Source organism: Bubalus bubalis, chromosome 1 (assembly GCF_019923935.1).
Source record: "Bubalus bubalis isolate 160015118507 breed Murrah chromosome 1, NDDB_SH_1, whole genome shotgun sequence".
Taxonomy (NCBI): Eukaryota; Metazoa; Chordata; class Mammalia; order Artiodactyla; family Bovidae; genus Bubalus; species Bubalus bubalis.
The window spans coordinates 146622022-146766200 of NC_059157.1; the positions used below are offsets into that span (position 1 = coordinate 146622022).

Sequence of the window (144179 nt, forward strand, 5' to 3'; positions counted from 1 at the left end):
ATCCAGGTCTCTTGCATTTAAGTTGAATTCTTTATCATCTGAGCCACCAGGGTAGAGTGGTTAAATGCAGAAGTACTCTGTAGATTGGAATTAAAAATTAGTTTCCTTGACAGCTTCTTTTGAGTGCAAAAAAGAAAAGAAAAACTCGATATGACTAAATGGTCTAGCTGTTGGGGTTTAATAAATCAAACTATTAATGCTAACACTATGTAAGATATAATTTGATTCACAATATAAGAAGATATTATTTGTGTTATCAATTATTTTCATAGAAGTATAATTTGCAATCACTAATATATAAAGTCTTAGTTTTATTTGGGTTTGATAAGTGAACTAATAAAGTTTAATACTATTTGAAGGTTTTTAGTTAATTTTGGTGATTTACTAAGTCCATCTTTGTAGTCTATATTTTTTGTCTCTGACCTAGATTTAGGGATTTGAATCCTCCACAGATTTCCTGACTTTGACTTCGTAACCTGATTCCAGACACAGAGAAGCAGGGTCAGGTGTAATATCAGAAACTTTACTACATGAACTTCCTTTCACTTCCCATTCCACATAACCTCAACATAAACATTAGTACTTTATCATAAAACCTCCTCTATGAGATCCTTAATTTTAAAAAATCCCATTCAGGCTTTCTTTGAAAATGTTCTAGAAGGAGAGCTGACTTCACAGCAAAATGCATGACCCACAATCTTATGTTAACAATACACTTTCACACGATGCACTTAGAGCACAGGGCAGCACAATGCACTGCCTTGCCCAGTGCAGGGTACACAATGCACTACCCTGATGGGGTACACAGAATGAGGTCTAATATTCCTGGACTCCACCTCTTCCTCCTTCTATCCCAAATTGCAATGCTTCCTTCCTACTTGGTAACCTAAGACTGAATCCTGTTTGTTGTAGTTCTGGGATGTTTATTCAGCAAGGCGTGTGGAGAACTGACGGGGACTTATATTTCCTTCTCAAGTTTCTTCTCCTTCTCTTAATTAATAATTATGTTAAATTATTATGACAATGTATTCGAGAGAAGACTTGGAAAATCTTATTGCAGTTATATCCACATGGAAAAATGCTTTAAAATATCTTTCTGTCATTGAGATGTATGTTTATGACAACTTTAATAGCCTAGTTCTGTGACAAAGGCTTGTAGAAACCACAGGGCCTGGCTCTCCCATGGTTTATATTAAGGAAATGGAATACCTGTTTTCATAACCTCTCTACTTAGGCCTTTATGGGAATACCAGACATAGGAAAGCACATTTTTTTTTTTTACTCAAAATCTACCACTGTCAAGTCTCCACGCTACAAGTGGAGATGCAAAGAAGAACACCATGACTCTACCTTCAAAGAGCTTATAGTTCAGTAGGATTGATAAAAGATGCTTGCAGAGAGCTGCAATACAGACAAAATTTCAAGAGGCAATAAACTGTACAAAAATTACAAAGAAAATGATGGTTTCTGACACTCTATTGTGACAATCTTGCACTCCCATGGATATGAAGAGCTATGATTATAGAGACATGTCTACAGTGCATCCATTTGCAATAAATTCTCTTTTGTAAATTCAAAACATGCTTCAATTTGGTAAGAAAAAATAGTTTTTTTCTCCTATATCACTATTTTCTTTAGATAAAAAAGAATAGTCATTATATCAATGATGTATTTATGAACATATAAAGCTCAAGTTCCTAAGTAATGGTTCAGTCTTCCTTCACAATTATGTTTTTTTAACATATGGATCATTACTGATTTCATCTTAATTGATATGACAATTTCCTATACACTTTGTAGTAACATTTGGCATTGTGATTTTATTCAGAATGAATAGCTCAAATATCTGACATTCTAATTTGGGAACATCTGTCAGTCTAAACTAGATCTGATCATTGATTTTTCAGCATCAAAATATTTAGAACTTATAGCAATGGAATTTAAAATATTCTCAGAAATAATTGAATCATTTTCTGAAAACTAAAGAGTCAGACATGACTGAGTGACTAAGCACAGCACATATCAAAAAGAATATTCTATGTCAACATGGGCAATATACTATAAATCCCTTTTGCTTATAAATATTAACTATAAATTAAAATGTATTAATCAAAATGTTGTGTTGAAAGAATATATGTCTTCCCCTCATTGAATAGCAAGCAATTTTCGATTCCCCTTTAACAAAAAAAGATTAAAAGAACCCTCCTTTGACTAGTTTCTGAAAGTTTTGTGGTTCAGTTACTATAATATGTGATTTTTGATCTACAACTATTTTGTGAATATTGTCAGTAATTTATTCCATGATTTTTTTACCAAGATTCAAAATTGCATATTATTGAGATTTGCAGTAGAAATGGTTTACAAAAATGGCATCAAGAATTCTCAAATAAACTAGAGGTTATAGCTTCTAGTCATAAAATTAAGTTGCAAGGATGTAACATACAGCATAAGAATATAATCAACCGTATTATAAGTTTTGTATGCGACAGTTGCCAGACTTGGTGATTATTTCCTAATGTGTATAAATGTTGAGCCACTATGTAGTCCACCTAAAACCAATATTGTATGTCAACTATATTCAACTATATTCAAAAGTAAAAAAAAAAATAAAATAATAGGAGTTATAACAGAATGATCTGGAGAGATCATACTCCCCTACCAACAGTGTTTTGCTTTGTTTTTTCACACACACTCTTTAAATTCCTCCTTTTCAAACTCTTTAGTCACCATTCTTAGTGACAGGAGCACATTTGACTACTTAGGTGTGTGAAGGAACAGCCAAATATTTGAGAACCATTTGCATATAATACATTAAAAATATTTCCTGATTAGCAAAAAAAGAAAAAAAATCATCCTTTTGGATATTATGATATTTAGGCAATTTTCATAGACAATGAAAGTAGACAAAAACTGTTTATACCTCATTCCAAGGCTTGATTTTATAGATAAAGTGGTTTCTTGTGTTTATCCTTTGTCTTTGTAGATACATTGACTGTTAGAAGACATGCACCGAAATTGTATTAAGAATTACTGTGAGCTTGGTCAATTTTAATTATTATGGTTGGACATAAACTTAGGAGGGTTTGTGTGAAGTCAAAGACCTGGAATTTTCCACTGACACTGATGTAAATGTTTCATGGCTCATACTTGCAGAAACATTGGCATGAGAGTTGAGTTCAAGGTTTTCAGAGTCATACCATTTAATTTTGACCCTTGGATTTGCCACTTTTCAGTTAGGCCACCTCAGACATTGCTCATTTAATGTAGCTAGGTCTCCATTTACTTGCCTGCAAATGAGGGGTAATAGTGATGTCTGTTTCTTGGAACTGTGGTAAGGATGCTAATAGGTGACACTATAGCTCAGAGGCTGACACGAGGAAACAGCAATTAAGCTCTGTAATCACCTTCATCATCACCATCATCTCACAGACACAGTGTAGCACTCTAAGTATTAAAAACTTAGAGGAAGTTTCCTTTACTATTTCCATTGATAATATATGATTTAAATTCCATTTTATTTACTTTCTTGTCATTTAACTTTTGTTTTGGTTTGGTTGATTGGATTGCAAAGTCATAATATATTTAGAGATATTTTACTATAGTAATTTGCATCTTTTTAAATCTTTCTTACTTTTTTTTTTTCCAAAAAATGAAATTGCTAAGCCATTTTAGGTGGGCAAAAATTTAAATATCAAATTATACCTAGCTGGAAAAATCCAGTCGATGTCTAGAAAGAGTAATTTGTTAGTTTTAAGGAGTAAATTTTTATTTTGTTTCTTATGAAAAAAGAAAGCATTTCAACATTAGACTAAGTGACTAGTCAAGAAATGACAAATACTATGTGATATCACTTATATATGGTGTCTAAGGAAACACTAAGGATTAGATCTGATAAACAGAGTGCCTGAGGAATTAGGGATGGAGGTTTGTGGCATTGATCAGAGTGATCAAGCAGTGATCAAGATCATCACCAAGAAAAACAAATGCAAAAAGGCAAAATGGTTGTCTGACTTTACAAATAGCTGTGAAAAGAAGAGAAGCCAAAAGCAAAGGAGAAAAGGATAGATATACCCATTTGAAAGTGGACTCCCAAAGAACAGCAAGTAGAAATAAGAAAGCCTTCCTCCATGATCATTGCAAAGAAATAAAGGAAAACAATAGAACGGGAAAGGGAATATTTCATGCAAAGATGGGCTCAATAAATGACAGAAATGGTATGGTCCTAACAGAAGCAGAAGATATTAAGAAGAGGTGGCAAGAATACACAGAAGAACTGTACAAAAAAGATCTTTACAACCCAGATAATCACGACGGTGTGATCACTCACCTAGAGCCAGACGTCCTGGAAGGCAAAGTCAAGTGGGCCTTAGGAACCATCACTAGGAACAAAGCTAGTGGAGGTGATGGAATTCTAGTTGAGCAATTTCAAATCCTAAAAGATGATGCTGTGAAAGGGCTGCACTCAATATGCCAGCAAATTTGGAAAACTCAGCAGTGGCCACAGGACTGGAAAAGGTCAGTTTTCATTCCAATCCCAAAGAAAGGCAATGCCAAAGAATGCTTAAACTACCACACAATTGCACTCACCTCACATGTTAGCAAAGTAACACTCAAAAGTTTCCAAGCCATGCTTCGACAGTACATGAACCGTGAACTTCAGATGTTCAAGCTGGATTTAGAAAAGGCACAGGAACCAGAGATCAATTTGCCAACATCTTCTGGATCATCAAAAATCAAGAGAGTTTCAGAAAAACATCTATTTCTGCTTTATTGACTATGCCAAAGTCTTTGACTGTGTGGATCACAATAAATTGTGGAAAATTCTGAAAGAGATGGGAATACCAGACCACTTGACATGCCTCCTGAGAAATCTCTATGCAACTCAATAAGCTACAGTTAGAACTGGACATGGAACAACAAACTGGGTTCCAAATTAGAAAAGGAGTACATCAAAGCTGTATATTTTCACCCTGCTTATTTAACTTATATGCAGAGGACATGATGAGAAATGCCGGACTGGATGAAGCACAAGCTGGAATCAAGATTGCCAGGAGAAATATGAATAACCTCGGATATGCAGATGACACCACCCTTATGGCAGAAAGCACAGAAGAACTAAAGAGCTTCTTGATGAAAGTGAAAGAGAAGAGTGAAAAAATTGGCTTAAAACCCAACATTAAGAAAACTAAGCTCATGGCATCTGGTCCCATCACTTCATGGCAAATAGATGGGGAAACAATGGAAACAGTGACAGACTTTATTTTTGGGGTCTCCAAAATCACTGCAGATGGTGACTGCAATATGAAATTAAAATACGTTTGCTCCTTGGAAGAAAAGTTATACCCAAACTAGATGGCATATTAAAAAGCAGAGACATTACTTTGCCAACAAAAGTCCATCTAGTCAAAGTTGTGTTTTTTCCAGTGGTCATGTATGGATGTGAGAGTTGGACTATAAAGAAAGCTGAGCACAGAAGGATTGATGCTTTTGAACTGTGGTGTTGGAGAAGCCTCTTGAGAGTTCCTTGGACAGCAAAGAAATCCAAACAATCCATCCTAAAGGAAACTGGTCCTGAATATTCATTGGAAGTTCCGATGCTGAAGCTGAAGCTCAAATCCTTTGGTCACCTGTTATAAAGAACTGACTAATTGGAAAAGATTCTGATGTGGGAAAGATTGAAGGTGGGAGCAGAAGTGGATGACAGATGATGAGATGGTTGGATGGCATCACTGATTCAATGGACATGAGTTTGAGTAAGCTCCAGGATTATTAGTACTTGGAGATAGGGAAGAGTAGAGACAAAAATCAGCCACAGGTGAGGACAGGAAAGCCTCCTTGCAGATAGAACATGGGGCTAATGAAACCCCAGGGTTTTCTGGTGTCTGTCTATACTTGCCAATGGCTTCTCATTTCACTCAGGGTAAAACCCAGACCCTCTTAAAGTCCTACACTGTTCTATGTGATAAAACTCCCATAGAACCTTTCTGTCATCATCTATAACTACCTACACTTTTGCTTAGTCCACTTGAGATGCACTTTCCTCTTTGTTACTCCACAGGCACAACACATAGGATCTCATCTCAGTTTTTTTCAGTTCAGTTCAACTCAGTCACTCAGTCGTGTCTGACTCTTTGTGACCCCATGAACCACAGCACGCCAGACCTCCCTGTCCATCACCAACACCTGGAGTCTACCCAAACCCATCTCCATTGAGTTGGTGATGCCATCCAACCATCTCATCCTCTGTCATCTCCTTCTTCTCCTGCCCTCAATCTTTCCCAGCATCAGGGTCTTTTCAAATGAGTCAGCTCTTCGCATGAGGTGGCCAAAGGATTGGAGTTTCAGCTTCAGCATCAGTCCTTCCAAAGAATATTCAGGACTGATCTCCTTTAGGATGGACTGGTTGGATCTCCTTGCAGTCCAAGGGACTCTCAAAAGTCTTCTCCAACACCACAGTTCAAAAGCATCAATTCTTCTGTGCTCAGCTTTCTTTAGAGTCCAACTCTCACATTCATACATGACCACTGGAAAAACCATAGCTTTGAATAGACAGACCTTTGTTGACAAAGTAATGTCTCTGCTTTATAATATGCTGTCTAGGTTGGTCATAACTTTCCTTCCGAAGAGTAAGCGCCTTTTAATTTCTTCGCTGCAGTCACCATCTACAGTGATTTTGGAGCCCAGAAAAATAAGGTCAGCCACTGTTTCCACTGTTTCCCCATCTATTTCCCATGAAGTGATGGGACCAGATGCCATGATCTTCATTTTCTGAATGTTGAGCTTTAAGCCAATTTTTTTCACTCTCCTCTTTCACTTTCATCAAGAGGCTCTTTAGTTCTTCTCTTCTACCAAAAGGGTGGTGTCATCTGCATACATGAGGTTATTGATATTTCTCCTGGCAATCTTGATCCCAGCTTGTGCTTCATCCAGCCCAGAGTTTCTCATGATGTACTCTGCATATAAGTTAAATAAGTAGGGTGACAATATACAGCCTTGACATACTCCTTTTCCTATTTGGAACCATTTTGTTGTTCCATGTCCAGTTCTAACTGTTGCTTCCTGACCTGCACACAGGTTTCTCAAGAGGCAGATCAGGTGGTCTGGTATTCCCATCTCTTTCAGAATTTTCCACAATTTATTGTGATCCACACAGTCAAAGGCTTTGGCATAGTCAATAAAGCAGAATCAGACTGTTTAGCTTATACTTTTACTTCCTTCAAGAGTTTTTAAAATGTTACCTTGTTTCAGTTATGACTATTCAATAATTAACTCTTCTGGACCCCTTGTTTGCTTTTGGTTTTCCATGGTCCTTTTCACTTACCACTGTATAATATGAATGCTTATTATGTTAGAGTTTGATTCCATGACTGGAATATAAGTCTATGAGAGAGGGTATTTTTGTCTCTTTTAGTCCCTGCTGTAGATGATGAATGAATGAGTAGCCTTACGGAAGATTACTAAAGCAAAGAACATTCAAGATTTCCTGATGTTGCAAGATATATATCTCTTTCTGCCACAGTCTACTCTCCTTGTGACACAGGCTCCAGCTAGATGAGCAGCAAGGAATTATCCTTCAGTCCAAGGAACAGTAATTGACAGGAGCTCATCAAATGCCTCCGACCGACACTGAAACCAAGCACCACACAAGGGCCAACAAGTTCCAGGGCAAGACATACCAAGCAAATTCTCCAGCAACAAAGGAACACAGCCCTGAGCTTCAATACAGGCTGCCCAAAGTCACCCCAAAACCATAGACATCTCATAACTCATTACTGGACATTTCATTACACTCCAGAGAGAACAAATACAGCTCCATCCACCAGAACATTGACACAAGCTTCCCTAACCAGGAAACCTTGACAAGCCACCTGTACAAACCCACACACAGTGAGGAAACGCCACAATAAAGAGAACTCCACAAACTGCCAGAATACAGAAAGGACACCCCAAACTCAGCAATTTAAACAAGATGAAGAGACAGAGGAATAGCCAGCAGATAAAGGAACAGGATAAATGCCCACCAAAACAAACAAAAGAGGAAAAGATCGGGAATCTACCTGATAAAGAATTCCGAATAATGATAGTGAAATTGATCCAAAATCTTGAAATTAAAATGGAATCACAGATAAATAGCCTGGAGGCAAGGATTGAGAAGATGCAAGAAAGGTTTAACAAGGACTTAGAAGAAATAAAAAAGAGTCAATATATAATGAATAATGCAATAAGTGAAATTAAAAACACTCTGGAGGCAACAAATAGTAGAATAACAGAGGCAGAAGATAGGATTAGTAAATTAGAAGATAGAATAGTATAAATAAATGAATCAGAGAGGAAAAAAGAAAAACGAATTAAAAGAAATGAGGACAATCTCAGAGACCTCCAGGACAATATTAAACGCTACAACATTCGAATCATAGGGGTCCCAGAAGAAGAAGACAAAAAGAAAGACCATGAGAAAATACTTGAGGAGATAATAGTTGAAAACTTCCCTAAAATGGGGAAGGAAATAATCACCGAAGTCCAAGAAACCCAGAGAGTCCCAAACAGGATAAACCCAAGGCGAAACACCCCAAGACACATAGTAATCAAATTAACAAAGATCAAACACAAAGAACAAATATTAAAAGCAGCAAGGGCAAAACAACAAATAACACACAAGGGAATACCCATAAGGATAACAGCTGATCTTTCAATAGAAACTCTTCAAGCCAGGAGGGAATGGCAAGACATACTTAAAATGATGAAAGAAAATAACCTACAGCCCAGATTATTGTACCCAGCAAGGATCTCATTCAAGTATGAAGGAGAAATCAAAAGCTTTTCAGACAAGCAAAAGCTGAGAGAATTCAGCACCACCAAACCAGCTCCCCAACAAATACTAAAGGATATTCTCTAGACAGGAAACACAAAAGTGGTGTATAAACTCGAACCCAAAACAATAAGGTAAATGGCAACGGGATCATACTTATCAGTAATTACCTTGAATGTAAATGGGTTGAATGCCCCAACCAAAAGACAAAGACTGGCTGAATGGATACAAAAACAAGACCCCTACATATGTTGTCTACAAGAGACCCACCTCAAAACAGGGGACGCATACAGACTGAAAGTGAAGGGCTGGAAAAAGATTTTCCATGCAAATAGGGACCAAAAGAAAGCAGGAGTAGCAATACTCATATCAGATAAAATAGACTTTAAAACAAAGGCTGTGAAAAGAGACAAAGAAGGTCACTACATAATGATCAAAGGATCAATCCAAGAAGAAGATATAACAATTATAAATATATATGCACCCAACATGGGAGCACCGCAGTATGTAAGACAAATGTTAACAAGTATGAAAGGAGAAATTCACAATAACACAATAATAGTGGGAGACTTTAATACCCCACTCAAACCTATGGATAGATCAACTAAACAGAAAATTAACAAGGAAACACTAACTTTAAACAATACAATAGACTAGTTAGACCTAATTGATATCTATAGGACATTTCATCCCAAAACAATGAATTTCACCCATTTCTCAAGCGCACATGGAATCTTCTCCAGGATAGATCACATCCTGGGCCATAAAGCTAGCCTTGGTAAATTCAAAAAAATAGAAATCATTCCAAGCATCTTTTCTGACCACAATGCAGTAAGATTAGATCTCAATTACAAGAGAAAAACTATTAAAAATTCCAACATATGGAGGCTGAACAACACGCTGCTGAATAATCAACAAATCACAGAAGAAATCAAAAAAGAAATCAAAATATGCATAGAAACGAATGAAAATGAAAACACAACAAGCCAAAACCTGTGGGACACGGTAAAAGCAGTCCTAAGGGGAAAGTTCATAGCAATACAGGCACACCTCAAGAAACAAGAAAAAAGTCAAATAAGTAACCTAACTCTACACCTAAAGCAACTAGAAAAGGAAGAAATGAAGAACCCCAGGGTTAGTAGAAGGAAAGAAATCTTAAAACTTAGAGCAGAAATAAATACAAAAGAAACAAAAGAGATCATAGCAAAAATCAACAAAACCAAAAGCTGGTTTTTTGAAAGGATAAATAAAATTGAGAAACCATTACCCAGACTCATCAAGAAACAAAGGGAGAAAAATCAAATCAATAAAATTAGAAATGAAAATGGAGAGATCACAACAGAAAACACAGAAATACAAAGGATCATAAGAGACTACTATCAACAATTATATGCCAATAAAATGGACAACGTGGAAGAAATGGACAAATTCTTAGAAAAGTACAACTTTCCAAAACTCGACCAGGAAGAAATAGAAAATCTTAACAGACCCATCACAAGCACGGAAATTGAAACTGTAATCAAAAATCTTCCAGCAAACAAAAGCCCAGGTCCAGATGGCTTCACAGCTGAATTCTACCAAAAATTTAGAGAAGAGCTAACACCTATCCTGCTCAAACTCTTCCAGAAAATTGCAGAGAATGGTAAACTTCCAAACTCATTCTATGAGGCCACCATCACCCTAATACCAAAACCTGACAAAGATCCCACAAAAAAAGAAAACTACAGGCCAATATCACTGATGAGCAGAGATGCAAAAATCCTTAACAAAATTCTAGCAATCAGAATCCAACAACACATTAAAAAGATCATGCACCATGACCAAGTGGGCTTTATCCCAGGGATGCAAGGATTCTTCAATATCCGCAAAACAATCAATGTAATACACCACATTAACAAATTGAAAAATAAAAACCATATGATTATCTCAATAGATGCAGAGAAAGCCTTTGACAAAATCAACATCCATTTATGATAAAAACTCTCCAGAAAGCAAGAAGAAGGAATATACCTCAACATAATAAAAGCTATATATGACAAACCCACAGCAAACATTATCCTCAATGGTGAAAAATTGAAAGCATTTCCTCTAAAGTCAGGAACAAGACAAGGGTGCCCACTTTCACCATTACTATTCAACATAGTTTTGGAAGTTTTGGCCACAGCAATCAGAACAGAAAAAGAAATAAAAGGAATCCAAATTGGAAAAGAAGAAGTAAAACTCTCACTGTTTGCAGATGACATGATCCTCTACATAGAAAACCCTAAAGACTCCACCAGAAAATTACTAGAACTAATCAATGACTATAGTAAAGTTGCAGGATATAAAATCAACACACAGAAATCCCTTGCATTCCTATACACTAATAATGAGAAAACAGAAAGAGAAATTAAGGAAACAATTCCATTCACCATTGCATTGGAAAGAATAAAAGACTTAGGAATATATCTACCTAAAGAAACTAAAGACCTATATATAGAAAACTATAAAACACTGGTGAAAGAAATCAAAGAGGACACTAACAGATGGAGAAATATACCATGTTCATGGATTGGAAGAATCAATATAGTGAAAATGAGTATACTACCCAAAGCAATTTATAGATTCAATGCAATTCCTATCAAGCGACCAACAGTATTCTTCTCAGAGCTAGAACAAATAATTTCCCAATTTGTATGGAAATACAAAAAACTTTGAATAGCCAAAGCGATCTTGAGAAAGAAGAATGGAACTGGAGGAATCAACCTACCTGACTTCAGGCTCTACTACAAAGCCACAGTTATCAAGACAGTATGGTACTGGCACAAAGACAGAAATATAGATCAATGGAACAAAATAGAAAGCCCAGAGATAAATCCACGCACATATGGACACCTTATCTTTGACAAAGGAGGCAAGAATATACAATGGATTAAAGACAATCTCTTTAACAAGTGGTGCTGGGAAATCTGGTCAATCACTTGTAAAAGAATGAAACTAGAACACTTTCTAACACCATACACAAAAATAAACTCAAAATGGATTAAAGATCTAAACGTAAGACCAGAAACTATAAAACTCCTAGAGGAGAACATAGGCAAAACATACTCCGACATTCATCACAGCAGGATCCTCTATGACCCACCTCCCAGAATATTGGAATAAAAGCAAAAATAAACAAATGGGACCTAATTAACCTTAAAAGCTTCTGCACATCAAAGGAAACTATTAGCAAGGTGAAAAGACAGCCTTCAGAATGGGAGAAGATAATAGCAAATGAAGCAACTGACAAACAACTAATCTCAAAAATATACAAGCAACTCCTACAGCTCAACTCCAGAAAAATAAATGACCCAATCAAAAAATGGGCCAAAGAACTAAATAGACATTTCTCCAAAGAAGACATCCAGATGGCTAAGAAACACATGAAAAGATGCTCAACATCACTCATCATCAGAGAAATGCAAATCAAAACCACTATGAGGTATCATTTCACACCAGTCAGAATGGCTGCGATCCAAAAGTCTACAAGTAATAAATGCTGGAGAGGGTGTGGAGAAGAGGGAACCCTCTTACACTGTTGGTGGGAATGCAAACTAGTACAGCCACTATGGAGAACAGTGTGGAGATTCCTTAAAAAACTGGAAATAGACCTGCCTTATGATCCAGCAATCCCACTGCTGGGCATACACACTGAGGAAACCAGAAGGGAAAGAGACACGTGTACCCCAATGTTCATCGCTGCACTGTTTATAATAGCCAGGACATGGAAGCAACCTAGATGTCCATCAGCAGATGAATGGATAAGAAAGCAGTGGTACATATACACAATGGAGTATTACTCAGCCATTAAAAAGAATACCTTTGAATCAGTTCTAATGAGGTGGATGAAACTGGAGCCTATTATACAGAGTGAAGTAAGCCAGAAAGAAAAACACCAATACAGTATACTAACGCATATATATGGAATTTAGAAAGATGGTAACAATAACCCTGTGTATGAGACAGCAAAAGAGACACTGATGTATAGAACAGTCTTATGGACTCTGTGGGAGAGGGAGAGGGTGGGAAGATTTGGGAGAATGGCATTGAAACATGTAAAATATCATGCATGAAACGAGTTGCCAGTCCAGGTTCGATGCACGATACTGGATGCTTGGGGCTGGTGCACTGGGACGACCCAGAGGGATGGTATGGGGAGGGAGGAGGGAGGAGGGTTCAGGATGGGGAACACATGTATACCTGTGGCGGATTCATTTTGATGTTTGGCAAAACTAATACAATTATGTAAAGTTTAAAAATAAAATAAAATTTAAAAAAAAAATGCAACCTAGCTGTTAGGTGTTTTTCCAGAATAACATTCCAAAGGTCTTCCTGCTTAGCTGTCTCTCTGATCCTGTCTCTCTGGTCCTTGGCCTTATACCTCAGGCCTCTACCTCAGATTCTTGTCCCTTCATGTTGATGAGTGCTTTGGGCTTTGTTGAACTTCTTGCCTTTTCATCCAAGTCTCTGTATTACATTCTTGCTCACTCTCCATTCAGGATCACGTCTGTCATCCTGCCCAAAGGAGAGGAAATAGCTGCCTGCTTCACTTTTACATTATTAAAATATGCAGCACTCAGGATAGTAATTTTGCACCTACAATCTGTCTTTATAACTATGGCTGCAATTTTAAAAATTCCATGTATACCTGTGGTGGATTCATTTTGATGTTTGGCAAAACTAATACAGTTATGTAAAGTTTAAAAATAAAATAAAATTTAAAAAAATAAATAATAAATAAAAAATTCCAGATATAGCATGCAAAGTGTAAGAAAGAGAGGTTTTTTTGTTTGCTTGTTTGTTTTCTTTTGTTTCAATCATATTATTTCCTCTGTTCTTCAGTCCATTTTCCTCTAGTCTTTATTGAGTTATTTTATTTTATGCTTTCCTTGTGTCTCTTTCTAGACTACATCTTAGGGTCCTATTTCTCCTGCCTGGCCTCTGTGCATGTTAAATTTCAGAAGAGAGTGTGAAGTGCAGGCATCTAAAACACATCATCTTGCAACAAGGGCCATGGTAAATACTGAGCGGAGGCACAGAGCAAAAAAAAAAAAAAAAAAAAAAAAAAAGATATAAACATTTCATCATATTGAGGTTTTAAATCTGAGAATAAGAAAGATTTATTTTTAAGTCTTAGCATCATTATTTTGCTAGTGTTGACTTAAGAGAAAGTTTTGTTTCTGCAGTTTTCATCTGGGACTGATAAAACCTGTCTATACTGAATAAGGCTGACAGACTCTAAGGTTCCTTTGCTGCTGTGTGGTGATTCCAGCAAACGGAGGTTAACACCTTTGTGTAGGACTCTCCCACGTGTGTGACTAGGACCAGTGACTGGCTTCTAATCAATAGAAGTTGGCAAAGGTGATGAATGTCACTCCTGTTGCTCTGTTACATTGAATAAATCTCCATCTTGCTGGCAGACTTGCTCTAGAGATGCTGCAGGCTTTGTCACAATGAAGTACAGTGACATGTTGGGAAAGCTGACGCTTACTAGGAGGTGCAACAGCCTCCAGGAACTTAGGCAGCCTCTAAGAGCTGAGAACGATCCTGGATTTCAAGTCAATCAGAATCTGGGGCCCTTCATCCTCCAGCTACAAAGAAATAAATTCTGCCAAAAATCCAAGTGGACTTGAAAGCAGATTGTTTCTCAATCAAGCCACCAGATAAGAGCCCAAACTTGCCTTTACTGTAGCTTTAAGTTCAGTTCAGTTCAGTTGCTCAGTCAAGTTCAACTCTTTGTGACACCATGGACTCCAGCATGCCAGGCTTCCCTGTCCATCACCGACTCCCAGAGCTTACTCAAATTCTTGTCCAGTGATGTCATCCAGCCATCTCATCCTATGTCATCCCCTTCCCCTCCTGCCTTCAATCTTTCCCAGCATCAGGGTCTTTTCCAGTGAATCAGTTCTTCACATCAGGTGGACAAAGTATTGGAGTTTCAGCTTCAGCATCAGTCCTTCCAATGAATATTCAGGACTGATTTCCTTTAGAATGGACTGAAAGACCCCAATATTTTTAATTTTTTATTGGAGTATGGTTGATTTACAACATTGTCCTACTTTCTGCTGTACAGCAAAGTGTACCAGTCATACACACACACACACACACACACACACACACACACACACACACACACATATACCCACTCCTTTTTAGAGCTTCCTAAGTGACTCAAGAGGTAAAGATCTACTTGCCAATGCAGGAGCCACAGGAGACTCAGTTTTAACCCCTCACTGGGGAAGATCCCTTAGAGGAGAAAATAACAACCCACTCCAGCATTTTTGCTGGGATAAAGAAACCCATGGGACAGAGGAATCAAGTGTGCTGCAGTCCATGGAGTGGCAAAAGAGTCAGACATGACTAAACGACTAAACAATAACGAAATGTCAAAATAGCAGTTTACAATGAATATAAACTTACTACATTCACTCCTACCAAGATGTATTGTTACTTCTATGCTCTGTATATTTAAAAAATCATTGGTAATGAATTTATTTATGTAATACAACATTCTCTCGGTTCAATTTGGTTCAGTTCAGCCACTCAGTCGTGTCTGACTCTTTGCGGCCACATGGACTGCAGCATGCCAGGATTCCCTGTCCATCACCAACTAACAGAGCTAACTCAAACTCATGTCCATCAGGTCAGTGATGCCATCCAACCATCTCATCCTCTGTCATCCGTTTCTCCTTTCACCATCAATCTTTCCCAGCAACAGTGTCTTTTCCAGTGAGTCAGTTCTTCGCATCAGGTGGCCAAAGTATTGGAGTTTCAGCTTCAGCATCAGTCCTTCCAATGAATATTCAGGACTAATTTCTTTAGGATGGACTGGTTGGATCTCTTTGCAGTCCAAGGGACTCTCAAGAGTCTTCTCCAACACCACAGTTCAAAAGCATCAATTCGTCTGCACTCAGATTTCTTTATAGCCCAACTCTCACATCCATTGGAGAAGGCAAAGGCACCCCACTCCAGTACTCTTGCCTGGAAAATCCCATGGAAAGAGGAGCCTGGTAGGCAGCAGTCCATGGGGTCGCTAAGAGTCGGACGCAACTGAGCGACTTCACTTTCACTTTTCACTTTCATGCATTGGAGAAGGAAATGGCAACCCACTCCAGTATTCTTGCCTGGAGAATCCTAGGGATGGGGGAGCTTGATGGGCTGCCGTCTATGGGGTAGCACAGAGTTGGACACGACTGAAGCGACTTAGCAGCAGCAGCAGCTGACATCCATACATGACTACTGGGAATGCCATAGATTTGACTAGACAGACCTTTGTTGGCAAAGTAGTGTTTCTACTTTTTAATATGCTGTCTAGGTTGGTCATAACTCTCTTCCAAGGAGCATGCGTGTTTTACTTTCATGGCTGCAGTCACCATCTGCAGTGATTTTGGAGCGCCAAAAATAAAGTCTGTCACTGTTTCCATTGTTTCCCCATCTATTTGCCATGAACTAATGGGATTAGATACCATGACCTTAGTTTTCTGAATGTTGAGTTTTAAGCCAATTTTTTCACTCTCCTCTTTCACTTTCATCAAGAGGCTCTTTAGTTCTTCTCCACTTTCTGCTATAAGGGTGGTGTCATGTACATATCTGAGGTTATTTGTATTTCTCCCGGTAATCTTGATTCAAGCTTGTGCTTCTTCCAGCCCAGCATTTCTCATCATGTATTCTGCATATGTTAAATAAGCAAGGAGACAATATACAGCCTTGATGAACTCCTTTCCCGATTTGGAACCAGTCTGTTGTTCCATGTTCAGTTCTAACTGTAGCTTATTGAGTTGTATAGAGATTTCTCTGGAGGCGGGTCTAATGGTCTGGTATTCCCACCTCTTTAAGAATTTTCCACAGTTTGTTGTGATCCACACAGTCAAAGGCTTTGGTGTACTCAATAAAGCAAAAGTAGATGTTTTTCTGAAACTCTCTTGTTTTTTGATGATTAAGCAGATGTTGGCTATTTGATCTCTGGTTCCTCTGCCTTTTCTAAATCCACCTTGAGCATCTGAAGTTCATGGTTCACGTACTGTTGAAGCCTGGCTTGGAGAATTTTGAGCATTACTTTACTAGTGTTTGAGAGGAGTATATTGTGTGATAGTTTGAACATTATTTGGGATTGTCTGTCTTGGGATTGGAATGAAAACTGACCTTTTCCAGTCCTGTGGCTACTGCTGAGTTTTGTAAATTTGCTGGTGTATTGAGTGCAGCACTTTCACAGCATCATCTTTTAGAACCTGAAATAGCTTAACTGGAACTCCATCACCTCCACTAGTTTTGTTCATAGTGATGGTTCCTAAGGCCTTTTGTTGACTATGATGCCTATTCCATTTCTTCTAAGGGATTCTTGCCCACAACAGTAGATATGATGATCATCCAAGTTAAATTCACCCATTCCAGTCCATTTTAGTTCACTGATTCCTCAAATGTCCATGTTCACTCTTGCCATTTCTTTTCTGACCACTTCCAATTTACAATATTCTCTAGTGTAAGATATTTTAATCAGAACTGTTTCTAATGGGAAGAAATAAAGACAGCATAAGGTTCCTGAATTTGTTGAAGTATAAAAAAATTGTTAATAGCGAATAAATGTTTGAAAATTGTGTTAAAAGCATAGAAAAATAATGTTCAATTTTATGATTGTAATCCTAGGTAGAAATCCAAAATCAAGTTTCCATAATATAAGTCACATAGTCATGTTTTTAAAATAAGAAGTATTGGGTAATGCCTCTATTGGATGACATGTACTGCTCATATAGAGATAAATAAGACACATTAATATCTTTTATCAAACATTTTACAACTGGAGGAAAAATGTTATATAGCCCAAATGTATTTTATTCATTCCTGATAAAAATTAATGTTGAAATCAGTAGCTACATCCTTCAACTATTAAAGTGAGAAAATTTTAAAAGAGCTTTTTACATTACATCTTAAAATGTAACATTGAGCAGACATAACTTCTTTTAGTAAATAAAGGAAATATTGACAAATATAATTGTCATAGTGAAATCTATACTTATTCTCATCAGAAAATTGAATTCCATTTCTTTCAATTAGTTAAATCTTCAAGGATTGTCCTAAAGGGTTGAAAGGTTTTCTTTCATAGTTTCAGTTAGAATTCTGGTTAGAATATTTGTTGTAGAAAATAAATATTGATTCACTTAAACTTGAAAATTATGTCACAGGAGATTGACAAGATTGTAATACACATTTTTTTTTTTTTTTTCTGTTCTGGGAATGAGGAAGGAGCTGCCAGAAAATAATCAGAAGAGCTGGAGATGGTTTTGTTTTGGAGAATAAGCATCAGTTGAAAATCAGAAAAGGGATGGAAGAAATAAAGCCACCTGAATGCAAAAGAGTAGGAGATTTGCATCTCCAAAATCACACAAGCTCAGTTCTTATAATAAATCCCCCCCCCCATTTCTTTCTCCATATATGTGCATATCTTCCAATGGTCCTATTTCTCTGGAAAACCTTGATGTAACAACTCTCTCTTACCCACGAATATTTATCCATTTTGAATAATAATTTTTCCAAGCACAAAATAAAGGAACTGGATCAACTGACTTTAAATTCCTTTGTAGCCAGAATTTCTGTGAGTTACAATTTAAGGTCATTTTTTTCAGAGATATGAGAGTTTGAATGAGCTGCCTTATATTTCCATTGTTGATCACTCATGATATAATCTTTAGTAAGTGCTAAGAGGAAATAGTTGTAATTATATACTAAGTAATAACCATGTAAACACAGTCTGTTTATAAGGAAATAGGTTTTAAGCCCATATTTTACTAGCAAAATTGGTGGAGAGAAAAAAATCCAGAAGTACAGATTTGTCCTCCCAAATGACCACTTTTTTTTTTTTTCATGAACTGACTGAAACACCTAATACTTTGTTAACATTTTAGTAGAGCTATTGCTTTGCTTGAAATTATACTTATTTTCAATGATTAGTCCATCTTTGCAATGTTATTTTGCCTTAAAAGCTAATGATCTATGCAGAATTCACATACATATATCATCAAAAGCATTTACATAAAGACACAAAATAATTTATTTTCTTGATCATCCATCCATGTTGGCAACTATGTTTTTTAAACAGATGGCACTATGATAAATTATCCAATACGTAGAAATTATGGTATGAATCTGGAAACTTTGCACACATGCTTATAATGAGACATTCATGATCACATACCACTTGCACATTCAGAGAATGACAAAGCCTTCTGTTGTAAAGACATTTACATGGTGAGGTTTCCTTTAGTAATGTTTAGGAATGCTGCTTTGCTTAAGGGTGATGTATTCCCTAGGAAATAAATTTACTTATATTTATTTAAGGTAAAATATTTCTAAGAAAAATTTGGATTGAAAAGATCAAGTTAATACACTTTTATAAAAAGAGTTGAAAATAATCTGGGATTAAAGGTGTTTGCAAAACTAGGTTTCCAGATCGCAATAAGATTTTAAATTTCAACCACAAATCTTTCCAAGCTGTCAGGAGAAAATCTTCATCTTATTATTCAAAGATAATATTGTTAAAGTAAAAAAATATGCTTTTATTTAGATATAGGAATTGTACTGCTATGTTAATTCTCCTTGAAATTCAGGCTATAGAGCAGCAGATAAAATGGACCATTCAGGAAAAATATTTTCTTACAAGGGCACAAAGCTAATCAACTTGAGTTGCAAAGGACTTTAAGATGATATTAATATGGAACTAGTGATTTGAAATGTTGAGCAATGATTCCCAAGGAAGGCAGATAAATCACTTGCCTTAACTGGAAAATCCCATGGAGAGAGGAGTCTGTTGAGCTACAGTCCATGCATGGAGTCACAAAAGAGTGAGACATGACTGAAGTGACTAAACAACAACAAAAAAGAGAAAGATCAGTTTTTCCCTGTATTTTCTTAATTTTTCTCTGTGCACTCTTTACTTTTACTTTTTTTTTTTTTTTAAATGTTGAGGTGCTGTAACAGCTATAACAAGACAAGGAAACTATCAAGAAACACCCAAGTCAACAGTTTTCAAAATATGAATTAGGGATCGCTGAATTTCTATGAAATCTTTTAGGGGATCAGTAAAGTGAACATTATCTTCGTAACACAGATACCTCGTTTGTATTTTTCACACTCATTATCTCACGAGCATACAGTGGAGTTTTCCAGAGGCTACATGACATGTGATATCACAATGGATTGAATGTGCAAGCAGTTATAAGAATCCAACTGTTTGCTATTGACAGACATTAACTTTTTTTTATGTTAATATCCCTCTTCTGACTAGAATTATTTTGTGATTTCAAAAATCAAGTTATTTTGCTTAAAAATGTATTTAACTTAACATGTAGCAGATTACTATTTGGGGCTTCCCTGGTAGTTCAGTTGGTAAAGGATGTGCCTGCAGTGCAGGAGACCCAGTTTCGATCCTTGGGTCAGGAAGATCCCCTGGAGAAAGAAATGGCAACCCATTCCAGTATTCTTGCTTGGAAAATCCTATGGACAGAGAAGTCTGGTGGGCTACAGTCCATGGGGTCACAAGAGTCAGACATGACTTAGTGACTAAACCACAACCACAGATCACTATTTTAAGTAAATTAAAACAAATTCTGCTCTAACACTGTAAATATTAATATATATAGCTCATTAAAAAGCTATTTGAACCTTCAATAATTTTTAAGTGTATAAAAATTCAGTTTCTAAACTTTAAGATATTCTGCCATAAATTAGGGCTTTCCTGGCGGTTCAGATGGTAACCAATAGCTGGGATTATTGCCGCTTTCCATATAAAAATAAAAACCTAAACTGACTAGGATGCCTTAATATGTACATCTCCCTCTTCTGTTAACCTATTCAACTAAAATAAAGGTTTTTTTTTCATACTCAAATCACTGTGCTAAGTGCTAGGGTTGGAATTACTAGTGAACCCCTATGTCTATCATGGAAAGATGCAGTGTTCTAGATTATCGTGTTCTTACAACTGTGAGGGAGATATCTGCTTGGAAAATTGCACCCTATATCTGATATGGAGCTCTGTTTACCAAATACTGCTTTTGCATTTTATGCTAATTATTATGCCTTAGTTATTCTTTATCTGCAATTACAGCAATGAATTAAGTTACCTGCTTCCTATACCTAATGTGGTGGTGCCCTTTTTTTACACAAGGCTCAGAGTTTACCTGGGCTATGCACATTGCCTCAAAAGTTTTTCAGTTTACATGATAAGAATGTAAAAAATAATATCCTTACAATGTCCTTACAGTGTTCTGAGAGTTTATTTTAATGTCAAAGCACTTAATTGGTTAAAGTAAGGCTTTGTTAAGAGAATAAAATATCATGGAAAAGCAAATGTTTAAGGCACTTATAGCAAAACATAAGCTTATGTCATAACAAGAATTAGATGATAGAGTCACTTGACCCATGGAAGATGTAGTTCATCTGACAAGGAATGGGATTTCGAAGAAGATACTGAAAACTGCAGGCAGAGGTGAGATTTATGGAGGCCATGTAAGGAGAAGCAAAGACAGCATCACAAGTCTGCCCAGTCTGGGTCACACTATCACAGAGCTATGTGGGATCCAGACCAATACATGAGTCTCATCAGTTCCCAAGTGAGCATGTGCCTCATGTATGCTGGGCTAAAGAGTCTTGTAGGTTATACCTCTCATCATTTCTAGTAAGGGTCTTCATCAACAATTTCCTACAGGTTGCTCATGAATAGTCACACAGAAGTGAGTCTCCTCAATGCTACAAGATTTTGCAGATCTCCAATCAAAAGGATTAATGTGGGTACTCCAATTTTTATATCAAGACCTCTTGTAAACCTTTTGAATAACATCAGAGAATTTACAAAATTATAATTGTACACAAGATATAGACCTTAGCTGCTGGGCTATAAAGGTATAAATCAGACAGACCTGTTACTCATGAAGATTTATATCCATACCACAGAGTCAATACCAGTATTTGGGGAAAAAAAAGAGAGAGAGAGAGAGAATTCTAGTCATTTGAACCCAAGGTCATGACTGACCCTTTAGGGAAAAAAATATACCAAGAAAGAAAGCTTTTTCAAGAAAATAAAAAGTGAAAGATACAGAAAATAACCTTTAAAGCTTCCTTCTTGGATTTTAAACTTTCAAAATATGGAAACTCTTTTCAAGTACAGAATATGAATCTCCACAGCAAAATCCTAAATGTTATAGCCAAAAGAATATTTGAAGAGGTTAGAATTTGTAGAAAAAGAGTTGTCTGTATATCTAGGACAGAAAGAATATGTATAGCTGGTAATGTGAACACTAAGTCACTTTGAAGATGCTGTGAGCAGGCAGAAAAGAGTCTTGTCATTATTTAGGGGGTGAGGATGCCTGCATCCCTCTTGAATTAGATGCAGCTGTAATTCCACTGGAGAATGATGCACAACTGCTCAAAGAAAGCCTTGCCTATGCTAGTGGCAAAGCTATCAATGGAGGACACGAGCATTCTTGGACCCACTGCAGACCTTCTGAATTGAAAACTCTGGGTGCAGAGATTTAACAAGCTCCTCTGGTGATTCTGATGCAGTTATTTTGAGAATCACTATTCCAGGTTTAAGAAGGAAATGGCAACCCATTCTAATATTCCATGGGACAATCCCATGGACAGAGGAACCTGGTAGGCTATAGTCCATAGGCTCACAAAGAGTTGGACACGACTGATCAACTGAGCACTTTCTGGGATAAGGGGCTTCCTAGGTGGTGCTGAAGAAGTGACGTGTTAGTCTCTCAGTCTCATCCTAACTGCCAATGCAGAAGACATAAGAGACTCGGGTTCTAGCCGTAGGTTGGGAAGATCCGTGGGAAGAGGGCATAGCAATCCACTCCAGTAGTCTTGCTTGGAGAATCCCCACAGACAGAAGAGCCTGGCCACAGGGTCACAGGAGTCAGACACGACTGAAATGACATAGCACGCAAACATTCTAGCATGCAAACCTTAAGACGTAGTAGCCTCTAGTACTCAATTTCTGGAGTGATGGCAAGTCATAGAAAAATCAAGTTTGAGAATATTTGGCTTTCAACTCTAAGACAAAATGGCATCCTTGCCTAAGAGTAAGTGTCTTTTTCAGGAAACAGTGGTGTACTTGGATAGAATGAAATTAAGGTAATATTTTCCAGATGAAAGTAATGGAATTCTATTTCTGATAATCTCAGCTGTATGCTGGCTTCCACACCCATTAAAATAATGACATACATTGTATCAGAGGAAGTTCAAATATAGCCTAAATATTTATTGATCAATTTTGAGTTTCAAATTAGATACTCTTTTAATCTAATGAACATAATTGACTTTGGTATTCCTTTTCCCTCACATTTTAGAAGCTTCTTATCAAATATGAAGATAAAATGAGAAGTCTAAGCACAGCTTTTTGCCAAAGCCAAGTGTAGGGTGAATATAGTATATAAATGACATAAGGACAGTTTTCTGTGACTTAGAAAAGATATAAACATGTGAGTATCGACCGGAACATAAATATAGAGAATAGAAGACTTGTTAAGATATGGATTAAGGTCTCAATAGGGCTTCCCCATTGGCTCAGCGTTAAAGAATCCATCTGCCATACAAGAGACACAGGACATGCGGTTCAATCCCTGGGTTGGAAAGAACCCCTGGAGGAGGGCATGGCGACCCACTTCAGTATTCTTGCCTGGGAGGATTCCATGGACTGAGGAGCCTGGCAGGTTACAGTCCATTGTGTCGCAAAGAGTTATACATGACCGAGGTACATGCAGAGCTCTGATAAGGGACAAAAGCCACTCCACCACCACTTAGGATGGGGGCAGAGAAAATAATTGCAAGACAGGGCAAAGAGCAAACGGAAAGAAAAGACTTGCTCTCCATGGCACATTATCATCATGGAAGAGGAGAAGTAGCAGCTGGACATTCATAGACATTTCTAGTCAGAAGAAGAGCTGGAGATGGTGCACAGGGATCTAACTGAGAGCTTGCCTGAAGCAGGCATAAGCTACAGAGGGTCTTTGTCACTACTAGAGTGTGTGGCCAGGCTGAGGATCTGAGATCTGCAAGGGACCCCAAGTTGGAATAAGGGAGCAGAAGAATCCAAGAATCTTATGATCTGAGTCAGTCATCATGAATGAGAACCACGCTGATAGTCTAAAACCAGGATGGACCAGGTGTTCCTGAGAGGATCCATTCAGGAGTGACTGCCAGGGCAGTGTTTAGTGAGGACAAGAAGATGCTTATGGATGATGTCTTCCTCAGAGATTAGAAAACTTCACTTTGAACCAAAAGATCAAACTGGAAAGTCATAGTAAGACCATTTGAAGCACAAAGTAGCTCTGATAATGTGCTCAAACTTTATATTGATAGAATATTAAAGTAAAAGGAACTATTGTCAACCAGAAGAAATCAAATTTTATACACAAATGCTGAGGCCGGTCCTCTATCTCTACCATCAGCAGGTATGTGTGTTCTACGAGGCAACGAGGTCAGCTATAGATAATCAAGTTATATTGTCAGAGTTAAAATACATATCCATCTTCATTGCAGGGGACCCAGGTTCAATTTCTGGGTTAGGAAGTTCCCCTGGAGAAGGGATCAGCTACCCACTCCAGTATTCTTGGGCTTCCCTGGTGGCTCAGATGGTAAAGAATCTGCTTGCAATTAGGGAGACCTGGATTTTATCCCTGGATTGGGAAGACCCCTGGAAGAGGGCATGACAACCCACTCCAGTATTCTTGCCTGGAGAATCCCCATGGACAGAGGAGCCTGGGGACAATAGTCCATGGGGTCGCAAGGAGTCAGACAGGATTGAACAACTAAACACAAAATGCATAACCAAACACAGAAGGAGTCAGAATCCATGGGCTTCTCTTTTCCAGAAATCTCAGATCTTCCAAGTAAAGCTGCCTCTCACAGCAAGTGAGGCGCTTTTGCAACATCTTAGATAAGTAGGTCAATTTTGTGTCCAAAGAGACGTTATACTGGCACTTAAGTAAATGCAGACTATCTGAAACAACAGTTAGAGGTAATCTATGTGTATATAAAAGCAGCAATAAACTGCGTTTGTTGAAGTAGGATTTTCACTATCCGACTAGCATCTCTTCAGATAAATTTGAGAGGAAGGCTACAGCAGTCAAGAAGTTTCCCAGGAAAAATTTTGAAAAATCAGTATGACTTATTTACCAAAACTAAGCTGAGTAACCTGGTTGTGTGTTTTTCAAATAGTGGCATCTACTTCCAAGGCCAATGCAGCATGTAGCCAAGGTTTGAGTGCAAACAGGTTAAGATATGCTACATAAAATTATGCCAAATGAGATAAATGCCTTCTATAAAAACAAACTTACTCATAAAAGACATTCTTTGTGAACAGATAACTCATGCTGACAGCTTGTGAATTCCAGAATTCTTCAGGCAGTCTTTCTATTGGTCATTCTTTCTGGCCCTAGTTTAAAATGTTCACTGATTATCACAAAAAGGTGGCTAAGGATGCATTTTAAAAAGATAGTTTGGATAATTTTGGATTTGCAATGGCAGACAACAGAGAGCCTTAATATGTTATATATTATCTTTCTAGATGTATAGACCAGTAAAAAGGATAAAGCACCAAAGAAAAGATCCCAGCAAAATATGCATGGTTATATAATTAAGATTACAGCCTTATCCTACAATGACAAACTTTCAAATTGCACACATTTTTAAAATGCAGCCAAAAATCTATTTAAAATGCTTCTTCATTCAGGCCTGCAAACATAGCATTGTCTTTGTCAATTTGTCTGTAGCCTGTTCTGGCAGGTGACATTGTTCTTGAGCACTAATCAATTGATGTCTCCGTGCCATCTGGCATTCTGTTGCTAAGCACAGCAGCAACACTGTAAAGTGAAGTGTGAGTGGCAAGAAGCAGGGTTTGTGTTCATCACGATGTCACCGTCCAGACTATACAGTCAATAAATCCTTCACATACCGGTCTTATCCTAATGGTGAAGAAATGCCTTGGCAACACATGGGAGAAAATAGGATGAAAAGTAATCACTCCAATGAGACTTTGAAGATCTTGCTTTATTTGCCGAGTGACCTCGTAAAAAAAGAATACTGTTCTTTACTTGGATGGGATATATATGTCATTACTAGCTATGTCATTAGATAAAATGACATTACTGAAAACTCTGAGCTCATATTTGTTCTTTCTTATATTGATATATGTGCAACGTTTCTTATGGACTCAGTTTCATCTCTCAGTGGAGACCTCTATAACTTGTCTTCAAATTTATGAGCATAAAAGACAGCACTATTAATAATTATGCAGAGAAAGCAAGCTGATACCAAGAATGTCCCAGGCAAAGTGCAAGTCTGCAATTTGAGAAACCTGTCCCATTGAATATGGTAAGATTCAAGAAAAAAAAAGGTTCTTACTAAAATGTTCTCAAAATACTGCTAATAGTTTACTTTCAAAATATCACAGATAATTGGCTGTTGTTAAGCTTGGATGTAGTGAAATTGTACACAATTTTCCTTGATGCAAGAATAGTAAGATGTTGATTTCAATTATAATCACTAAAACATATGAACTATACTCATGATGTACAGCCCAGGAAGTCTCTATTACTGTGTTTCATGGTTACCACGATCAGCATAATCTGATGTGGAAATGTGTGTGATTAGTTCAAGTTACATATCCCTGAATATGACATTTCAGATTTTCTATTCCTTAGACAAAAGATATATGCCTAACTTTCAAATAAACACACCATTGGCTATATCTGGCTGGAAAACAACTGGTTCAGAAAATACCATGGGGAAAGGTACTGGCAAATCCCCATAAGAGGTAACCATCAATAATTGATGAATGGCTTCAAAAATTATTCCCAAACACACAAAAAGTTTTTTCTTTTTAATGCAGTGTACTTTCTGATTGTAACAATGAAACTTTTAGAGTAATAGGCACACTGTAAATTTAAAATGTTTTTTGAGAAAAAATAGTCTACATATTTTGTACATTTATACATTTAGTTATACATTCAAACAACTACCAAATTTTTATAAAGTATATAATAATATTACTATGTGCCAAGGAATTTACAAAGTACTGCCAATACAAACATATACAAATGACTATGCATTTTAGAAACAAATATAGGAGGAGAGTGACACAAGAAAATTAACACTGAAAGAACAAGAGTAAGGTATTTACTCTAAAAGCACTCCCTCTCTTTTTTCTCTGACCACTTACCTTGGCTTATTCAGATGAATTTAACTGAAGTAATCACTGAGTATAATAGTCACTTTAAAATGACTATTTGAGTGATATAGATCAAAAGACAGAGGAATAGAAAGAGGGCTAATCATCCATCCTTCCATACACATTGTCACTTCAAAAGTAATAGATTCTTGGGATACGGCCAACCTTCCTCATGACTGTTGTGATTGACCATAAATGTACTTATGTTTGCTTTTATAGTTTGATGTTTTTGAAAATCCTCCACCGATAGGCTATGATAACAGAGATTGGGGCATTTCTTATTTCTCTAAGACCAAGTAAGAAGATCCAGACTCTGATCACTGTTGGTGATACAATGCTATTATGCTTCGGGGAACAAAGAATGAGTAAAACAGAAATCAAAATGTTTTCTGGTTATTTATATTTATAAACTATAAAATAGAGCTATGCAATGATATAATTGATTATGTGATTTCCCATACATTTCTTTGTGATTTTCCCCCAAATTTAATGAAATACACAAGGCAGAAATATATAGTCTCTCTTGAAAGTTCTTACTGTCTTTACTGTATCCACCTATATGGTTTATAAAAGCTTATCAGTTCAGTTCAGTCGGTCAGTCATGTCCAACTCTTTGTGACCCCATGGGCTACATCACACCAGGCTTCCCTGTCCATCACCAACTCCTGCAGCATGCCCAGACTCATGTCCATTGAGTTGGTGATGCCATCCAACCATCTCATCCTCTGGTATAAAAGATTATACATCCACAATTTTAACAATTACTGGATAAAAATAATTTAGATGTGTGTATATATTTGTAAAAGAATACTCTGTAAGGGCTACAAACAGGTTGTCCTTTCAAGTCATGTTTCGACTTGTGTCATGTTGATTGTTTAAACAGAGTCAGAAATTTGACATTAGAATAATTATACAGAGGACTAAAGTGCTGTATGATGGATTTAAGGAGAATGCCAAAGGTAGAACCATTACTTGAAGGCAACAAATTATTTTAATATAAGCTTTCTACTGGCCAGCAAAACAACATTCTCTATACTTAGGCATATACTCTGAATAAAATTCCTTTGTATGATAAAATCATTCTGTGAATGTGATCACCAAATATGAACAGACTGAAAAGCAATATTAAGATACAGATTGTACTGATGTAGCAAGATTTATTACTAGTTGCCTGCTTATATTTAGTAACTGTAGTAATGCACTGGCAATCCAGTGCTTTGCTAATTAGTCAGACAATTTGGCACTACATTTGTTGAAAACCAGAGGTGAATGTCAGCAGTTGAAAAACAGAGGTGAATCTTAGCAGTCCAGAGATTTTGCCTTCTGGCTTTTGATTCTATTTCTCTGTAAATACAAGATGAATTTTGGCATTTGCAACGTCATCCTAGAGAAATAAGTTTCAAAAAAAAAAAAAAGCAGAAAAGGAGGTATCTTAGAAGACAGAAGATTTTCAGAAAAAATACAAGACTGAGAGAGATTACCTTGGAGATGAAGGGAAGACCATTCTGGGGAAGATGCCACTCATTTCTCTTTTTTTAACTCTTGTTACAGAGGTCTCAGATGGCTCCAAATGTGCTACTAGAATGATCAAAATTGTTTAATAAAAAGCTTATTTTTATTTAAGCATGTTACATGCAATTTAGGAAGCTTTTCGAGCTATAGAAATAGAGAAAGAGAGCAAAGTGTCACTATTTCCAACTTCACAGATACCACAGCATAACTATTTTATATACTACATAAATCTCTCTCTTTTTTCCTGTCTGAAGTCCAGCTCTGCATAATCTTGTAGTCAGTATTTCTCTTATTCTACACACATATATATATTTGCTCCAGAATCATTAAAAAAAAAAAATCAATGTTAGTCCCTACTAACAATTTGAGGATTCTCAGGAGGGATTTATACTTCACAAATATCTACCTTCCTAAAAGTCTTTCCTACGTGCATAACTCCCCCACCTTTCTACTCTTTAAGGTGACTCCCAAAATCTCTTGCTTTTCTTTACCTTTCATCTGCCTCTCATCTTATTTAACCAACCTCAACATAAATCTCTTTGCTCCAGCTTCTTCAAACTACAACTTGTCTTTTTTTTATTACCCTTAACTTGTTTTTCATAAAGTTTATATCTTTTCAATATTTCACTATCACATGGCTGGCTTTGCCTCTTCCCAATACTCTAAAACAATTAGCACAAAATAAAGTATATAGTTAGATCACCTGAAAATGAGGTGCTAAGTGAAAATTTTGACTGCTATTTATTTAAATTTGACTTTTTACTTATATATATATATATATATACATGATGATAAAAGGAAATACTAGTACACTTGCACTATTGAAAATTGGAAAATAGAGCAATGAAACGTTTAGAAATATCCTATACATTCACTAGGCAGTAATAACCACCATTAATATTCTAACACTTACCCTTCCAAATCTTTCTCTCTGTGTATATTTGTGTGTACACACACCACAATGGAATTGATTTTTTTCATAGTATACTACTACCTACTTCTTTTAATCAAGATATTTTACCACAGTTATTCTCATCTAATCTAATAGCCAGAATTATTCAGATTTTCAAAATTGACCCCCCAAATGCCCTTTCTGATATTCAAACCCATTCCTAGCCTGAACTATGCTCTTTGCATCTGACAATGTCCCTTATGTGTGGTCCAGTCTTACATAGAAATTTTCTTTATTATTTTGTTGAAATAATTAGGATAGACTGTCCCACTTTCAGGAGTTACTGGATTATTTATTATGATATAATTAACTTTGCTTATTTATTTTCTTTATTTCATACAAAGTTTGTCAGATCTTCAAGCTTAATGATAAAAAATGCAATTCAATTTAAAAAAATTTAGATGAACTAGGTCCTGTTTTGTTCCCAATATTCCTTAAATTTGCCCCTCTGCTTGGGTCATGAAATTCTAAATGTAATGTATGTGATTTTTAAGGAATATTAAATATGTAGTTCTCCATCAATCATATACTTAATAATTTTAATAACAGTTGTTAATTCTTGGCTGACCCAATTTCACCAAAGATTGTTATATCTTTCTTTCTAACATATTATTCCTTCTACATATATTAGTTGTCCTTCTCTAAATTGGATTTGTCCCTCAATAGCAGGGCTATTTAGTTTTGTATTGTATTTATCATACTGCTGATAGAATTCACTTGTATCTGCAGCAGGTGAATTTCCATATATCTTAAAGGAGTCAGTTCAGTTCAGTCACTCAGTCGTGTCCGACTCTTTGCAACCTCATGAACTGCAGCACACCAGGCCTCACTGTCCACCACGAACTCCCAGAGTTCACTCAGACTCACATCCATCGAGTCAGTGATGTCATCCAGCCATCTCATCCTCTGTCGTCCCTTCTCTTCCTGCTCCCAATCCCTCCCAGCATCAGAGTCTTTTCCAATGAGTCAGCTCTTCGCAAGAGGTGGCCAAAGTACTGGAGTTTCAGCTTTAGCATCATTCCTTCCAAAGAAATCCCAGGGCTGATCTCCTTCAGAATGGACTGCTTGGATCTCCTTGCAGTCCAAGGGATTCTCAAAAGTCTTCTCCAACACCACAGTTCAAAAGCATCAATTCTTTGGCGCTCAGCCTTCTTCACAGTCCAACTCTCACATCCATACATAACCACAGGAAAAACCATAGCCTTGACTAGACGAACCTTTGTTGGCAAAGGAATGTCTCTGCCCTTGAATATGCTATCTAGGTTGGTCATAACTTTCCTTCCAAGGAGTAAGCGTCTTTTAATTTCATGGCTGCAGTCACCATCTGCAGTGATTTTGGAGCCCAGAAAAATAAAGTCTGACACTGTTTCCACTGTTTCTCCATCTATTTCCCATGAAGTGGTGGGACAGGATGCCATGATCTTTGTTTTCTGAATGTTGAGCTTTAAGCCAACTTTTTTACTCTCCACTTTCACTTTCATCAAGAGGCTTTTGAGTTCCTCTTCACTTTCTGCCATAAGGGTGGTGTCATCTGCATATCTGAGGTTATTGATATTTCTCCTGGCAATCTTGATTCCAGCTTGTGCTTCTTCCAGCCCAGCATTTCTCATGATGCACTCTGCATAGAAGTTAAATAATCAGGGTGACAATATACAGCCTTGACGTACTCCTTTTCCTATTTGGAATCAGTCTGTTGTTCCATGTCCAGTTCTAACTGTTGCTTCCTGACCTGCATACAAATTTCTCAAGAGGCAGGTCAGGTGGTCTGGTATTCCCATCTCTTTCAGAATTTTCCACAGTTGATTGTGATCCACACAGTCAAAGGCTTTGGCATAGTCAATAAAGCAGAAATAGATGTTTTTCTGGAACTCGCTTGCTTTTTCCATGATCCAGCAGATGTTGGCAATTTGGTCTCTGGTTCCTCTGCCTTTCCTAAAACCAGCTTGAACAACTGGAAGTTCACAGTTCACGTATTGCTGAGGCCTGGCTTGGAGAATTTTGAGCATTACTTTACTAACGTGTGAGATGAGTGCAATTGTGCAGTAGTTTGAGCATTCTTTGGCATTGCCTTTCTTTGGGATTGGAATGAAAACTGACCTTTTCCAGTCCTGTGGCCACTGCTGAGTTTTCCAAATTTGCTGGCATATTCAAAGATAAAGGAGCATTATGCCTGCAAATAACACTGAAATAACTTAGGAAAAATAATAGTCAATATATGCACATACATATATATTTCACATGAAGAAAGAGATTATATTATTGAAAATATGTCAAAATAGTAGCACGCAGTGAATCTGGGGGCTTCCCAGTGGCTTTAGGGGTAAAGAACCTGCCTGCCAATTCAGCAGATGTAAAAGACAAGGATTATATCCCACAGTCAGGAAGATCCCCTGGAGGAGGGCATGGCAATTCACTCCAGTATTTTTGCCTGTAGAATCCCATGGATGCAGGAGCCTGGCAGGCTACAGTTCATAAGGTCACAGGGTGTTGGACGTGACTGAAGCAACTTAGTATGTATGCATGTGAATCTGGGTAAATGTATATGAGAGTTCTTTACAGTGTTTTGAAATTATGTCTAAATTAAAATACTATATTTCAGGAAACTGATAAACACATGGTTGATCACAATAACACCAAAATAGCTAAATATAAAGTCATAGTTTATCAAGTGAAATGGAGAAACATGAAAATACATAATCAGTTGTCTTTTAAACATAAAGCAGATACATTAGATTGCCAGTGGAAATATAAATTTATATATTTATAAAAATATAAATATAAAAAATATAAATTGTTTTCAAGAAAAATAAGAAATGTATAAAAAATATCTATAATTGTTATGCCTATTTTTATGTTACTATTCTATGATAAGTTTAAAGAAATTTAACTTTATAAGAACAAAAAAAATGAGTTAGGTAAATTATAGTACATTGTAAAAACAATACACAGGCAATGAAATTAAGGTGAAGAGTATTTATTTGATAGACTTTCAAATAGTATTTCAAATAGTATTTATTTGAAAGTAGACTATACAATATTACATTTCATGCTTTCCCAAATTAGCTAAAGTAAAAGGTGTAATTACATATGAGTAGATAGAAAAAGATAAACCATAAATATGAGAAGATAACAATTTCCTAAGGAGTCAGGAGGAGAAGGCAATGGCAACCCACTCCAGTACTCTTGCCTAGAAAATGGATGGAGGAAATGAAAATGCTCCTCCTGCCATGGACGGAGGAGCCTGGTAGGCTGCAGTCCATGGGGTCGCTAAGAGTCAAACAGGACTGAGCGACTTCACTTTCACTTTTCACTTTCATGCATTGGAGGAGGAAATGGCAACCCACTCCAGTGTTCTTGCCTGGAGAATCCCAGGGACAATGGGGCCTGATGGGCTGCCGTCTATGGGGTCACACAGAGTTGGACACGACTGAAGCTACTTAGCAGCAGCAGCAGCAGGGAGTCAGGAACCCGGCCTCTGCCACTTGGTGTGGTCTTTGAATTTCCTGAGTCTGTCTCACATAGGAGGCTAGTTTAAATATCTGAACCCAGGATTTTTAAAGAGCACCAAGATTGATCCTGTGGCATGCTAATGTATGCTTTTTTTGTCTGAGCATAGAACCAAGATTAATCAAGGACTTGGTAAGACTAAATTTAGGCCTATTCAATAAATAAGATTATAAGCCAAGAAAGGTACTGCTTTTCTCTCTCTTTTCATGTTAAAAAAATTAATTTCTCCCTTCCTTGCTCAAGCTCTGTGTAATTTAGTTTTAGAGCTTATTTCTTTACTTTGATCCTTTTTGTTTGCAAATTCCATGAAATTGGGCTTGGTATTTCCTCAGAAGCTGTGGCTTATTATTGATCTTAATTATCTTCTAAGAGTCTAGCCTTCTAGACTGTAACCAAATTTTAGGGGCTTATAAGCCTCTTTCCATAGCATTTTACATAAACTACCCATATCCTGGGCTTCCCTGGTGGCTCAGATGGTAAAGTGTCTGTCTGCAATGCAGGACACCTGAGTTCTATCCTTGGGTTGGGAAGATCTCCTGGAGAAGGAAATGGCAGCCCACTCCAGTATCCTGGAGTAAATAGCATAGAGCTAGTTTAGACTTCCCATTATTCACCCTCCCTTAATTCCAAGAGATCTTTGCTTTATCATGCAGGATAAAACAGGAACTGCCTGCAGGCACTTCCAGTATTAGGTGTCACCAAACTCTTAAAGAATTATATTGCTTGTAGGACTGGAAACTTTTAAAATCTGTCAAGAAATTTACCTTTAAATACCTCACCTTGCCACATCCAGAGATGAATGTCTAGTCTCCTAACTTCAGAGACTTGTTCAGATTTATTCCTATCAAGAATATTTCTCCTTTTGCCAGAACTGTTGGAAGCCTATTCTTATTCACAGTCTATTGAGGACCTCAGAAAATTCCAAAAACAAAATAAAACAAAAAACAAAAAAAATCTAACTACATTCTACTAGTTATGTTCACTTATTCCACTTCTGGGAAAATAGATTAAGAAAATAAACAAAAGTTGCAAAAATGCCAATTGTGAGAGTTTACATTTAAAAAATTAGAAAATACTTTCATTACCTGTATGACGTTTGGTAAGTTACTAAAACGCTTTCTGATTAAATTTCTTTAACCAAAAAATAGGGATAATAATAGTATTTACTTAAAAGGGGGTTTTGAGTTTTGAATGAGTTAATATATTCAAAGTCCTTAGAACAATGTCTGCAAGTAGTAGTGCTTGCAAATTATTTTATCATCATATAAGAAACAAATGGTGCAAGAAATTGCAGTATAATCATTGATAATGTATCGCTAGGTCATTAAAACATTTTAATAAAAATTAATATTATGAAATAAATTTTGAAAATAAGAAAAATTTTAATAACCTAATTATTGTTTTATATATGTCTGATTATAACTATACATAGTTTTTTTTTTTTTTTAAGTAGAATGGAATATATCAAATGACCTTTTCCATCTCTGTGATACATAAAACGTTGGGTATTTTTTGGTAACCCATATTTTTTTAGAGAAGGCATTGTTCTTGTAAAAAAGAAAGTATTAATGAAAGATTAGGGCATTTTCATAGCATGAGTATGCCTAAAAAAGACTAATGTATAATGTGATATTACTATTTCCCACACTGTGTCAAATCTCCTTCACAGCTGCTATCTAGAAAACAACCAGATCAGTGGTAATTAAGTAACAATAAAACCTTAAAAGTAAAAACTCTGTGTGATAGACTAACTGAAAATGTTCATTCAAGACCATAAGCCTTGCCAGACCTTTAGCATACATGGTTGCAAAACCTGAGCGGTATTAACACCATTTCAACACTCCTGTGGTATTTGAGCAGTATTACTTAGGAGGCAGTCTCAACATTTAACAGTATGATCATGAACCCTCAAGGGTTCTGTCAGGTAATAGAACAACCCTTGCCAAATAAGCTTGAAACGAAATTCATTTTGTGTGACTAAGTCCTCTTGCTGGATAAGTGTGAAAAAATATTGGCATCACAGAAGTAGCTGCTATATGTTGAGCCACAAATGAATAAAACCTCCAATAAGACAGGAAAAAGAAATGCACTGAAATAATGCATTAAATAGGATGGCATGTCTGAGGAATGGTGAGGGTAAATGAAATAAAAAGAGAAAAAATTGCCAGATTTTATCAGTTGACACTGCTAGTCAGCCAGTTTACACATGTGTTAAAGATATAAGGATAAAAGAGTTTATTGTTTACTTTCCTGTTTAAAGATGAAAATGAAATATATTAATATCTGATATATTTTCATTGTGATGTGTTGATATTACATGCAGAATGTTCTCCTGCATTTGCTAACATCAAAAACATCACTCAATAATTGCAGGAGAATAAGATCAACCACATGCTAACCCAGAACAATGCAGTGCAGCTGTGTTGGAGAGAAGAAATTTGGCATTTCAATGAAAAAAAAGGCACATATATTAAACTAATGAACTCCGTTCCACATGGATTACTAGAATGACTATATTTTAAACAAAAATGCCATCACGTTACTATTCACTGTGTTGTCAGTGTACCGTTTTTGAAAAAAATCTTTATTCCTTTAGATAAACCATTTACTCTGTAACTTTTTTGTTACTAGATTGTCATTTCATAAACTATATTCTAAATACAATATAAATCACTGTGACTGTGAAATTCATTGTCTAATAAATACCTCCTAAGGAGCAAATTTCCCAGAAAAGATTATTTAAAAAGGCCAAAGTGGTTGGTATCTTGGGAACAGTTGACATGGAATGACATCAGAAAAATCTAGGTTAAAATTCTGATGCCAATTCCTATTAGTGGTAAAAAATATATATAGCCAAGTTTCTGATCTTTAAGAGCCTCAGTGTCCTCATCTGAAAATGCAATTAGTAATATTTAACTTATATATTTGTTGAAATAAAATAAAACAAGTTATGTAAGCTGTCAATTATAATGACTGACACAAGACAGTATTAATAACAAACGACAGTTCTTACATTTGCATATTTGAAATCTTAAACATTATGTTTTAAAAACAAAACATAGGCTTATCCACAATTACGTGCCTACTGGTTAGTCCATGACAAGCCCCAAAGCGAGAGACTTAAAAGTGAAAGCAATCTTTCGTGGGAGATAAAGACTATAACTGCATTGAGAAGTCAGGCATTAAATGGTTCATTAAAAAAAATTTTTTATGTGTTTTTTCATTTGCCCGAAAAGCCAAGTCAGGGAAGATAAGGTTGAAAGATGCATATACATCCTTGAGAGTTCACGCAGTTTCAGCTGACAAGTGTGTTTTTCTATAAAGTATAGTGTTGAATGTTCATTCTATTTTATTTTCCTTGTCTCAAGCAGGAATTTTGTGGCTTCTTACAACACTTGACTGCCTGCAGGGTCCCCAATTAGGAAATTATCAAAGCTGATATCTGTATGATTTACATGGATGTTGGGGTGTAGGGGCTGGAAGGACACACATATCACATTCATTCATTGATAAAATTAGTCTTTTGATTTTCATAGTTTTACCTATAGAATAATTAGTTTCCTATTTAATTTTTTACACTCCTTTATAACTATATGTGAAGAAGGAAATGGCAACCAACTCCAGAACTCTTGCTTGGAGAATCCCATAGACAGAGGGGCCTGGCAGCCTACAGTCCATGGGGTGGCAAAAGTGAGTAGGACGCAACTGAGGGACTAAACAACAACAGTAACACAGCTACTTGCTTGACACAGATTGAAGGTACAACAATTTCAACAACATTTCTTTAAAGCAACATATATATATTTAAATCAAAATCAGCATGAGAAAAATGTAGATTCCATAAAGGAGAATAAAACCTTAAAAGTTCTGGAGGTGTTTAAAAAGAAAATGAAAACAAACGATTAAAAAAGAAAAAAAAAAAAAAAAAAAAACAAACAAACCCCTGTGTATTTTCTGTTCAATTTCAGTATCTGCTCTGTAGCTTTCTTTTTCTTCACTCTAGATGAGTGCCTGCAATCTTAAAACACGACTCCGGTAATACTTTTGTAAATGAATCACTACAGCATTCATACAATTAGCCTCTGAACAGATGTCAGAAAGTAAAGATTGGCTGCTTCTAGATCAAGTTGCCGCTGCCAACTCTCGCGAGCTTTGTCAGTAACTGTTGATTGTAATGTCAGTGCAGTCCAATTTACAGGCTGGAGCAGCAGCTTCATACTGCATTTCCCTGAAGTATTATATGATTTCCACTCCTTGCAAACTTTATCATCTTTGTTGCAGTGAGTCGGGTAAGTTGCTCTGAATTTACGTCTGCCTGTAGAGATGGAAGTTACCCTGAAGCTCATTCTGTAACAGGAATGTGATCCCTTCACGTGTTTGTTGTGCCCCGTTGGTGCTCTGTGGGAGGCAGTCATTGGAAATGGGACAGATGAAGGGAGCAGCCACATACATCAAACCTTTTGATTATTCAGGGAACACAGACAGAGTCCACTTAACTGCTAAGGAACTAATGAATTTGTTCAACTTTGTATAAAGGACCATAGCACTTAATGGGATCACCGTAATGTATGTTCCTAATGCACCCTCTAAGGGAATTTTATGCTGTGTTTTACATTTAAATGCTCTGTTTGGTGAATGTCTCCTTAAAAGAGTAACAAGTGTTTATTGACCAATCTTACTCTCTATTTTTTTTTTTTAAAGTGGTTTGAAATGAATAGTTCTCTTATTGTCTGGTTTTACAGAGTACTTAACATTTTGCCATTTGAAACTTTAACAAAATCAATTTGCAAAAGAAAGGTCTAAGTTTGTTTTGTATAAAAGGAAAAATCTATTTCTTGATTTGATTTACAAACTTTTGTCTAGTTTGCCCTGTTTATTCTTTTTTTAATATGTGTATTTATAGAAAAGTGTTTTACATTTGCTGTTATTTTTATTATTATAGAGATAATAGCAAATGCACACTTTCTGTTCATCCTATAATTTTGTAAATCTACCTTTATTTTGATATCAATTCTTATTTCACCAGAGGATTAAGCATTGAGTTTTTAATAAAACAATATGAATGATTAAAAGTGAACTGAAATGTGAACAAAATTATTTCACAATTTATGATTTCTATTTGTAATTAAAAAAAAATAAAGTTATTCCTTCCAACTTTTTATGAATATATTGAATAATAATAAACTCAGGAGTTACTGTTACTAGTCTGTATAATGCCTTCCATAATATGAGCTATCTCATAGCTATGATAAATGTAATTATATGTCACTTATGTAGTTATTAAGGATAAACATGAGGTTTTAAAGAATGATTTTTACTTTAAATGACAACCTTTAGAATTCTCTGTGTGTTTGAAATAGAGTGGTCCTTTGGATGCAAATTAAATTTCTAATTGAATTTGCAAAGTTCTGTTTTGTTCTCCTAGACATATTATTGTCCTTAGTTTTTTAATTATAAGAAAATATTTGGTGAAACTCCAACTAAAAATCTTAATATATTTATTTGAAACAAAAATTTGTAATATATGGTGGAACTATACATAACATTGTTCTGTAATTTCCAAGTCTCCTGTAAATGTGTTAGCATATTTTCAGAATTTAAAAAAATAAAAAAGAAAGCTAAAAAAAGAAAATATAGGGATCTACTCCATATTTCAGCTTTTAAAATATAAGCAAATGATATCTTATTTTCAGATTTAATTTCTGCTTTATTTCTTGGTAACAATGAATAATGCATGCTTAAATTATATGTTGTCTTCATTTTAATGCTTTCTTGCCAAAATCTGCTCATTCTTATCAAAATTGAACTGTTCCAAATGGAGAATTATAAATGAATAGATGTCAACCTAAGAACAGATTGAACTTTGCAAGAAGACCCAAGATATCTAATATTAAATGTTCAAATTATTCACACAATAAAAAGTTTGTAAAATGTTTTCCTCCTTGAGGAGAGTTATAGATCTGTGTTTCATACCTAATATAGTGTCTTCTATCTATACATCCTTTTAGTGTCTATTGGGTATCTGAAGGATCCCTGGAAGACAATGCTGTAGTTTATAAACAGACTTCCTCAATTCCCCGCTTCACTTAGCCTACAACAAAACAAGCTTTTTAGGTTTGATATAAAGGCTCAGTTGTTTTAATTGGACTATCTACATTTTAGTGGCCCTTGTTCTAGATCATATTATCTAGATGGCTCTTTTCCTACCATTTTAACAGTCTTTATTTTTATATAGAAGTATACATTCTACTAAAACTTTCTTAAAAAGACAAGAAAACTACATTCAGCGAAAACTATTAACAGGTTTTGCCTGACCATCCTTTAATAAGTCTTTGACTGCCCAATTATTTAGAAAATTTGGTTGATATCCAATTATGACAAATATGTGGCAAATAAATAGCTTTTTATACCAATAATTTTATTGTACTCATATCTTATACCATTGCATATTTTTAAAATTAGTCAAGGAATTTTGATACTACTTTCAAAATGGAATTAAAAATGCAAAAATAAGAAAATACATTTTTACATTTTTTAATTTTGAAAGTTTTTTTTTTAAGCTGGGAATAATTTTCCCAAATTGCCAGTAGATTTTGATATCCTGAAGCATTTGATAAACTTGGAACACTATAGTATTCATTATTTTCCAGGTTTCTCTCCCTCCCCACTCCCATCAATTTTCTTTTGCAATTCCAAACAAAACTAATGACTTTAATCAAGTATTACATATTATTACAATAAATTAGTTGATCTAAACTGAGAATTTCTAAATTCATTTACTCAGTTGTCCTTGGTATGAAAATTTATCCCATTCTTTGTGATAAACATGTTATGTGTTCTCAGAATTTAAATTGTTTAATGTACCAGTAGTCAATTTGCAACAGAATTTATAGGATGAAATAAATGAAATTTTGTTGAATACTTTAATTATTAATAAACACTTAGAGATACAGAGCAATAACATTTTTTAATCTCCTTTGTCTACTTTTTGATTGCTTACTCATGTGATAATGTATATTAAAAACATAAACATCTCTTAATGGTAAAACTACAGTGCAGCATTTAGACTAGAAAATACTAGATTATGAAAAAAGAATTATTCTTACTTAAATAAAGGACTGCAGTGGCTCAGCAGTAAAAAATCCTCCTGCAATGCAGGAGATCCAGAGTTCAGTCCCTGGGTTGGGACGATCCCCTGGAGGACGGCATGGCAACCCACTCTAGTATTCTTGTCTGGAGAACCCCATGGACTGAGGAGCCTGGCAGGCTACAGTTCATAGGGTCACAAAGAGTTGGACATGACTGAAGCGGCTTAGCATGCATGCAAATAAATATAAACATATTAGTCTACACTAATAATGAGTATGCAAATAGAATCATATGTTCATGCTAAAACCTAGATTTAATAATATAGTATTTAAAATGTACTCCAACAGGTTAACACCAAGGTGAATTAGAATTATATTACCATTCTTGCTACAAACACAGGCTTATATGATTGAATGTTACTAATTACATTATTTACAATTACAAGGTGTAAGTACTTATATTAGTAATACCAAGGTGATGACTCATAGATATCACTGTTGAAAAAGAAAGATTATTATTCATATAAATCATATTATATAACATTTAAGTTCTACTTAGCACAAAATATAAATAAAAGCATGCAAGTACTTATATAAATCAATTAAGTGACATGGAATGTTATTACAACCTTTTAGATGTTATAGCAGCCTTTCATAATACATGCAATGAATATTATTATATTTATTAATTACATACAAAAACAAAATATGTTGGTAGTAATTTTATATTCGCTATGGAATAAAATTAATAAACAATAGAATGAAAGTTTGAAAACTGTCAGAAACCAAAAATTATCAGGATCTGTTATATGGTTTATGTAAAACCAAACAAAAAGAATACAATCTTGATTAGACTTAGTAGAGATTGATTGACCTAGGCCAAATGCCTACCTCCAATTTAGAAGAAATGTCTTAGGATTTATCAGAAGGGGGAAAAAATAAAATTGTAGTATATGTTAGCAGTATCTCTAAAACTCCTAGCTCTCTGAAATATAAAATTTTATTAGAGTCAAATTTGCTACTGCTGCTGCTATTTAGTCACTAAGTTGTGTCCAACTCTTTGTGACCCAGTGGACTGTAGCCTCCCAGGTTCCTCTGTCCATGGGATTTCCCAGGTAATAATATTGGAGTAGGTTGCCATTTCCTTCTACAGGGGATATTCCTGACCCAGGGATTGAACCAAGGCTCCTGAATTGGCAGGCAAATTCTTCACCACTGAGCCATCAGGGAAGCCTCAAGTGTCAAGTTTACAGGCATCTTTATATTACCATGCTGTTGCTGCTGCTGCTGCTAAGTCGCTTCAGTCGTGTCTGACTTTGTGTGACCCTATAGATGGAGCCCACCAGGCTCCCCCATCCCTGGGATTCTCCAGGCAAGAACACTGGAGTGGGTTGCCATTTCTTTCTCCAATGCATGAAAGTGAAAAGTGAAAGTGAAATCGCTCAGTTGTGTCCAACTCAGCGACCCCATGGACCGTAGCCTACCAGGCTCCTCCGTCCATGGGATTTTCCAGGCAAGAGTATATACCATGACATTATATTTATTATTTTTATAAAAAAATTATATTTAATTTGATTATAATATCTAAATTTCATAATAGAATATATATAGTGTTAAAATATTATATACTTCAAAATATTTTATTGGTAATAACAGAGTCATTTATTTCAAAATTGAGAGCATAAAAAATCTCATGGCTTAATTTTTTGAAGCCTTACTATTATAGCAATCATTATGTATAAATATATATGTGTATATAGGCATAAACATGCAGATATAAGTAGAATTAGAGATAAATATATTTATAGACATAGCCATAATCATAGACAAAGAGACAGAGATAGCAGTAGAAATGGATATACATCTATAAGTACTGTACATTGAACAAAGTAGTGTATACAGTGGATTAGTTTATTCATGTATTTTGGGGGATCAAAAAATACCTGTTGGATACTAGCTGTCCTGTGAGCAGTGGTGAATGAGGCTCATTAACTGTGAGGATCATAGATCTAAGACAGTTATCTTAATAGGTAGTGCCTAAATCACTGCCTTCTAAGACAATCTAAAATTTAAGAAAAAAAAATAAAAAATCTAATACAAATTCTCAGTGCTCACAGGATTAGTTTCTTGGACACATAGTTTGGATTTATTATTACACTCTCAAAACATAATGAAGAAAACATTTTGTACATGTATGGAACTTTGCTGTTGTTTTATGGATGAGAATCAGTGTTTGTATTTGACAATTTTAATCAGATTTTCTTTTTTTTCTCAGTTGTATAAGGATATTAGTTCTTTCAGATGATATCTTCATTACATTTTTCTATCCTTTGTCACTTAGAGTTTCAGAATGTGATTTAAATTTTTTTTATTAAAAAGAAACTCAACTGTGCATTATGAATTTTAAATAAAACTTTGATTTCCCCAAATGTTCTTTTCATATTATTAAATAAATATTATTTCATGAAATGTCAAATAGTCATGATTTGGTAGGTATCAAAGATTACTTTTGATTCCCCCACTTTTCCCAGTAATTCCTTAATTTTAGTCTTCTGATTTCACTGTCCACTACCAAAATATAAGCAAATCTGACCATGCTAACACATTTAACCTCCCTAGTTGCATATACTTTAATAAATTAACGGATTAAGACATGTATTAAGTCATCTCTGAGTGTAAAATTTCTTCTAAATTGATTTCTTCATCCACACATTACACTATTAGTCTCTTCATTGACGATATAATTTAGGTAGAAAAACCCTTCATGGTTATTCAGTTCCAAAGGACTGGTATATATCCAGTCTTCTCTATCTATTTCTGGTAGACCTTTATAGTGGTAGAAGATTTGTTTGTTTTCACAATTTGTAGGATTAATGGTAGCTACTGCATTTTTTTGTTACTTAACATTTTATGAATTGCTTGTCCAAATTCTCTTCTGACCTTACACTATGCTTATGCGTGTACAGAGGAAAAAACCACTAAGGCAAAAAGGACCCCAGATGGGACTGTGGAAACAGAAAAAGACAGTAATAGGTCTGAAGATCCTTAGAGTTTCTTAACCTACTTCACAGCTCTGTCAAGAGCCAGTCAGCCATGATTAGAACTGTATATATATTCCAGAGAATATGTGAGCTTGTATTTCTTCCTCTAACCAAGGTAGAAATTTAATCTACTATATCTGTCATTAATAGACTGCCACTTAATGCCTGGTAAAGTTGTATATATATATATATATGTGTGTATATATATATATATATACACACACACACACACACACACACACACACACACACACATATATATACACACACACAGTTATGCCTTGGACAAATTTTCTCCTTAAAATACTAAATCTCTCTTTCTTACAGAGGTTTGTAAATGAATCTCTTCAAATTGAAATCATTTCTTTTTCCATTTCCATTTCACTCATTTCTTTCCTAAATTGAAAACTGAAATATGTCTAACCATTTTCTATTGTTTGTAGCAGTAACAGATTAATTAGTTTTCATAATTTACAGGATTAATAAGAACTGCTAAATTTTAGTTAATTATCATCAATAAAATATAACCTTAGACGCATGAAGCTGTTAAAACTTCCTGCTTACCTCTCTTGCAGAAACCAATATGCAGAGCCGGAGTACAGTCATATACATCAGATTTGTCTTGTGGTTCCTTCTGCTCTGGGTACTCTTTGAGAAGTCACACACTGAAGAAGACATCATAATTACCACCAAGAATGGAAAAGTCAGGGGGATGCGCTTGCCAGTACTTGGTGGCACAGTAACAGCCTTTCTTGGAATCCCGTATGCACAGCCACCTCTTGGTAGACTACGATTCAAAAAGCCACAATCTTTGACCAAGTGGCCTGATATTTGGAATGCCACAAAATATGCAAATTCTTGTTATCAGAACACAGATCAAAGTTTTCCAGGCTTCCTTGGTTCAGAGATGTGGAACCCGAACACTGACCTCAGTGAAGACTGTTTATATCTGAATGTGTGGATTCCAACACCTAAACCAAAAAATGCTACTGTAATGATATGGATCTACGGTGGTAGTTTTCAGACTGGAACATCATCTTTGCATGTTTATGATGGAAAGTTTCTGGCACGGGTTGAAAGAGTTATTGTGGTTTCAATGAACTATAGAGTGGGTGCCCTCGGATTCTTAGCTTTACCAGGAAATCCTGAGGCACCAGGGAATGTTGGTCTATTTGATCAACAGTTGGCTCTTCACTGGGTCCAAAAAAACATAGCAGCCTTTGGTGGAAATCCTAAAAGTGTAACTCTCTTTGGAGAAAGTGCAGGAGCAGCTTCAGTTAGCCTTCATTTACTTTCTCCTGAAAGCCACCCGTTGTTTACCAGAGCTATTCTGCAAAGTGGATCCTCTAATGCTCCTTGGGCAGTGACATCTCGTTATGAAGCTAGGAACAGAACATTGACTTTAGCTAAATTTATTGGTTGCTCTAGAGAAAATGACACTGAGATAATCAAATGCCTTCGAAATAAAGATCCCCAGGAGATTCTTCGTCATGAAGTGTTTGTTGTCCCCTATGGTACACTCTTATCAGTAAATTTTGGTCCCACTGTGGATGGTGATTTTCTCACTGACATGCCAGACACACTACTCCAACTTGGACAGTTCAAAAAAACCCAGATCTTGGTGGGTGTTAATAAAGATGAAGGGACAGCATTTTTAGTATATGGTGCTCCTGGTTTCAGCAAAGATAACAATAGTATTATAACCAGAAAAGAATTTCAAGAAGGTTTAAAAATATTTTTTCCAGGAGTTAGTGAGTTTGGAAAGGAATCGATCCTTTTCCACTACATGGACTGGTTAGATGATCAGAGAGCTGAAAAATACCGTGAGGCCTTGGATGATGTTGTTGGGGATTACAATATCATATGTCCTGCTTTGGAGTTCACCAAAAAGTTCTCAGATATGGGAAACAATGCCTTTTTCTACTACTTTGAGCACCGATCCTCTAAACTCCCTTGGCCAGAATGGATGGGAGTGATGCATGGTTATGAGATCGAATTTGTTTTTGGTTTACCACTGGAAAGAAGAGTTAATTACACAAAAGCTGAGGAAATTTTTAGCAGATCCATTATGAAACGTTGGGCAAATTTTGCAAAATATGGGTAAGTGCCAATTTTTGTAATTGTTCTTGTTTGTTTTGTTTTGCTTAGCTTTGCATGTTCCCCAGTGTAGACTTCATTCAAGGTACAGAAACATTTTGATTATTTATTCTCTTCACACCTTAAGCTGGTTTTGTTTTTCATTATTTAGTACATTTCAGTTCCTTGCATCAGAGTGCTTAAAAGAAATAATCAAAGAACTTTTATGAAAAATATTTTCTGATTTCATTTCTTTAAAGCAGCATAAAGTACTTTAACAACGTTCCCCAAAGTTTGTCTGGAACTAGATGTCCACCTTGCGAACATGATGTCCACCTTGTCAAGTGCTTTTCAGCCTAAAAGTTTACAGTGTTCATATGTTTAAGAAGGAGCAGGAATATCTCTTTTTTGCTCATGCTCTTAAGCAGTGGTACACTGTAACCTGATGCACAAAGAAAGACATACCATCACAGGAAAATCAAAGGGCAGGATGGTATTAGGGTTGGTCCTCACATTACTCAAAATACAGAATTTGACATTTTATCAACGTTTTTTATTCCCTAATATGTTTGTTCAGAGGTTTTAGGTAACCTTTGTTGAACAAGAGCTGCAAGGCTCATCTTGCTTAGCTAAGCTGCTTTCCACTTGAGTAGTCACAAGGGTGACATTACATAATAAGAGATGTTACAAAAGAACATATTTTCCCTCATATGTTATAAATATTGTGATATTATCTCTTCAATCATCAGAGGAAAAATGCTCTTTTAATATCAATATATTTTCTGTTTTTTAATACTTCATGTGTATAAAAAATAAGGATTTTGTAGTAATGTGTAACCTCAAATTGAATTTTCTACACTGAAACAGTTTGTATCAGTGAGAATAACCAAAAAAGTAGAAATTGGGACATCTCTTTTTTTGAAAAATGCTTACAGAAACTCACAAACTGATTGATGCATTAATCCAATTTGTCATCCTATCTTTATAATCAAAAAGAATTTTGGGAATGATTTTCTTTCTGGTTTTCTTTTCCGTCCTCCATTTGGTTCATTTTTTATTTTATTTTTTAACTTTACAATATTGTATTGGTTTTGCCATATATCAAAATGAATCCACCACAGGTATGCATGTGTTCCCCATCCTGAACACTCCTCCCTCCTCCCTCCCCATACCATCCCTCTGGGTCGTCCCAGTGCACCAGCCCCAAGCATCCAGTATCGTGCATCGAACCTTGGAATTCATTGTGTTGATGCTTCATGTTATTGTAGGTATCTTTCTACAAAGTATCTGTATTTTATAACTCCTCTCAAAATGTTTTGACACTTTTTCACTGTATATAAGGCTAAAACTCTTCCATCTGGCATTAAGATGCTTCTCTAACCTTGCTACAACCCATTCTCTTCAGTACCTGTTTCGTTGGTAGAGGAGTTATCACATGAATATCAAAGATTTCAAGTTTAACTATACCTTAGAACCTGTTCTTGCTGTGTGCCCTGTTTAGAAAATTTACCTCTCTCCTTTTTAATGACACAAGTCCTACTATTGTGTTAAGTTTTGACCAATTACATGTTTCATACAGAGTAACTTTAATTCTAAGAGTTGTAATTGCTTCAGATCTGTTTTACACTCCCAGAGAAACCATTGACAGTCATGTATCTAAATGCTATCTTTCATTGTATTCTGAGCCTCCTAAACTAGACTAAGAACTAACTTCTTGAAAGAGAAGTTATGGTTTTATTGGATACTTATTGAAGTACTGACATTGGTATATGTCCCACTTAACAAATATTCGGATTCAGTAAGAACAAGTTAAACTTTTTTTTAAGATATGTAAGCTATTATCTGTAGCTGTACAATATATTACACCTTCTCAACATCAGCCTAAATTTTTGCTTAACAAGGAACATCTTATTTCTAGAGCTGCTTTAGAATTATGTATATTTCATTTTGTTCTCTCCCTCAAGGCTTTAATCCACATTAAATCACTTGAATATGTTTTTAATTCTGTCTGACAATTCTAGAGATTATAAATAATTTAGGCATACTATTAAAGTAATTTAAGGGAAACATCAACATTTCTTCAAAATATTGATGCCTATAATTTTTAAAAGACATATCTTACATGTTTAAATCATCAAGAAATATATATTTTCTCATTTCACAATGGAGAACACTGATAACGAGGTGAAGTATCTATGGCAAACGAGTGCAACAGGTCAAAGAAGAGAATATTTGATAATTAATGGAATAAAAGATTGTTTAATCCTAATTTACTTCTATGATTAGCATATTTTAATAGGGAATAAATGAATATTTAAAATTTTTTATTGTAATAGTAAATTCACATTAACAAGATTAAAACCATAAAGATTAAACTTTTTAATGTAGTTCAGCCATAGATACCATTCAGCAAGATACCAATTTAACAAGTGAGTTTCTTTATAGTCCCTGCTTGAACAGTTGGACAGAGATAATAATATATCATATGCATTGAGATTTGACTTGATGGAAAACATAATGTTAATCTCCTGGTGTGCACTATATTTTTTCAAAGTATACCTGTGTAATAAATACAGAAGCTTAAAATGATTAAATAAACTCCATGGTAACAAAGTTGGTCTAAGTGTCAGGTTGGGAAATCTACTCACATTCATTTGCCCACAAACATGATGTTTGATGTTCTCTTCCCAGGGAGATGCTCCCCCTTGGTTTGCCTCCATTCCCCATACCAAGGACATTTAACAATATCTGGAGTTATTTTTGAGTATCACTTCTGGAACCGGGGTGGGCTACTAGTTATATAGAGGCCAGGGATGCTGCCAAACTTCTTACAATGCTCAGGATAGTCCCCCAGCAACAAATTATGCATTCCAAATGTCAGTAATGCCTAGATTGGGAAACTGCAGATTTTTACTCCCATATAACCCCCAAATCACACATAAAGAAAGTAAAAAGTAGAAATAAAAGTTGTAATTATCATTCAGGAAAGTGAATTTTCAAGTACATGGTTCATAAAATGTTTTAATGCCTTTTCTCCTTAAAGAATGTTTAGTATATGTTATATTTCTTATTAGGACTAAGTTCAAAATAATTTTGAACTTTTCTTTGTGATATTTTATTTTCCCAATGGGTTGTTTAGTAGTCTTTTATTTAACTTTCAGCTATTTGTATGATTTATAGATAGTTTGTTGTGGATTTCTAATTTAATTCAGTTCTAGTTAGAGACTCTACTCAAGATTTTCCATTTTGAAATACATTGAGAATTATTTTATGACCCAGAATATGATTCATATGGGTGATTATTTTATGTGCTCTTGAAAAGAATGCATGTTCTTACTTGCTATGATTAATTAATTAGTAAATTAATTAATTAGTTCATGGTTTCTCAGGTCTTCTAATATTTTTGTCTACTTATTTTAAATACTGAGAGAAGGGTACTAACATCTTTGACTATAATTGTGATTCTGTTTATTTCTCCACTTAATTCTACTAATTTTTCTTTTACTATTTTAAATTTATACTATTAATTCTGTGCACATTTAGGATTATGTATTCCTGATTAGTTGACTTTTATCATTTTGAAATGTCTCTGTCCTGAAATTGACTTTGCCTAATATTAAGATAGATACATCAAGTTTCTCATGCTATGTTTGCACAATATATTTTGTTCCATCTTTTTACTCTAACTCATCTAATTAAAAAAAAAAAAAGAAACTTTTCTTAGATTTAGCATGATTAACCCAATTGGCATTTAGTATAATTATTAATGTGTTTTGTTTAAATCTACCATCTTGCTATTTTTAATCCATCCTTCTTATTGCTCCTTTGCAACTCTTTCTTCTTTAATGTTTATGCTATTGTATTTTTTATGGATGTTTAGTTTGTCTTTAATTTTTTCCCCAGTGTTTGTTTTAACACTAAAATTGTTTCACTTATAACTATCTACTTAGAGTTAATACTGACCTACTTTGCTGACATTTCCCACTTTCTAAACAATTCATGCTTTCTATTTTCCATTTCACTCTTAACTACTTCACAACGGTAAGAAATTAGCAATAAAGTTTCATGTCTTCTCCTCATTTTTTATATTGTCCTATGTTTATGGAATATATAATATAAAATATCTCTTAAAATTGTATTTGTTTTTTACAAGTTATATTAATGTAAATTCATAAAATAAAAAGCATAGTCTTTTATGTTTACTTGTGTCTTTAGTGGGGTTTTGCTGGTGGCTCAGATGGTAAAGAATCTACCTGCAATTTAGAAGACCTGTATTCCATCACTGGGTTGGGGAGATCTGGAGAATGAAATGGCAATCCACTCCAGGATTCTTGCCTGGAAATTTCCATGGGCATATATCATTTCCAGTGTTCTTGAGTCTTCCTATGGATTCTAATTGTCATCTGGAATTGTTTTCCTTTGTGCTAAAAAACATCCTTTAGAATTTCTCATTGGCAGTTTGAATAGTTACAAATTCTCTCAGCATTTTTTTTTTTTTAATCTGAAGATACCTTTATTTTCCTTCAATTGAATGATTTTTTTTTAAAGATAGATTTCTGGTTTAATCTTTTTTTTTTTCTTTTTTTTTCATCGGTTTAAAGATATGTCCCATTATCTTCTTGTCTCTACAGTTCTGATGTAAAGTGGACCTTTATTTGTATGATTGCCCTCTCTATACAATGTAAAAAAATTTTTCCTCTGGTTGATTTCAAAATTTCCTCTTTATCTTTGGTTTCAATTGTTTATCCATGGTATTTCCAAGAATGATTTCTTTGTCTAGGGATTTTGTCTTGTTTTGTTTCTGTCTGACGTTTGCTAAGCTTAGTAATTTTTAATATCACATTTGAGAAAATTTGAATCAGTATTCCATCAAATATTATTTCTGCCCCATTCTCACTCTCATCTCCTTCTAGAACTCCAATTATACATGCACTAGATTATTAAATTTTGTCCCGCAGGTCACTAAGCTTCTGTTGCCTTTTCTTCAGATTTGCAAATTAGATACATTTTAAAATTTTCTCTACAAGCTCAATGACTTTTTCTATCATCTCCAATCTGTGATTGAAGGTAACCAATGAATTTTTTATTTCACTTATTTTAGTTTTCAGATTGAATTTTTTTCAGTAGTTTCATTATTTTGCTGAGTTCCTCCCTGTTTTCTATTTAGATATTATTCTTTAAGTTCCTGAACATATTTAAAATAGCTGCTTTAAGTTGCTCATTCAATATCTAGTTGATGGGTTCATGTACTGTTTTCCTATTTCTTTGCATGTCTAGGAATTTTCACATTTGTACTAGACTTTGTGGATGATGCAGCATAAATTCTATATTATTTTAGTCTTCTCTGAAAAATATATACTTCCACTGAATGATGGTTGTTTGTTTTTAATTTTACCAGACAGTTCAATTAAGAGATGTGTATATACTTCAATTTGTCTGAAGTATGTGTAGACTTGGTTTTATATTTTGAATGAATCCATGAAAGGTCCAAAATATTTTATAGACTCTTTAAGTTGGCAGAACTTAAACTAATGTCTGTTTTCACTGAAGATGTTACAGTTACTTGTATTGTGTCTATTAGAGTGGAGTTAGCGCTTCCCATGTGGTGCAGCGGTAAAGAATACGCCTACCAATGCAGGAGAGGCGAGATACGCGAGTTCAATCTTCTGGGTCAGGAAGATCCCCTGGAATAAGAAATGGCAACCCATTCCAGTCTTGTTGCCTGGAGAATCCCATGGACAGAGAAGCCTGGCAGGCTACAATCCATGGGATCGCAAAGAGCCGAACATGACTGAGCACACACATACACCATGGTAGAGATAGACTGGGTCTCCTTAATCTGAAGGTACAGCCTTCCACTCAGCTGGCCTGCATATTAATGAGATGAAAACAAAGTGTTGACAACATTATACTAGTTATTCACTCTCCAGCTGTCCCATCTCTTCTGCTCTCAGCCATGCAGTCTCTTCTCTCTATTCCCAGCCTCTCATGTTCTTGCTCTGAATATATTCAGCCCAGGCCTCAGCCAAAGATGTGCAGGGAGACCTTGTCCCATATATTCTAGCTACTCCAATACCCCAGAATTCTTATTTCTGTTTTTTAGCCTCAGTAGCTTTTAGAAGCTACTGTACTCTGCTTAGGTTCAAGCTCCCTGCATCTTGGATAGCCAATTATCTTCATGTGAGTAACCACAGTAAACATGGCCTCACTTTGAAGTTCCTCTTCTCTCAAATAACATAGACTTGTGTTGCCTGTTATCCAGTTCCTGAAACTCGTCATTTTATTGTTTTGTTTTTTGCTTTTGGTCCAGTATATACTTGTTTATGGTGGGACAGTTAATCCAGTTTCAGTTATTCCATCATGGATGACAATGAAGGCCCAACCCCATTTGTATTTTAAGAGAATCTTAACCTTTATGTATTTCATTCAGTTCCATGAAATTCATTTTTCCAGTTACTTTAAAAACACCTGTCAATTTCCAAGATATAGGTTAAAAAAACAACTTTTAAAATTTCATTTCTTTGCAAAAATAAAGAAAACGTTATCCTGTGAAAGCACTAAATAGTATTTGAATTTGGTATCTTTAGTTGCATGGTTTGAAATTCCTTATAAAATATATACAATATAACTTAAGCCTTAGCTAATTGGAATTACTACCTATATGCATTTTGCTTGCTTTTGCTTTTCCCTCAATCCCATCTAAATCTAGATCCAAATAGTAGGCATGTGCATCACACCCAGTATCCTATAATAGGAGATATTAAAATATCAATATAACATATATATATCCATCAGTTATTCAGCTAGTCAATACCTTGATGACCAATAGATTAGATTAACCAGCACTTAATGATGTATCTTCAGCACTACCTCAGTGATACAGGAAATTGGTGAAATCAAACTTGATTTATCAAACAGACCAGAACAGCTAAAGGAGGAAAATAAGCCAAAATACAATTAGTATAACGTCAGACAGAGGATCGTTATTCCTGGACCCCTCCAATTGCCTCCCGCTGCTGCAGAACATCATTTGTTTGCTGTGTTCTCTCTGGGTGCTATTTTCAGAATTCCTCCAGGGCACAGCCTCCAGTTGAGCTATTCACAGTGCAGTTACATAGCCTTCCCCATCATAAGTGATAGTCCTGATGTGTCCAGTGTTAATCTTACTAGGTATCCTTTGTGTATAATCTCAGTCAAGTTACTTAGCATCCCTTACTGTGTTTTCCTATCTGAAAAAATGAGGCTATAAATATACCTCCCTTATTGACATGTTGAAATAAACCTTATCATTGACAGGAAACTGCATTCCTCTATTTCATTAAAAAATTCTGTTTTTCCCCTACCAAGCATAAACTACTTCAATCTATTCTTATCTAAGTTTAAACTTGGCTTCTTCCTCCAAATGTGCAATTGTTTAACTTCCTGGCTCAGCATTAGTCAAGTTTTCAAACAAATAAAGGTAAACTACAAAATTGAGGCAATTAACTTTCTTCTGTCTCTTTGGTGAGAAATAGTTTATTCAGGATCCTCTAAATTGTTTAATGTTCGTAATACTTGTTTTTTTTTTTTTTTTTGCCAGAAATAAATGGTATGACACAAATACTTTTTGTCCTATTTTGATGTCATGAAACCAAAAAGTTAGCAAAGTATTTTTAGTAATCTCACAACAGTATACCTGCTGTTATCCTCATGTGTCTTATTTATTTACTATTTATTCCCTTGGAGTGTGAGGAACAACTTTTTTACATAAGAATGAAAATATATTACTAAACTTTCAGTCCCCTAGTTTACTGATCTGTATAAAATAAATATGAACAGTTCATGACATTTGTCCTGGAAAGTAGGTGAGATTAAATGAATGCTGAGTCATAATTTCTTAGTGCACAAGATTATTTTGAATAATTGTCAGAATTTAAAATAGGCTTGCTTCTGTGTACTAAATTGTAATTACAACCATCAGAAATTTACAGATTTGCCAGATTTATAAAATAATGAACTTTATAGCTATATTCCAGATATATATAAGATGGGTATTACACATGTACTTCCATAACTTAATTATACTAGTAGGAATATGCTTATTTTCTAATATTTATGTAAAGTTTATTTAATAATATTTAGTTTTTAATAGGTGTATTTCTCTTGTGTTTACGTATATATGACACAAGAAATAAAGTAATTGAAACAACACTTCAATTCCAGTTAATTTTCAAACAAATCTGTTTTCTTTGTATGTTCTTTTTCATCTCCTGGAATCATTTTATATTTTTAAAAGGTAATAGAAAAACTGAAGAAAAGTTGAAAATGTTAGTGGAGAACTGGTGCCCCTTTATTCTAATTCTCTGTATAGGGATGTAGCATGCATCTGTTCTCATTTGATTGAGTTCATATCCTGTTACCAAGAAATTAATTTTAAAATTACACTTGAGTTTATTTTTATTATATTTTTCAACTTGAAATATATATTCTAGGACTTAATTACAATATACCTCCTAAGAAGCAATTTCTTAAATATACTAAAAGGGTAGCAATTGAAGATAGTTTTAAAGTGAACAGTATGATTAAACTGACAAGGTATGAAATATATGTATGGTATTATAAGAATGAAAATTTGCTGAAATGATGACACTGTCTAACATTTCTGATGAGAAGAGTGTGGTCCATAGAAGAATAGTGAATTGGAGCTAATAGGTGACAGAACAAAGATTAACTATGACTCAAGACTATTAACTTTCATTTCCTTCTATTATCCATTCACCAGGCTGCCTTCACCATGAATTATTGAAAGCAGTCATTAAATATGCTTACGAAATGCATTTGGTTACAAACTTATAATTTTAACATGTTAGCATGCTGATACTTGCCTGGATAATGTTACAGAGGTAAGGACAGAGAATAAACTAAAATTAAACATCATGACATACACAGACAAGTTTAAGTTCGTGAAAGACTCATCTGGCCATCTAGTCCAATTATTATCAGGCTTGTAATTAGATTTTTTGACAGATAATAGTTCATGTGGCTTCCAGAGTGAGACAAAAAGTCCTTGCCCTCCAATTCTATAATTATTTGTGGTGCCTTATCATAATTAACTTAACTGAAACATTTTGATGACTTTACAAAGAGGTCAGGGTTCAGATCCTCTGGGATTTATTTTATTGGTATCATGAATGCATCAATGTTGTATCACTTCAAATACTTTTCTCCGCCTTAGGAATTAGTTGGGAATAAAACAATAAATGTTGCGTGCAATAGTCCTAAAAATACCTTAGTTTAACAAATATATTATATATGTAGGTGAAATATGTATACATATATATGCATTAGGTGAAGGTCGCTCAACCGTGTCTGACTCTTTGTGACCCATGGACTCTGCATTCCATGTAATTCTCCAGGCCAGAATACTGGAGTGGGTAGCCTTTCCCTTCTCCAGGTGATCTTCCCAACCCAGGGATCGAACCCAGGTCTGCCACATTGCAGGCAAATTCTTTACCAGCTGAGCCACAAGGGAAGCCCATTTTTGGGTTAGTGTAACCTATTTGAAAAGGAAGAATTATGTTACATGACAACTTAAAATGTACACAAGATGTCTTGCAATCCGTTTCAGAGTGCAGTCATATTTTACCATCAGTGACAGTGGAATGAAAAGGAGAAACCAGATTCCCCAAAGAGCTACTACATCTACAAAAATGTTTGACTAAGTGTTTTGAAGTACTGTGGTATTAAGGGAGCTCATTAAAACATGGAAAATCATATTTATATTATAGGATCAATTTACTTAGATTAATGTGATTTGTTCTTTGAGTTTGCCCAAAATTTTTGTGTATTTGGAAAAATTATAACATTCAATCTGCCTGTAAATCCTAAATTCAATCTGAAATTAGAGTTAATCATTTTTTAAAAATCAAAGTCATATTTTCAAGAATGTACATATAAATGCAGAACTTCAAAGGATGTGTCAGATAGAAAATAACAACTTCAAAAAGAAACAAAATGTGGCTTTAAATATTTTGTTGTTTAAAATACTATATTTTTCTGATTGTTCCAAAATCAGAAAATATTAAAATGTGTTTGGTTAGATTGATAAGTTCCAAGAAATTATTCTTGCTACAGTTTTTCTCCCAAGTCAATAACACTCAAGATCAGAGTTAACAAGCATAACTCCACTCTCTTAAATTTTCTGCATGTTAATATCTCTCCTGGACACCTTCACATTAGCATGATAAATACTCTTAACCTGATGGGATAGTCTGTAAATTTTTTTATACATGAAATTTTATTATTAAATTTTCCACAGACCTCTGTTATGTAAAAGCAATTGAATCTTTATCTTATGCAAATTAAATTTAATTACTTTTGATGTATTATTCTTTATGAATTGATACATAATAATATCTGTCTTATGACTAGATTTTAAAATAGTAGTTATAAATTATATATTATCTGATAAACCATTATAAAACAATAACACAATTATATCAAAAGTGTTAGAATTACATATTTTTCTTAAAAGCCATAATGCCAAACATGCTTTTGCTGGTTTGGTATTTATGGAAATAGGAAAAATTACACATTTTATGAAACTTCTTATAATAAAAGTTTGCATCTTTTATAGACCTACTAATCACAAGTTAATATTGTTTGTGTAGATAGGTCATTATGTTGATTGGTTTATTCATTCTTCCACTTAGTCATTCAACAAATATTAACATATTTGAAAGCTTATATGAACCAAGTATTACTTAGGTGATATGAATACAGTAGTCATCAAAATATACCCAAGGAAAGAAAGAAAGGAAAAGCAAAACATTGGAGGGGAAAAAAAAAATCCCAGAGAAAGTTTCTACCTTCAGGGGCCATACAATTTAATAGAAGGAAAAAGACAACTAACAAATATATAGTAAAATTTTATATTGACCAGAGTTCTGAAAAAATACTAAGCATAATTAGGGACCTAGAGCCTGAAGTGAGTGGAATGTGACGATATTTGTAGGATTGCCATGAAAAGTCTCTCAAAAGTTATATTAGAGTGAAATGACAGAGTTAATCGTGGATTTCCAGGAGAAAAATGTGATGTCAGTATCTTGGGAATAAGTTTTCTCCAGAGAAAAAGCAGCAAGGACATGCCCTAAGACTGAAATATTTAGGATGTTGCAGTTCCCAGGCGGTACAGTAATGAATCTGCTGGCCCACTGCAGGAGATTCCAGAGACACAGCTTCAGTCTCTGGGTTGGGAAGATCCCCTGGAGTAGGAAATGGCAACCTACTCCATATTCTTGCCTAGAAAATTCCACAGACAAAGGAGCCTGGTGGGCTACAGTCCATGGGGTCACAAAGAGACATGGCTGAGTGACTGAACACAGACACATGCTAACATAGGGAAAGCCGGAAAGCAAGTGTATGTGAAGGTAAGTGGTGAAAGGCAAAGTCTGAGAAGTATAGAGGGTCAAGATATATAAGATTTGGTGCTTAGATTGATTTTCTGGAATCTACTCTGAATGAAATGATAAGCTATGGGACATTTGGGGCAATTGAGTGGCATAATTTGACTCAAACTTTATAAGCATCTCTCTGACTCATAGGTAAATAAGGGTGAAGCAGGGAGAGGAGCTAGGAGACTCCTATTATAAGAATCCAGGTGATGTCTTGAATTAAGTATAACTGGGAAGGACTGTCAGGACATTTTTTGAAAGATCTGATAGGATTTGCTGACTGGATGTGCATATGAGATAACAAGTGGAGTAGAGGATGAACCAAGGTTTTTGATCTGAGTCACTAGAAGAACAGAGCTGCTGTTTTGTGAGATAGGGATGACTGTGTAGGATAGTGGTTGAGATTGTGTGATCAAAACTGCTGATTTAAACATTTTAAATTTAAGGTGCCTATTCTGTAGACAAGCTATTCTGAAACTGAAGTCTGGGATTCAGGGGAGAGGTAGAAGTTAGAGATCTAAACTTTGTATATAATAACATGAAAATGATATTTAGAGCCACAGAATTATATCATTTATGGAGGCAGATATCTCAACTCTTCAGAGATTTGGAGGAAAAGAGTAACCGTCAGAGGGAATGAATAGCAAGCGAGTCAGATGAACAACTAGGAGAACAAGATATCGCCCAAGACCAATAAAGAAAGAATTTCAAGGAGGGTGTAGATATATGCATCAAATATAAGATACGTATAAGGGAAACTATATGAAACTGTATATATAGGTTTGTGGGTTTGGAATTATGGAAGTTATTGGTGAGTGACAAAGATACCTGATGTTTTGATGAAAACATAGAAACTAAAATCTTAGTGGAAAGCCAAAAAACAATGAGAGGAAAATGATTAGACATTGCAACTCGACTCATCTTTTTTAAGAACTTTACTCTTAAGGGGAACTGAATCTGGGGATATGAGAATAAGAGCGAACAGGAGGGTTTTTGATTGTTTTTGCTTTTTTTGTGGTAGATATTGCAACATGTTTGTGTGTTGATGGCAATGGTATAGTGATTGTGACTAATTTTGTTTTATGTCAGCATCATAACCATCTACCTAATTTTACTCTTTTACTTATTTTCTTTTGAGAAAACAATGCAGTTAAATACAATATGCACCCTTTGGATAGAAATCAGGCTGTCAGTAACTTGGATTTTGCAAAACACAAATTAAGGGACTCAAGAGATGGGAAGCAAAGGGAAAATAAAACCACAACCCAAATATTCTGAACATCCAGAAAAAAGGCTGTCATGAAATACTTCTTTGATATTTATTCCACAGAAAAGATTGTATTTCATTCTTTAGAACCTATGGACTTATAATGTGCCCTAAATTCTGGAAGAATTATTTCTTCATCTTTTAAGATGAGAGACAAATCAAAAGCAGCAGATTTCTGAGAACTAAGGCAGGAAGCAAGCAACTTTACAACAAAACTAAGAGGTCACAGACTAAGTCAGACCAACAGCTGTCGGGGTGGGGAGCCTATAACCTCCGGTATGAAAGTGCCTGTAACTAGTGACAAAATATTAGCCTTTAGACAAAAAAAAAAAAAAAAAAAAAAAATTGTGTAATGCTTTCATTAATGTGTCCTTTAACATTCAGGGAAAAATTACACAATATCCATTAGGAAAATTTTCTTTGTTAAAATTAATGTGGTTACAATAAAAGTAACTTAGCCCTTAAGGAATATGGTTCACACATGACCTATACATAATAATAATTTAGCCTACTGTTGTAGTCTGGATATATTTAAGAAGGTACAGTAGTTATTTGGATTAATAAATTTAAGTCTATTGTAATATTCATGTTAATAACAACATTAGTTAAAAATTTATTAACTGCTAATGATAAGGACAGAGAGAAGGGGCGAAGTAAGTGATTAAATAGTTAATACCACTAGGGTATTTTAAACAGAAAATATATAGGAGACCCCTGAAAGTTAATGATTACTCAAGAAAGTGGATTTGCTTAACCACAAAACCAAGCAAACATGCTTAGCAAAAAAACCATTCAACATGCCCCCAGACCATAAAACAAGGTGGCATGAGACCCACGTTCTGCCCCAGGGAACTCAGTTCAGTTCAGTTCAGTCACTCAATCATGTCCGATTTATCGTGACCCCATGGACTACAGCATGCCAGGATTCCCTGTCCATCACCAACTCCCGGAGTTTACTCAGACTCATGTCCATTGAGTTGGTGATGCCATCCAACCATCTCTGTCATCCCCTTCTCCTCCCACCTTTAATCTTTCCCAGCATCAGGGTCTTTTCAAATGAGTTAGTTCTTTGCATCAAGGTGCCAAAGTATTAAGAGTTCCAGCTTCAGCATCAGTCCTTCCAATGAATATTCAGGACTAATTTTCTTTAGGATGGACTGTTTGGATCTCCTTGCAGTCCAAGGGGCTCTCAAGAGTCTTCTCCAACACCACAGTTCAAAAGAGTGAATTCTTCAGCTCTCAGTTTTCTTTATAGTCCAACTCTCACATCCATACATGACCACTGAAAAACCATAGCTTTGATTAGACGGACTTTTATTGTCAAAATAATGTCTCTGCTATTTAATTTGCTATCTAGGTTGGTCATAACTTTTCTTCCAAGGAGCACATGTCTTTTAATTGCATGGCTGCAGTCACCATCTGCAGTGATTTTGGAGACCCCAAAAATAAAGTCTGTCATTGTTTCCATTGTTTCCCCATCTATTTGCCATCAAGTGATGGAACGATGCCATGATCTTAGTTTTCTGAATGTTGAGTTTTAAGCCAACTTTTTCACTATCTTCTTTCACTTTCATCAAGAGGCTCTTTAGTTCTTCTTTGCTTTCTGCCATAAGGGTGGTATCATCTGCATATCTGAGGATATTGATATTTCTTCCAGCAATCTTGATTCCAGCTTGTGCTTCATCCAGTCCAGTGTTTCTCATGATGTACTCTGCATATAAGTTAAATAAGCAGAGTGACAATATACAGCCTTGACATACTCCTTTCCCTATTTTGAACCAGTCTGTTGTTCTAACTCCAGTTCTAACTGTTGCTTCCTGACCTGCATACAGATTTCTCAAGAGGCAGGTGAGGTGGTCTGGTATTCCCATCTCTTTCAGAATTTTCCAGTTTGTTGTGATTCACACAGTCAAAGGCTTTGGCATAGTCATAAAGCAGAAATAGGCATTTTTCTGGAATGCTCTTGTTTTTTTTGTTGATCCAACAGATGTTGGCAATTCGATCTCTGGTTCCTCTGCCTTATCTAAATCCAGCTTGAACATCTGGAAGTTTCTGGTTCCTATGTTGCTGAAGCCTGCCTTGGAGAATTTTGAGCATTACTTTACTTTTACTAGCAAGTGAGATTAGTGCAATGATGCAGTAGTTTTAGTATTCTTTGGCATTGCCTTTCTTTGGGATTGAAATGAAAACTGACCTTTTCCAGTCCTTTGGCCACTGCTGAGTTTTCCAAATTTGCTGACATATTGAGTGCAGCACTTTCACAGCATGATCTTTTAGATATTGAAATAGTTCAACTGCAATTCCATCACCTCCCCTAGCTTTGTTCGTGGTGATGCTTCCTAAGGCCCACTCATGCTCCAGATGTCTGGCTCTAGGTGAGTGATTATACCATTATGGTTATCTGGGTCGTGAAGATCTTTTTTGTATACTTTTTCTGTGTTATTGCCACCTCTTCTTAATATCTTCTTTCTGTTAGGTCCATATTATTTCTGTCCTTTATTTTGCCTATCTTTGCATGAAATGTCCCCTCAGTATCTCTAATTTTCTTGAAGAGATCTCTAGTCCTTCCCATTCTATTGTTTTCCTCTATTTATCTGCATTGATCACTGAGGAAGGCTTTCTTATCTCTCCTTTATATACTTTGGAACTCTGCATTCAAATGGGTATATCTTTCCTTTTCTCCTTTGCCTTTTGCTTCTCTTCTTTTCTTAGCTATTTGTAAGGCCTTGTCAGACAACTATTTTGCCTTTTTGCATTTGTTTTTCTTGGGGATGGTCTCAATCCCTGCCTCCTGTACAATGTCATGAACCTCTGTCCATAGTTCTTCAGGCACTCTGTCTATCAGATATAATCCATTAAATCTATTTCTCACTTCCACTGTATAATCATAAGGGATTTGATTTAGGTCATACCTGAATGGTCTAGTGGTTTTCCCTACTTTCTCAATTTAAGTCTGAATTTGGCAGTAAGGAGTTCATGGTCTGAGCCATAGTCAGCTCGCAGCCTTGTTTTTGCTGACTGTGTAGTGTTTCTCCACCTCTGGCTGCAAAGAATATAATCAATTTCATTTCGGTGTTGAGCATCTGGTGATGTCCATGTGTAGCATCTTATCGTGTGTTGTTGGAAGAGGGTGTTGGCTATGACCAGTGCATTCTCTTGGCAAATCTCTATTAGCCTTTGCCCTGCTTCGTTCTGTACTCCAAGGCCAAATTTGCCTGTTACTCCAGGTATCTCTTGGCTTCCTACTTTTGCATTCCAGTCCCCTATAATGAAAAGGACATCTTTTTTGGGTGTTAGTTCTAGAATGTCTTCTATTCAACTTCTGCTTCTTCAGCATTACTTGTAGGGACATAGCCTTGGATTACTGTGTTATTGAATGGTTTGCCTTGGAAATGAACAGAGATCATCCTGTTGTTTTTGAGATTGCATCCAAGTACTGCATTTTGGACTCTTTTATTTATTATAATGGCTACTCCATTTCTTCTAAGGGATTCTTGCCCACAGTAGTAGATATAATGGTATCTGAGTTAAATTAACCCATTCCAGTCCATTTTAGTTTGCTGATTCCTAAAAAATTACCTCAGTGAACTCAGTAAGTTAATAATCCACAAAAAATACACATTAAAAAGCGATAATTTATAAACTTAGCTTGACCATGCAGAAACAGGAAAACTCTCCTGCTCATCCTGGAGGAGTAACTGATGATGGAAACATGACATCTACTTAAGAAAGACAAATAAATTCTCCCCCCACCTTACTTTTCCTTTGATTTTTAAAATTTTGCCCTCTAAGTTCTGTGGTATGGCATTTCTTGCCCACTTACTTATAAGCCTCACAAACATCCTATTCTAATAAATCAGTTCTTACCTATCACTTGGCTCTTACTGAATTCTTCTCTGCATTGAGACATAAAGGACTATGGTGCTGGAGCTATCCAGAACCCCCGAAATGACACCAAATTGTTTCTCTGACATGTATCTGTTCTCTGCATGGGACTTCACTTTCATTAGGACAGACATCTTTCTAAGAAAGTATGATCATCATCAACAGGTGGTGACAAGGATACTGAGAGTATTTAAAGAACTTAAGCTGCTCAAAATTCCATAGGTATTAGTAAAAACCAGAGCTCTAGTTTGAGCCCTGTGGTCTGATAGAAGAACCCAGGTCCATCTTTTCCACACTTTGCTTCTTTTGTATTAGAATTTTTATGAATCAGTGCGAAAGGGAAAGAGCCAATCACTGAATCTTTTCTGCCCTTAGTTTCCTTATCTTTGATACGGGAATGCTGATAACTATCTCCTAGCTGTCATGGAAATCTGAGAAACTATATGTAAAATATCTAACATATTTATAGACACATAGTACTCTTGCCTAGAAAATCCCCTGGACGGAAGAGCCTGGTAGGCTGCAGATCATGAGGTCGCTAAGAGTCAGACCTGACTGAAGGACTTTGCTTTGACTTTTCACTTTCATGCATTGGAGAGGGAAATGGCAGCCCATGCCTGTGTTCTTGCCTGGAGAATCCCAGGGACGAGGGAGCCTGGTGGGCTGCCGTCTGTGGGGTCGCACAGAGTCGGACACGACTGAAGCGACTTAGCAGTAGCAGTGCAAGTAGGATTAATGGATAAGAAACAGGATAACCAGTTAAGTTAGTACATATTGTTTAGGTCAGCTAAACAAGAAATATTTTTTAATATAAGATTTCTCATAAATCCGCATGGGGCATACTTATACTAAAATAAAGTGATTACTTGTTTAGCTAAAATTCACAATTAATTTGGTGTTCTGTTTTGTTTAGTTTTGTTTGTGCTGAATCTGGTAATCCTAACAGGAAGTCAGATAGCTTGCAAAGAATGTGAAGTAACCACAAGGAGCAAAGTTTGGTAAAGCTGAGAAAGGTGTCAGAAATTCAGTGAAAGTTCTGAAGCCAAATCTAGCCTCTGTATCCCAATACCAAATTGATTCTCAGAGACAGAGTTTTGGGTCAAGTGGACAAGAATAGCTTTACTGCTTTGCCAGGCAAAAGGGGACACAATAGGCTCTAGCCCTCAAAACTGTGTATCCTAACCTGGAGGGGTAGTGAGAAGTTTTATAGTAATGGTTCAAAGAGGGTATTATCAGTTTGTGGACATTCTTCTAGCTGGTTGGTGGTGAGGCAAGTGGGGGTTAGCATCATTAACTTCCTGGTTCTGACAGGTCTGGGGTCTACATTCTGGTGCGCAACATACTTTAACTTCTCCCACCTAGGGGGATTTCAGCATCTGTAAACAGCTCAAAGATATTGCTATGTGTATCCCTTGAGGGGGAACCAGGACCCTGCCCCAAGACTGCTATATTGTTTCTTTTGACTGTTCCCCTTCTGTTTCCACATCCCCTCCCTTCGGTAGTTAGCAACTGTTTCAACCTGCTCATTGGAACTCAGGGAAGGCCAAGGAGGCTGAGTGAAGCCTATTTCCTATAACCAAGAAATGGAGGGAAACAGATAGGCTTTCGTGCCCAGCAGCCCCACAGGGTGTTCTACTTGGTATCAGGCCCACAGGTTGGTAAGAAGATGAACAAAATAAAAAACCAGATACTGAATTCTGTTGTGAGAATTCATTCTCACAACTGGCTCAGACCAGCAGGATTAGGGAATATGGGCTCTGAAGGGACTCACTGTATTTCTGTCCTGGCTGTATTTCTCAAGGTTGGCTCTGGGGTTAGAGAGGCCTCAGTCTGCATGTTTAGGGTTTCCATTATAAGTGAGCTGAGGAAAGTAAAGATCAACATCATAAAGGAAAAAGTTGGTCTAAATATTAACTTTATAATAGAAGCAAGACTTTCTTTCCCCTTAACCTAAATCTCTAAAGCTCTGAATATGCATTTGCTGCTGCTAAGTCGCTTCAGTCGTGACCGACTCTGTGCGACCCCATAGACGGCAGCCCACCAGGCTCCCCTGTCCCTGGGATTCTCAAGGCAAGAACACTGGAGTGGGTTGCCATTTCCTTCTCCAATGCATGGAAGTGAAAAGTGAAAGCGAAGTCACTCAGTCGTGTCCAACTCTTCGCAACCCCATGGATTGCAGCCCACCAGGCTCCTCCGCCCATGGTATTTTCCAGGCAAGAGTACTGGAGTGGGGTGCCATTTCCTTCTCTAGAATATGCATTTACTTGTGTTTATTTCATTGTTTATTTTTGGATTTTTGTTTTCTTTTCTTTTCTACTTTAAGAAAAGATAAACTCTGGGAAATGAGTGTTTCATAAAATATATTCATAAAGACTTTTAAATAGTATTAATGAAACCTGTAATAAAGAATGAGGGGGAAATGGCATAAACTAGAAAATATGTTATTTGTAGTTTCTTCAAACTAATTCTATTTATAACACTAGATTGCAATCTCAGATTTGATTTTTATTACCTCCAGGAATTATTTACAGTGCTCTATATACTCATAAATGTATGTTATTAGAAAATAAACTACTCAGACCTTGTAATATAAGAGGTTTTCTTACAAAGTAATCATTGTGGAAGTTAAAGAAACCTAATAATTATAAAAATAATTAAAATTCAAGGATGTAGAAGTTCAAATCTTATCTCCTCCATCAATTTGGGAATAGAGATATTCTATTAGTTATCCAGGCTTCTACTATGTATAATGTAAGTAGATTTTTTGATCTCTACCTTAATTATAGAACCATACTGTATGGTTTATCCCTTTCCCTTATTACATTCTTTTTCTACCATTAGTACAATGGAGATCAATATTTATATGTGCCTGCATGCTCAGTAACTCAGTTGTGTCTGACTCTGTGACATCATGGATAGTAGCCCACCAGGTTACTTGGTCCATGGGATTTTTCCATGCAGGAATACTGGAGTGGGTTGCCATTTCCTCCTCCAGGGGTTCCTCCAAACCCAGAGATTGAGCCTGTGTCTCCTGCATTGGTAGGCGGATTCTTTACCACTGAGCCACCTGGGAAGCCCTATTTATATGCAACGACTAAGCAACTTTAAAATGAGAAAAGTTAACTTCTAAATGTGAAGTTGAGCCTCATCTTTGCAGTTGCCCTTTCTTATGTGGAAACTTTTACATAAATTTTGCTTAAACCTGTTTATATTCATTTTTGTCAAATGACAAAAATAAAACAATTTAGTAATGAGTTTGGTGTTCAAGGGGAAATAATATATAGACTATATACAGATTCAAGGGGAAATAATCTATAGACTGGGGGAGTACAGTGCCTTACAAGCAGTGGAGCCTTCTTTCCAAGGGATGTTTGGACAGGAGCAAGTTTTATTTTTTATTTTTTTTAAATTTTATTTTATTTTTAAACTTTACATAACTGTATTAGTTTTGCCAAATATCAAAATGAATCCGCCACAGGTATACATGTGTTCCCCATCCTGAACCCTCCTCCCTCCTCCCTCCCCATTCCATCCCTCTGGGTCGCAAGTTTTATAGACTCTAGAAGCAGTAAGGAGGGGATAGAACATGACTGACTGGGGTTACATATATGAACTTACTTAGAAAGATCAAGGATCAAGGAAATAAATATGGAGCCCAGAACTGACTTGATGTTTGGAGATTGGCTACCTGGATGTACAGTTGACACTTGAACAATGCTGGGCTTACTGGGACTCAATTTCCTGTGAAATTGAAAATCCAGTATAATTTATAGGTATCCTCTGTATACATGGTCTACAGCCTTGGATTCAAATAATGGAGGATCTTATAGTACTATAGTATTTATTATTAGGAAAAATTATTCCTATAAGTGGAGCTGTGCATTTCAAACCCATGTTGTTTAAAGGTCTAAGACATCTTTGAACAAGGATATTACAGTATATTTTTATCTCTTCAAACAGATTATTGATAAAATTGTGTATTCCAGAGTTAGTACCAAAATGTTAAGAATGTATAAAGACTAAAAATATTTACTCATATAAATTTGTTTGTTCCTGATAGAATGATGTGGTCCTTTATCTGTTCTTGAAAATCTCTATTCATAGAATCTTTAGGATCCACCTTGCAGATATTTTGAACTCTTGAACTGAGCTTCAAAAAAAAAAAAAAAAAATCTCTAGAGAATGACAGGTGAGAATAAGAGAAAAGAAAGAAAGAAAAAAAATAGGAAGCTTAAGTTTATCCAGTTTCTATCTTTTGACTAATGTGTTCACATATATTAACACATTTAATTTAATTTTCATAGGAAATTCATTTAGAAGGTATTATCTCTCCTAGTTAGATGAAGAGAGATGGTGAATTAAACTGGGCAAAATCAAATGCTAGATATGGTATGAAGTGGGCTTCTGACAAAATTATCTCTGAAACCAAAGCTGTTTTTCCCACCTGGTAACATGACCAAATTGCCACTCTATATTTTACTGTTTACTATTATTTTTAAATCCCTATTGCCTGTAGTGTCCAGTACTTACAATTCTGTGTTTAAGCTGAAATTCCACACAATAGAAAGATAACAATGGATGTATCCTACTATATTGCTGAGGGAATAAGAATTCTAAGTTATCAGATTAAATTGTCTTTATTTCAAATTTAGAAATTGAATTTTTAATACTGAAAAGAGTAACAGAATTTTTGAAGAGCAAATCAAAATGATGTCTTTTGTGATTTGAGTTTTCTGTTTCTTGGCAGATAATTTATTTATCCCCAGAAATTACCATTGTTTTTTTCATTTTATTTTAAACCTCTCTTGTTTTTAAAATAATTTTATTAATTTTTAGTTTATCCTTTATTCATGAATTCCCTCTCCACATTTACACTCCTCTATTTACACATATGTGGGACATTTGTTCATGAATATATAGGTGTTGTTGCTGGCCAAAAGCATGGCTTTCTCTGCTCACTCAAGTCAAATAAAAATTATGGAGACAGAGTATGGAGGAAATAGAAAGGTGGCTTTAATTCTCAGTTTGCAGAGAGGGGAATATAGTAGGCTCATGCCTCAATAACTGTGCCTGATGAGGAGTCTAGGGATTTATATAAGATAAGAGCTCACAGTCAGGAGTCTATGAGGAAAAAGGTGTTAGGATCTTTATTTCTTTCTCCTGATTGTTTCAAAGACAGTTATAGGCTGGCATCAGTAACCCAGTAATTGAGTCTGGCAGTCCCATGGCTCTGAGGCCTTCTTTCTGATATGTAAAAAGAACTATAAGGGGAAGAGTGTTGTAAGGGTAAACACCAGATAAAGGATATATTTTGCATAGAGTCAAAGGAAAATAGGTGCAAAGTGTAGTTCCTATAGAGTTAGGGGGCAGAAAAAGCAAACTTAGTTACAGACCCTTTAAAAAAAAAAAGAAAAAAAACTAGGAATGTTCAGGCCTGCTCACTGTTCTCAGGGGGGGAAAAAAAATACCCGTTTTTCCCCCTATCAATGTAACAGTGTGTCTTCACTTTTATCTCAGACTCATGTCCTTTGATATTAAATAATAAGAATTAGACCTCCACTGGCATGGGCAGAATAATTTCTGATGTCAATTCTTCTGTGAGGTTTGTAACTGCCTCTTAAATGGAGAGATCGAAATCCCTCCTCTTTAGATTCTTTAGCAGTTTGAGTCTTTGAGCCAGATTGTTTCATTTCTCAGTGGTTATATTATACTAGGTAAATTCAACATAGGTAAATTCAACATTGCTGCTGTTTTCATGTGTGTGCTAAGTTGCTTCAGTCCTGTCTGGCTCTTTGCAACCCATGGATGGTAGCCCACCAGGCTCCTCTGTCTGTGGGATTCTCCAGGCATGAACACTGGAGTGGGTTGCCATTTTCTTACTCCAGGGGATCTTCCTGACACAGGGATTGAACCTGTGTCTCTTATGTCTCCTGCACTGGGAGGTGAGTTCTTTACCACTAATGCCACGTTGGAAGCTGTATTGGCCCACATTGGGCTTAAATTCAAAGTGTTTTCAAGGCTGCATCCCTTCTGGAGGCCCTAAGGAAGAATCAGTTTCTTGCCTTTTGCAGATTCCAGAAGCCACACCGATTTCTTGGCCTGTGGGCCTCAGTCTATCTTCAAAGCCAGCAACATTGGGTTGAGTCTTTTTTAAAATGCCATCTCTCCAGTTCCCCACAGCCAGGATATTGTTGTTGTTCAGTCACTAAGTTGTGTCTAACTCTTTGTGACCTCATGAACTATAGCCCACTAGGCTCTTCTGTCCATGGAATTCTCTAGGAAACAATACTGGTGTGGATTGCCATGCCCTCCTCCAGGGCATCCTCCCAACCCAGGGATCGAACCTGTGTTTCCTTCAATGGCAGACAGGTTCTTTATCACTAGTATCATTCATGGCTGATATTAAAAATTAAACATTTATTGTATCTACTTTGGCTGTCAGTTGTGTTCAGTTCAGGTCACTCAGCTGTGTCCGACTGTTTGCGGCCCCATGGACTGCAGCACACCAGGCCTCCCTGTCCATCACCAACTCCCAGAGTTTTTTCAAACTCATGTCCATTGAGTCGGTGATGCCATGCAACCATCTCATCCTCTGTCATCCCCTTCTCCTCCCGCCTTCAATCTTTCTCAGCATCAGGTTCTTTTCAAATTAGTCAGTTCTTTGCATCAGGGTGCCAAAGTAGTAGAGTTTCAGCTTCAGCATCAGTCCTCCCAATGAATATTCAGGACTGATTTCCTTTAGGATGGACTGGTTGGATCTCCTTGCAGTCCAAGGGACTCTCAAGAGTCTTCTCCAGCACCATAGTTCAAAAGCATCAATTCTTCAGCACTCAGTTTTCTTTATAGGCCAACTCTCACATCCATACATGACCACTGGAAAAAACATAGCTTTGATTAGACGGACTTTTGTTGGCAAAGTAATGTCTCTGCCTTTTAATATGCTCTCTAGGTTGGTCATAACTTTTCTTCCAAGGAGAAAATGTCTTTTAATTTCATGGCTGCAGTCACCATCTGCAGTGATTTTGGAGACCCCAAAATAAAGTCTGTCACTGTTTCCATTGTTTCCTCATCTCATGAACTGATGGGACTAGATGCCATGATCTTAGTTTTCTGAATGTTGAGTTTTAAGCCAATTTTTTCACTCTCCTCTTTCACTTTCATCAAGAGGCTCTTTAGTTCTTCTTTGCTTTCTGCCTTAAGGGTGGTGTCATCTGCATGTCTGAGGTTATTGATATTTCTCCTGGCAATCTTGATTCCAGCTTGTGCTTCATCCAGTCCAGTGTTTCTCATGATGTACTCTGCATATAAATTAAATAAGCAGGGTGACAATATTCAGCCTTGACTTACTTCTTTCCCTATTTGGAACCAGTCTGTTGTTCCATGTCCAGTTCTTACTGTTGCTTCCTGACCTGCATTCAGATTTCTCAAGAGGCAGGTGAGGTGGTCTGGTATTCCCATCTCTTGAAGAATTTTCCACAGTTTGTTGTGATTCACAGTCAAAGGCTTTGGCATACCCATAAAGCAGAAGCAGATACTCTCTTGTTTTTTTGATGATCCAGCAGATGTTGGCAGTTTGATCTCTGGTTCCTCTGCCTTTTCTAAATCCAGCTTGATCATCTGGAAATTCATGGTTCACATACTCTTGAAGCCTGGCTTGGAGAATTTTGATCATTACTTTACTAACATGTGAGATGAGTACAATTGTGCAGTAGTTTGAACATTCTTTGGAATTGCCTTTCTTTGGGATTGGAATGAAAACTAACCTTTTCCAGTACTACAGCTTATTTTTATCATTGCTGTGAAATAAATTTCAGTCAATTTATAACTCTTGAGTAAAATGTAAAACAAAAAAATGCAGTTAATTCAACTGGTGTTTTAGTCAGAGGTTTAATATTAATCATGAATGAGATGTCTCTGTTTGTCCAGAAGTTTCCCTCAGTCTTATGTTGATCTTGCCACAGGTTGCCCTTTGAGATGAAAGCACCATACAAGTTCTTCATTTAATGTTATACTGAAGAACAAAAAATTTGAAAGAGAAAACAGCTTACATCAAAATCTGCTAAGAAAGCCAATGTCTAATATCTTGCTCTTAATTTCAAGTGGAGAAACTTGATTCTCCAAATGGCCACCAAAATAGAGCTGATGAACATAGTGCATCGTTATTCCCAATGGCATTGTGACTAGTCCTGTTTGTCCTAGTATCACAACCTAGCTTCTAAGCCATAAACTGGTGACAAAATAATACCCCAAGGACAAAATGGGAACAAATGTTATAAAGTGATAAAGCTATGCAAATATTCAGCGAATCCCTTAAAATACAACATTAGCCCACAAATGAAGAAATATATATCCTGGAAAACCCACACTTTTCCAGGAAAAGCTATATAGTGTATATCAAGATATTTTGAAATGATTTTTCCAGTAGTCAGGTACAGATGTGAGATTTGGACCATAAAGAAGACTGAGCACTGAAGAATTGATGCTTTTGAATTGTGGGGCTGGAGAAGACTCTTGAGAATCTCTTGGACTTCAAGGAGATCAAACCAGTCAATCCTAAAGAAAATAAACCCTGAATATTCATTGAAAGGACTGATCCTGAAGCTGAATCTTCAGTACTCTAGCCACCTGAAGCGAAGAGTTGACTCATTTGAAAAGACCCTGATGCTGGGAAAGATTGATGGCAGGATTAGAAGCAAGTGATAGAGGATAAGATGGTTTGATAGCATCACCAACTCAATAGGCATGAGTTTGCGCAAACTCAGAGATAGTGAAGGACAGGGAAACCTGGCATACTGCAGTCTATGGGGTTGCAAAGAGTTGGATATGACTTAGTGACTGAACAAACAACAGCAAAGATATTTGGCATGGGCATAATCCTCCTAGTAGAGACAATATGGAAAAAAATTCATAAACATTTTGCCTATGAATTTGAATTTGCTGCTAGAAAATCACAAATTGAACATAAAAAAGCTTATCTATAGCTCATATTGATTATAAGAATAAATAAAAAACCTAACTATTTCCCCCAGTTTTATTGAGGAAAAATTGGCATATATCGCTGTATAGGTTTAAGATATACAGCGTGATGGTTTTCTTTATATATTTTGTGAAATTTTTACCACAGTAGATTTAGTGAACTTCCATCATCTCACATAGACACAATAAAAAGAAAAGAAAATATCTCATTGTAATGAGAAATCTTGGGATCTATTCTCTTCACTTTCCTATGTATAATATCATACAGCAGTTGTAATGTTTTACTAATATATCTTATAACTAGAAATTTGTTCCTTTTAACCTCTTTGCTCCAATTCTCCCTCCCCATTCTCTGCCTCTGATAACGACAAATCTGATCTCTTTTTATCTGAGTTTGGTATGTTTTTGTTTTTCGATTCCAAGTATAAGTGACCTCATACAGTATTTTTCTTTCTCTAACTTATTTTATTTTGTATAATGCATTCAAGGTCCATCCATATCATTGCATATAGTAAGATTTTCTCTTACGTTATGACTGACTGATATGTTATTGTGTATATATATGTGTGTGTGTATGTAGGTGTGTGTGCGTGTGTTTATATATATATGCATATATGTGATGGTGGTGGTTTAGTTGCTAAACCATGTTTGACTCATAACCCCATGGCAAAGTAGCCCAGCAGGCTCTTCTGTCAGTAAGATTTCACAGGCAAGAATACTGGAGTGGGTTGCCATTTCCTTCTCCAGGGGATCTTCTTGACCCAGGGATCTAACCTGTGTCTCCTGCATTGCAGGTGGATTCTTCTACCTACTGAGTCTCCAGTGAAGCCTGTGTGTGTGTGTATGTGTGTATATATGTATACACACATATGTATATATACTTCTTTATCCATACATCCATTAATGGGTATATGTTTTTAAAAATTTAGTTAGCAAGAATATAGCCTACCTAAAACTCATTATTTTTGTCTCCAAAATAAATCTCAATTTCTACAATTAGTGTGAAAGTACAGAATGAATTTAAATCACCTAATACAATGTCTATCATAGAGTAAGCATGACTAATAATGGAACATTTTAATATTACTAATAATTATAAACATTAAAAATCTTAAGAATGCCCAGTACTATTGACCACTATAAAATGCTAAACAAATAGGAGTATTTCCAATAAATTATGTTAACAACATAATTTTTATCTAGACAACACCATTTTTTTTTAAAGTTTGACTGTGAAGAAATTTAATTAAGGGCCATGCTCTACTAAACATGCAAAAGTCAGATTTTACTATAATAAGTTTAATCATAAAAGCCATACCAGTTCTCTTAGGTAATTTATGTATATTTTTATATTATGTGCTTTACATTGGCAGATACTGTAAATATGCAAATATGCTACTCTTAGATTATAAAAATGCAGTTGTATAAGTGAAATTAGTTAGAGGGGAATTTACTTAACACATAATTGTCTTAAGGTATCATGATAAACTTATGCTAAATATGAGCAATGGATTTAAACAGTTATGCATTTGCAATTGTATAGATATATACAAAACGGCAAGTGACATATTTTAATACACCTTGAATGTGAAAAAAATCTTTAAAATCTACTCTTTCATCCTAATTTCTTATTGAAGAAGTGAAAGTGTTAATCAGTCAGTCGCATCCAACTCTTTTCAACTCCGTGGACTGTAGCCCACCAGGCTCCTCTTGTCCATGGAATTCTCCAGGCAAGAATACTGGAGCGGGTTACCATTCCCTTCTCCAAGGAATCTTCCCAACCCAGAGGTCAAAACCAGGTCTTCTGCATTGCAGGTAGATTGTTTACTGCCTGAGCCACCAGGGAAGCCCAAATTCTTATTATATAACAATAAACTAAAAGTACCATGTATTTAAGTTGTTATGTCACGCAAGAGACCTACAACATTCAAATTTGATGATAGTTTGATGTCTTGACATAAAAGTTGAAAAATTCTCATAAAATTTTTAAACTGAAACCACATGGAAATTGGTTAAGGAATTTTTTAACCTGGACTTCAATATTTTAATTGATTGACAATTTTATCCATCCAACTTCCAAAATAGTCCACAGATAAATAAAGGATAAACATTTTTATAATACAGAAAAATTAAAGTTCATAAGAGTTTTGTCTTCTAAAATCTAAATACTAAATAATATTATGGACACCCATTTATCATAATAACAAATTATTTCATTATCAACTTGAGAAAACTTGTGAATTATCTATTCTTTAATATTAAAGGTAAAAGTAGTCTTTAGCTTTCTTAGTGATGAGATAATAAATAATACATGTAAAGTCGAGAGGAATAAATAACTGTAATTCACCTCTCCATAATTGATGATAGTTTTCTTTCTTTCCTACATTTTACTCTCTTAACCACAGATAAGTTTATAGTCAAGATTTTTCTGCAGTATACATGTCTGTTTTGTAGATATAAATGGCATTTTAGAAAAATATTCATAGCAGTCTAAGTGCTTTCAAAATGGCCTTCTTGAGTTGTAGCAGAAATAAACTACAATATTGTCATAGTCTTTGAAATTAAAAATGTATTATGTTTATACAATAAGAAAAAATGGTATTTGTTTCATATAGAATGTATTTCCTAATGACAATCTTATCATAATGGATTGATTACATAGCATTTGTTCATAAAATATCACTGGTATATTAGAAATTCAACAAACCAAAAATTACAAATGTCTTTCACTGTTTCCTTATACTGTATGTAACTAGAATAGAGAGATTAGGTATATATTTGACAGTCTAAAAATTTTCTTGAAATCGATTTTTCGTCAGCATTTATGAATTCTTAAAGGGCACTTGACATATCTATCATTCCTTTTCCAATAGTTGGTGTCAAAATACTTAATGTTGTTTAAAATAGGTAGGACTATATTACTTGGTAGTCAGTTTTTCTTAATAAAATACAACTCAAAAAAAAACCCCTTAAATCATAAAAATTTTTCTGTAACATACTTTTAAAAATCTAATAAAATTTAATATTGATAGAAGTCATTTTTAAAATTAATATCTCAGCGTCTTCTGCAGTGATAACTCATTATTGAAAGCAATTGTAGCTATTTTATGAAAATATTATAATGTTCCAGTCAGGGAGAATTTCAACTCTTATTTCCTAAGGAAACTTATTGGGCAAATAAGCTTCTAAAAAATGTTACTTTGCTTTAAAAGTAGCCTTTATCATGAGAAATTAGAGCAAAAAAATTTTTAAAGGTCTTATATGATGTCAGAAAAGTAGACAAACACTGTAATTCAACTATAATTTACCTTAATCCATAGGATTTTCATTCTAAATTTATTTGTAAAAAAAAAAACAATTACTGGAAATTTTTAATAAATTAATGTGAGGAACCTAATGAAACATTTTAGTTCCACTGTAGTATTTACCTCAAAAAATAAGTAGAAATGAAATTTATATGCTATGTGAATTTCTGTGTCCATTCCACCAACCACAAATATAGTAATGCTTTCTTCAGGAAAGTATGATAGATCATAGTTGCTTGAAGTTTTGATAATATCTATTCAGACACATAGGATCATTCTTTATTTATGAAGTGAAGTTGCTCAGTCGTTTACGACTCTTTGCGACCTGGTGGACTGTAGCCCACCAGGCTTTTCCATCCACGGGATTCTCCAGGCAAGAATACTGGAGTGGGTTGCCATTTCCTTCTCCAGGGGTTCTTCCCAACCCAGGGATGGAACCTGGGTCTCCAGCATTGCAGGCAGACGCTTTAACCGCTGAGCTACCAGAGAAGCCCAAGTTCCCCAAAGATTATAGTATTCTATCAAGCTATTTTTTCTAACAACTGAATTTTTCAGAATCAATCAACACAACCATGGAAAGCACCCAATTTGGTCATTAAAATAATCAGAACAATATTTCATGTACTTTGACTATTATTTAGGCAGATTAAAATAAATTACATAATCATTATGCTAAAGATATGATTATACCATTATTTCAGCATCTGGTTCTGGTCCCTTTTTGTTGTATCCAATGTTATGAACTTAAGTGATGATTATAAAAAAAAATCAAATGGTTTATGTTAAATTTTATCTCACTTCTCTTTTAATATTTTATACTCTCATTCATTGAACAAATATTTATTGAGCAACAGTTATAAACCAGGCAATATGATAAATACTGTGGAGTCAGTAGGAATATAGTGTAGAAGAAATTGCAGACCTACTAGCAGGAGGTTACCACCTTCTGCTGGAAGACAGCAGCAAATAAGTAATGTACCATAAGGACTATACCATGTTTAACTACAGACTTCTCAGACCAATCCTAGAAGCCTTCCTGAAGGACACAAACAAGCCTTTGGGAAGGATAGTGGTTTTTTGTTTTTTTGTTTTTTTTCCCTTTAAGGCCATGCTGTATGATATGTGGACTATCACCAACCAGGGATTGAACTTGTGCTCCTTGCATTGGGAGCACAGAGCCTTAACCACTGGGATTCCAGGGAAGTCCCTGGGAATGTTAGTTTGTATTTGCAAAGACCCAGAGGTGATAGAGGGCTTGCCCTTGTGGCTCAGTGGTAAAGGATCACCTGCAATGCAGGAGACACAGGTTTGATCCTGGGTGAGGAAGATACCCTGGAGAAGGAAATGGCAGCCCACTCCAATATTCTTGTCTGGGAAATCACATGGACAGAGGAGTCTAGCGGGCTACAGAGTCCATGGGCTCGCAAACTGTCAGACGCGACTGAGAGACTAAACAGTGATAGAGTGAGAGAAAGTAAGAAAATGAAAGGGTAACATGCAGGAAGGCCAGGCATCTCCAAGTGGAGGAAATAGGCTGCAAGTGTCAGACATTTTTTGTCTCTCCTTTAAGCGGCTGCTGCTGCTGCTAAGTCGCTTCAGTCGTGTCCAACTCTGTGCGACGCCATAGACGGCAGTCCACCAGGCTCCCCCGTCCCTGGGATTCTCCAGGCAAGGACACTGGAGTGGGTTGCCATTTCCTTCTCCAATGCATGAAAGTGAAAAGTCAAAGGGAAGTCGCTCAGTCGTGTCCGACTCTTAGCAACTCCATGGACTGCAGCCTACCAGGCTCCTCTGTCCATGGGATTTTCCAGGCAAGAGTACTGGAGTGGGGTGCCATTGCAAGGGCAGGAGGAAACAAACTCTCTATGAAAATGTTTTTCTTAAGCTATGTTCATGAAACTATATATTTGCTTTGAAATTTTCCTTTCTTTGAAATGGTTCCACCTAAGACTAACTGTTTTTTTTTTTTTTTCCTTTTCAAACCTTGGACTGATAATAACTCAACAAACCAGCATTCATATCAATTGTTTTATGGCTGGGGGATGATACACCTCATGCCATCCTATCTCAAAAATACATATTGTGGGAGAGGGGCCCGGTGAAACTCCTTCAACCTTGAGGTGTCTCTCTTATCTGATTAATAGCTTTCTAATGGACATAAAATAGCTTGCTATAACTAGGAAAAGTGGGGCACTCTCTGTCCCCCTTCTGATGTCTCTGTCAGAAGTATCTCTGTCACTGTTCTTACTTAAATAAAACTGCTACGCAAAAGCTCTTCAGTGATCAAGCCTGGTCCCTGATCCCGAAGCTAAATCTTCAGAGATCACGAATCCGACATCATTCACAGTAAGCAATCAAAAGGAGGTGCAGAAAGATATGATTCTAGAGAGGTATGGGCGAACCAGGTTATACTTTTGCAAATTCCACCAGTTATGGATTATATTCTGAGATTACCATGTGGAAACATTTTGTTTGTTTAAATCAGGGAATAATGCTTATCGACTTTGAATTTTAGTAAGATCATTTTGTCTGCAAAGGAGAGAATGACCTAATGAGTCAGAAAGGTGAAAGGGAGAATAGTTTGGAAATATGTCACAATCACTCGGAGCAGAGGTAGCATAGTAATGGTCTCAATTAGCAGGGTTTCATTGGAAATGGAAAGACTTAGTAGAAGATGGTTTTGAGGGCTTCAGTGGACATCAGTCAAATTATTTGGTGATTACTTAGGTATGGAGAGAGAAGTAAAGTAAATCAAGGAATGTTACCTGGTTTTCTGACTTGACTAGCCAGGGTCTTTTACTGAATTTGAAGCATGTGGAAGACAAGGTTAGATTGATAAGTTCAGTCATTCGTATGCTGAATTAGTGCTCAGGACACATCTATGGGGATATCTACTTTGGATATAAATGATAATTTAATTAGTCAAATTGGATGTGATCAATAAGATATATTATGTAGAATGAGAAGCCTATTAGGTGTAGGACCTGACAATCTCCAATGTTAGGGAGGAAGAAAAGGTAAAGATGCCTACAATTCAGAGTAAGAAGGAATGACTAGAAAATTAGAAGGAAAAAATAAGAAATTTTTGGTGTTTATAAAGGCAATGAAAATTAGTTTTCAAAGAGAAATGTGAACAATTTTTGAGCAGGGGCTAAAAATATGACCTTTATAGTTAATAATTTAGGTCATTGGGGTCATCTGTGCTGTATCTTAGATCTTCCAGAATCATATGAAGATAGAATATCTCCCATCTGCCTATATACATATGACTGTGCAAGCATCGAGTTAAATATTCAAAACATATGACAAGCCATATTATGTCACTAAGGAATGTAACCTTGTGTTTAATAATCTCTTTGAAAATATATTTTTGTTCCTTTAATAATCTATACTGACAAATATACTAATCATATTACTACTTTTCCCAAACCTTCAAACCCCATAAACTGTTCTTTCTGGGATTCCAAAATTCACTACCATTTCAACTTCTTGAATATTTCCTTAACTCCGGCTTTGAATGATATCTGGCTGATTCTAAAGATTCTATTTCACCTTAAGTCTGTTCAACTGATGGCTGTTTTTATTTCACTATTCTTGTACCACAGAGTTGTATTTATATCCACCTGACTAGTGGTTACCATTTTTAAAACATTACTTCTCCCTCCTTTCTCACAATATTTCAATTTACTTGAAGCAGATTCTGTCAGACTATATTGCACTATGCTATCCACTCCCCGTTTTTGCTGTATCATCCTCTTAAATTCTGGTGAATCCTATTCATTCATTGGAGATTTTTAGCATCTAGCTTACTTTCCTTCTGTCTTCCGTAAGTCATATAGGCACTTTTAATCATTTTAGTGTTCATACTAATAACCTATCCAACATTTTGACTCCTTTCTTTATCTCAATATTTCTCATTATCAAGAATCAAAACTTTATGTCTAAATATATAATTGTGGGCTTCTCTGGTGGCCCAGTTCCAGTACTCTTGCCTAGAAAATCCCATGGATGCAGGAGCCTGGTAGGCTGCAGTCCATGGGGTCGCTAGAGTCGGACACGACGGAGCGACTTCACTTTCACTTTTCACTGTCATACATTGGATAAGGAAATGGCAACCCACTCCAGTGTTCTTGCCTGGAGAATCCCAGGGATGGCAGGCCTGGTGGGCTGTCACCTATGGGGCCGCACAGAGTTAGACACGACTGAAGCGACTTAGCAGCGCAGCAGCTGGTGGCTCAGTGGTAAAGAATCTGCCTGCAATGCAGGAGACATGGGTTTGATCCCTTGGTCAGGAAGATCCCCTGGAGAAGGGAATGACAACCCACTCCGATATTCTTGACTGGGAAATATGGACAGAGGAGCCTTGCAGGCTACAGTTCATGGGGTCTCAAAGAGTAGAACATGACCAAGCAACTAACACTTTCACTTTCGTCTCATCTCTAAATGTTAGTGATTCAAAACTCAGCTCTTGGACATGTTGTCTTTTCTCTACGTATTTATTCCATAGATGATACCACGCAGTTTCGTACCCCCCATCTACATGTGGATGGCTTTCAAAGTTATATCTGCAGCCCAGATCTTTGCCTGAACCCCTGGACACCTATCCACTTAAATATATAGTATTATAAACTTTTTATAGCCATAGTTTTCTTTTAATATTTCCTTCCAAGGTTTTCCCATTTCAGGTAAAAACCACTCCATTATTCTACTTGCTTATGCCCCAAACTTCAAGAATTATGTTGCTGTCTCCCTCATCATTCCCCACATCCAGTTCAGTAAATTCTGTTAACTTGACCTTTAAAAAAGTAACCAATCATGCATTTCCCTGGTTGCCCAGGGCATAAGAATCCACCTTGCAATGCAAAGGATACCGGTTCGATCCCTGGTCTGGGAAAATTCCACATGCTGTGGAGCAACGAAACCTGTGTGCCACAACTACTGAACCCTCACTCTAGAGCCCATGCTATGCAACATGAGAATCCACAGCAATGGGAAAACCTTGCACCTCAAGGAAAAGTAGCCCTTGCTCACTCCAACTAGAGAAAGCCTATGCATAGCAACAAGGACCCACCACAGTCAAAAAATAAAAATAAATAAAAAATCTTTTTTTAAAAAGTGTAGCCAATCAGAATTCTCATCAAGAGTACACACTGTTTACAATTACTAATGTCCATTCAGTTCAGTTCAGTTCAGTTCAGTCGCTCAGTCATGTCCGACTCTTTGCGACCCCATGAACTGCAGCACACCAGGCCTCCCTGTCCATCACCAACACCGGGAGTTCACTCAGACTCACGTCCATCGAATCAGTGATGTCATCCAGCCATCTCATCCTCTGTCATCCCCTTCTCCTCCTGCCCCCAATCCCTCCCAGCATCAGAGTCTTTTCCAATGAGTCAACTCTTTGCATGAGGTGGCCAAAGTACTGGAGTCTCAGCTTTAGCATCATTCCTTCCAAAGAAATCCCAGGGCTGATCTCCTTCAGAATGGACTGGTTGGATCTGCTTGCAGTCCAAGGGACTCTCAAGAGTCTTCTCCAACACCACAGTTCAAAAGCATCAATTCTTCGGTGCTCAGCCTTCTTCACAGTCCAACTCTCACATCCATACATGACCACTGGAAAAACCATAGCCTTGACTAGACAAACGTTTGTTGGCAAAGTAATGTCTCTGCTTTTGAATATGCTATCTAGATTGGTCCTAACTTTCCTTCCAAGGAGTAAGCGTCTTTTAATTTCATGGCTGCAGTCACCATCTGCAGTGATTTTGGAGCCCAGAAAAATAAAGTCTGACACTGTTTTCACTGTTTCCCCATCTATTTCCCATGAAGTGATGGGACCAGATGCCATGATCTTCGTTTTCTGAATGTTGAGCTTTAAGCCAACTTTTTCACTCGCCACTTTCACTTTCATCAAGAGGCTTTTTAGTCCCTCTTCAATTTCTGCCGTAAGGGTGGTGTCATCTGCATATCTGAGGTCATTGATATTTCTCCCGGCAATCTTGATTCCAGCTTGTGTTTCTTCCAGTCCAGCGTTTCTCATGATGTACTCTGCATATAAGTTAATGTCTATTACATATCTTTTAATCTAAAATAGTCTTAAATATAGTCTGGCCTTTATGTGTGTTAGTCGCTCTTCATGTCCAACTTGTTGTGACCCCCTGGACTGTGGCCCACCAATCCCTTCTGTCTATGAGATTTCCCAGGCAAGAATACTGGAGTGGGTTGCCATTTCCTTATCCTAGGGATCTTCCCAACCCAGGGATCAAACCCAGGTCTACTTCTTTGCAGGCAGATGCTCTAATGTCTGAGCTATGAGGAATAGCAGTCTAGCTGGCTATTAGGTGATTAAAAAATCATTGTTAAATTTATTAGGTATGACAGTGTTTTGGATAAATAGAAACAATGTCTTTTTTGAGAGGAGGAAGATGCATCCTGAATTGATTAGGTGAAGAATGTGATGTCTCTACTATAGCATAAAACAAACAAATAAATAGAATTAGAAAATATGCAGAAATTAACCAGTCTTGGCTACTTCCACTGCTACTACTTAGGGTCAAACCAACATCATCCCATAGCTGTGAAAAGAAGGGAAGATACAAGCATCTGAATGCAGAGTTCCAAAGAATAGCAAGGAGAGATGAAAAAGCCTTCCTCAGAGATCAACGCAAAGAAATAGAGGAAAACAATAGAATGGGAAAGACTAGAGATCTCTTCAAGAAAATTACAGATACCAAGGGAACATTTCATGCAAAGATGGGCTCAATAAAGGACAGAAATGGTAGGGACCTAACAGAAGCAGAAGATACTAAGAAGAGGTGGCAAGAATACACAGAACTGTACAAAGATCTTTATGACCCAGATAATCATTATGGTGTGATCACTCACCTAGAGCCAGACGTCCTGGAATGTGAAGTGAAGTGGACCTTAGAAAGCATCACTACGAACAAAGCTAGTGGAGGTGATGGAATTCCAGTTGAGCTATTTCAAATCCTAAAAGATGATGCTGTGAAAGTGCTGCACTCAGTATGCCAGCAAATTGGGAAAACTCAGCAGTGGCCACAGGACTGGAAGAGATCAGTTTTCATTCCAATCCCAAAGAAAGGCAATGCCAAAGAATGCTCAAACTACCACACAATTGCACTCATCTCACACACTAGTAAAGTAATGCTCAAAATTATCCAAGCCAGACTTCAGCAATACATGAACCGTGAACTTCCAGATGTTCAAGCTGGTTTTGCAGAAGGCATAAGAACCAGAGATCAAATTGCCAACATCCATTGGATCATTGAAAAAGCAAGAGAGTTCCAGAAAAACATCTATTTCTGCTTTATTGACCATGCCAAAGCCTTTGACTGTGTGGATCACAATAAACTGTGGAAAATTCTGAAAGAGATGGGAATACCAGACCACCTGACCTGCCTCTTGAGAAACCTGTATGCAGGTCAGGAAGCAACAGTTAGAACTGGACATGGAACAACAGACTGATTCTAAATAGGAAAAGGAGTATGTCGAGGCTGTATATTGTCACCCTGCTTATTTAATTTATATGCAGAGTACATCATGACAAATGCTGGGCTGGAGGAAGCACAAGCTGGAATCATGATTGACGGGAGAAATATCAATAACCTCAGATATGCAGATGACCACTGTTATGGCAGAAAGTGAAGAAGAACTAAAGAGCCTCTTGATGAAAGTGAAAGAGGAGAGTGAAAAAGTTGGCTTAAAGCTCAACATTCAGAAAACTGAGATCATGGCATCTGGTCCCATGACTTTATGGAAAATAGATGGGGAAACAGTGGCTGACTTTATTTTTCTGGGCTCCAAAATCATGGCAGATGGTAATTGCAGCCATGAAATTACAAGACACTTGCTCCTTGGAAGAAAAGTTATGACCAACCTACACAGCATATAAAAAGCAGAGACATTACTTTGCCAACAAAGGTACGTCTAGTCAAGGCTATGGTTTCCAGTGGTCATGTATGGATGTGAGAGTTGGGCTATAAAGAAGACTGAGTGCCAAAGAATTGATGCTATTGAACTGTCGTGTTGGAGAAGACTCTTGAGAGTCCCTTGCACTGCAAGGAGATCCAACCAGTCCATCCTAAAGGAGATCAGTCCTGGGTGTTCATTGGAAGGACTGATGTTGAAGCTGAAACTCCAATCCTTTGGCCACCTGATGTGAAGAGCCCTCTCATTTGAAAAGACCCTGATGCTGGGATAAATTGAGGACAGGAGGAGAAGGAGACAACAGAGGATGAGCTGGTTGGATGGCATCACCAACTCAATGGACATGGGTTTGGCTGGACTCTGGGAATTGGTGATGGACAGGGAGGCCTGGTGTGCTGTGTTTAATGGGGTTGCAAAGAGTCAGACATGACGGAGCGACTGAAATGAACTGAACTGAACTGAACATGTATTTTTGCACTAGCCTCCTGTCTGGTATCTATTTTCTGTGTTTGTTCAACTCCTATCTGTTCTCAATGTAGCAGCCAAAAGAAGCTATTAAGTTTATCAGGACATGTTAAGTCTTTTGTTCAAAGTGCTTCATTTATTTTCATCTTACTCAGAGTAAAATGAAGTATTTTACAATGGTTTATAGGCCCCTTGAATAATCTCTTCTCCGACTTCATCTCCCCTACCTTTACCACCTCCATTCCACACCAGCCACACTGGTTTCTCTTCTGTTTTGAACTTCCTGGGTAAACTCCCATTCTAGCTATAGTCAGAACATTTGCATGGAGTTTCCTTCAGTGGTCTCTTTTTCTCCTTCTCTAGAGAAGCATGTGAATATAGCTTTCATTTTCTTCAGTTCAATCCAAAATCACCTTCTCAGTAGAGATGTTCCTGGTCACCTTACCATATTTTCAACTTTCTGCATACTAAATATCTCCTTCTTAGTTTCTTTTTTCCCCTTAGTTTGTACTATTTAACTGGTTGATCTTATATACCCTCTCTTTCTTTCTCTCGCCAAAATACTAGCTCCAGAAGAAAAAGGAGTTTTATTTACTTTGTTCAGAACTGTATAATCCAGTACCTGGAACATACTTACACACATAATAAGCAATAAATAATTGCTCAATAAGTGAATAATTGAATAATTAAGTGGATTCTTTTTATCTTCCCTATATTTATAGCTTTAGAGGGCTTTAAATCTCTTCCCTCCTCTTTTCCTATGTGCTTCCCTAAGTAAGATTATCTTATTTCTATGATGTTAAACATCATATCATATATACACTCTTGTGACTTTTCTTTATATCTCTGTAAATATCTCCTATATTTACAAAAGTTACTTAAAACCAAAACCTTTGCTCACTAGGAATCCTTACATTTTCCATTGCATATCAGCAAATTCTATAAGCTCAACCTTCAAAATATATCAGAAGCTAACTCGGATAGTACTATTCTCAGTTAAAAACCTAATCTATGTCAGGAGTGTGACTGGGTTTCCTACAGTAGCCAGCCTCCCTGGTTCCACCACTGTCTCTCTATAGTTTATTCTCCTCAATGTGGTTGCAATTATCTTTCCAAGATGTAAGCTAGATTTTATCACTGCCTAGATAATAACTCACCAGTGACTTCTTACTTTATATAGAATAAGATCCAAATTTCTTATTGTCTAAAACAGCCTATATGACATGTTCTTTGTCTACCTTGGTTAAAATTTTCTCCCTGCTCACTATACTTGTCAATGTAGTCGCCTTGATACAAGTTATTTGTATGGATAACTAGTCTCTGAGAAGTTGAAGAATTCCATGTAAGTTTAACCCATTTTAGTAGTAGATTCTGGTCACAAAACCTGTGGTTACAAATCAAATATTATGTGTTCCCTTGGATTGTAATGTGACACTGGGACCAGGTTAAGGGCATCCACTGAATTAGATAAAGCGAAAAGTGTGCCCTTTTGTGGAGGTTAAACATAGTGTGGCCTCACTGAGTTGAAGGGAGAGGTAGAATGCTAAATATAGTTTTATACACAGTGGCTGAGATTTCATCACTAGGGTCAAACAAAGTGCTGTGGATGAAGAATGTGGAGAAAGGCAGGTGAGTTCACTACATACAGGAACAATTAAAACAGAGTGGGTAAATTTGTTAAAGAAGTGAATAGAGGCAGAAAGGAAATTTAAGCTTGGGACCATGAACCTTATAAAAGGCTATACCTGGGGAACCCAGAATCTGAATGGCAATTTGATTTTTTACTTATTACAAACCTTTGAGTAGCAAGGTCTTATTTGCCTTTGGAATATTGAGTCACAGTGATAGCGCTTTTAACGATAGAGAATAGGACATCCATCTTCATCAAAGTTTCTAGATAGGTACATGCAATTTTAAAAAGTCCTGCAAATAAGTCTGGCATGATTCCAGATGGATGTGTCTCCTAATTACCACCATTTCCTTCTACCCTTATTTCCCTTTCCATTGAGAATCGCTGATTTATGGTATAAGAAGCAGAAATACTTTAAATTTATGTTTCAAACTACATCAATAAGGAAAGGTTAAAAATATAACAGAAAATGATGGTAGTAGCTAAAGAGACACAGAGTAAAAAATAAATATATATTTAAATTAAAAGCTATATCATGGATAATTGTGATCATTGCACAGATAATGTAAATTACTGGTATGTGAGTGTCTGAAAGAATGTACCTTCCAAAAAAGAGTTGTCATGACAATATTTAAAAGTACAAATACATTTAGAAGATGCAGTGCTTTTAATTACTTTTCAATGCTGAACATATTGAAATAAATGATGCTGAAAATCTAAACACATACTTTAGTATGAACTTATTTTACCTCCACAAAAAATTTTTATAGAGGCCTTTTTTTTAGGCCTCTAACAAACAATGATGCATCAGAAATAGCATGACCTTTAGACAAATACATAGTTGAATTTTGAAAACCATGTTTACCACAGAGTTGCCAAGGTAATTGATTCTGTGTCTCTGTTTCCTGAATAAAACCTATCTCACATCTTTATTGGCAAATCTTGTCCAATGACTTGTGGCTCCTACCGTGAGAAGTTGCAAACAGCAGCCAGGAGGACTCCGGTGGTTACAGGATAGTGGGTTTTGCCTTCGCCACTGCCGCCATCTTCCTCTTCATCATCATAGATTCAATTCATTAAATATTTTATTCAGATTCAAGCATTTCTGTGAAATAATGTATAAATATTTCATATTTAATTTACAACTACTCTACGTAAAATGCATTAATATCCCTATATTACAAATCAACTAACCATTGGAGAATTTAGACAAATTGCTCAAGATCATGAGCTTCCCAGATGGCGCTACTAGTAAAGAATCTGCCTGCCAAAGCAGGGGACATAAGAGACCCCGGTTAGATCCCTGGGTCCTGAAGACCCCCTAGAGAAAGGAATGGTAACCCATTCCAGCATTCTTGCCTGGAAAATCCCATGGACAGGGGCGCCTGGTGGGCTACAGTCCTAGGGTTGCAAAGAGTCAGACAGTGAAGCCACTTACCATTCATGCATGTCATGAACCACACAACCAGTAAAATTGTAAACAAATACTTTCCCACCTCATTTTATGATATTAAAATTGTCTTTAAATTATGACACCTGCAATAACACTTTAATACTAGTATCAAAGCAAAAACAAAAAGACCTTTGAAACATAAGATTATACTGTTGGCAGAAATATTTATCTTCTTTAAAAATCTACCATTTTCTATGCAGAAAATAAACATTTATCTCACCTCTCAGATTAAGGATATTTTAATAACTTTAATTTCAAAAATCATATTTATATAATATTATATATATTTCATAATTTATATTTCAGGTTTCATAGTTCTATAGTCATGTAAATTGTTGACAATATGTCTCATCATAACAAGATAAAGATATCTGTAGCTCTAATCATAAAACAATACAATTTAATAAGAAAGGTATTTTTAATCTTTCATTACCTTAATATTTTTGCATAAAATTCATGAAATAGTGTCCAAGGAAACCTGTATTAAATTAACAAATTATTACATCATACTTCCTTAGTGACATAATTATCTTTGTAGTTTTTGTTATTGTCCATCTGCCACGGACATAAGAAGTAGAATCTTGTGAGTGACTTAACTGTAATTCTCAAGTCATTTGGAAGTCATATTCATCACTGTCACTGAGAAGAGTCCAGAAGGTATTGCCTGGGCTGTATTTAGCATCTATAAGAATTGCACAATCCATTGCTTCTCCTGTTTGTCTTTCTAGGTAAAAGCCAGAAAGCTGTAGCCAAGAACCAGTGCTGGAAGGAAGGTTCACTTTCATTACCCTTCCTCAATTTGTCTCATTTCTTCTTTCCATGACTCAGTAGCCAGTTCTGAATTATTACATGCTCTTTAAAGACATTTGGCCACACTGCTTATCTTTTCTCCATAGTAAATATAAGCACCTGAATTTTTATTTTATTTTAGTACCTGAATTTTTAATAATGTTACTTAACTTCTAGTCCATCTTCACTCATTAAATTGATAAATCTCTGTGATCAGGGACTTTATCAGTCTTGTCACTGCTATATCCATTGCCCATGGAGTTCCTGCTGCACACTGGGCAATACAATTCAGTAAGTGAATGACAAACAACTTCCTGAAAAAAATAGATTTGATATTTTATTGTGGATTAAGGAAAATTCAACAGAACATAGGCTGTCATGTGACACATCTCCAGATAAGAAAACCTCATTGTCTCAGGAAGGAAGAGATTATCTTTAGTCTGGAGGACAAAAAGAGGTGTTTGGGTGAGGAGATGAATGTATCTGGCTTCAAGTAAAACAAAGATGTGTCAAATTGTCATAAAGAGAATTTGGATATATTCTTTGTGGACATAAACCAGGGAATCTTTGGGTAAAATTCATAGATATGTCAATTTAGCTTAACATTAAAAAAAGCCCAAAACTACTCTTTGATAAAAAGTGAAAAATAGCTGCAGTGCCTGGAATTCTGGAAGGGCTTTAATACAAATATGTTTTATCAACTAGAGTTAATAATGAATAAAGTTGTCAGGATTTGGAATGAACTTTTCCAGAATCTGACACACACCGCATGATGTAAAGTGAACAAACTAGAAGACCTTTAAGGAGATATTTTATGCAGAATGAAACACTGAATAGGAGATGAAACAACATTACCTCATGGAAATTTCAACTTTATTTAAAGATCATAATGTTTATTTCTGAGTAAAAAAAAAAGTTAAAATTATTTAATTAATAGAAAAGCTAGGAAAAGTATCCAGAAAAGAGCCAAAACAATCTAAGAATAGAAAATCTTTGATTATAAAATATGTCCAACTTCATGCCAATAAAATACAAGGCTTTCAAGAGAAATAATTGAGATAAGGATATCATAAAGAGCTTTCCTCATGGCTCAGACAGTAAAGAATCTGCCTTCAATGTGGGAGATCCAGGTTCGATCCTGGGTCAGGAAGATACCCTGGAGAAGGGAATGGCTACCCACTCCAGTATTCTTGCCTGGAGAATTCCATAGACAGAGGAGCCTGTTGGGCTACAGTCCAAGGTGTCACAAAGAGTCAGATACAACTGAAGTGACTTAGTATGCATGCTTGCATGGGACATCATAAAAGTTTTAAATAATTGAAAATTATGAAAATGATTATTTTAATTTACTAATTATTAATTAATATGATAGAAGAATTATTAAAATAACATTGTTTTTATATGGTAGATAGCAAACATATAGATTTAATATCAGTTTGATCAAAGGATTTTACCAATTAATTGGATTATACAAAATTGATATTAAATAAGATTATTTTATTTATATAATCATGTTAATAATTAGAAATTCAGTATGCTTTGGTGCTCAGTTTGAAAAATTCATTAATCATGATTTGGGTCTATTGTGTACATATGTGTATTGCAATAAAGCTTACTTAAAATATTTATTTCTCCAAAAATAATGTCACTGCTATCACTGAAGCTTAACTTGGCATATTTTTTCCTTCATCTTACTTTCCTTAGAATCAATGTCCTGTAAATAAAATCAAATATACATGGATATTTTAATTTTAGTTTGCAATGTATCATTCATCATATTACCTATATTTGTGTGTGTGTGTGTGTTTGTGCTTTGTATTCAAAATTACATTGGGTTTTGGTACAATCAATCTAATGGTTTACTTACTTAAGCAAGCCCTCTGGTAGGAAAAATCTTCAGCAAGCAGCTTTTATTGAGTACAGACTGTGCTAGGCTACAGAAATGAACAAAACAGGCATGTTTATCTACTCTCATGGAGTTTTCCAACCTAATGGAGTTGATTATTCAAACAAAGGAACCTCAAGTGAACGGTGATACAATGAAAAATGTTTGAATTCAAGAAGTATTTTATATACTCAAAGTCTCCCATAAATAAAGAAATTTGCAATTAAGTTTTTATGTAAATTTCTTAGAGCATTTGATTTCCCAAGTCCCTTCTAATGTTCAAGTGTTCTCTTAAAATCAACCTATTTTAAGGATTGCATATGCTACTACAAAACTCAGTTTCCAGGACTTTTTCTTGGCATTTCCTTGGCTTATTCTTGAAACTGTGGGCTTGCTGCCATCAACTTTATGGCACAGATTAGAGCAAACGGACACGAAGAACAAAAATGGTAAAATTTGGAAGACTCAAAAGAGAAGCCAATGAGTTTCAAGTTTGGGGTTATTTTCTCATCCATGATTAATACTAAGTCTGAACTCATTAAAAGAAATACTCTGTTGATGCTTTGTAAAAGTGCATTTGAACTTAATACAGACTATTGCCCTGTAGCCCTTCTGGGGTTAATATGATTGCATCCAAATGATAGCAGTTGCTCTGATGTCACTGGAAGACAGATATAGGTACAAATATAATGCATTTTCACATTAGAAATTAGGCAGATTATCTGGATGCACTTGCAAAGCTAATAAAGAAAAGAAAGAAGGCAGGAAGAAGGGAGGAAGAGAAGGAGAGAGGGAAGAAAGAAGGAAGGAGGGAGGGAAGGAAGGGAGAGAGGAAACATTTCTGCTTCTCTTTAAATCAATCTAGTATTCAGTCCAGTTCATTTTTCTAGAGAGCTGGAGGAGGCTAAACATTGCCTGGTGGTTCTCTGTAACTCTCTAGCTAATTAAGCCAACCTTTCTGTTGAAACAATGCAGAGGAAAGAAGAAAGAATAATCCTCTAAACCATGAAAGCTTTGTTCATCCATCATATCAACCATCTAGTGAGAATCTTAGAGATCTTTTGTCTGGCAGCCTTTTTCCCTTTCAACTGACGAACAACTGAAGCTGTGCTGTGCAACCTAATTGCTAAATGCAAACTGTGTTCTGGGAATCAATTTGTTTGCATGATTCTATCCAAGTACTTTAGTCAAGCATTTAGGAGACTGGGTTAAGTACAAAAATGTCTCTTAAATACTAATTACAATCTAAATTTTCCTATAAAATAATAGAAAATGTGCTTTAAAATGGGCACCTGACTTTTAGTTATATATTTAGAGGAAAAAAAAAGAAACGATGTCTCAGCAAAGGTGAAAATGTGTTGGAACATACAGATTTGGATTAAGAAGAGTAGCATGTTTGTGTGTTTTTAAGATATTTTGAACTTTTTATTTTCCCCTTCAATATAATCGAGTTGAACAACACTGATTGGAAATCTGTGGCAATTTCATTATTCAGTTCAGTTCAGTAGCTCAGTCGTGTCTCTTCATGACCCCATGAATTGCAGCATGCCAGGCCTCCCCTGTCTGTCACCAACTCCCGGAGTTCACTCAAACTCACATTCATCGTGTTGGTGATACCATCCAGCCATCTCATCCTCTGTCGTCCCCTTCTCCTCCTGCCCCCAATCCCTCCCAGCATAAGAGTCTTTTCCAATGAGTCAACTTTTCACATGAGGTGGCCAAAGGATTCAAGTTGCAGCTTTAGCATCAGTCCTTCCAAAGAAATCCCAGGGCTGATCTCCTTTAGAATGGACTGGTTGGATCTGCTTGCAGTCCAAGGGACTCTCAAGAGTCTTCTCCAACACCACAGTTCAAAAGTGTTAATTCTTTGGCGCTCAGCTTTCTTCACAGTCCAACTCTCACGTCCATACACGACCACTGGAAAAACCATAGCCTTGACTAGATGGACCTTTGTTGGCAAAGTAATGTCTCTGCTCTTGAATATGCTATCTAGGTTGGTCATAACTTTCCTTCCAAGGAGTAAGCATCTTTTAATTTCATGGCTGCAGTCACCATCTGCAGTGATTTTGGAGCCCAAAAAAATAAAGTCTGAGACTGTTTCCACTGTTTCCCCATCTATTTCTTTATTAAGTACTAGTAAAAAATAAAAATGAAAAGATCAGACAAAGTTCTGACAGTCAAGAAGCGTTACCTCTTATGAAATGTTCAGCTTTTAGACCAAAAGTTTTTTCTTACTTTCCAGACATCCATTTCATAGTGCCTATCTATCTATATTATATAATAATTGGCCTCTGCTTATTGCTAGAGCTGAAACCTCATCCCATATTCTGAATGCCTACAGTTACTACAGTTACTAATTATTTTTAAAGTTAGAAGATGATGTGCAGCTAAATGTATCTCATCTTCCTAATGGCATTTATTTAACTGAAATGTAATTTGCTCCTTTTTATTAGTGCTGACTGAAAATAAATCTTCCTCTTTTTTTCCTTCCCCAGAAAGTTTAGATTATTGGTGTGTTTTGCCTTTTGATCAAATTTGGTAGCAGGATTATGTAATTTATATATTTCTATGGGACTCTTCTCTTTAGTTCCCTCTTTTATCTTGCCTTCTCTTTTCTCTTCTCTTTCTCTTATAAAAATTCTGAATTCCTATTTCTCTGTGAAGTTGAGAGTATATCCCAATTCACTAGTTAAGAATAATGAGATAATAAAATGTAAGAACCAACTTGACCGTGGATCCTGTTTATATAGTATATTTAGATGGAAGAAATAATTTTTAGAGAATTGCTGAATTATTGCAAACTTTTACAGTGTACTAGTCCAATTCTGCCACCCTGGGTACCCATATTCCTGCCTTAAAAAACAAACCTGTCGAAGTAAGGAGGAAACTTAAATTCATGAAGCTAGGGAATGGTTCTTCAGTAATTACTTCTTTCATTTCCACAGTTTTCAATGAAAATGTCAGGAGATGGGGAAAACAAGTACCAAAAGTGAACTAGATTAAGACATTTGCATTAAAATATAATCTAAATTGCAAGTGATCCACTTATAAAAAATTCTGTATGCCCAAGTAAATTGTTATAAACTCTATATTGCTTTAGTAACATTTTTTTTTTTTTTGACCTTATTACCTCCAGGGAGAAAACAGTACAGTCATAAAAACCTTTCTGATAATGTATAGTGCATCTGGATGGAAGAAATAAGACTTGAAAAAGAGTTGAGATTCAGTCTGTGAACAGGCTTAAGAGTAACTCATACACATTGTGACCTTCCATTAGCTCATGTAGGACTTTGAAGTGAAATGTATTATTGCTTTAGGCACTTGAAGAATCAATGTACATTTTTGGGTTTTTATTCTTAAAAAAGTAATGTTTACCATGCATTTTTATTCATCTTAACCCAAGAGAATAAAGTGAATTTCTCTTTTCATATAGTACTGTGAAAAATATTTAATAGCTCATATTGAATTAATTCAAAATGTATCCAAAGTAATGAAGGTTATTCACTTAGTTCTCATTTCAACACGCATTTATTGAGCATATACTTTTTGCTCAGGATTATTTCAGGTACTGAGCATACAAAAATAAATAAGATATGATTTATTTCAGAGCTCAATATATAGTTGTTATTATGTAATTTGGCACTGTTACAGTGAATTGCAATAATATGCTACTATGATATATTTTAATCTTTATGTAAATGATGTTTGCTCAATTGGTTTTGGCTTCCTTAATATTTGGGCTTTCCAAGTGGCTCAGCAGTAAAGAATCTGCATGCAGGACAGGAGACCTGGGTCCCATCCATGGGTCAGGAAGATCCCCTGGAGAAGGACATGGCAACTTGCCTGGAGAATCCCACGGACAGAGGAGCCTGATGGGCTACAGTCCATAGGGTCGCAAAGAGTTAGACATGACTGAAGAGACTTCGCATACACACACGTACATCCTAAATATTTAAGTTGTGTAATACACACACACACACACACACACACACAATAATATACAATAATCAGGAGACAGATTAACCAGAAGGTATACATTTGCATGTATATTTTTGAAGAAAACTAGTTTACATTTTTTCATTCATCATTGGAGCTTCATCATGGAAGCTTGTAGAAAATCATGAGATTCAGGATAAGAAGTTTTATAAAACTAATTAGCCTAGGCTATAACCTTATAAATTAAAATGCAATCAGTATCCTTAAATTCCTAGAATGCATTTATGAATTAATAGTTGTTTTAATAGAATTCAGTGGTTATTAGACAATTTTATTTGGTTATATAATTAAGAATAATTGTTATAATTTATTTAATTTAAGAAAGCTATCTTTGGGTCAGTTTTTAAATTGTTCAGATTTTCAAACACTTAAACACAATTAGTTGTACAACCTGATCAATTTTGCAAATGTTACAGTCACAGAAATTCTTCTGGAAGGAATCAAAAAACTACTTCAAAATATATTTTATGCTTATATTTATCCTAAGAAGTTTACCATGTGCAAGATGATATGGAGATTATGACCTTGCAATAAACAAGATGGTATTTACCCTTTTCTGTTTATTATCCTTTTCTGTATCACCTGTGTCTCCATATTTACTTAAAATAATAGATTCTGTTGGGAATACACATTCCTTTTTATATGCTTAAATGTGAAGAGTAAATTTGTTTACTATATGAAAATTGCTTTGTCTGTTCTTTATATAAATATGTCAGTATAATAGAAGCAACATGTAAAGTGTTTCAAGTACTGCTCCCACTACTAATCATGATACTCACTGAATATCTCCTTTTTTGAGCTCAATTTTGCTTAGTTGCTTCCTGATTTTTTTTCTAAGGGTACTAAATCTGAACATCTCAGTTTTAAAATATAGATCCTTTAGGCACAGCCTATATGCTATATTATCAATTGTTTTTATTAAATGCTGAATTGCTATGGTAAAAAAAGAATAGTGTACATGTAAGGGACATGTAAAAACTGTTGCATGGTGTCTTACAGCCATAGTGAAAATTTATTTGATGCAGAGTTTCACATTATTTAGCTTAGCATGTAGGACACTCAGCTGGTGTCAAAGACTTGCTTATTGTTGTGAAAGGGTGGGACAGTCTTGTGGGACTGAGTCCTTTTCTGTCGGATCTGATGCTCTGTCCAGGTAGTGTCAGAATTGAATTAAATTGTAGAACACTCAGCTGGTGTCAGACTAGCTTATTGTCTTGAGAAAAGTGTGCACACAGTTAATGTCTAAAAGTGTCAGTAGTGAAGTGTTCTATGTGATAGAAAAGGAGACTAACAGGAAAGAAATATATAGTAAGGAAAAGCTGCATTTTTCCCCCTGCATAGGAAGGGAAAAATCTGACATTCTTCCTAAAGACCTGGGAAGAGTTGAACTCATGTTATTTTCCTCCAAGTATGCTCTTCTGGATGAGTTATAAGCTGGAATTAAGATAGGCATGAGAAACATCAACAGTCTTAGATATGCAGATGATATCACTCTGATGGCAGAAAGCCAAGAGGTACTAAAGACCTTCTTGATAAGGGCGACGGAGGAAAGTGAAAGGGCCGGCATAAGACTAAATATTAAAAAACCAAGATCATGGAATCCCAGCCTTATTACTGCATGGCAAATAAAAGGGGAAAAGGTGGAAGTAGTGACAGATTTCTTCTCGGGCTCCAAAATCACTGTGAACGGTGATTGCAGCCATGAAATCAGAAAACAATTCCTTCTTGGCAGGAAAGGGATGACAAACCTGTTTAAAAGCAGAGACATTACTCTTCTGACAAAGGTCTATATAGTTAAGGCTGTGGTCTTCCCAGTGGTCATGTACAGTTGTGACAGCTGGACTGTAAAGAAGGCAGAATGCCAAATAATTGATGCCTTTCGACTGTGCTGCTGTAGAAGACTCTTAAAAGTTCCTTGATCAACAAGGAGATCAAACCAGTCTATCTTAAGGGAGATCAACCCTGAATATTCCCTGGAAGGACTGATGCTGATGCTGAAGCTGAAGCTTAAGTTCAAGTATTCTGGTCATCTGATGTGAACAGATGACTCATTGGAAAGTCCCTGATGCTGGGAAAGACTGAGAGCAGAAGGAGAAGAGGGTATCAGAGGATGAGATGGCTGGATGGCATCACCAATGCAATGAACATGAACTTGGGAAAGCTTCAGGAGTTGGTGAGGGACAGGGAGGCCTGGTGTGCTACAGTCCAAGGGGTCACAAACAGTCCGACACAGCTGGGCGACTGAACAGCAATAGCAACAACATGCTCTTCTTACAGGATTTCCTATTTGAATGATGGCAGCTCTGTTAATCCTCCCAGTTCCTCAGGCCAGAATTCTTGGAGTCATCTTTGACTGTTCTCATTTCTCTCCACTTCTAATTCATGGCCAGTTATAAGGACTCACCCTTCAAAATATTTGCAAGCTTTGAGCACTTCTCTCAATTTCTGCTACTACTTCCATGGTTCACACAACCATCATCTCTCATATAAATTATTCCTGTGATCTCCTAACTGATCTCCCTGCTTTTACCTGTGGATTCTCTGCAGTCAATTCTCGGAGATAATCTTTTTAAAAAGAATAAGTGAGATCTTATCCTTTATTTGTGCAAACCTTCTAATTGCTTCTTCTCTCTCTCACAGCAGATATAAAAAGATTATAAGGTCCTACAGGTAAATAAATAATATCACCTTCTACTCCTTCCTCCCTGACTGGCTTCACTTGAGTCACACCCTCCTACTAAGGTTCTTGGAAAACTCCAGGCACACACCTGTCTCACTAGCCTTTGCTTTCTGCTTTTGTTAAAATACTCTTCCCTCAAATAAATTGCATGGCTCACTCTTATCCTCTGTCATCTCTTCACTTAAGTTTCTTTGTTTTCGAATATTGCAGAGTTTCCCTACCCAGAGTTTTCCAAAGTCAAGGTTAAGGCACAGCCCTTCAGACTGTCAACGTGTCCCAAGATTTCAGATGTAACTTGCGAATTCAGAGTCCACATGCATTCCTTCAGATTTGATAATTCACTAGAATGACTCACAGGACTTATAAAAATGCCATAAATTACAAATAACAGTTTTAATATAGCAAAGGTCTTCCCTGGTGGCTCAGATGATAAAGAAAATCTGCCTGCAATGTGGAATACCTGGGTTATGAAGATCCCCTAGAGAAGGACAAGGCAGCTATCTCTAGTATTCTTTTCTGGAGAGTTTCATGGACAGAGGAGACTGGTGAGCTACAATCCATGGAGTCACAGAGTTAGACACAACTGAGTGACTAACACACACACGATATAGCAAGAGCACATAGTTCAGAACCAAAGGAAAAGATACAGAGAGCAAGATCTACAACTAACAAGCTTCCAGATAGAAATCTTCAACGTCCTCAGAGACACTTCATCTTCATGGCATCAACTGTGGTAATGCGCACATGGAGAACTGCCAACCCAGAAAGCTCACCTGACTTTGAGGTTTAGTTTTATTTGGGTTGCATTAGAAAGTCATGACACAGTCAATTATTGGCCAAGTGGTTCAACTCAATCTTTAGGCCCTTCCTCTTCCTGGAGCTCAGGCTGATATCAGTTGGCTCAAAGTCCCAACCCTCTAATCACTGGTTAGTTTTTCAGGGGAGGTCAGTTCTTTCCCTAAGATTATCAGTGTGTGCAGCCCCACGCTGAGTCATTGCATTAGCAAAAGCCATCATGTGCACAACATGAATCACCCTGTTAGTATAAACTATCAGGTATGGTGCAAAATCCCAAGACTTAGAGGTTATCTCACAAGGAAATTTGGACAAAGTCAATCAAATTCCTTATTATACACTCCCTACCTCTGCCCTCCACACACACACACACATACTTAACTTACTCATGATTTCCTATCATTCCCACTTTCCACTTTCTTATTTCTAGGAGCTATTACTATCCAACATACTATATATTTTTCATTATTATCATTATTGTCTATCTTTCTCAAGAATGAAAACTATATGAGGTAGGAATTTTTTCCTGTTTTTGTTGTTGTTGTTGAATGTTCTGTGATTCAAACATCTTTGACAAAGTATGCTCTCAATTGATATTTGTTTAATGAAAGAATAGGTTTAATCTCTAAATTCAGATTATTTTATAACCCTTCTATTCTTTAAATTGAAATATAGTTATTTAAGCATGACATGACAGAATATAAATCCATGAATATTTGCATATAATAAATTATCCACTATATACTATATCCTCGTGGCCTGCTTATGATTGTGGAATATTTCAGGTGGCCTTTCAGTTTACAGCTACTAATCATGGCTTCATTTTACTAGATTGTAAAGCACACTAAAATATATTCACTTTAAAATAACTGTATAGCACAGGGAACTCTGCTCAGTGTTATGTGGCAGCCTGGATGGGTTTGAGGGAAAATGGATCCATGAATACGTATGGCTGAGTCCATTCAGTGTTCACCTGAAACTATCACAACGTTGTTAATTGGTTACACTCCAATATAAAATAAAATGCTTAAAAAGGAACCGTATATCTTAGTTAGAAATAACCATCTCTGAATTCTTAAAGGAATCTTAATTCCTGTGTTAGGATTGGGTAAGCAATATTGGAATTTGTATTTCTAAGAAAATTTGACACATGAAGTTGAGTATATCCTAGTTCTTCATACCAGGCACCCTGAGTCAGTTAATTTCTTTTTAAAGATTCTATTCATAAAATGACTAGAAAATGTTCCAATACCAATGACAAGCAAGCAATTTTCTATAATACAATTGTTCAAATGATATTCTGCATTTTTGGTTAAATAAACCATGTCTTAAAACTTTTCAATCTTACCTTAGAGGAAAAGTGCAATGAATGATCTTTAGACTACTTTGTATAACACAAATTAGAAAAAAAAAAAACTTGATAATAAAAAGAGAAGAGATTTCTTTATATGATGGAAAGTGTTGCATATTTTCACTTTGAGGTCTTTATTTTGTAATCAGAATATAAAATTTTTTTTTTAAAAATAGCAAAGTCAGGATGTTTACATTTATCTTATAATTTTGAAATTAAAATTATATAGTGTTTCAGAGGGTTTCCCAGGTATCTCAGTGGTAAAAACATCTGCCTGCCAATGCAGGAGTTGCAAGAAATGTGGATTCAGTCCCTGGGTCGGGAAGATGGAGGAGGAAATGGCAACCCACTTCATTATTCTTGCTGGGAAAATTCCTTGGACAGAGGAGTCTGGTGTGCTACAGGTCATGGGTCGCAAAGTCAGACACAGCTGAGGGACTGAATATGCACAGCACAGTGTTAATGAATTTTGTACCTGGAAAATATATTGCATTTTACAAAGTTTTTAATTTATACAAATAAGAGAATTGTTTCTCTGGTTAAGTTTTAGTCTTTGGAGGTTTTTTCAAATTATAGAATAAAATGTTTCATCACTTCAATAGCTATTTCAACCACTTTTTGAAAACAATATCTGCATCCATAGGCAAAGGAATTTTATTATCTCTGAACTACAATTTGGAATGTCATGAGTTATTTCATAGGACAAAGTTTGTTAAATGAACACTGGCAGTGCCATTAGTGCTTCGCTCTTGAACTCAAGTACAAGTCAGCTCTGTTTAAGTCACCATTTGCAGAAGCCAGAAATGAATGTGCAGTTAAAATGGTGCCATAAGTTAATTAGAATAGAATTAGAAGGAAAGTGGGCTATTTAGGAACATAAGAATTGCTGTACCGAATCAGACCAGTGGTTCTCCTGGTTTAATATTCAGCCTCCAGCAGCTGTAGTTGTTAGTTTCTAAAGCTTTAAAATAAAAGAAAAAGACTACATAATTCACCTAGACAAGTGTGCCATCTGTGATCTGGAGCAATTTTCTTCCTGACCTCTTTCAAATAATACCCTAAAGCAAGAGGGTTCAATCCTGTTATGATATTGGTTTAGCTTGAATAGCTCTGGTTTTTAATAATTCTTATTAAATCATCCAGTTCCTACATAAAATCAACCAGTTCATCACGAAGCTATTTATCTCTATAGCTCTTGACTCATGGTTGAATATGTCTGCATCTGTGATAAAATAGGAACTTATGGTACTTATTCAACACAAGTTCTTGATGGCAAAATTTGCCTTAGATAACCATGCTAATGAATGCCTGCTTTTCTTTCCAAATTCTAGGGGTTCACAGGCTTTTGGCAAGAAAAAAAAAAGAGCTGACTTGTACTTGAGTTCAAGAGCGAAGCACTAATGGCACTGCCAGTGTCCATTTAACAAACTTTGTCCTGTGAAATAACTCTTGACATTCCAAGTTGTAGTTCAGAGATAATAAAATTCCTTTGCCTAGGGATGCAGATATATTCTAGCAGTACTCCCAAGTTTCTGTCAATAATATGTAGAAGGTATGTTATTAATGGTGAAGAATTTTGTGTGGTATACTTTTAGAAAAGTTCAGCTGGAGATTTTCTTATATGATTGTGCTTAATTTAGAAAGGGATGAATTGCATTTGCCTGTCACTTTAATCTTTTTTTTTTTTTTTCTTTTTTTGATACAAGTCTCAGTGACTACTTTCTAGGTTTCTTGTTATTCCAGATATCACCTCTAGGTTAGTAATTCTAAATTATGTTTACAGTAAACCATCAGGCCAAGAATCCCTCAAGAATCGTAAATGCCTACAAACTAAAGTCTAAACCATTTTCCTAGATTGCCAGATCTTATTGCTATAACACTAATATCTTAAAGCTATTATTCTAATAGAATCTCCTCTTAGAGTCCAAGAAAATAACTTTTTTTTTTTTTTTTCATTGCTATTTGAACTAGGAGGAACACAGTTTTGTACCTATTTTATTTTAGTTCCCTTTCTTTAGTTTTCCAAAATTTTCTTTCTGGTTCAGTTTCTTATTTTTTTCTCCTTACTTCAGGTAAAATTGCATTTCTTTAGGTAATTCCCTTTTCGGACAAGTCATGTTTATGCTTGATTTAGGCTACCAGATATTGTTAGTTCTTTGTTTTCATGGATGTCCTTTCTTGTAATTCTCTGAGGGAAACTATGTTTTCCATATGTATTTGTATTTCTAAAGCCTAGAGCAGTGTCAGACTCATAAAAGTAGCAAACAAATATATGAAAGGGAAATCTTTAGAATCACCAGTAATTATCCAGATAGTCACATCCAGAATGTTTATTCTTTGAGTTTCTGTTTGTGTGACCTAGGCAATAATATATAATTGAATCCTACAAGGTGTAAATGAACCAAAAATTATAAATTTCTGAAAAATTGAGTCGAGCACTATTGATTTAAAAATCACAATTGAAAATATGGGAAACATCAGCATGCAAACAGTATCTGAAGGTTTTGAATTGGTTTTGACACCTGATGTTAAGAAATGAAGCAAATTCCAGGCAAAAGTAATAGCTAGGCAAAGACAGGAGGTGAAATAGAGAAAGAAATCACTAAGAAAGTGTCCCTAATTCGTGTTGGCTGGCTTGCAAAGAGAATACCTGAAAGTAAGCTTGGAAATGTGGGTGGTGTGTTCACTAATCTTTATCTGATCTCACAGGGGAATTATTGAAGGATTTTTAAGCAGTGAACAAATTTATATGAATGAAAGAACAATTTAAAAGTTAGACCTAGAGTAATACAGTTATTACATACCAAGGAAATAAGCAATCAGTCCCAAACTTAGATATATATGTTCAAGTGTAAAGAAAATATTAGTATTTTAAAATAGAATATATTTTTCTTCCTATATGTTAAGCATAAATATGTGTAAAAATTTCGTCTTTAAATTTTAATTCCTACAGTTTTAACTAACATAGTGCTTCAAGGTACTGAAAACATTCAACTAGTTCTTTTATGCTTGATATTATCAAGCAAATCCACATTTTTCTGACTTTTTAGAAGCTCATTGATTTCTGAGAACATTATATATGTGCATGTGTATACACACACACACACACACACACACATATATATATATATATATATATATATATATATAAATCTATCAGTGACTTCAAAAGAACTATAATGCCTCTCTATTTTTTTAGAAATCCTAATGGGACCCAGAACAATAGTACAAGATGGCCTGTCTTCAAAAGCAATGAACAAACGTATTTCACCTTAAATACAGAGTCACCAAAAGTAAATACCAAACTACGTGCTCAACAATGCCGATTCTGGACACTATTTTTCCCCAAAGTTTTGGAAATTACAGGTATTTGTTACTTTTTTGTTCTGCTAGTATTTGGTTAAATAATTAGTTGTGGGCTATGTAAAAGAGGAAAATGTTACACAATCCAGGGCAGGGTGATAATGTTCATCTGTGAATTTACAATTAATTGATTCCACTGTGTACATTATTTAAAGAAAGTAAAACCAGACATTTTCTCTAGAAGAAAATGAAACCTAATACTGGAACTAAGATACAGTGATCTGTCTATTCAGCAAATTTTTGTGGAATTATTTAATAGAAATTGAAAAAGTATATAAAATAAACAACTTATAAAACTGAAAAATTGAACTGGTAAAACTAAATACAATTGATAATCCAAAAGAGGCAAAAACAAATTTAGTAATACATTGATTGGTTTTTAAGGGGAAAAAATCTCTAACATTTATATATTTAAAAACATTATCCAAATATTTCTAAATATTCTGAGCTTGGAAATATTTAAGACCAGACATACATTATATAACATAATAAACAAGTAGTAATTTAGTTAGCTGTGCTTCAGAAAGTGATTACTTAGATTTATATAAGGAAATATTAAGAAAATGGTTCAGATCATCATTTATTTCAAAATTCACTAGTAAAATATTTAACTAAGCTCAAACAATCAACTTGAGTGATTGCATATTCTCTGAGAAAAATGACATACATATACAATCCATTGCCTTTTGTTGTTTGTTTTGTTTTGTGTTTTTAATGCCCAACTCTTTATAACTGATGTGGCTCCTCAAGTCTATTTTCTATATTTTTCAAATAAAAGTAATTTACTTTCAACCACTAGACATACTGCTAACCAGTTCCTTTAGACTTTACCCTTCTGTTTCTCATAATATACCACAATTTTCAAGCTATATTTTAGATATCACTATATAGCAGCTGTTTTAGTTTCTTCTTTAGAGAGGTTAAGGGTTAGTTTCAGGCAAATAAGGACATTTCAGAGTTGTATTTGAGTGCTTAATTTGCTTTTTTTTTTTCTCAGACATTACTCACCAAAATTATAATTACAGACTCTACCTGTTTGGGAAGCATTACTTATAGACCAGTTCTCTGTGTACTCCCAAATGTTCTGTGACACAATATACAGCAGAGATGGGCTTCTGCATCCCTTGGCAGAGCTACAGTGCTGCCCTTGTGTCCCCTGGGTGTGAATAGCAATGAGGTAACATGCATAATCTGCCAGGAGACTAGAAGAGGTACCATTTAACATATCACAGATTATATAGTCTCAGTCTTTACTTAAAATATCAGTATTTTGAAATGGGAGGATCATAATTTGAAGCAAAATAAGCTGAGAGTAGGGGAAATTTTTAAATGACTACTTTATTATAAAATCAACTTAGTCATTCAGGTTCAAGCACATGTGGTCTATTGCAGTGTGCGTGCGTGTGTGCTAATTCGTTTCAGTTGTGTCCAACTCCTTGCAACCCTGTGGACTGTAGCCTGCCAAGCTCCTCTGTCCATGGGATTCTCCAAGCAAGAATACTGGAGTGGGTTGCCATATCCTTCTCCAGGGGATCTTCCCAAACTACATATCAGACCTGTGTCTCTTAAATCTCCAGCCTCCATTGGCTGGTGGGCTCTTTACCGCTAGCTCCATCTGGGAAGCCCCTACTTTAGTTTATTTGTGTATAAAATAAAATTTCAATATCAGCAAATTTTGAAGATGTACTTCAAAATCTCTATCTCTAAATACCCAACTTCTATAAAGCAGTTGAATAAATCAATTCCTATGTTTTTGGCTAGATGCTGCTCTAATCCTACACGGGGCTGAACAACTTCCTAATGAAAAGAACACTGAGCTGTATGGAAATACATATCTCACTCGGGATACTTCCAATGTGCCTTGAAAACATATTTTATATTTATCACTATTTTTTCAGATAATCACCCAAAAGGAGTTTTATGAAATATATTTAATAAATTTTAAAATAAATGTATGACATAATTGTTATAATATCAACAATGTATTCATTAGTAATAACAATATTTATACTTAAATAAACATAATTAGTTTGAAATGTCATGTCTTTGGGTTTTATAAGCAAATAATGTTGGAGAAGGCAATGGCACCCCACTCCAGTACTCTTGCCTGGAAAATCCCATGGATGGAGGAGCCTGGAAGGCTGCAGTCCATGGGGTCGCTCAGGGTCACACACAACTGAGCAACTTCACTTTCACTTTTCACTTTCATGCATTGGAGAAGGAAATGGCAACCCACTCCAGTGTTCTTGCCTGGAGAATCCCAGGGACGGGGATGCCTGGTGGGCTGCCGTCTATGGGGTTGCACAGAGTCGGACACAACTGAAGTGACTTAGCAATAGCAAGCATATAATGTAGAGGGATTTAAATATTAAGAAGATATGCTCTTACCATACTTTATAATTTTCAAGTCATAAACTTTAAACATTTTACTCAATACTCTGAAAATAGGGTTCTTCAGATGACCTGGGCTGAAGATTTTATGGAAATACTCCTTTTGGTTTTTTTAAAAGCAAGTAAACTTCACAAGCAAAGGAAGATTTCAAAAAATAAATACTGAACAGGACTTCTTAAAAGGAGAAATGTTTACTTCACTCACAATGGAAGTACAATAAGCATAAGTACCTTCTGAGCAGTTATTTACATCTGAGCAGTAAATATGCTCAAAAAAATGATCCTTAAGATTTCTTTAACACACAAATTCTAGCACTTAACTTCAGACTATATTTCAGCACACACCTATGATCTTATTGTAAGTACCTGCAAGAAATAAAATACACTATTTGTTTCAACTGTTAACAAATTCAGATTTTTGTTGCTAAGAATATAACTACAATATTTCATAATCACAAGAAATGGAAGTAGAGAAATGACCCATTCAATGTTGATGAAATATCAATATTTTTCAATAAAATTGAGGAAGTAAATTCATATAAAAGGGAAAAAATTGACCTTCGCATCTTCTCAGATTAAAAAAAAAAAAAGATCCAATTATTCCTCCTTTTGCCTTTGAATAAATCATGAAATACTGCTTGATACAACTAAAGAAGACTAATATAAATTTAAGACATGAGATATTATTCTGATGGGTCACACTGGAATCTCATATTCTGCTACTGGCTAATTAGTTAGCAAGAATGCAAAAAAAAAAAAAATGGTATACTGAAAAGGTAGTTTGAAGGAAAAATATCAAGCAATTTTCCATATTTGACTTTTCCATGCCTTGTTAAAAGCAAAACAAAGCAAGTTCAGTTCAGTTCAGTCACTCAGACGTGTCCAACTCTTTGTGACCCCATGAACTGCATCACGCCAGGCCTCCCTGTCAATCACCAACTCCCAAAGTCTACCCAAACCCATGTCCATTAAATTGGTTATGCCATCCAACCAGCTCATCCTCTGTCATCCCCTTCTCCTGTCCTCAATCTTTCCCAGCATTAGGGTCTTTTCAAATGAGTCAGCTCTTCACATCAGGTGGCCAAAGATTTGGAATTTCAGCTTTAACATCAGTCCTTCCAATGAACACCCAGAACTGATCTCCTTTAGGATGGACTGGTTGGATCTCCCTGCAGTACAGGGGACTCTCAAGAGTCTTCTCCAACACCACAGTTTAAAGGCATCAATTCTTCTGTGCTCAGCTTTCTTTATAATCAAACTCTCACATTCATACATGACCACTGGAAAAAGCATAGTCTTGACTAGACGGACCTTTGCTGACAAAGTAATGTCTCTGCTTTTTTTAAAATTTTATTTTATTTTTAAACTTTACAATATTGTATTGGTTTTGCCAAACATCGAGATGAATCCGCCACAGGTATACACGTGTTCCCCATCCTGAACCCACCTCCCTCTTCCCTCCCCATACCATCCCTCTGGGTCGTCCCAGTGTACCAGCCCCAAGCATCCAGCATCGTGCATCGAACCTGGACTGGCGACTCGTTTCATACATGATAGTATACATGTTTCAATGCCATTCTTCCAAATCTTCCCACCCTCTCCCTCTCCCACAGAGTCCATAAGACTGTTCTATACATCAGCGTCTCTTTTGCTGTCTCACATACAGGGTTATTGTTACCATCTTTCTAAATTCCATATATATGTGTTAGTATACTGTATTGGTGTTTTTCTTTCTGGCTTACTTCACTCTGTATAATAGGCTCCAGTTTCATCCACCTCATTAGAACTGATTCAAATGTATTCTTTTTAATGGCTGAGTAATACTCCATTGTGTATATGTACCACAGCTTTCTTATCCATTCATCTGCTGATGGACATCTAGGTTGCTTCCATGTCCTGGCTATTATGAACAGTGCTGCGATGAACATTGGGGTACACGTGTCTCTTTCCCTTCTGGTTTCCTCAGTGTGTATGCCCAGCAGTGGGATTGCTAGATCATAAGGCAGTTCTATTTCCAGTTTTTTAAGGAATCTCCACACTGTTCTCCATAGTGGCCGTACTAGTTTGCATTCCCACCAACAGTGTAAATGGGTTCCCTTTTCTCCACACCCTCTCCAGCATTTATTGCTTGTAGACTTTTAGATCGCAGCCATTCTGACTGGCATGAAATATACCTCATAGTGGTGTTGATTTGCATTTCTCTGATAATGAGTGATGTTGAGCATCTTTTCATGTGTTTGTTAGCCATCTGTATGTCTTCTTTGGAGAAATGTCTATTTAGTTCTTTGGCCCATTTTTTGATTGGGTCATTTATTTTTCTGGAATTGAGCTGTAGGAGTTGCTTGTGAAGCAACTGACAAACAACTAATCTCAAAAATATACAAGCAACTCCTACAGCTCTCTGCTTTTTAATATGCTGTCTAGGTTGGTCATAACTTTCCTTCCAAAAGCAAGCATCTTTTAATTTCATGGCTGCAATCATCATCTGTAGTGATTTTGGAGCCTAGAAAAATAAAGTCAACCACTGTTTCCACTGTTTGCCCATCTATTTGGCATGAAGTGATGGGACCAGATGCCATGATCTTCGTTTTCTGAATGTTGAGCTTTAAGCCAACTTTTTCACTCTCCTCTTTCACTTTCATCAAGATGCTCTTTAGTTCTTCGCTTTCTGCCGTAAGGGTGGTGTCATCTGCATATCTGAGATTATTGATATTTCTCCCAGCACTCTTGATTCCAAATTGTGCTTCCTCCAGCCCAGCGTTTCTCATGATGTACTCTGCATATAAGTTAAATAAGCAGGGTGATAATATACAGTCTTGACATACTCCTTTTCCTAATTGGAACTAGTCTGTTCTTTCGTGTTCAGTTCTAACTTGTTGCTTCCTGACCTGCATACAGGTTTCTCAAGAGGCGGGTCAGGTGGTCTGGTATTCCCATCTCTTTCAGGATTTTCCACAGTTTATTGTGATCAACACAGTCAAAGGCTTTGGCATAGTCAATAAAGCAGAAATAGATGATTTTCTAGAACTCTCTTGCTTTTTCGATCATCCAGCGGATGTTGGCAGTTTGATCTCTGGTTCCTTTGCCTTTTTTAAAACCAGCTTGAACATCTGGAAGTTCACGGTTCACATATTGCTGGAGACTGGCTTGGAGAATTTTGAGCATTACCTTGGTAGTGTGTGAGATGAATGCAACTGTGCAGTAGTTTGTGCATTCTTTGGCATTACCTTTCTTTGGGATTGGAATGAAAACTGACCTTTTCCAGTCCTGTGGCCACTGCTGAGATTTCCAAATTTGCTGGCATATTGAGTGCAGCACTTTCACAGTGTCATCTTTCAGGATTTGAAATAGCTCAACTGGAATTCCATCACCTCCACTAGCTTTGTTCATAGTGATGCTTTCTAAGGCCCACTTGACTTCACATTCCAGGATATCTGGCTCTAGGTCAGTGATCACACCATAATGATTATCTGGGTCATGAAGATCTTTTTTATACAGTTCTTCTGTGTATTCTTGCCACCTCTTCTTAATATCTTCTGCTTCTGTTAGGTCTCTACCTTTTCTGCCTTTTACTGAGCCCATATTTGCATGAAATGTTCCCTTGGTATTTCTAATTTTCTTGTAGAGACCTCTAGTCTTTCCCATTCTGTTGTTTTCCTCTATTTCTTTGCACTGATTGCTGAGGAAGGCTTTCTTATCTCTCCTTGCTATTCTTTGAAACTCTGCATTCAAATGGGTATATCTTTCCTTTTCTCCTCTGCTTTTCACTTCTCTTCTTTTCACAGCTATTTGTAAGCCCTCCTCAGACAGCCATTTTGCTTTTTTGCATTTCTTTTTCTTATGGATGATCTTGATTCCTGTCTCCTGTATAATGTCATGTACCTCCATCCACAGTTCATCAGGCACTCTGTGTCTCAGATCTAGTCCCTTAAATCTATTTCTCACTTCCACTGTATAATCATAAGGGATTTGATTTAGGTCATACTTGAATGGTCTAGTGGGTTTCTCCACTTTCTTCAATTTAAGTCTGAATTTTGTGATAAGGAGTTCATGATCCAAGCCACAGTCAACTCCTGGCCTTGTTTTTGCTGACTGTATAGAGCTTCTCCATCTTTGGCTACAAAGAATATAATCAATCTGATTTTGGTGTCGACCATCTGGTGATGTCCATGTGTAGAGTCTTCTCTTAAGACCTGAGTTATTTAATGATCAAAGTAACTGTTCTATTTATTTCACTGTAAAAGCATACGGAGTCTTCACAAAACCCAGCCTGAGTTATCATGAAAGTGAAAGCTGCTCAGTGTGTCCAACTCTTAGCGACTCCATGGACTATACAATCCACATGGAATTCTCCAGGCCAGAATAGCCTTTCCAACCCACAGATCAAACCCAGGTCTCCCCCATTGCAGACAGATTCTTTACCAGCTGAGACACCAGGGATGTCCAAGAATACCAGAGTGGGTAACCTCTCCCTTCTCCAGTAGATCTTCCTGACAAGTTTATCATAGTTCACGCTATCTCACCACACACCTCAAATTATAACAGGGAAATTATTAAGTTTATGATTTACTCCATAAAGAATCATGAATCCCTTTGCAATTTTAATAACTGATTGAAAAACTGGAAGATAAGCAAGTAAAGGGAACAGAAGATATTTTTATGATCTCTTAAAGCACAGGAAATATGTTATTTTTTATTGTAATGTTCAGTACCATTCAGTATCAATATAATTAATGTCTTCTACCTTCATCTTGATTAACAATAACAGTAACTTCTCTTATGTTCTGTCCTAACTCCTCAGACTTGGCTAGTGAGACTTAGCTCACTCTTTTTTAACTGACAAGACAAAAAATTGTTTAATTATTATACTTCTTTCTGTAGGGAAGCCTGCTGACTTTTCCCCAAATGAAACAAATGTGGGCAAAACAAAGATCATAAAAATCCTGAAAAAGTTGTATCAGTGTGTTATTAAATTACTGGTATTGATCTAGGTCTATAATGATTCAATAAAGAGCAAAGTTAGGAAATAATTTTTGTAACAAAGGCAGTAAGTTCATTTCCAGAGCTCCCCAAAGATGCATATAGTTTAATTCCAAAATGTACACATCATCTCAATTATCCCACATGGCAACACTGCAAAATAGGGATTACCAACTCCATTTACAGTTGGAAAATTAATTTGAAAAGCTAGTTTCTTTTATACTAATATCATAATTGGTCAACTGGAATTTCAACACATGTCACTCCAAAGCCTATATTGATGTTCTTTTCTTTATTTCACAGTGCAGCACCCTGTTAACTACAAAACAAGTAGAACTACATCACAATGATGATGATAAATCTATAGCCACTTAAGTATAACAGTATTCCAGTTTGGGAGGAAAAAGAAGGAGGGGAGGAGAAAAAAAATTCTAATTTTGGTTATGATTTATGACATAGGACTAAGGTTTTTTTTTTTTATTGTCTTTTCATTAGAGTGTTTTCAGTTGCTTTAGATTCTGTTAGAAAATAATTAAATGTTTTGTACTATATTGTCTCAATCAATATTCAGTAATTCTAAAGGGAAAATGTAATCAGATTTACAGAGCATTTTGACATTAGAAAGTAAACTTTGAGTAAGTAAATTGTATAGATATTTGATTATGACAGAAGAAGAAATAAATTTATCTTTATATGAATCAATGGATTTTATATAATTCCATGAAGAAAATCAGATATAAGACCTTTTCTATAAATATTAAAATTCATCATCTAAATGCTAAATTACTAGTCATTTATTTGTTATACCAAAAGTTTTATCGTTTCTAAACCAGTCATTTATTTGTTATAGAAAGAGTTTTGTCGTTTCTAACCTTATTTTGTGCAAATAATTTTAAAACAGCATTTAATTGTCATAAAAAAGAACAGAAGAGTGAATCATTTGGTAGGATATTTAATATCTTTCTTCCACATTTACTGTTTTTTGATTCTTTAGAAAAGTTCTTTTATTCACTTTAAAAAAAAGTATAGCCATTGACCTTTTCAAAGGCATTTTACATAAAAATAGGACATTTTTGTCCTATAAACTCAAATATAAATGCACAAATATCTGTCCAATGTCCAAGCACTGTGAACATGTCAAACCTAAATATATCTTAAATTACAGGGGAATCTCTTAATGACATTAAATATTTTGATTTTCATTTAACAAAAAACAAATCACTGAATGTGCTCCATTGTTAATAATATGAAGACATTTTTATGTATTCATTATAATGTAATATGAGATCACATGAACATTCTTCTCCTAATTAGCACCTTACAAAGTTATAATTAATTTCAAAAATTCCTAACTGAAAAGTATATAATAAAAATTGTCAGTTTTTATTTTCACAATAGTTGAAATAACTTAAAATTTTGTTTTTAATTTAATGATTGTAGCTCAGCATCCTAAAGACTTAAAAAGTGACAGAACTACAAATATATAAAAGACCTATAGATTTAAATAAACCATCTTCTAGCTTTACTCAGTTCAGTTCAGTCACTCAGTCATGTCCGACTCTTTGTGACCCCATGGACTGCAGTACGCCAGGCTTCTCTGTCCATCACCAACTGCTAGAGCTTGCTCAAACTCATGTCCATTGAGTCGGTGATGTGATCCAACCATCTCATCCTCTGTCGTCCCCTTCTACTCCTGCCTTCAATCTTTTCCAGCATCAGTGCCTTTTCCAATGAGTCAGCTCTTCATATCAGGTGCCCAAAGTATTGGAGTTTCAGCTTCAGCATCAGTCCTTCCAATGAACATTCAGGACTGATTTCCTTTAGGATGGACTGGTTGGATATCCTTGCAGTTCAAGGGACTCTCAAGGGTCTTCTTCAACACCACAATTCAAAAGCATCAATTCTTTTGCACTCAACTTTCTGTATAGTCCAATTCTCACATCCATACATGACTACTGGAAAACCATAGCTTTGACTGGATGGACCTATGACAGCAAAGTAATGTCTTCTCTTTTTAATATGCTGTCTGGGTTGGTCGCAGCTTTTCTTCTAAGGAGTAAGCATCTTTTCCTTTCATGGCTACAGTCACCATCTGCAGTGATTTTGGAGCCCAAGAAAATCAAGTCTGTCACTGTTTGCATTGTTTCTCCATCTATTTGCCATAGATCCAGATGCCATGATCTTAGTTTTCTGAATGTTGAGTTTTAAGCCAGCTTCTAAATTCTCCTCTTTCACTTTCTTCAAGGGGCTTTTTAGTCACTCTTCACTTTCTGCTCTAAGGGTAGTGTCATCTGCATATCTGAGGTTATTGATATTTCTCCTGGTAGTCTTGATTCCAGTTAGTGCTTCATCTAGCCTGGTATTTCTGATGATATGCATATAAGTTAAATAAGCAAGATGACAATATTCAATCTTGACGTACTCCTTTCCCTATTTGGAACCAGTCTGTTGTTCCATGTCCAGTTCTAACTGTTGCCTCTTGATTTGCATGCAGATTTCTCAAGAGGCAGGTCAGGTGGTCTTGTATTCCCATATCTTTAAGAATTTTCCACAGTTTGTTGTGATACACACAGTCAAAGTCTTTAGTATAGTCAATAAAGCAGAAGTTGATGTTTTTCTGGAACTCTCTTGCTTTTTCAATGATCCAAAAGATGTTGGCAGTTTGATATTGGTTCCTCTGCCTTTTCTAAATCCAGCTAGAAAATCTGGAATACTGCCGGAGTCCGGCTCCGGCAGCCAGGGAAGCCTGAAGGGGTGAGCGGTGTCGGTGGACGATGATATAGCCTCTGACTCATAGTATGGAACTACATGTTTATTTCAAGCTTCAGGTTTTCTTTTATACTTTGACAAAAGCATTAGCTCAGTGTTTTGACATTTTAGATTTCCCCCACCCAGATTTATTGTCTCCAGAAATCATTGTTGTTCTACAGAATTCCAGCTTCAGCGATTCTCTCAGAATTGGCTTTACTATCTATTATCTACTTTGTCTTATGTGTCCTATACTTAACTTGTGATTACATTGTAACTCATGCTACATTCCTCAGTTTATTTCTTATTTTTCTAAATCCTGTTTGCCCCTAGCATCTTAAGATCACTATCTCCTAAAAAGGCTTCTAGCTATTCTTAATTATTCCTAAACCCAAACTAAGCAAACTTCTTTTGCCATAAATATTTCCCTCACAAACAGGTCCCAGATAACAATCCTTCCCATGGCCTCAAGCTGTGGCCTATGTGCTCATCCTGGGACATTCTTTGTAAAGATCCTTGAACAAATGTCAATGGTTATTTTATAGATTATTTTCTGGGCACAACTGCAAAAGGCTTTGTGCTTTCTCATGCTTCTCTCAAGCACCTTAACATTCTTTCCAGCCAACTCAACCGAAGAAAGGAAAGAAGAAATCAGAATCACAAGGCCTAACTCCTTCATCCCCGGACCGTGCCTGCGAGATGAGGAGAGGGGGTTGGGGCCATGCCTCCATTTGGTCAGTAATGCCTAATGCAGCTCCTGACAGAACATCACAGTTCACATACAGTTGAAGCCTGGCTTGGAGAATTTTGAGTATTACTTTGGTAGCGTGTGAGAAGAGTGCAATTGTGCGATAGTTTGAACATTCTTTGGCATTGCCTTTCTTTGGGATTGGAATGAAACCTGACCTTTTCTAGTCCTGTGACTACTGCTGCGTTTTCCAATTTGCTGACATATTTAGTATAGCCCTTTCATAGCATCATCTTATAGAATTTGAAATAGCTCAACTGGAATTCCATCACCTTCACTAGCTTTGCTCATAATGATGCTTTCTAAAGCCCACTTGACTTCGCATTCCAGGATGTCTGGCTCTAGGTGAGTGATCACACCACCATGGTTATCTGGGTCATGAGGATAATTTTTATATAGTTCTTCTGTGTATTCTTGCCACCCTTTCTTAATATGTTCTGCTTCTTTTAGGTCCATATCATTTCTGTCCTTTTTTTGTGCCTATCTTTGCATGAAATGTTCTATTGTATCTCCAGTTTTCTTGAAAAGATTTCTAGTATTTCTCATTCTATTGTTTTCCTCTAGTTCTTTGCATTGATCACTGAGGAAGGCTTTCTTGTCTCTCCTTGCTATTCTTTGGAACTCTGCATTCAAATGGGTGTACCTTTCCTTTTCTCTTTTGCTTTTCACTTCTCTACTTTTCTCACCTATTTGTAAGCCCTCCTCAGACAAAGCCTTTTGCATTTCTTTTTCTTGGGGATGGTCACTGCCTCCTATACAATGTCATGAACCTCTGTCCATAGTTCTTCAGGCACTCTGTCTATCAGATCTAATCCCTTGAATATTTTTGTCACTTCAACTGTATACACTGCCTCCTATACAATGTCATGAACCTCTGTCCATAGTTCTTCAGGCACTCTGTCTATCAGATCTAATCCCTTGAATATTTTTGTCATTTCAACTGTATAATCATAAGGTATTTGATTTTAGTCATACCTGAATGGTCCCATCACTTCATGGGAAATAGATGGGGAAACAGTGGAAACAGTGTCAGACTTTATTTTTTTGGGCTCCAAAATCACTGCAGATGGTGACTGCAGCCATGAAATTAAAAGGCACTTACTCCTTGGAAGAAAAGTTATGACCAACCTAGATAGCAGATTGAAAAGCAGAGACATTACTTTGCCAACAAAGGTCGGTCTAGTCAAGGGTATGGTTTTTCCAGTGGTCATGTATGGATGTGAGAGTTGGTCTGTGAAGAAAGCTGAGCGCTGAAGAATTGATGCTTTTGAACTGTGGTGTTGGAGAAGACTCTTAAGAGTCCCTTGAACTGCAAGGAGATCCAACTAGTCCATTCTGAAGGAGATCAGCCCTGGGATTTCTTTGGAAGGACTGATGCTGAAGCTGAGACTCCAGTACTTTGGCCACCTCATGCGAAGAGTTGACTCATTGGAAAAGACGCTGATGCTAGGAAGGATTGGGGGCAGGAGGAGAAGGGGACGACAGAGGATGAGATGGCTGGATGGCATCACTGACTTGATGGACGTTGAGTCTGAGTGAACTCCGGGAGTCGGTGATGGACAGGGAGGCCTGGCGTGCTGCAATTCATGGGGTTGCAAAGAGTCGGACACGAATGAATGACTGAACTGAAATGAATGGTTTAGTGGTTTCCCCTACTTTCTTCAATTTAAGTCTTAATTTGGTAATAAGGAGTTCATGGTCTAAGCCCCAGTCAGCTCACAGTCTTGTTTTTGCTGATTGTATGGAGCGTCTCCATTTGTGGCTACAAAGAAAATAATCAATCTGATTTTGGTATTGACTGGTGATGTCCATTTGTAGAGCGTTCTCTTGTATTGTTGGAAGAGGTTGTTTGCTATGACCAGTGCTATCTCTTGACAAAACCTCCTAAAAACTTAAACCATAAGAGTACTACAAATATATTAAAAACCTATAGATTTGAATAAACCATCTTCTGGCTTTATTATATCTATTTATATTAGGAACTTAAATATATGATTTTAAAAGCCTGTAATTTAAGAGCTTCTATTGTTTACAATCTTTATTCTTTAATATAAATACACTTCAAATAAATCAAAATTTCAAGTTTTTTTTGTATTACATAAACCCTTTTTGGTTCCTTGTCTCATATTATTTCTGGTAGAAACACTCCTTTCCCCTGACACATACATACACTTTGAAAAACTGGAAAACAGAGATTTTCTTGGTCATCTTTCTAATTTTCAAAGCAGTTAATAAACTATATTACACTATTTTTAATAAACTCTTTTCAATGACCAGGCTTTGTGTGTAATGAAAATATACAGAAAGAATGTAAAATCTATGTAGAATGCCAATTACACAGTTCTCCTAAAGCATTAATAATACATATTTATATATGAATATTTTCATCAGAAATAATACTCTGCTATATAATTATATATGTAAAATATATGTGTTAAATGAGATTTTTGCTATGCTTAGGGGAGTCTAGAAAATAATATTTATGTATCTTCTCAGAAACTAAAGCAAAAATATGTAATATAATTTGACATAATATACAAACTGATGTGTGTTGCATTTTATGTTGAATACATCTTGTATGTATATATAATTTTCATTTTCATATAGTATGTTTAAAATTTATTAGTTTTTTCATGTAGTGAAGGAAGTTGATAATAAATAATGAATTAAAAGATCACTGCAGTGTGCTAGGAAAAAATGGTATCTGCAATCAAAATTATTTTTTAATTAACATAAACAGAGATTGAAATGTAGATTAACACAACTCACTCCGTGTTTTACAGGAAATATTGATGAAGTAGAACGAGAATGGAAAGCAGGATTCCATCGCTGGAACAATTACATGATGGATTGGAAAAATCAATTTAACGATTACACTAGCAAGAAAGAAAGCTGTGCAGGTCTCTAATTAATAGATTTACCTTTTATAGAACGTTTGTTTTCCTGTAGATCAAGGCAAAACTATCATTGGCTCTCTTACACTCCTGGTAAGAAAGCTATTATGTATAAAACAAAAATGTCAAAAGGATAAAATCGATTCCTCTCTTCTTTCACTTAGTATTGTACCTAGCATTCCAAAACCCAAATGGCTAGAACAAGTTTAATTAAATTTCACATTATAAAGTATGAGAATTAATTATATGCATATTAAAACAGTTTGCAGCTTCAAACTCTCTCTTTCCTGAATAACTTTAAGAAATTATTTCCCTAAAATGTATCTGAGTTGTTTCCAATCTCCAATTTATTTTTATTACCACTGACAAAAGATATTTTTAAAAAATGGGTGGGAGGTCTTGAAACATTACATACTGTGATTTACAATATTATTTCCTCTTAACTAATTTATGCATTTAATGTTAATGTGATATATTAAAACAAACAAAGTAATTGGCTTCTTTGGTTTTTCTTTTATATGAAGGCAAGAGAATTTATTTAAGAGAATCTTAAAATAAGAGGCTTGGTCAATTGGAACTACCTAATGATAGAAACAAAATGTCACAACCAATAGACAAAATGTAAAAGAATATAATTACTTATATTTTGAATTTTTTAAAGGTGTGTATGCTTATAGTCTTCAAATTATACTCCTGTTCTTTCAACTTTTTTCTTTCTCACTTCTTCACTCCTCAACTCTCCCAAACATGTCCACATGTAAATTACTCTTCCTGTAATTCAAAAATTATGTACTATCTGAAATATCCCTTGACTGGATCCAGATGTATCATGATTTTAGTAAAGAAATTGTTCAATTTCAAAAAAGAAATGATTATATTTTTTCAGATAAATTATATTGTTTTAATAATATTAAAAATTACAAATTTGCACTTACTAACTTTCATGACAAGGGAACACATCCCATGAATAAATTCATTGTCTTTCATTAAAGGGGAGATGTCAGGGGATTTTAAATCCCAGGAAAGAGCAGCACTGTTTTTGTTTTGTTTTGCTGTTTTTCTTGTCTTAAATGGCGATCATTTCTTTTTTCTTTACAATTTTATTTATTTTTCAGGCTGTGCTGGGTCTTTGTTGTTGTGCAGGCTTTCCTCTAGTTGTGGCATATGGGGGCTACTCTTCTTTGCAGTGCCCAGGTTTCTCATTGTTGTGGCTTCTCCTGTGGAACACAGGCTCTAGGGCACATGCACTTCAGTAGTTGTGGGACATGGGCTCAGTAGTTGTGGTTCCCAAGCTCTGGAGTACAGGCTCAGTAGTCGTGGTACTAGGCTTAGTTGCTCTTAGGCATATGAGTTATTCCTGGATCAGGCCCGTGTCTCCTGCATTGGCAGGTGGATTCTTTACCACTGAACTACCAGGGAAGCCCAGGGCAGTGTTGTTGATTATGCTAATTAAGCACTGAAAACTAGTACTCAGTATAAAGTGAGTCTATCAGTCTGCAGACTGTCAGCAGAAGCAAATCTCATTATTCATAGGTCATAAGTATCTCTATAGTTAGATCCAATAAATATAAATCTGCAGTCCTCAGTGTGTCACTCAAAGATCATGGTATTTTATCAACTTCAGCTGATCAAAAACAGTTGTTATACATGTCAAGTTAATTCATTTCAGTGGTGCTATAAACGGACATTTTATTTTATATTTCTTCCCTCATCTTGAGATGAATAAAAAAGCCACACATAAGATAGCCAAATATCCTGGTTTTCTATTATATAACCACCATCTTGGTTTCAGGTGCCATTCTCAGGATCTATTATGTTTTTCTGAATCAGTTGAGTGTCATTTTGATGTAGAACACTCTTATTTATAAAATAACTAAATGATGCCTGTTCAACAGCATTGAGGACCCTTTAAAAGTTCTCTTGATGAGAGTAATAATGAATAAAACATAACCGATGTTTGTAGAATACCTGTAAATTTTCTTATATGATTAGTCCCAGTCATAAGAAAAGATACCATGGTCCACTTTGGCCTACCTTGGACAACCAACTGCTTCATTCTTGAATTTTACCTAGAATACCATTTGACTTATTCTGAAGCTTTTATCCATGAGTTTAGTTTGCCTTGCTCTGTCTTATACCTGATGCAAAAATCTCATCATTAGAGTCACCAACTGATGAGATAATAAAGCAGCAGGAGTGAAAGAATGATTTGAGAAGTGAATGTTAACACAAATAACCATGTACACACCACATAAAAGCCACCCCAAAAAGACTGGTTTATTTTCCAGACATTTTCTTAGCCTAGTTTAATTCTTTATGGTTACCCTGAAAGGTGAAAAAATCCAAATTCCCATGTCAATTAACTGCCAGTGCCTTGATATTATCAGATCCATCTCTAGATTCCCAACTGGGAACTGTTTGCCAAGTGCCATTACACTGGTTAGATGCTTGCTGACTGAGTGATTGGATGGGAGGATGAGATACAGCCAAGCTCAGTTCCATTGTGTAGCAGGAAAATTACACTGTGAGTCATCTGAGAACCAGGAAGAAACATGACAAAAGTAGAAGAAAAAGATTGAGGGAGGTGTGTGTAGGAGGAGAGCCTTCACTGAATTTATCCAAATAGACTATCCTATGTATGCAGGTCAAGAAGCATCAGTTAGAACTGGACATGGAACAACAGACTGGTTCCAAATAGGAAAAGGAATATATCAAGGCTGTATATTGTCCTCCTGTTGACAATATACATCATGAGAAATGTACATGATGAGAGTACATCATGAGAAATGCTGGGCTGGAGGAAGCACAAGCTTGAATCAAGATTGCCGGGAGAAATATCAATAATTTCAGATATGCAGATGACACCACCCTTATGGCAAAAAGTGAAGAAGAACTAAAGAGCCTCTTGATGAAAGTGAAAGAGGAGAATGAAGAAGTTGGCTTAAAACTCAACATTCAAAAAAGTAAGATCATGGCATCCGGTCCCATCACTTCATGGGAAATAGATGGGGAAACAGTTGAAACAGTTGCTGACTTTATTTTGGGGGGCTCCAAAATCACTGCAGATGGTGATTGTAGCCATGAAATTAAAAAATGCTTGCTCCTTGGAAGGAAAGTTATGACCAACCTAGATAACATATTAAAAAGCAGAAACATTACTTTGTCAACAAAGGTCCATCTAGTCAAGGCTATGCTTTTTCCACTGGTCATGTATGGATGTGAGAGTTGGACTATAAAGAAACCTGAGCTCAGAAGAATTGATGCTTTTGAACTGTGGTGTTGGAGAAGACTCTTGAGAGTCCCTTGGACTGCAAGGAGATCCAACCTGTCCATCCTAACGGAGATCAGTTCTGGGTATTCACTGGAAGGACTGATGCTGAGGCTGAAACTCCAGTCCTTTGGCCACCTGATGCGAAGAGCTGACTCATTTGAAAAGACGCTGATCATGGGAAAGATTGAGGGCAGGAGAAGGGGATGACAGAGGATGAGATGGTTGGATGGCATCACTGACTCAATGGACGTGGATTGGGGTGGACTCCAGGGGTTGGTGATGGACAGGGAGGCCTGCCGTGATGCGGTTCATGGGGTCGCAAGGAGTTGGACACGACTGAGTGACTGAATTGAACTGATGTACTTGAGAGTTTCAGCAAAGAAGAGGTGATGAGATAGAATTGTAGATATGTATAGTAGGTAATTTCACATTGACATTTGGGTATTTAATTCAATGATTCTCAACTTTCAACCTTGACTACACGTTAGAATCTTCGAGTGGAATCTAGACATCAGTATTTTTAAGTTTCTCAGGTGATTCTGATTTCAGCAAGTGGGGTAGGGGTGCAATATTCATACTGTTTTAGTACTCACAAACAAATAACTATAAAACTTGCAATTTAACATGAGAAAGAAATGTACTTGTTATTGATATCTGAGAACCTAAATGTTTTTCTCTGAACAAGGAACTGTAGCAGATATTACTGAATGCATAAAATAAATTTGGCACACACAGTTTTTTCAATGACCTCCACACCAGAAAGGTATCCTTTCAGGATGTCATGTTTATCATAAATATATACTCTGAGAGGATGTTTGAAAAATAAGAAAGAGTACATGAAATACATAGAATATTTTACAGTTGTTCATTAACTGCAGTTATTTCTGAAGATCATCTTATTGTTTGAGCTAACCCAAAATTTACTTCCGTTTCCCTGGTGGCTCAAATGGGTAAAGAATCTGCCTGCAATGCAGGAGACCCAGGTTCAGTTCCTGGGTCAGGAAGATCCCCTGGAGAAGGGAATGGTAACCCATTCTAGTATTCTTACCTGGAGAATTCCATAGAGGAGTTTGGCAGGATACAGTCTGTGGCATCGCAAAGTTGGACATGACTGAGTGACTAACACGACACACAGAATTTGCTTACTTGACACTAAGTAATAATAGCAATTCAGATGCAAGATGACTAATCAGACTTTTAATTTCTGTTTCCCATCACACTTTTCATTTCATTTATTTTTATTTTGTTATTATTATTTTATTTATTTATTTTTTTTACTTTAAAATATTGTATTGGTTTTGCCATACATCAACATGCATCTGCCACAGGTGTACACGTGTTCCCCATCCTGAACCTCCCTCCCACCTCCCTCCCCATACCATCCCTCATTTTAAAAGTATTGACCGTTTTGTGAACTCTCAAAAATATGGAGTAATCATTCTTACCAGGTTCAGAAAGAGAGGCTACTAGGATTAATTACATAATAATTATTAAACTAGGTAGGTGAATACAAAGACTTGCTTTTCTCCTCAGAAGCATTTGCAGACATCTTTTGCTTGAGGCAATTACTATATTACCTTGTTTTTCTGAGTTAGACATTCTAATTATTTTTTATATCCTTCAAGGGTTAGGGAGAAAAAGCAGGAGCAGAGGGGATTTATCAAAGAAGTCTCTGGATAATAAACTATAAAAATGTATTTAACAGTGTTAAACACCATTCTGAAATGCTTGAAGTAAATATATCAAGAGAATGATCTAAAAATAAGAGAGAGAGAATGATCTATCAATCTATCTATTATCTATCTATCATCTATTAAGGATAACTGCTCCCAATTTTAGTCAAAGGGAGAGATAAAAGCCAGAGGAATGCTACTAGTATACCTAATACAACCTGGAATATAAATTCAAAGTCATTGCCTTGACCAAGACAGCCTTACTGTTCCCCTCAGGTTGACTAAGCTTTAGACAAATTTCTTCCTGGCTGTGGGCCTCTGACTTCCAGTTTCTTAGAGAATTTGCTTCAGAAATCTTGCCATTGTAAATTCTTTCTCTATCCCTTTGAAATGTATATAAATCTTTCAGCCTCTTGTCAGTTTTACTACCCATGAAATGTCTTTCTCAAGGACCTGGGAACTATTACTTTGAAATTAAACATTAAAAGAGATAGCGCCTCCATCACTCAGTCTCAATGGGAAGATAGGAGCCTAACTTCTTTGGGAGCCAATTACCAAACACTGATGGCTTAATCCCAGGAGAAAACATTGCAAACTCAAGAATAACTCTATGTGCTCAACATATCTCTTTGGTCAACCCTCCCCCAAAGTCTGCCAGTACTTTTCTACTAACTCACCTCAACACGTAAAAACCTTCACATCTTTTATTTCAGAGAAGTTGAGTTCAGTCTCTCTCCCCATTTGAAACTGTTGTTATTGTTGTTCAGTTGCTCAGTCATGTCTGAGTCTCTGCAACACCATGGACTGCAGCAGGCCAGTCTTCTCTGTCCATCACTATCTCCTGAAGTTTGCTCAAGCTCATGTCCATTGAGCTGATGATGCCATCCAACCATCTCGTCCTCTGTTGCCCCCTTTTCCTACCTTAAATCATTCCCAGCATCAGGGTCTTCCCAATGGTTCATCTCTTTGCATCAGATAGCCAAACTGTGGAAGCTTCAGCTTCAGCATCAGTCCTTACAATGAACATTCAGGACTGATTTCCCTTAGGATGGACTGGTTGGATCTCCTTGCAGTCCAAGGGACTCTCAAGAGTCTTCTCCAACACCACAGTTTAAAAGCATCAGTTCTTCAGTGCTCAGCTTTCTGTATAGTCCAACTCTCACATCCATACATGAATACTGGAAAAACCATAACTTTGCCTATACAGAACTTTGTTGACAAAGTGATGCCTCTGCTTTTTTAATATGCTGTCTAGGTTTGTCATAACTTTTCTTCCAAGGAACAATCATCTTTTAATTTCAAGGCTGCAGTCATCATCCACAGTGATTCTGAAGCCCAAGAAAATAAAATTTGTCACTGTATCCATTCTTTCCCCATATGTTTGTCATGAAGTGATGGGACAAGATGTCGGTGATCTTTGTTTTTTGAATGTTGAGTTTTAGGCCAGATTTTCCACTCTCCTCTTTGACTTTCATCAAGAAGTTCTTTAGTTCCTCTTTGCTTTCTGCCATAACCGTGGTGTTATCTGCATATCTGAGGTTATTGATATTTCTCCCAGCAATCTTAATTCCCCAATTGCAATAACCTTGAATGAAGTCTTTATTGACTGTTAAACTTTGTTCAGTGCAGTATTTACTTTCACAGCCTAAACTAAAATTCAACACTTCTTAAAGTGCCTAGGGCACATTCACATCTATATTCATATTCTACTACCATATTAGAAAATACAAGTATTTTCTTGCAGCAGATATTCTTCAGAAAGGGTGATTCCCTATTGAAGAGAGGAGTAAAATTTGAACTTATGAGGTTTTGACTATATACTTTTTAGTAAACTTTTTCTGATATCTTTTAGACTTTAGTCACATATGATAGTTTTCATTCTTATGTTAATCTTGATATTTTGGCATTTTTTGTTTTTAGCATTTCTTAATGTTTCATGATAGATTCTTTTTTCTTCTTGACATCAAATTTAAGTTTTCTTGGTTATATTCTTCTCATAGAATGGCTGAGGACAAATGGATTCACTCATTTTGCATGTGGACTTTCTTTTTTCTTCTTTATTCTCATCTTTTTTTTTTGTTTTCCATGAATGCAGAAACTAGATACACCGATTCTTGTGTTGTGGTCTAGGAATCACAGGTGACATAAAGGACTGTGTATATATTTTTAATGCAAATTTTCATTATACTGTTAGGCCTTTGGGATGAAAAATAATATTTTCCAAGAAAAAAGGTATCATGCAGAATAACAAACTTCAAGAATCATACTTGCAAGGACCCCTTTGAAGACACTGTGTGTAATTTTATTTTTGCTAAAGACAGTTTCCAGAAAGACAGGAGTTTCAGGAAGAGCAAAACTTAGTTTAGTTTCTGTTTTTCATTGCATCAATGGAAATGAGTCTTTAGTCTATAGCCTCAGGCACAAAACAACATTTTAATCCAAGAGGACTCTGCCTCCCTCCACTGCCTTTAAAGACATTCCACCAATTTTCTTTAGTTGAAATGTGCTATCATTGTTTTACAACATTGTAATATGCTAATTTTGAAGTTACTATCTTTGTGCAAGGTACTAAGTGAGTAAAAACTCAAATGCTAACATCTGCTGTGGCATTTCAATTTTAAACCAAATGTGTGTATAATATTCTCTTTGGTAAGTGAATTAACATTTTCACATAACCATGAAAGATAAAATTTTAATAATCTCCCTTGGAGTTTTCTCTTTGAAGTCATGTGCAAAATATTAAGTGAGAAGAAGAACAGAACACTAGTTCTTTCTTATAAGATTATTGAAGTCTTCAAAGACAGAGAGTGAATACTATGTCTTTCCTCTCAGCTCACCTGGAGTTACAGTTCTCAGGTGAGTCACCTCTCAGTCCTGAGAGGCAGCAATTTACTTAGAGTAGATTGAAGTCTACAAAAAATGCCTTAAATTCCAGAGCACCCATGGTTCTTGATCAGTGGTTGACACTGCTGTACAGAATTCTACCCTTTAATGCATATTTTTCAATGCCTGAAAATTTTTCTAGGATGTCTTTCAATCATCTGTTCAACCTCTTTTTGACTGTCACTATCCCTCAGGAGAAAAAGTATTTCAACTATTATATGCTAATGTCTTAATGAAAAATATTTTATTTATCGTATTACATTATCACTCCAAGTCATGTCAATTTCAGTAAAGTAAGTCTGTCTTGGATCCCATCTACAGAAATGGAGTATTAGAATATTTGGGGGCATCGTCTCATTGAAGTTCAGGCAGAGGGAACAAATGAGAAGGTCCTATGGAGATCTCCTCACGTACTGTGTTTAGGGAACAGGTAAGAGGTCTAAGCTGCTGGAAGAAATAAGGGAGGGTGATAGGAAATGAGGTGGGAACTGATGAGAAAGGCAGATGGCAAGTCATCACAGGGCATTGAGCAGATTGAGTAACACAATCATGATCATGCTTTTTTTTAAGAAGGAGCACTCTCATTCTTTGCAGGCTAAACTATAAAAAGGCAAGAGTGGGCATAAAGGAAGCTGTTTAATTATCCAGGTAAGAGAAAAGAATGGCTTGTAGTTAGTAGCTACTGAGAAGTAAGAGATATTATATTTATAATATTTGTAAGCAATAGCCAAAAGGATTCACCAAAAGACAGAGGGGAGTAAACAATAAATATAAGATTTTCTGCTTAAGTAACTGGTAAAATGAATTTATCATATTCTGAGACAGGGAAAGTTGTAGGTCCTACAGGTCTAAATAGAGAAACAACAGTTCATGTCAGGGTATGCTGGCTTTCAGATGCTTATGAGGTATCTAAGAAAGAAAAAGAGAAAACACCTCATTGAAGAAGAGTAGAGGGGAGATTTCTAGGTTAGAGATATGAATAAAGTTGTTTCGAGCATAAAGATGGTATATAAAGCCATGGAACTCAAGATTACCTAGAAATTGAGTGCAACTATGAACTGAGCCAAGTCAGCACTCCAGCACTGAGACTTAATTTGATGTTCAAACCTGTCAATTTTATAAAGTTCTCTGCTTATTACCAGACCTTTCCCTATTCTTAAGTTTCTAACCTTGATTCATCTCCCATTCATCTGTAATTCAACAAATTTTTTTCTTCAGGAGAAGTAAACCAAGACTTTTTATAGATGAGAAAATCTTTTGGTGTCCTCAAAAATAAATGAATATTTGGTTCAATTTATAATATCACCATTTAAATATATTTTACTCAACTCCATAGAATTCTCTACAAAATGAAAGTCTATGAGCAACTAGATTCTTATTTTAATGCTTTTAATCTGTATCTTCTGTTTGTGTATTTTTCAAGACTTGCATGTGCATGCAAGCATACATCTAATTCATAGGCTAAATAATGGACCCCCCAAATGACAGCCACTTCCTAACTCCTGGAATTTGTAAAGGTGGCCTTATATTTCATAAAATAATTTTGTAGAAGTGATCAAGTTGAAGACCTTGAGAGAGGCAGGTAATATTGTATTATCTAGGTGAGCAATAAATGCAATCACATGTATTCTTACAAGAGAGACACAGAGGGAGACTTGACACACAGAAGAGAAGGCAATACCACAGAGGCAGAGTTCTGAGGGACACAGCCACAAGCCACGGAATGCCAGCACCTACCAGAAGTAGAAGAGACAAAGAACAAATTTTTCCTTGGCACCTATGGAGGGAAGTGTGGCTCTGCCAACTACTTGGTTTTGACACAATGAAACCAATATCAAATTTCTAACCTCCAGAACTGTGAAAAAATTAATTTCTATAGTTTAAACCATCAAGTTTGTGTTAGTGTATTATGGCAGCCATAAGAAACTAATACATGAGATTAAATTTCACCAGGATGAACCTAAGTATTGTTTATCTAACATAACTTTCCCTAGATTTTCAAAGATATTTTCAAGCTGCAAGTTAATATGTATCTTAATTTGGTGAAAGTTCTTATGTGTATCTATTTGTTATTTCTGGTCTGGCTCCTTCATTCTCACCACCTGTAGTCCTACTGTACACAGGTCATATTACCTGAATCTGTCTCACTTTAGCTTCATTTTAATCTTACTTTATTCTTTTCCTTAGAAATACTATAATTTGGGAAAATTTCCAAGTGTTTGTGCCTCCTCCAAGATTTGTCTTCTATAACTGATCCATTATTTTTATTACCACAATTATTATTAAATGTTACAATTTTTTGCATCTCATGTATTTTTACTTAAAGTTTTTCTCTCATCATCCATTGTTATGATTTCATAAGTGTAAAAATTCCTTTAATCTTTAAAAATAATTTTTATATATTCATAAATATTCTAAAAATTTCCTTTATTTTTGCACTAGCAGAATTTCAAAAGCAGTATAGATTTAGATATAGTTATTCCTTTCAAATGAGTCATCTTTTCATAGGTCTAATATAGTACTATGTGATATAAATATTGAAATAAATTTTGACAGAAGTAGGTGGGGATTCCTGGTCTATTCCTTCAGACACAGGCAAAGGAAAAGGAGACTTTATAGTTAATATTATTTTCATTTATCAGTGAGGAAATCCAATATCTGGCACCATCTAAGAGGTAATTCTAGTGGAGGGCCATGCCACAGAAGGGATATTTCTTGAATTCTACTCCAAGATAAGTGTGATAGCAACTTAGCAGTGTCCTATTTTTTCATTTTCTTGTTGGCTTTATTTCACATTTTTTTTCAGCTTTGCTTGGTAATGGGAAACACCAGAATTCACCTTTAGAGGTCCATTTGGTCTTTGTCTGGCTCAGTCGTCAGTATGAGATATATGATTAATTAAAATGTTAAGAGCCTAAATTCTGTTGACCTGTATTTTTAAAGTTTTTTAAGATCCTAAAAGAGTAAAGGGTATAGTGAGTGTTAATTGTGTTCAGCATGTCCAACTCTTTGTGACCCCACGAACTGTAGCTTGCTAGGCTCCTCTATGGATGGGATTCTCCAACCAAGAATACTGGAGAGGACAGCTATTCCCTTTTCCAGGGGATCTTCCCAAAGCAGGGAATGAACCTAGATCTCCTGAATTGCTGGCAGAGATTCTTTACCATTTCAGCCACCAGGAAAGCCCGTAAAAGGGCTGGAATTATGAGTGACATCTGTGCAGAAATTCATATGCTAGAAAAAGAAGAAGAAAAACTTTATCCTTAAAATCTGTCGGTACATCAGTATGTCAGAAATCTTTCATTAGAAACTCAAAGAGATATATTACCCAAGAACAAGTAACTCTGCTATAGTGATATCAACTGATGATCACAATATTGGGTATTAATTGTTCTGTACAAAAGACAACTGAAAATGTATCAAATAATAGTCATAAGAACTAGAAAATTATTTTAACTGGATCAGAGTACTACAGTTTTCTTTTTGAGTAGCACTTCCATCAATAATTTTATTTGCTTGTAATAGAAGCTCAAAAACTGTCAGATATACCTTCTAAAATATGCAGCAGCATTTGAAGACTCCTTTCATTTTTCACCAAGATATTTTCAATTAAGAGTCAAGAGGCATTGTGCTGCTAACTCGGAGTTGGAATAAATCAACTCAGGACTCAGGTATAGTAAATTCACCAAATGCTTCTTCCTTTTATTGCTTTAACGTAGCACTCAAGATGAACAAGTGGGGACCACAAAGCTAAGAGATTGTAGGTGTCATAATTAAATATCAAAATGTATTTTAAATATAATAATATTTGTCAATAATGAATGAAGGAAATAATGACCTAATTTTGAAAAAAAAAATTCATGAAACAGATAAAAATTGTAAGCAAATATATTACCATTAAAAAAAAACAAGTAATTATAGATTCAATAATTCAAAGCACAGACAGAAGAATTCAGGAAAGAAATGATAGGCAACAGAGATCTAAGAGTTAGCAAAGGACAAAACAGAAGGAGGAAAAAAATAAACTCTCAGGTATGATGCTTACACTAAGAACATCATAAAAGAAAATGATCCTTTTTGAGAAGACACTGATGATATGACAGGATTGAAAAATAAAGTAAAATAAGATAAAATAAAAGCAGGAGTAAAAGGAGAATAGAAGAGATTGCAAAAGGATATACAACACAATCAGCTTGCTAAGAGTGAAAACTGAAATAGGAGATCAAAAAAGAATTGATGATATAACTCAGGAAAAAAAGGATGTTAAATACAACTTTTCGTCTGTAAATTGAAAAACAGCACTATTTCTCAGGGTGGAAAATATGTTAGAGTAGTACAAAATCTTAGGACTTCTCCAAGACTTAAAAAAAATTCTTTGTTAGAATGATACATAAATGTCCACTAATAGGGAGGTGTTAAAGCTAATTTGGTTTATTCAGAAGATAGAATACCGTGTAGCTATTGGATGAAGTAACTAACTCCTTATGCGCTGATATGGAAAGATCGCCATGATTTTTTTTTTCCACCAAATTTGAAAGAAAATAATGTGAATAATATTACAGATGAGCTATGATTTCTATTTAAAAACATTATGTTTGGTACCTATGCTTTAATGTGTGTAGATGCTCGCTGAAAACATGTTTTAAAACTATAGCAGTGAATACCTCTGGGGAAGGAACTAGATGGCCTGTGATAGAAATGTCAGACAAAGAGTTATTGCTCATGTTCTCTCTTTAAGTGTCTTTTATACTCTGTAGCATGGGCATATATTACCTATTCAAAACAAATAATAACATGTAATTGTAAAAAGGCAGGCAAACCTGTTTAATTATTTGCGAGGAAAAAGTATACAATAACAACAATAAGAACTGAATACCCATACTATTGTTTTCGACAGGCATTGTTCTACAATACAATAGATGATGCTAAATAATTCCATCCAATGTGAATACTTTCAACTACTTAAAGTGGTATTTTGCTGCCAGTTCATCCTGGAAGATCCATGAAAGTAGTGCTATTCAAAATTATATGTTTGGCAAAGAGATTTACTAATGTCCTCCAATGTCTATGGATAACTGGAACGTCTGCCCTTAACATTTCCAGGTCAAAATGGCTCTCCCATCCTCTGTGGTGTGGAACTCTGGGATCTCAACCAAGGCATTGATTCTTTTACAGGAAAATAAAATAGTCAATATAACTCTTTAAAAGAAAATACAATTTACAGTTCTTAATTTCCACAATTAATGGTTAAAATGAGTACTTACTGTTTGCTTCAATCAGTATTAAATATATCTATTAATATACCCCAGGTTTTTTGAACAGATGAAATGGATATGAGGACTTGCCCCAAACCCAGGCCATTTTGTCTTCTTATACGATAAAGGAGAATAAGCCCTTAGATTTGAGTACCAACCACACCCACACAGAATTTCGTTGGATGTTCATATTACCCATACACTTTCCCTTTGTCTCTTTGTCTGTTGATAAGATACAAGAGGAGGTTAACAAAAGGCATAAAGTCACAATTCCATGCCCAGGTATGTTCTTTGTCATATATCATGTCTGTTTTCTGATCAAGATAAAGGCAATTTTCCTTAGACTGTTCACCATACTGGTTTCTGTAGTTTCTGAAAAAAGCAATTATGACACTTACATATAAAATACTATAGTTGACATTTTTTTGCTACATGGCAAAAGTTTCTCAAGAAAGCAGTGCATTAATTTACATTCTGTTGCAAGTTCCTTATTTACATTTCCAACTACTCAGAAGGTCTTATTTGAGAACAGTGATAGTATGTGCCTGGGATATGGTCACAAATGGTCCCCCAAGTCCATGTTGTAAATCTGAGATGAAAATGACAAGAATGAGAACATTACATAAATGTCTGAGGAAGAACATTCTATATTAGTGCAAAGACCCCAAGGTGAAAATAAGCTTTGTGTGTTTGAGGAAAAGACTAGAATTAGAAAGAATAGCATGAGCCATAGGAGATAAAGTTGAATCATAAGAGCTCTAGGATTTTGCATTTTATTATAAATTCAATAGAGAGTTATTAGAAGGTTAATAAGTGAAGGAATGACATGATCCAATTTAGAAATTGAAAGGTCACTCTGACATCTCTGTGGCAAAGATTCTTAGGATAGGTGGTCCAAGCAAAGCAGGGAGACCAATAAAGAAGCTATTAAAATAGTGCAGATAAAGGCTTGAAAGGTTTGAATTTGGAATATGGAGGAGATGAAATATGCTTGGAAGGTGAAATCATCAGAGCTTTTTAATGGATTGAGTATGGGGTATGAATGAAAGAAAGACTTGAGAATGACTCCAAAATTTTTGTTTTGATTAACTCAGTGTATTGTGGTGCAGTGAGGTGGGGCAGCTGAGATCAGGAAACTCAGAAAGTGGAACAAGTTCATTAGCTGAAGGTGTAAATCAAGTGTTCCCTCAAATAGGACACACAGTTCATATTGCCTATGCTTAGTAAATCCCATACTCCTTAGGAAAAATTATTAGATCTTCATTTTAAACAAATTTTTCTTTTCATTTTTTTAAATTAGGGGAAGGTATGATAATATATTTACAGGAGACTTGAAAAATACAGAACAAAGTTACATATAGTTCCACTATATATTACAAATATTTTTAAGTATATAAATTAAGATTTTTCATTGGAGTTTCAATATCAAAGTCTCAAAAATTAATAACATAAATAGAAAAGTAGAAGAATATAGTGGACCTGAAAAGCACTATGAACCAATTCAACATAATTAAGCTTTATACACTTTTCACACAACAGTAGAATATAAATTCCATTTAAGTTCCCATAGACTGTAAACTAGGAGACTCTGAAACATATCCAGGGATATAAAACAAGGTGCAAATTTTTCATGATTTAAAAGTACCAATATCATGCAGTCTGTTCTCTTATCACTGTGGAATTATATTAGAAATCAATATCGAAAGATATTTGAAAATAACCCACATATTTTCAAACTCAGTGTGACATTTACCAAGAGAGATCCTTGATTTAGCTTTTTAAAGCCTAAATAAAGTTAAAAGACTGAAAAAACAGAGTGTGATTGTAGAGAAGAAAGCATTTAAATGAAAAATTAATATCAAAATGAGAGATCAACATCAAACATATTTTAACAACCCCATGTATTTGGAAATTAAATGTCCACTTTTAAATGAGGGGTGAATATAAGAAGCCATAACAAGGAAAATGAAAAAATACTTGTAGCAGAGCTTCATTGTTGATCCAAGATGATCTTTCCAACCACATCTCTAGTTGATCCTAACAAACATATGTAAATTCCACTTTCCAAAACAAACCTACTGTTCCATATTTTTTGTCCAAACTACCTACATCCAGATACTTTCCTTATGATGTATTACACATCTTATAAATCTCAAGTATATGTCAATTTCTTTCTATTGTTTTCCTTGATCCTCATCAGATACACTGCCTCCCCTCCAATACTATCACTTCATTTTATTTGGACCTTTTAGGAGAAGGGATCACATTGGCATTTCCATCAACTCTACTATGAGTTCCTCAATGGTGTATCTATCTCTAATTCATATTAAGATTCCTGGAAACTTTCCCAGTGCATAAATTCTCACTCCAGACAAATTTTCTTACACACTTAATGCTGAAAAATAGCTCACAATATTTTAGACCCACTCACATATCTAACTCTAGTATTTTTGGACTTCCACGGTGGCTTAGACGGTAAAGCATCTGCCTGCAATGTGGGAGACCTGAGTTCAATCCCTAGGTTGGGAAGATCCCCTGGAGGAGGGTGTGGCAACCCACTCCAGTATTCTTGCCTGGAGAATCCTCCCCATGGAGAGAGGGTCCTGGTGGGCTACTGTCCATGAGATCTCAAATAGTCAGACACGACTGAGCAACTAAGCACAGCACATATCTAAATAGCAATCCCTCTCTCTACATACATCTTCAAGTATGTACGTATGTTTGGAGCATCAAAGGTTTAATTTAAAAACTAATAGCAGATATAAGATCTTTTTTTTATTAAAGAAAACCTCATCTTAAACAGTTTTATTATTATTGAAAAAATATTCTCTGCTGTACTAGGAAGAAAAATACTATTTTCAAGTTTCTCAATTCCTACTCCTTCGTTGGTAGTAAATATTACATGAAGGAACACATTATTTTCATATTGAATTTGTGCATTTGTAATTAAACCAAAATGGTTTCCTTGCAAGTCACAGATTTGAGTCAAGAATCTGACAGTGATTCAGGGGCTGAGAGGCAATGAAAGCAGTGAGTCTGGCTCAACTTTGGGCCCCACTGCAGAAAAGGATGAGTGCCAGCTGAATGAATATGTGCTCTCCCTCTGCTTCTTTTTACAACTGTGGGGGCACAGCCAAAAATCTGTAGATTGCTGGCAGGCAAGCAGAGCCAATCCAAGCACCTGTGTTGCAAAACTCAGCAATTATGTGATTGCCACTACCAATCCATCTGTGACAATGGTTATTTGCCACATGTCAGTTGACTCATATGATGTGAGTTGGAAGGGAAATTCCATTAGATGTGGAGGGCAGCAAAATTAATAGATCATTTATTCTTTTTGATTGAAAAAATATAGTGAACATTGATGGAAAGTGAGAATTATACAAATGATTGGAAGAGGTTAGTAATGGCTATTTTGTGGCAAATGGAAAAACTTCAATTTGAAAGGCAAAAATAAATAACATTGTATCATTTGAGGAACAAAGCTTTTACTTTATGTATTACGTACCTCACATCGCACACCTGGTGTCTCGGATGGTAAAGAATCTGCCTTCAATGCAGGAGACTCGTGTTCAGTCCCTGGGTCAGGAAGATCCCCTGGAGAAGGGAATGGCAGCCCACTCCAGTATTCTTGCCTGGAGAGTTCCATGGACAGAGGAGCCTGGCAGGCCCCAGTCTACGGGATCACAAAAGAGTGGAATACAACAGAGCGACTAACACAGACACACAAATGTAGACTTCCCTGGTGGCTCTGTGGCAAAGAATCAGCCTGCCAATGCAGGAGATGGGTGTTCCATCCTTGGATTAGGAAGATCTCCTAGGGCAGGACATGGCAACTCACTCCAATATTCTTGCCTGGGAATTCTCATGGACAGAGGAGCCTGGCACACTATTGTCCATGGGGTCTCAAAAGAGCAGGACACAACTTAGTGACTAAAGAACAACAACAACAAAAACACATAGATGAAGTATCAGAGTCATGGTCCAGTATAGAGATAAAAGAATGATGTCTTCCCAAAGAATCTAAAACATTTAGTGAAGTTCATTATCTTAGATTCTTAAATAACAAAATCTCTATGGCCGAGACTCAAAAAATCCAGACTTTGTGATAGTAGATCTTGTCTAAGCTGAAGTTGGGCTGCATTATGGGAACAGTCTTACTAAAAATATCAATAATGCAAAAAATATCTATGGAAAAATATTGAAACCTCTTTTAAGTACAGACATGTTTAGCATATTTTGGTCTGTGAATATGTGAATAATATGCAAATTTAAAGTTACATACTAATATCAATTCACACTTATATACACTGAGCATGTGATGTACACTGGATGAAGTGCTACAAGCATCTTATTTTGCTTCTCTTGAAGCTGTTAAAGTTCTATAACTGGGGCTTAGAGTAGTTACCTGTCTTAACCATTCAACAAAATAACCTGTTTAATATTCTCTAAAATAGTTTTACTTCCTTTATATTATTTTTGGCACAATTCATAGTGGTGCCTATTATGCAGTACTTGATAAACATCTCAGTCCCTAAGCTATTGAGACAGTACAATCCGATAATACCGTATTATGAAGTACATGTAGAAGACTGTACTAGCTGAGAAAAACAATAGAACATAAGATACCCATGGGATAGGTCAATGAGAAATCTGAAGGATAAAAACAATATTTGTCATGATAAGGTTCAGGTGGGAAATGATAAATTTGAATTTTAAGAAGCAGGGTTTCTGGCCAAATCTGTTAGATGACAAAGATAATACGTGCTTCCCATCTATTTGCTTTACTCACTCTCACTTTTAAAAGGGCATTTATTAAAGCAAATTCTAAAGAACACACACCAAGTATCTCTGAGTAGTAAGAATATACATAATTTATATTTTCAGATTTTGCTCTTTTGTATTTAAAAATGGATAGCTATTTATTATGAAATTAAAAACTTCAAAGAAATGTTTGAGATGACCCATTGCAATCAGTGAGAAAGGTGCACATTGAACTTAGAAGTTGAAAGGTAAATGAATTTAAAGCAATGTAAAATACTATCTGAAGTATACTAGGAATAGAGATTCTTTTAGACTCTCAAGTGCATAGAAATACTAACTGAGAATGCATGCTTAATGTGAGCAAGTTCTGTTTGATTTGGTTTTTATTTTTTCCCGGTATTTCATTGGGATAATTTTCAAACACACGAAAAATTTGAAAGAATTTTTCTGTTAAAATGCATATATGTACTATATCAGTGCAGAAATGAATATTTCACTCTATTTGCCTTATCACATATCTGTTTGTCCATATCCATCTACACATCCCTCTAACCATTGATTCATGTATATTATTTTTTGATGCATTTCAAGCAAAGTTACAGACACAGTACAGCCTCATAAAAACCTTAACATGCACATTATTAATCAGAGTTCAATATTTATTTACAATGCTTTTTTGTTATTGTTGTTGAGGTATATATTTATATACCTTTTTCAGCATGAGAAGATGTTTCAGCAGCAAGACTGAACCAGGAAACAGTCCAAGTGACTAATGACAAGAAAGCTCTAATGACAGTCATTTTGGTGGTTCCAGTTCTTTTTCTGAGGTTGGACATATGAGGCCCTTGGTGACCTGTAAGTTACCCTTATATTCTATTCTGCTAATATTTTTTTCTTTTTGATTAAATGATTCCCAACAAGCTTGTTATTTGCCAGTAAGAGTTATAATTATCATATTAACTATAGGTAGACAATTTTGATCAGGAAACTCCTTTACACCCACATTGCAGTTATATGACAATTTATTAAATGTGGAACTCAACATTTCTAACTATAACCTTACATGTAATTAATACTGAATTTATTGCCTCCTTAATAAATGACACGATAGAATGACGAGTTTCTTTTAAAACAAGGAATTCCTTCTTGTACCCCTTAGAAGTAGCTGAGAGAGCAAAAGAATTGAGAAGTATTAAAGAACCATCTCATCTTCATTTAAATTACTATCCGTTTTATCTTCTCCACCCCATTTCTATGAAACATAGAAGGCTGTATGTCTGAGCTCTTATGTCATTGTAACTAAATGTAGCTTTTGGACACTCCAGGAGATTGACTCCAAATATGGTATTTTCTCGCTACAAGTAATGTGCATATGAGAGGCAATAACTCATCTCTGCAAGCTCTGATTTCATAATAATTTATTCCAAGGCCTTGGCAGCTAATGCTTCAGTCACTATTAATAGAAAACTGTGCAAGTAGTGTAGGTGGTACTTTCAGTTTAGTGGTGCTGTAGTTAATTTCTTTAATTTATAAAGTATTTATAAATCTCATTTTTGCAAAGCTGCTGAAACTGTGTAGGCAGAAACCAGTTATCTCCTTATCTCATAGCCTTCCAAATTGTATCTTCTGTAGCCTACATAATCACTTGCACTCCTCTCACTAAATCTGTGTGACCCCCATCTGTTACTTTGTATCTTGTGAAATAGCTAATTATTTGCATGGCTTATGACTAAGAATTGTTTTGTCATTCCAATTACTCTACAGCAGGTTTTTTGTTTTTTTTTTACAGAGGGTGTGGTACAATTTCAGATTTGTTGTTGTCATTGTTGATGTTTAGTCACTAAATCGTGTATAACGCTTTGTGACTTCAAGGACTATAGCCTTCCAGGCTTATCTGTCCATGGGATTTTCCAGGCAAGAATACTGGAGCAGGTTGCCATCCCCTTCTCCAGGGGATCTTCCCAACCCAGGGATCAAACAGCATTGGCAGTCGGATTCTTTACAGCTGAGCCATCAGGGAAGACAATTCAGATTCCTGAGCTCTATATCAGCCCAGTTAAAAATGTCTATTTCATCTTCATGAATTTGCCTCAGTTATATTTGGAAATCCCTGTACCCTCAAAGCCTCCTTTACATGATGCTAGTACCATATCCGTTTTATCACCCTCAGTGTTTGTATGGTATGTCTTTTCTCATCTTTTTACCTTTCCATGTTATAATAAAACTTCATTTCTGCTTTCTAACATTTGAATCTCATATCATTTTTTCACTTATATTTTCTTCTTTTGATCCAGTTACAATGGAAAACCTATTCCTAGCTTGAGGGCCATACAAAAATAAGCAGTGTGCCAAACTTAGCATCACTTGGCATTGCTCTGCAATACAGAATAAACTTAATCCTGTCTACAATGCTGGATTCAAAATTCAGAGTTCATTTTTATTTGCTCACTTGGTATTTATTGATTATTCAAATTGGGAAAAGTGCTGCAAAGTTGCAAAAATAAATAAATAACACAAGTTAAAGTGAAAGCTCAGTAGTGTCAAACTGTTTGTGACCCCATGGACTATAGCCTGCCAGGCTTCTCTGTCCATGGAATTCTCCAGGGCAGAATACTGGATTGGGTAGCCGTTCCCTTCTCCAGGGTATCTTCCCAATCCAGACCCAAACCAGGGTCTCCTGCATTGCAGGCAGATTCTTCTCCAGCTTAGCTATGAGGGAAGCCCCCAAAATAACTCAAGCAGGACTCTATGTATTAGAAATATGTATTGGAAATATGTATTATTTCCAAAAGGAGAAATAATACATTTAAATGAAAATCCAATATTAAATGTGGTAAGTGAAAAAGGGGTATTATGGAAAATACTGGGCACTGAGTTGAGGTTTTTTTTGAAAAAGAATTTGCATGCAGTAAAAACCACAGGTGTATAGTTTGAGAAGTTTGACAAATGTGTACTCCTGTGTAACCACCATCCCAGTCAAGGAAAAAAGGTATCTCATTACCCTGAGAAAATATAATTTGCCCCTTTACAATCAAGCGTTCACCAAGATCAACCATTACTGAGATTTGCCTCAAATTAAATTAGTGTTTTGTGTATGTAAATAAAATCCTACCATATGCCCAATAATAATGATGGATTTGTCTAGTTCTCTCTTAGCTCCAACAGTTATTACTTATGATTTGTTGAGCTCTGTTATTAGGTACAAACCATTTAATATTTTTAGATCATTTTGTTAAATTGATTCTCTTACAATTATAAATATTCATTATACCTGGAAATACCCTGTGTCCTGACATCTACTTTATCTGATATAAGTACGGTCATGTCAGTTTTATTTTATTGTGCTTACATAGTGTATCTTTTCTGATGCTTTCACTTTCAATTTTCCTATGTTTAAAATTCATCTCATGTATACTGCATATGAAGTCTTTGCAGGTGGCTCAGTGGTAAAGAATCTGCCTGCCAATGCAGGAGACCTGCTTTCAATCCCTGGTTTGGGAAGATCCCCTGGAGGAGAAAACGGCAATCCACTCTAGTATTCTTGCCTGGAAAATTCCATAGACAGAAGAACCTGGCGGGCTACAGTTCATAGGGTCATAAACAGTCGGACATGACTGAGAATGCAGACACACATACTGTATATAGACAGAGTTTTGCTTATTTATCCAATTTGTCAATCTTTGACTCTTAATAAGAGCACTAAGTACACTTATATTTCATATAATTAGTGATATTTGGGGGTTCACTTGTGCCTTTTTACTATTTTCCCTATTTTTTGTCATCTGTCCTTTGTCTACTGTTTAGCCATCATTGCCTTTTTGTTTGTTTTGGTTTTTAGGAAACAATAAAAATCCCTTTAGTTTGCTGCTTTTCATTTCACTTTTTTTCATTTTGAAGGGTCACTGCAGTATCATTTACTAAATTCTATGAGAAAAGTTGCCTATGGATGGTTGTGCCTAGGAATCACTGAGAAACAACAATCCCGTGTAGAGTAAACAGAGTGGTTGAGCCAGGCAGACTACACAGACCAATGTGTCTTCTTTCTTTTCCCCAACTCAATCCAAGCTAAGAGAAGACTGAGACACAAATCCATGATAAAGCAACTGACTGGGGCCTGGGAGGCAGAAGATGCAGAGCACAGGCTCCCCCAGACCAGGATTCAGGTAGGTGATCCCCAGTAGAGTCCACTCTAAGGACTGAGGCTGGCCCTCAGTACCTATTTGTAGATGGTTAGGGGGTCTCAGATGTTCCAAATACTGAAAATTGATGTGTGAACAATGACCTTGGGTGTTCTCTTCAGCTGGGTTCTAAACTGGGACCTTGTACTGCCTTCCATTTTCACAAAGAACTTGTAGAATGTGGAAGGGAAGAGAGGGGGTTCCAATCACAGCATCTCTCACCCCTTAAGGCAAAATCTAGTGAGGGCCTGCTGAAGCTGAAGCTCCAAAACTTTAGCCACCTGATGTGAAGAGCCAACTCACTGGAAAAGACCCTGAGGCTGGGAAGGATTGACAGCGGGAGGAGAAGGGGACAACAGAGGATGAGATGGTTGGATGGCATCAGTGAACTTGAGTTTGAGGAAACTCCAGGAGATAGTGAAGGACAGGGATGCCTGGAGTGTTGCAATCCACAGGGTTGCAGAGTCAGACACGGCTTAGCAACTGAACAACAACAACAAGGGCCTGGATGAACACCTTTTATTAAAAAATCCTCAGTGAGTTAAATCGCAGTTCCTATTGCTGTGGATTATCCAGACTCTTATCTGAGAAACCAGAGGTGAATAATGATTTTGGGAAGCCAGCCAGGTCCAATAAGAAGACACTTTTGGTGAAATTTAACACCCCAAGGTAGTTTCTCCAGACCTGGGACCAGAATGTACATCCAAGGGAAAGACCATTCTGCTGGTGCCAGTTCTCTAGCAGAGGTTGTTGGTTTGGATTTCCTCCCATCCCCATGGTTACCGAGATCCAGATGGCTATTCAAGGTGTGGTGAATATAGAACTGATCCACCTTCTAGGAGAGCTGAGTGCAGACTAGTTGGGGTCAGTGGTCACTTGGTGGGTCCTCTGTCAGCAGTCCATGCTGAGGTCTACATCTCACAAACAGGGTGCAGGATCAAAAAACAAAGACTGCATGCAGTCTTGAGCTTAATACTACCCCTGTGATCAGAGTGGTCTCAGTTTCAAAGCCTCATCTAGCTGACACTCAGGAGGCTGTTCCATTTTTATTTTATTTTTTTTTTTTAATTTAATTTTATTTTTTAAACTTTACATAATTGTATTAGTTTTGCCAAATATCAAAATGAATCCGGCTTTTACACTTTTGTCCAAGGCTTAGATTGTTTTAAGTGTCCTGTCCTTTCCTTCTCATCTCACATCCCCCTTTCTGTTATTGATGTACAATGTCCAAACATAAACATCAGTTACATTTATCATATGACCTACGAAGAGGGAAGGTACAGGCATATTGCTTCTTTCTCCCTCTAGAAGGATAGGAAGTTTCTCCCAAACCCATGTATACTGTGATTGAAACTATGGAATTGGGGGATAAAGTCTATGGGTGAGGTTATTCCTTTGCTCCATTCTCGACAAGTCTTTTCTTCTCTTGTCTTGCCTTGGAGATGGAGGGCATCATGTGTTTCAGGGTAGAGAGTGTTCTCCTGGCTGACTGGGGATACCACTGTCAGGACTCATGAGATGACTGACCCTGTGGAGAGACTGGCCTGGACTGGGGCACATGAGCATAAGAGGAAACCTCAGGTTTAGCCACTGAATGACCCTGTCAGCTCCCTTGTCTTCCCATGGGGAAAAGGATCATTAGGACAAGAACTCCTTAAGGATCTCGCATGTGTCCTCAGGCACAGACTTGGTGTGGCCTGTGGTTCTCAGATCTGTGACTATCTCATGGTATTTCCTACTTGCCATGGTTATGTCTCCAAAGACAGAAACAGTCTTATAATCATGATTTTCCACACATCCCAGGAAACATCTCTTGTTCTAGCTATCAGGAAAGACATGAAAGCTGATCTGGCCTCCTAACAGAAAATATGAGGTTTTTATTTGCAAACTCTTTCTCCAGATCTGCTACATGTTTTTTGTCTTAACTTTTCTTCATTAGTAGTGTACAAAGAATTCTGTGTGCTCTTTAGGGCTGCAGCTTCTTTCAATAGAGGACACATTCATGTCTCATTTAGAATTTCATTAAAAATACCCCTTTTCTTCAGGAGTTTCATTTCTGCAATGTAGCTCAGACAATTGATTAAATCTTGGATTAGGGCCTCACCCAGGTGACCTTGAATATTCTGTTTGTATTAGAATTACCTATCTTTGTATGCCACCAAGCCATTTCCTGGAAACACATAATCATATCTTTTTTAACCACATCATTTTCCAGCTTCTCTTGCACTTTATCAAAAGTCAACCCACCTATTACTCAGATTTTGATCTTCTGCCTCAATTTGTGCAGAATGCCATTTATTTCTTTCATAGTTTCCTGGCAAGAGGCCAGCAAGGTCAAGGAGGCAGAAGATGGTGCCAGGAACCCTCAAACCCCTAGTTTCCATCTCTCCTCCCTTACTTTCTGTTAAATTAATGATATAGTAATAGATTGTTTTTACTATTCCACTCTACCTCCTATGCAGAATTTTGTTATTCACTGTTTCAATTAGTTTTCTACTGGTTAATATAGAGATGACAATATGTTCCCTTAACTTTTCATCTCCCTGGAATTAATATCTAATTAATTCACACAAGGCAATAATTATTTTCAGTCTAATTTTCTTCTGTTGTATCCACTTCCTGTGATGACCCTTGCAACCCTGCTCTGTTAGTCCCCGATTCTCTTAAGTTTTGTTTTCCTTAAGTCTTGTTTTCTTTATTTTACCTTCTTTTTTGAAGAATATCTTCACTGTATATACCATTCCAGGCAAATGTACTTTATTTTTTTAAGCACTTTAAAGATACCATTTCATCGCTATCTCTCTTCCACCAGCTGTCCTGTTCATCTTCTACTGTATACATTGCTTGTTCTCTTTCTTTCTCTCCCTTTTTTCTTTTTTTCTACCTCCCTTCTGTCGTTCTTACTGGGTGCTTTTGGGATATTTGCTTTATATGTCATTAGTAGTATTTTCACCAGGCTGAGACCTGGTGTCGTTTTTATTGTATTTATCCTGCTTGGGATTTCTTTCTTCTTGGCTCCTTGGACTGATGTTTTTAAAAGCTTAAACATTTTATTTGGGGTTAATATTTTTTCTTTCGCATTTTTACTTCTCTTCCTGGGACATCAATTACATGTATAGTAGGTTCCCTGCATACAAACTGTTCTGTTCCAAGAGGACATTCGTAAGTCCAATTTGTTGGTTAAGTCCAACAAAATTAGTCTAGGTACCCCACTATTCGCTATAGTATTGCACCATAATAGGGTTTGTAATACTTTTCACACAAATAATACACAAAAATAAACATAAAAAAACAAAGAAAGCATTTTTAATCTTACACTATGGTACCTTGAAAAGCACAGTAGTATAGTACAAGAGCTGGCATCCAGTGAATAGGCAAGAAGAATTACTGACTGGAAGAGGGAGAGGTGGTGTGTGCTAAGGCAGAGCTGAAGGATTGTCAGCAATAAGAAATGGAGAACAATCTGCAATTTCACTTACGCCTGACACTGATGGCCCAGGTTCTGGTTCCCTGCTGGAACAAGATGCATGCTCTCAACTTCAAGAAGGTTCATAGGTTTAGGTTTGTATTTAGACTGTTCGTTACTATCACCACCTAAGTCTCTGTGGCTCTATTTTTTCAACTTTCCTTTTTATATATCTGTGCTTCAGATTAGATTAGTTTCTATTTACTGATCTTCAAGTACATATTCTTTCTCTATATTGTCATTATTCCCCTCCAATAATTTTATTTCAAATATTGTATCTTTTTAGTTCTAAGATTTATATTTGGTACTTTTAAGAGAGATTTCAATCTGTTCTGAAACTCCTTTCCTCTTTAACATTCTAATCATCTTTGGCTATAAATTATTTAACTTATCTCCATCAGTAATTTTGATGTATTTGGCTGCTAATTCAAACAAATGTACCATCTGAGTATCTTTTTCTATCCACTTGCTTTCTACTTTGATTATAAATTTAATTTTCTTGCCTCTTCATATATCAAAAAAGTTTTAACTCTATGTAAAACACTATTCTGAAGGAGATCAGCCCTGGGATTTCTTTGGAAGGAATGATGCTAAAGCTGAAACTCCAGTACTTTGGCCACCTCATGCAAAGAGTTGATTCATTAAAAAAAACTTGATGCTGGGAGGGATTGGGGGCAGGAGGAGAAGGGGACGACAGAGGATGAGATGGCTGGATGGCATCACTGACTTGATGGATATGAGTCTGAGTGAATTCCGGGAGTTGATGATGGACAGGGAGGCCTGGCATGCTGCGATTCATGGGGTTGCAAAGAGTCAGACACTACTGAGTGACTGAACTGAAAAACACTGTTGATGATATATTGAAAAAAATCTTGATTTTGTTACCTTCATCAGAAGAATATTGAATTTTCTCTACCTGGCAGTTACATTATTAGTGAATCTCTCTATCTTGTGAAGGCTCTTGTTTTAGGCTTTATTAGGGTGAATCTATGGGCTTCCTGACTTTCTGCCTTGCAAGTAATTTATTTCTGTTTTTTGTTTCTTTACAAGTTATGTTTAATCATGACACTATTTCACATTACCTGGCTACCCTATGCTGGTTTTGTTACTTGGTTGCTTTCTTTTTTGTTTGTTTTTATTGTTTTGTTTCTTTTGAAGACTGGTCAGGAGATAGGACGGTGTCTTTGTTATCCTTTTTTATACTATGTTTGAGGCAAGTTAATAAAATTCTTTCAGAGCACACTTGACTCTGAGCAATGAAACTGAATCTGGCTAAGGGATTATACAGATACGTATATAAATTTTTTTTGACTTGGGCTAAGGCAATGGCAACCCACTCCAGTACTCTTGCCTGGAAAATCTCATGGACGGAGGAGCCTGGTAGGCTGCAGTCCATAGGGTCGTGAAGAGTTGGACATGACTGAGGGACTTCACTTTCACTTTTCACTTTGATGCATTGGAGAAGGAAATGGCAACCCACTCCAGTGTTCTTGCCTGGAGAATCCCAGGGACGGCAGAGCCTGGTGGGCTGCCCTCTATGGAGTCGCACAGAGTCGGACATGAGTGAAGCGACTTAGCAGCAGCAGCAGCATGGGCTTCCCAGGTAGTCCTAGTGGTAAAGAACCCACCAGCCAATGCAATAGACATAGAAGACACAGCTTGATCCCTGGGTCTGGAAGATCCCCTGGAAGAAGGCATGACAACATACTCCAGCATTCTTACCTGGAGAACCCCATGAACAGAGGAGCCTGGCAGGCAACAGTCCACAGGGTTGCAAAGAGTTGGATATGAGAAGTGACATAGCATGCACACATGCAGGGTGAATCTATATTTACTTAGTTTTTCCTATACAAATGTAGCTCCATATTTTGAGGAAGACTTTTACTCCTAAAACATTGACCCATCTATATTTCACTGGAATTCTTGAGTTGTTTGATATATGAGCTGTTCAGACACTTTTAAAATTTTGATATACATTCATCATTTTTTTTTAGTATGTTTTTACTTTCTCATGTAACAAGAATTTCCAGGCTCATCTCTTCCTTTCCCTGTACCACATCTATAATCAGTCAATGGGAAGTTGGAAATCAGCCATAAGGAGTTTTGTTTCATTTCAGTTACTAATAGTATTTTAAAACAAAGATCTGGATATACTTGTATTGATGATGCATCATTCTTTATGGGCCCTTTTCAGGGAAAGAAATAGGAAAAAAAAAATTAATGAATTCAAGGGTGTTTCTACTTCTGGCCATAAAACACTACTCTTAGAATGACCCTGCTGCTATAAACAGCTAAAAAATTATATACACTTCAACAGGTTTCAGACATTAGAAAAGAGCCAGAATAGGACTGTGATTCTTGAGAGAAAGAAGACAAATAAGTCAGACTTATGCTTGATATACGTTACTTTCTGAAGTCAGTTTTCTGAGCTATGGTACAGGGAAAGAGAAGCCAAACAAAGCTGAGTGATCTCAATCAGCTGAAGAGCCAGAGTCAGGTGGAAGGAGGTAGAGAAGGATCAACGTGTTGGAAAATATACTGGGGAGAAGACAGCGCAGAGACAGAAGTTCAGAGAACTATAGCGAGATCTTCTTGAATATTTACCTTATTATTTATCTGTACATGAATAGGGAAACATTCCATGAAGCGCTTGGGGTAACACCAGTCTAAACAAATCCTAGAGCTCAAAAATACCAAAAGCAGAAATACAAAGTTAAATACTTTACGAGGCCTTAGGGATAGTACACAACTTTAGAAGTTGAGCCAAATCAACTATAGACTAAAGATTTCTCTGAAGTTGGCTTCACAAGGCTTAATAGCCATCCCCAAAGGATCAAATTTCTTTTAAGCAGCTTACATACATGCTAAAGAAACCTCCAAGCTTATTAAAGAAATAAAATCTATTCACCCAACACAAATATCATAATTTCTAAGATTCAATACAAAATAACTACATATGCAAATAAGCAGGAAAAATAGGATCTATAACCAGCAGGAAAATGAATCAAAAGAAAGAGATGCAGAAATGGCAAAGATGACATTATATTAAAATAGCTAATGTATATGTCCCGAATGCTCAGAATAAAACAAAACTATGAACATGAGGAGGAGAGAACTAGAAGATAGCAAAAAAGAGCAAAAATTTAAAAAGAAGACTGTAAAACTTTTAAAGTTGCTAAACAATATTTGAAATAAACAGTACACTGGATGATATGAACAGCAGATTAGATGCCACAGAAGAAAGATCAGTGCACTTGAAAACATAGTAATAGAATGGAGCACAGAGGGAATCAGACCTGAAGGTGGAAGAAAAAATATTTGAAGAAATAATGATCAAGAAATATTCTAATTTGAATTCTAACGCTGAATCTAAAGATAAAAGGAGTTAAATAAACTCAATCAGCATAAATATAAAGCAAAGCACATCAGAGTCATATTTTGAAAACCACTGAAAAATTGTTTTAACCTTTAAAATTCAGTATTAATAAAGATTTAGTAAAAACCTTTAAGTGTCAATGAACTATGTTGAATCTTTACTAGATCAGTTTGCTTGCCAGAAAATAACACAAGGGTCCAGAGTGTAGAAAGTAATTACAAGACCAAAGTATAAGAAGTAAGTGCTAAAATAAAGAAATGATAATGTAGACAGTTAATAAGGAGTTATTGACCAATATTTGTCCACCCTAAGGCAATATCTGTTTTCTTCAGTCTATTATTTAAATTAATGGATCTTTAATGCCTTCATATTTTCTTTGTGAGTTTAGATTTGTGAGGAGCTAGAACTGAGAAAATTCCATGAACATGTATGATATAATGATGTATTATTTTTAACATGTCATTTAGCAAGTCATTTAGCCTTCCACAGTGATAAATGCAAAGAAATAGAGGAAAACAATAGAAAGGGAAAGACCACAGATCTCTTCAAGAAAATTAGAGATACCAAGGGAACATTTCATGTAAACATGGGCACAATAAAGGACAGAAATGGTATGGACCTAAGAGAAACAGAAGATATTAAGAAGAGGTGGCAGCAATACACAGAAGAACTATACAAAAAAGATCTCCATGACCCAAATAATACAATGCTGTGATCACTCACCTAGAGCCAGACCTCCTGGAATCTGAAGTCAAGTGGGCCTTAGAAAGCATCACTATGAACAAAGCTAGTGGAGGTGATGGAATTCCAGTTGAGCTATTTCAAATCCTAAAAGATGATGTTGTGAAAGTGTTGTACTCCATATGCCAGCAAATTTGGAAAACTCAGCAGTGGCCACAGGATTAGAAAATGGCAGTTTTCATTCCAATCCCAAAGAAAGGCAAAGCCAAAGAATGTTTACACTATACACAATTGCACTCATCTCACACGCTAGTAAAGTAATCCTTAAAATTCTCCAACTGAGGCTTCAACAGCACATGAACTGTGAACTTCCAGACATTCAAGCTGGATTTAGAAAAGGTAGAGGAGCCAGAGATCAAATAGCCA

General features: G+C 36.0%; 1 protein-coding gene and 1 pseudogene across 1 annotated transcript; one reads left to right on the plus strand and one right to left on the minus strand.

Annotated features, from left to right (window-relative positions):
• Positions 1-37158: 37158 nt before the first annotated feature.
• BCHE (butyrylcholinesterase) lies at positions 37159-114699 on the plus strand. The gene is made up of 4 exons (XM_025288769.2): positions 37159-37313; positions 43729-45253; positions 100282-100448; positions 114096-114699. The coding sequence occupies exons 1-4, from the start codon at positions 37199-37201 to the stop codon at positions 114218-114220; spliced, it is 1932 nt and encodes a 643-aa protein (XP_025144554.1). The 5' UTR covers positions 37159-37198; the 3' UTR covers positions 114221-114699.
• Positions 114700-137868: 23169 nt separating this feature from the next.
• LOC123332981 lies at positions 137869-138538 on the minus strand (annotated as a pseudogene).
• Positions 138539-144179: the final 5641 nt, after the last annotated feature.

Coding starts and splice junctions, on each gene's coding strand:
- BCHE (XM_025288769.2), top strand. CDS start 37,199: ATGTCAGTGCAGTCCAATTTACAGGCTGGAGCAGCAGCTTCATACTGC. Junction 37,314..43,728: donor TCTTTGTTGCAGTGAGTCGG/GTAAGTTGCTCT, acceptor CCTCTCTTGCAG/AAACCAATATGCAGAGCCGG. Junction 100,449..114,095: donor CAAAGTTTTGGAAATTACAG/GTATTTGTTACT, acceptor CGTGTTTTACAG/GAAATATTGATGAAGTAGAA.